Genomic DNA, 144,179 nt, shown 5'->3' with positions numbered 1-144,179 from the left:
GTTCAATGCACACCATGGCGTCAATTTCCGGTTATATAGATTTTCCGCTATTTCCGGTTTTATCAAAAACCTCTGAAAGCCTACTCCTCCTACAATGTTTGTCAAATCTTCTTCAAAATTACCAGATATGCTCTTCAGACCAAGCCGCACAAAAGTTATGGTAGAGCATTTTGATCCCCACAACCGTTTGTCCGTGAGAGCCAATCAAAATCAGCAGAATAGACACCAAACAGGAAGTGAAGTCATATCTCAGCAGTTGTATAAGGCAGTGACACCAAATTTGATATGCCTACTCGGAACCTTATTCTGAGTATGTCCTCCAAAGATTGTGTCATGTGACTAAAAGGGGGCGTGGCCGAAAGCATAAACGTGTTTTGGCTAATAACTGTTGAAGTGTTTACCTTAATAAAGTAATTTCTTTGTCTGTTGGTGTCTTGTGAGATATAATGCTTTACCATCGATAATATTTCATAACCACCGAATTGACGCGGCCGCCATTTTGGATTTAATGGAAAAGTGTAAAAACCTTTTAAGCGCCCCAAATGTTGTCCAATGTTTACTAAATTTGGCACAGATGATCTTAAGACCAAGCTTCACAAAGGTGTCAGATGGATTTTTCATTTTCAAAACCGTTTGTTTGGTAGAGACTATCAAAGGCGCCGGCAAAGCCACGAAAGACACGTGAGAGCGTAACTCAGCAACCATTTGTGCGATTGTCACCAAACTTGGGTTCCATCGTTCCCACGAGGAGCAGAGGAGGTCTGTGGTGTTTTACCAGAAGAAAAAAAACACTTTGAACACTTACTACTTTGGAACGCAAACAGATATTTCAACCAAACTTGGCGTGTTGCATGAGTGCAACAGGTTGTTGTGACTTAATTGTTGCGCAAGTGCTATGGAGGCCATGTCCTGCTCTGGACTGCTTGGCCCCTCCATTGCTGCTTGTAGCTATATTTATTATTATTATTCTTCTTAGGACTGGGTGTCTATGGCAGCCCCCATAAGCGCTTGGTCGAAAGTTGTAAAATTTGGCACACTCATTGGGGACATTCCCCTGGTCCAATTCACAAAGTTTCATGTCCCATACTTGGGCATTCTAGCGCCACCAACTGGTCAAAGTTGGACTTGTGTTTACACACGTAACTTTTGAACCATATGACCGATTTTCAAAAATGAGGTACCGTTGGATTCCCTGGATCGAGACGAGTTCAACGCACACCATGGCGTCAATTTCCGTTTTTTTGCTTCTCCTCCCTCAATTTTTGTCAAATCTTCCCCAGAATTGGCACACATCATCATCAGACCAACCCTCACAGAAGATATCAAAGGATATTTGATTTTCAAAACCGTTTGTCCGGTACAGCCAATCAAATTTGGCAACAAAGCAACCAAACAGGAAGTTGGATCATATCTCAGCTAATCTTTAAGAAATCAACCCAAACCTGGTGTGATGACTCGGAACCCTCTTCTGAGGCTGTCCAATTAATTTGGTGTCATGTCATTACTGGGCGTGGCCGCAGGAAGCAAAAATGTGTTTTGGCCAATAACTGTTGATTTGTTTGCCTTTATTAATTGATTCCTTTGTTTCATGATATCTTGGGACGTCCCGTGTGTGACCCATCATCATTTGTGATAATAGCCGAATTGATGCGGCCGCCATTTTGAATTAATTGAAAAATGTTTTTTCTCTACTCCTCCTACACATGTTGTCCAATCTTCACCAAATTTCGCAGAGATTATCTTCAGACCAAGCCTCACAAAGGCCATCACATGATTGTTTGATTTTCACAACCGTTTGCCCGGTACAGGCAATCAAAATGTGCAATTAAGCCATTAAACAGGAAGTTGGGTCGTATCTCAGCAAATCTTTGATGGATTCACACCAAACTTGCTGCATGCACTCAAAACCCTGTTCTGAGGATTTCTTAATTGTTTTATGGGTCATTTGACTGCTTGGCCACCACATTGCTGCTTGCAGCTATATTTATTATTATTACACATCTTCTTCTGCCATGGGAGTCTATGGCAGCCCCTAGAACCACATTGTCAGAAGTTATGAAATTTGGCACACTCTTTGGGACCAGTCCCCTCACCAATTTCACCAAGTTTCATGTCTCCCATTCCAACCATCTAGCGCCACCAATGGGTCAAAGTTGAAGGTGTGTTTACACATGTTACTTTTGAACCATATGCCCCATTGTCCAAAATGAGTTATTGTTGGATTCCCTGGATCAAGACGAGTTCAACGCACTCTATCACGTCATACACAGTCATATAGAATCTCCGCCATTTTGAATGTTAAGGAGAAATGTTTTTTCGCTACTCCTCCTACAATTCTTTTCAAATCTTCTTCATAATTGCCACAGATGATCTTCAGACCAAGCCTCACAAAAATTATCCCTTGGAGCTTAGATTTTCGCAACTGTTTGTTAGTTACAGCCAATCAAATTCGGCAACTGATACGGTTAAAGGGAAGTGAGGTCATATCTTAACGAATCTTTGATGCATTGACTCCAAACTTGGTGTATGGATTCATGACCCTTTTGTTAAGAGGTCCAAAAAAGGTAGGGTCATTTGAGCTCTAGGGGGCGCTACAATAGTCAAAATTGTGTTTTGACCTATAACTGTTGATTTGTTTGGCGTATTTAAGTCATTCCTATGTCTCATAATATCTTAGGAGATCCCGCGTCTGACGCATGTTAACGCGTGATACCAGACGAATTGTTGAGGCCGCCATTTTGAATGAATGAATACAACTTTTTTCCTTACTCCTACACAATGTATCCAATATTCACCAGATTTGGCACAGATTATCTTCCGACCACAATCACCTTGCCATGTAAAAATATGACTGAATTACAGCTGTTTAAACTCGGGCCAAATCTGACCATGCGTGCCACAGGAGAAACGGCTTCCTTTTTGTATTCAGTAACTGTACACAGCTATTCCCAGCGCTGACAATGGCTCACTGGGATAGACGGGCTCCGTTGAAGTGCAAGGTCGTAGGTTCGAATCCAGCCAAAGTCTCAGGCATGTCATGATACTGGTTTATCTGTTTAGTGAAGCCAGGTATGCGACAGTAGCTGTCGAGCAGTATAATCATAATGGCCTCGATAATGTTTATTTCTCAGGGGATTTATACTCATGAAGAGTCTGATTTATTGTGCTTTGTAGATATAGTGAATCTACATCTAGCCAGTGCATCGGATTTCTTGCATCATAACTTCTGAACAGATTTATCATAAATCACAAGATTGGTCTCTTCTGATTCTACGTGGCATACCAAGTCGAAATATATCACATTGTCCCGTGTCCACCATTTTGGGCGTCGGCCATTTGGAATTTTCATAAAAACATACTTTTTTGAACTCCTTGTTCGCCGTTGCTCCTATTTTCATGGACATGTAATCAAATCATTTTCAGACTACAATCACCTTGATTTGTCAAAATATGACTGAATTACAGCTTTTTATACTTGGGTCAAATCTGACAACGCTTCCCACAGGAAAAACGGCTTACTTTTTTTTACACCGTAACTGAACACAGTAATTCCTAGCACTGAGAATAGCTCACTGGGATAAGACGGGTTCCTCTGAAGTGCAAGGTCATAGGTTCGAATCCAGCCAAAGTCATCACGCATGTCATGATACTTGTTTATCTGTTTAGTGAAGCCAGATATGCCACAGTAGCTGTCTAACAGTATAATCATAATGGTAATGATAATGTTTAAATCTCAGGGGATCTATACTCAAGAGGAGTCAGATTTATTGTGCTTTACAGATATGTGTCCTCTAACCTCTAGGGGGGCGATCCCATGTCTGACACATGTTAACTTGTGATACCAGACAAATTGATGCCGCCATTTTCATTAATGAATAAAACGTTTTTGTCCTACTCAAAATGTATCAAATATTCACCAACTTTAACACAGATTATCTTCAGACCACAATCGCATTGACATATCAAAATAGGAGTGAATTACAGCTGTTTAAACTTGGGACAAATCCGACAACCGCTTGCCACAGGAAAAATTCCTTATATTTTTACGCGGCCACTGAAATCTGATTTCCAGCACTGAGAATAGCTCACTAGGATAAATTGGTGTCCTGGCAACGTCAACGTCAGAGGTTCAAATTCAGCCAAAGCTGGCAAGCTTGTCATGTCTCTGATTCTCTGTTTAGCGAGACTATAAGCCACTGCAAAGAAAGCCAGGTAAACCACAGTCACTAGATGTCGAAAGTTTCTTCTGGGTCATCTGACCTGCTTGGCCACCACATTGCTGCTTGCAGCTATATTTAGACGTGAGTTTCGAATTAATGGCCAGATCGGTGAGCTGGGGCAGAAAGATAAGTTATTGTACACTAACATCATGCACCAAATAGACTCTGGAAAACGGAAGGGCCACAGTGATTTCGAAATTGTTGAAGCTGTAGTAAAAGCGGCTACACCAGGGCTCAGTTTACATAATATGTTAGAAGCTAAAAGTAACTTGACCCTGGTGCATTTGAAGACGATTCTCAAAGCCCATTTCAAAGAAAACAGTAGTACAGATATGTTCCACAGACTCGTTAACATAACTCAAGATTTAAAAGAATCCCCTCAGAACATTCTTTTTCGTGCAGTTGAAATCAAAGAGAGGCTACTGGCGGCTGCAAGAGATGCCAGCTCAAATGTACAGTATAACCCAGACCTTATTCAGAAGACGTTTCTTAGGTCAGTCAGTACAGGACTATTGAGTGATAATCTTATAATGCAGCTGAAATCTCACCTAGATGATCTAAGAGTGACTGACAAGACATTAATAGAGAAAATGAATGATGCTGCTGCTGTTGATTGGGAGACACAGCAGAAATGGAAGAAAAGTATCCCGAATAAGCCAGCCAGAATAAATGAGTTACAGACAGGAACAACTACTTACCAGCTGTAAAGTGACAGGGAAACAGACTTTGGCCAGCCGTCTGAACACAGCACTTCAATGTAGAGGAAATTTTAGTCATATGTACAATAAATGTCCTTTAAGAGAAGTTTTAAGATAGATTTTAAGAAGATTTGTACGATGACTGTTGATTTAACTCCATTTGGTAGTGATGCCATTTGGAGACATGAAGTCTGGGTGACCTGAAAGAGTTTTTACACCTGGGGGGAAGAGACAGTTGGTCTAAGGACAATGAGGGTTTAGCTGTATTGTTCTTGTGACCTGGGGGAAGGTAGATAAATGGATCAAGCTGCTCTGACCCTTCTTGCTTCATAGGTGATGTTAATTAAATTCTTGTTTGAAGATGGTCACACAAAGGACAGTTGACCATTTGGCTGGTCAACTCCTGCTGCTTTACTATCTATTGGTTTGGGGAGATATGGGGGGTAGGGGGGTATTCCAAATAGCGGGTTTAATGAAAACTTTGAGTTGTTTAACCCTGAAAAGAGGCATACTCCGATTTCCACGTTCCAGAAAGAGAGGTAACGAAACCTTTTGGTAAGTTTCCATGGTAACTTACTCCTTGAAACTAACCTGCTCGATAGCAGGTTATCCATGCCAAACTCTGCTTTCAACCGATCCGCCCCCACTTTCTTAGCCTGATAGCGTTGGCAGACACGGCATATAATTTCCTGGTTCAGTCGAGCGATCTCGAACATTTAATTTGCTTAGTTATACGTCGGGAGACGATTTTAAGACTGCGGTTTGATGTACTTTTTTTCCCTGATAAATACCTAAGTTAACGTCACCGTTTCCTGTCACAATCTGTAATTTATTTTAGCAACATTCTCAGCCCTTTAGTCTTCATCGATAGTGTTACTCGCCGTGGATTTGCACTCAGAATTGACCAAATACCTTTTGCCACTGGAATGAAGAAAAATAATTGAAATTATATTTGGTCTTCTTTATTGCCTACAAATAGAAATCCAACAATGAGTAGCCTATTTCTATCGGCTATTGTTCCTACAATTTACATGATTCATATGATTCCTACAATTTACATGATGTAGGCTACCGTCCTGTAACTGTTATTTCAGCAAATCTATTTCAACATTGTTGGGGGTCGATATATTGGCCAAACAACCAAAACTAATTCCCCTATGGTTTGAAGGAAGATGGGAAACTGAACAGTGTATAGCCAATACCAATGGAATTACAGTTATTTGACTCTTTGGGTTAAATCCGAGCAAGAATGGTCAAATTAAGGTTAAATTATATTATCATTTTATCATATTGCAAATGAATGCAATCAATTAAGTTAACTCTTATGCCTAATCTACCATGATTATTGTAAACCAGAGATAGAAAGCATGAGGTGAGGAAGAAGGAGTAGGCCTAGGCCAAGCCAGAGCTGAGGAGAACGTCTCAAGAAATCAAGAATCCACAGAACAATGCTTCACAATTCTTTTTATACCCAAAACAACTACAATCACACCAGAATCTTGACCCTTACTTATCAAAATTTCTAGCAATGCTACAGTAAGTTACAAAGATGTGAGAGCCATCAAAATGAGACTCCATCCAGTAACTCCATATTTTACCATATGAGAGGTGGGGGCAGGTGGATAGCCTTACAAGATCAGCCTTTATTCTTCTGCCCTATGTACAACATATCTTGGTCAAAATAGAAATTCAGCAAATTCAACAATTAATATTAATGTAGGTTATTGTTTCTACAATTGACATCACCTGTGACCATGCATCCTCCCGTAACTGGTGTTCCAGTAAATCTTTTTGGAGATTAGCCTTTATTCTTCTACCTTAAGTAGGCCTACACCATCTCTTGGTCAGTTTTTGGCACTTTCTTCACGAGATGCTATTTGTACAACTCATTTACTTGGAACTGGGTATACATGAGATTACATTAGCTACATTTCACAGTTCCACATGCAAAATTCACTTGCTATTAAATGAACATCTCACTGTATACAGCATCCATGCTCTGTTCAACAGGATCAGAATGTGCAAATAGTTTTTTAATATGAATTATTCTCACAATGTCAGTGTAACTGACAATTCCGTACAAGCCTGTAAATAAAAGTAGTTGTTGAGAGAACTACCAGTAGCTACATACATAATTCTCTGCATCCATTTCTGCGGCAGCAGTCAATGTCTCTTCGTCATCTTAATCATCATCATCATCATCTTTTGATGAAAAACATTCTGTTGGGGGAAACTGCTACTACAAATTGAAATAGGCACCAATTGATATTTACTTAGTATCATGTCGAATATGATTAAAACTAAGGTGACGTCGAGGCTACAATCACAAGCGTATAGCCTAAGCAAAATATGCTTTACCGGTTCGTAGTATGTTTTTACATTTAATAAAACATTGAACACTTTTTCTCCTGTAATATTAACAAACAGTGGGGTTAAATGTTCAATTTATGGACTGGCTATTGCCTTCAAATGTATGCATTGACTCGGCAGCAATTGTCTCCCACGCCACTTGTATACGCTGCTACAGCCGTGTTGCTTTTTTCCTGGAATATGTGCTCGACCATAAACACGAAATAAAACTTGTATCTGAAGTTTGATGGAGTATGCAACGTTTTTTTCGCCGTGTGCCATGGTGGATAGTTTCCCATGTTAGAGTAACTCAACTCAGAGTTCAGGGTTAATCTCAGAGTTTGTTAAACCCGCTACCTGGAATACCCCCCTGGTGGAACCGCTCCTAAACTACTATGCATAACATCGGTTATCTACGTGTTGAGGAGTATACCCATGGGTCTCTACTCTATCTCCCTTCTCCTCTTACACATCTGGTCAAAAAACAGCTGCTCAGCGCGACTCGCCCCTCTCTCCCTCATACGCCAACCAGAACACACTTTATCGATGACGACAGTGTCTAATTAGGCCCGATTAGACACAGCCACTTCAGGTCCGGATCTTGACGTCGGGGAGCGCACTCCGACGTCATCATCAGCACCGTTACAGGAACACCTACAGACAAGGCACAGACAAGGCACACAAACCCTGGTTCTCTCGTGGGGAAAGCCGTCAACCAGACCGACATCCCTTTCCTAGGGTGGGTGTAGGTCACGTTCCAGCTAGACCCATCACATGCTCCAAAGTTCACGCTTCAAGTGCCTATGCTCGTGACAGGTGAGAAAGGAGCAGCAGAAGAACCAATTATTGGTTACAATGTAATTGAACTGTTATTAATGAATGGTGGAGAGGGTCCACATGAAGTAACACAGGCTGTGAGCTTTCTCTTTTAACTGTAAGAATACTGAAATGTTAGTAAACATTATTAAAAACAGCGACCCTCAGTGCAGTGACGGCCTAGTGAGAGTGGGCAGGCCGAGGGAAGTGATCCCAGCTGGTCAGATGAGAACAGTAAAATGCGCAGTGAGAACAGGCCTTCTACTGTCCAGCCAAGAAGCTCTTTTGCTGCCTGATGAACATGCCTCCTGGCCAGATGGCCTGAGTATGTCAGAGAGCATGATGACTCTTAGCAAAGGGACATATTCTTGCATAGCACTGCCCATCACCAAAAACACCTGTCATATTGTCACCCTGAGCCCACGCACAGTGTTGGGACAGGTTCAACTTGTCGAAGCTGTCTATCCAGTGGATGCCCTGCCAGTCACTCCTCGACCAGCTTCTCCAGTCGAATGTCCAGAGGTCAGCAGAGTGGACGAGCCTGAGCCTGATGGAAAGACAGCGGAGGACGAGGAAAGGTGGGACCCACCACTCACCCTGACTCACCTCCCCCTGGCTCAGCAGCGACAAGTGAAGCAGATGTTGAGGGAGGAATGCAAAGCGTTTGCTAGAGAAGATGATGATGTGGGATATATCCCTTCCCTACAACTGAAAATCAGACTCACAGATACAACACCTGTAAGACGTACCTATGTGTCTGTGCCTAAGCCACTTCACAAAAAAGTAAAACAGTACTTAGAGGACTTGTTAAACAGGGGCTAGATCCAAAAATCAAGGTCACACTGCTCATTTCCCATTGTCTGTGTGCGGAAAAAAGATGGGAACCTCCGTCTGTGCTGTGACTACAGAGAACTTAACCGCAAGTCTCTGCCAGATCGCCATCCTATTCCCCGCATTCAAGATATGCTTGATAGCTTACATGGTAGTGCCTGGTTTTTTGTGTTAGACTAAGGCAAGGCCTACCATCAAGGGTTCATGGAAGAGAGTAGTAGACCACTCACAGCCTTTATAACGCCCTGGGGCCTATACGAGTGGATCCAAATCCCTTTTGGCTTGTTGGCCGCACCCTCTGAATTCTAGCGCAGCGTGGAAGAGTGCCTATCCGGAATCAGAGATGAAATTTGCGAGCCATATCTAGATGATAACTTGGTGCATGGCCAAAAATGTGATAATCACCTGGAAGATGTGAGAAAGGTGCTTCAGCGCTACCAACAGCACGGGGTGAAATTGACTGCAAAGAAATGTGAGCTCTTCAAGAACCAAGTCAGATTTCTGGGAAAAATCGTATCAAAGGAAGGCTGCACGATGGATCCTACAGATGTAGCCCCAGTGCAAGATATGAAGCAGAGGAAACCAGCTACAGTGGGTGAGGTGCGGAAAATGCTGGGATTCATCTCATACTACCGAGCCTATATCCCAAATTTCTCTCGCATAGCTAAGCCTCTCTATTCACTGCTGTGCGCTGAGAAGCCAGGCAGTGAGACCTCAAAAGAGACAAAGAAGCAGAAGGCTGTGGTGCGAAAGACAAAACAAAGCCAGGTACCTTCACACCAGCGTATCATGTGGACAGAAGAACACAGTACAGTTCTCAGTCAGCTGATAGATCACCTCTCCAGTCCTCCTGTCCTGGGCTCCCCAGACTTTGAAGAAACGTTCATTATGCATTGTTATGCGTCCCAGGAGGGACTTGGAGCGGTGCTCTATCAAAGACAGGAGGGAAGGTTATTAAAGGTCATCGCGTATGGCTCCCGCACACTCTCTGCTCCAGAGAAGAATTACCATCTACACTCTGGTAAGCTAGAGTTTCTAGCAATGAAATGGGCCATATGCGAGAGGTTTAGGAATTATTTGTATTATGCTCCATCGTTTGTTGTATATACAGATAATAACCCTCTTTCATATGTGCTGACAACAGCGAAATTGAATGCCACATTGCTGAGATGGGTGGCTGAATTGGCAGATTTCCGATTTTCAATCAAGTACAGGCCAGGGAAGTCTAACTCTGACGCACACGGCCTATCAAGAATGCCCCTTGACATAGAGAAGTATATGTTAACCTGTTCACAACAGATACAGCCTGAAATCTTGTCCAGCTTCTCCAAAGGGTTGTCAGTCCACCAGGTGGAGAGAGAGCCGTTGCTGTGTCCAGTGACCATCACCACAGCCATCGCAGAGCTAAGCAGTGAGCTGCGGATGAGCGCAGCGAAGCAGATGGCCCCTCAAGCAATGAGAGCAGCTCAAGACGAGGATCCACTGCTGAAGCAGGTGAAACAGCAAGTCACACAAAATCAGTGGCCGAGGGTGAAGGACGCTCACAGTGAGTTGGCGGTGTTTGCAAGGGAGAAAGCAAAGTTGGTGATCGATGCCGAGGATGTTCTCCGGCGACAAACAACAACATGAACACAACTGGTTGTGCCTCCAAAGTTCCATCCCCTCATCTTGAGAGAGCTGTACGAAAAGATGGGACACTTGGGCGTTGAACGGACACTCCATCTGATCCGAGAGCTGATTTTTTTTTCTGGCCTCACATGCAGAGAGACGTTGAGCATCACATCAACAAGGTGTGTAGCTGTGTTAAACGGAAAAGACCACAGAAAGCAGTAAGAGCACCACTTACCAGTTTTGTGACAACATACCCCTTCGAGCTGGTCTCAATCGACTTCATGCACCTAGAGAAGTGTAAAGGAGGATATGAGTACATTCTGGTGGTCATGGACCATTTTACACGATTCGCTCAGGCGTATGCGTGTACAAATAACAGTGCTCGAACTGCAGCTGAGAAGATATTTGGTGACTTTGTTCTCAAATTCGGCTTCCCCAGTAAACTACACCATGATCAGGGTAGAGAGTTTGAGAATAAGTTATTTGCAGAGCTCCAAAAATACTGTGGCATCCAAGGTTCTCGTACCGCCCCATACCACCCACAGGGGAACGGTCAAGTGGAACGCTTCAACCGCACCCTGCTGGCCGTGCTGCGTAACCTGGATAATCAAGCTAAAGCAGATTGGAAAAACTCTTGCCAAAGTAGTACACGCCTACAATTGCACCCGCAATGAGTCCACCGGATACGCACCATATTACCTGCTCTTTGGTCGTAACCCCAGATTGCCTATTGACATCATGTTCGGTATCCCTCACAGTGATGGCAGTGCATCTCATGACGACTATGCAAAGAAATGGAAACATAGAATGGAAGAGGCGTACCAGTTAGCTTCCAAAGCTGCAAAGGCAAGCGGAAACAGGGGAAAAAACATGTATGACCGGAAAGTTCAAGGTGCCGAGCTGTATCCTGGCTGCAGAGTTCTCATAAGGAACTTGACCGAAAGAGGTGGACCCGGTAAACTCTGGTCATTCTGGGAAGACAAAAGCCATGTCGTAGTCAAAAGAAAACACCCAGAAAGTCCAGTTTATGAAGTACAACCAGAGGATGGCCAGGGTCGCACCAGAGTGCTTCATCGGAATCTGCTGCTCCCCTGTGACTTCCTGCCAGTTGAGTCACACAAGCCTAAAAAGAAAAGAGGTGAGAAAACACACAAAGGAAAAAAAAACACCAACAACACAAAATGCAGAACTCAAGTCTTCATCTGACTCTGAAGAGGATGACTGGTGATGCATGTCCGGATGGCCCCAAGGAGACTCTGCCGCACAAACCAGGAGCAACCTCAGACCAGAGGCTACAGCGTTCCAGCTACGGCCTGCAACCCCAGCACCTGAGGGGGATGATGTGATAGGAGAACAGACCCTGTGGACATCAGACACTGACAGAGAGCAGGAAGAATAGAGTGGGACTGGACTGGAAAATGAAGTAACGGTGACAGCAGACCCGAGTGAGGACATCGAAGATGCTGAGCTGGAGACAGCAAGCAATGAAGGAGAAGTGTCTCCACCATCTTCACCACCTACAAGACAATATCCTTTCAGAAATAGACATGCTCCGAAAACATTTACGTATGATATGTTGGGGCAGCCCACCGTTAACTTAATGAAGTTTATGAAGTAGTATGATACATTTTAGAGATGCCAGTTCTTGCCATCTAGTTTTAGGATGGATGCAATGTGTAAGTTCCTGTTAATGTCAAAGTCATAGGATGGAGTGAAAATTTATTGATTTTTGAGAAAAGCTACTTTTAGTTTATATAGGCCCACACAAAGTCAGTTTGTACACTTAGAATCGCACAAAGAAAATTGAAGAAGAAATAGTGGTTGTAAGATAATGTGTTTACAGGAGGATGGTTGAAAGGACTAACTGTGAAAAGAATCTTATAACATAACGATACGAGGAAAAGTGATGTGTAAGTAATATAACTGAAGTGTAAGATTCTATGTGATGTGATTACACTACAGGTCAAAGGTCACGCCTATTCCAGTCAAGACAAGCTATCCGTGAACACAGCGGAGTAAATGGATGGTTGTCGTAGTGCACAATGACTTCCTCTGTTTAACACATGGCATTAAGTTGAGATAGATGTTATGTGAAATATGTCATCAGATGTGTGTCTTGAATAATGGACTCTAACCTGTAAGTGATCAAACTGTTTTAAAACAGACGGAACTGAGCCGGGAAATGTCGGGACGACATTTAGTTAACCCTTGTGCTACCTTAGAGTCGTTTTGACCCGCAGCTATGTCGTGACAACTTTTCATGATAAAAACATAAAGTGAAACATTTTCTTTATCCTTTGCGCGGTATCGGGGTCGTTTCGACCCATAACTTTGTTGTGATAACTTTTCATGATAAAAAAACTAAGTGAAACATTTTCTTTATCCTTTGCACGGTATCGGGGTTGTTTCGAGCCAAAGCTTTTTTGTGATAACTTTTCATGATAAAAAAACTAAGTGAAACTTTTCTTTATCCTTCGCGCGGTATCAGGGTCGTTGTGACCCATAGCTTTGTTGTCTATTACATCACCCTTGCGCTATCTCCGGGTCCTTGTGACCCCCCAGCCGTGTCTGCATTGTGTATTACAACACCGCCACTCATGTGGCATTGTAATAATGTGTTTTGCTTCTTGTTTGTTCTAACTTAAGGAGGAGGAGGGGGAGCAGGAGGACCAGCATACACCTGGTCCAAGCCACTCGTCTGAAACCTAGTTTCAAGTATTTTTTTTATTTTTTACACAGAACAACACAAGGTTAGACTGGGCACTGAAATTCTGTGTGGTAGGTGTCCTGTAGGGCTGGGAGCCTCCTGCCGATGATGAACTCAGCAGAACGGACCACACATCGTAGGGCATTGCGGTCCCGGTCTGTGCAGCTCCCATACCACACTTTGATACAACCAGTCAGTTTCATTCTCAATATAATGTTTTAGTGCTTTTGAAACCATCATGAGTTAAAGTTGAGTCATAGTTGGTGTGTGATGATGATGATGACAGTGATATAGACCAGCGGTTCTCAAACTTTTCCCCTGGCGACCCCCCAAAATTCTGTGGTGACATCTGGCGACCCCCTATTTAATTTTTTTCTTATTTTAAAACCGGTTTATTGCATGTTCCCACAATTGTACAAACTGAAAGGAACATAATCAAACAAGAAACAATTATATCAAAGGAAAAATTACAAGGTGACTAGTTTATTTATAACAAAAACTTACACACGACAGAACAGTGCATCTGCAGATAAAAAGTCATGTAGGTCTGAGAACATTTCGAAATCGCCATTCTTGATACGGGCTGCCCAACGCTCCAGCTTTTTCATTAAAGCATTGACTTTGTCTGACAGGGATAAGATGTTACTGTTGGGGCCTTGTAGAACAGAAGACAGATTAGAAATATCATATTTTGATTGAAAGTTATGAAGTTATTCTAGTGACTAGTGGAAACATGGGGGAAACCGGAATTCTCCTCCCCCAAAAGTAGCTAGCGCTATGGCTGGATACTCCTCTCGATAACTAAAAAACGTTCGAGTTTCTTCCACAATCGACCGAATTGGCCAAACAAGGCATGTGCATTTACCTTACAGTGTACATAATGTAGCAAGTTAATGTTGTTTTTCAAGTTTTCTAGAAAACTTGCGTCACTCCCACAAACAAATTCTTCGTAAGTAAAAAGTTTAGACTTTTAATTGACAATATTGACAACACAGTAAGAAATTTGTCTTTACTGATAATATCGTCTCCGATTTCAATTCGAAGCTGTAAATCTACTGTAGGCAATCTCCCATGGTATCCGCACTGGCTCCGCCTCGGAAAACAATGGCTGCCGTTGCTGACGATACATTTATTTCCCCCTCCCAGTAACCCCTTAACCAATGATATGTGCTTTGAGCTAAGTTGTCATGAGTATCTGGCAGTTTTCAGAAATAAAATCAGTGATTGGACGGCAAAGATATTAAGGCAGGAAACATGGGAATTTGATTTCCCATATTTGAATTGTCCGGCAGGAATCATCTCGCCTCCGAACATTTTTAACGACCCCCAAAAAACCTTGCAACCCCCACTTTGAGAACCGCTGATATAGACACATCCCCAGACTACCAGCACTAACTGGGCGGGAGGGAAAGAGGGGTGAACACCTCCAAAATAATTGAAACAAACACACACACACACACACACACACACTGACAACTCTGAGAGACAGGAAGAGTGAGACAAAAAGTGAGAACATTTCATTTCAACATTTCATTGTATATAAACAAACTTAAAAACAACAACATCAGTGGTGACGCACAAACCCTATTTACAGAAAAGTTTATCAGACAAGGGACAAAGTCATGGATCAGCAGACTACCCTCTTCTCATATATAGGACAAAGCATTTACACCCTCATCCATCCAACCAACCCACACCTACATCCATAGCCTTATATTTTGTTAGCTGGAGTGTAGACTAAATTACTCAAACTCTGCGGTAGTAGAGGTTCCTGGGTGTCTAGGAGGGGGGGATCTTCAGACGGGAGACGAGGCGACCTAGTGTTGAGTCCTCCCGTCTGGCGGACCTCTTGAAGCTTAATCCGAAACGCAAGTCCCTCAGTGCGGCATCCGCTGCCCAGAACGGGAGCGTCAGCACAAAGAGGAGATCGGCAGCAGAGAGGGGCAGCCGGTAGCGGTCTGCCAGTCTCCATTTTGACCTGGGGACAATCAGAGGAAAAACCCCGCTGTGTGTGCGTGTGTGTCATCTTCTACATCCGAATGTGTTTTATCCGCCATGTTGTGTAATTTGTTCACACCACAAACAAGGAATTGACTGTGACAGGAAGGTGCATATAATAAACAAATGTATACGGATCTTTCGTTCTTTCTTTTTCAAAAGATTAAAATGTACAAAGTAACTCACTAAACTTACTAATGAACTAAACTACTATAACATCTTTGTCATTGTCTTCATCGTCCATCTTTATGCTCACCTGTGCTGGCAGCCAAGCACCATCACCATCCGGCCGTTCCCAATGATACCCAGGAGAGAGAGATGGTAACAGTCATGAGATACATAGAAATACACTAGTAGATGAAGTGAGAGAGAATAAGCAGTTTCAAGCCAACTTTCCTTTATCCTTTATCCTTTTTATAAATATCCTTTATCTAAAGATTGATTTCAAAGACCCCAATGAACTACACAGACCTGCCACATTGTGACTGTGGGACCTTCCTTTGGGGAGCAGCAGTTGTAAAATGACCTTCAATGTACACCTACAGATATATACGCAAATACAACAACAACAAGAAAGCTGAATGAGACCTTGTTGCATACCTCATAGTAGGACATGATTGAGCGGAGCCTGGGTCTCTGTCTCCTGCTGAGCGGAGTGGAGCTGAGTACACTTCTCCCTTCAGTGGAGTTTAATATCTCTCTCCCATTCACCCCCAGAGCCCATACAAGTCTTGGTAGGAGGACTACACTTCCTTGTGTCTCTAGGTTGGAGAAAATGCACTTCCTCATCCCGGTTGTGGAAAATACACTTCCTTATCTCGGTCGGACAAATGAGCGCCCGTTGAGCGGCCTTGGTCTCTGTTGGATAAAATACACTTCCTCATCTCGGTCGGACAAATGAGCGCCCGTCCAGCGGCCTTGGTCTCTGTTGGATAAAATACAATTCCTCATCTCGGTCGGACAAATGAGCGTCCGTCCAGCGGCCATCGTCTCTGTTGGATAAAATACACTTCCTCATCTCGGTCGGGCAAATGAGCGCCCGTCCAGCGGCCTTGGTCTCTGTTGGATAAAATACACTTCCTCATCTCGGTCGGACAAATGAGCGCCCATCCAGCGGCCTTGGTCTCTGTTGGACAAAATACACTTCCTCATCTCGGTCGGACAAATGAGCGCCCGTCCAGCGGCCTTGGTCTCTGTTGGATAAAATACACTTCCTCATCTCGGTCGGACAAATGAGCGCCCGTCCAGCGGCCTTGGTCTCTGTTGGATAAAATACACTTCCTCATCTCGGTCGGACGAAATGAGCGCCCATCCCCTCACCGTCTCTGTCGGAGGACATGAGTGCCCATCCCCCACTCCTGCAACTGTTGTCTGGGGAATTGCTACTACTTACATACATTCAGTGGGTTAGGGTCGTCCTCTAGCGTCACGCAGCTATGGCTGAGGATTTCACTGCGCTCCAAGTTCTACAGCACATGTTTGCAAATGTCGAGCAGGGTGACTCTGAAGAGGAGACAGAGGAGGTGTCAGAAGAAGAAGACGTGGCAGAGTGCCATGCAGAGAATGTACCAGAAAAAGAGGAAGAAGAGGAAGAAGAAGAACAAGAAGGATGCAACGCCGACCTGTCGGCTCCCAAAGACGTTGACAATGATCCTCACGAGGACCAAGTGCCAGATACTTTTGTGTCGAAAAATGGCAAAATCCAAAGGTCTTCGGTTCCGTACGGGAGAAGGTCGCTGCCGCCGCAGCAGCAGCGTAAAAACACAGATAAACCCCCGGACCCTCAGCTTACGCCGTTTCCCACGCTCACAACATGGTCTCCACGTTTTTACTATTTGTCACGCCACAAATTCGAAAGAGTGATCTTGGACGAGACAAATCGGGAAGGCTATCTGAAACGCGGAGAGTGGAAAGCCATGGACGCCACTGACTTACACGCCTACATAGGGCTGCTAATCCTGGCAGGCGTGTACAAGTCCGAGGCGAAGCGGCCGCCAGTCTATGGGACGCGCAAAGCGGCAGGGTGATTTTCCGCGCTACGATGCCGCTCAAACTCTTTTACACTTACTCGTCAACGATATGATTTGACGGCCGTGGGGCACGAGCGGCGAGACGCGCCACGGACAAGTTGGCGGCGATACGAGAGGTCTGGGATATGTGGGTAGAGAGATTACCCCGCCTCTACGACCCAGGGCCCGAAGTGACCGTGGATGAACAACTGGTCACGTTCAGAGGACGGTGTCCTTTCAGGCAGTACATGCCGAGCATACCAGCAAAGTATGGGATCAAGTCGTGGGTCACGTGCGATGCAAAATCAAGCTACGCTAGAGCTGAGAGACAGCAGCTAACCAGGCCGTTAAGTAGCTAGCTAAAGATTGAGTTTCAGGTTATTTTCCAGGGTACTTGCTGCCGCGTGAGACCCTGGCTTTGTTTACATTATTAGGGTCATTGTCAGCTGCGCCTTGCATATTTAAGGCGGCTGGCACTACGGAGGCGGCCTCGCCTGGCAGCCTCGGTGCACGAAGACTCGGTCGAACAAAGACAGGGAGTCTACCTGCGGGAGTCCATCGTGGAAGGCCGACGAGGCGGATCACCTCTTCTGATAAGTATCAACCTATTCATATTCATATTTATATTATATTCTACCTACAAACTTATTCATAACTAGCATGTGTTTCCTCAGCATTCCTGTTCATTACATACCCGTAGACGTAGATATGTCACAAAGTATATACGGTCTACTTCTAACCTTCACTACCTATCCAGATCTTCTCCACCTGCCCTCTCTCTTTCTTTAGGGCTCTGGAACTGCCAGTCTGCTGTGAACAAGGCAGATTTGCATCTCATGCTTCTCTTCATGCCCTTGCACTGACAGAGACATGGATCCGCCCAGAAAACATTGCAACTCCAGCTGTTCTCTCCGTCAACCACTCCTTCACTCACTCACCCTGCTCAACCGGGCGGGGTGGTGGGACAGGTTTGCTTCTTTCCCCACATGTTAAATAGTAATCCACACCACTCTCTGTTACTGCCAAATCATTTGAACACCATTATGTGATGCTAACTGACCATATCAAAGCATGCTTAATTGTTCTTTATCCCCCTCCAGGACCTCTAACCGACTTTGTGGAGGAGCTGGACATGCTCCTCAGCATCCTCCCGGATGATGGACCCCCCTGATAGTCCTTGGGGACTTCAACATCCACCTCCAAGGAACGTAGGCCGTCGACTTCTTGTCTCTCCTGACTTCCTTCGACCTGACGCTGCTGAGCACACCGGCGACCCACAAGGCAGGCAAACAGCTAGACTTCATCCTGACACGTAACTGTATCACTGACTTAACCTCTGTAACCCCACTGCACATTTCTGATCACTAATTTATCTCCCTATCTCCCTCCCATTTCTCCTCTATTGTAACATCTTCCCTCCCTTCCATTGACGAGTTCTCGTCCCACTCCTCTAAACTCCTCTCTTACCTCCGGCACCTTTCCCTCTGCCTTCAAACAGGCCAGAGTTACCCCTCTACCAAAAAAAACCTCCCTTAACCCTGCCGTCCTCCAGAACTACAGACCGGTATCATTGTTACCCTTTTTCTTTTAAACAATTGAACCTGCTGTATCCAACCAACTGTCAAACTTTCTCTCTCAGAACAACCTGGGGTGCATTTCCCGAAAGCATCGTAAGCCTAAGTTGATCGTAGAGTCCATCGTACGATGGATCTTAGTTGTACGGGCCGTTTCCCGAAAACATCGTAGCTAAAGAGGCACTTGAAAATCGTCGTAGATTAATGAGAGCTCCAGACCTGTCGTAGATTGCTAAGTACATCGTAGCACAGAGACTCAGTGGAGACACACGTAGGCCGACCATGAAAACTACATTAAACTCATGCTGAAAGTTACTTCCGATGGAAAATAAGATTATTTTGGTCCTCTTTTTACACCAGTTACGCTGGAACTGGGATATTTCTTAGTGAACCATACAAGTTTAACTGCCGAAAAAATATCAGAATCCGGTTTATTCTCAAGTAAATTTAGGTTACACAAATAATTTGATTTAGTGGGTTTGGCGCATGCAATGAAGGTATTTTTAAAACAAATGTCAGTCTTATTCAAAATACTATAACATTGAAATATGGCTGTTGTAATGTGCAATAGTAACTAGAAATGCATTAACGTAACGCTTTTACGAGTACAATAACACAGCAACAATTGAACATTGAAGATGTTTATTAGAATTATAGGGCTGGTAGCACGCCAAGCTCGGTGGATGAAGAGGCTGGTGGCAGAGCCGAGCCTGATGTTAGGAGATGGTGGTGCCCAGGAAATGGAAAGACTCCACAGGGTTGACTGGGAAGTCACACAGGGTGAAGGAGCTGGGAGGGAGTGAAAACACATACAAAAATCATAAAAGCCATTGAAGATAGCCTAAGTCCTGCACTGCAGACTTGTCCCCTCTGATATGGGGAATTGGATGTGGTCTGGGATGTGGCAAAGTAATGCAGTTGTGACAGCCTGCACAGATCTTGACACTGAGGCCTTGGCGAGCCCATGTCCATCTCCAATAACCTCCAGAAAACTGCTAATGGCATATAACCTTAACACTGCCAGTAGTTGGGTTACAGGGGTCAGTGCAAAGGACCTCCTTGTTAGCCTCTGCAGGTCTGCTTCTATGTGGTTCAGGAGCATCATGATATCATGATGTCATCTGACATATCTTACACTCACAATGAGTATAATTGATCAACCATCAATTAGAGTTGATTATTCATGTCAGAAACAATGATTCCATGTTGAAGACATGGGGTATTCATTACTTATGTGTTTGTCATTTGTCACAATGTCATTTGTGGCCAATATGTGAGAATTATGAGATTGCAAACATGGTCTTGGGAAGCTGTTGGCCTATGCAAGATTGTAGATATAGTCAGCACTAGAAAATAAAACAGTAAATATGTTGGATTGAGATGCTTGTATTTGTACATTGAATTGTTTAGGCTGCTAGCTGGGACATGCCATGTGTGATACCATTAATATGCATGGTTTTTAACCTTGTAGTTCAATCAAGTAGTGAATATAGGACTCATATATATATGCCTATGGAATGTGGATGTGAATATGGATGTGCACGTTCACCTTATTGTCTTTACCTTCATGTAGCATCACATGGAAAAGTACTCAAATAAGTAGCCTATAATAAATGTAATTCGTCAAATATTTTGGTTAACGTTTTAATTTTAAAGTCTTCATGTTGCGTCAGAAGAATCACATTTCAGTACAATGGACAGCGTCTTGTTAAGTGCAACTTAAGAGACACGTACGATGGTTCTCCTTTCGAGCATGTTCGGGAAACGCACGTAAGAAATAACGATGGATCGTTATTTTCATTGTAGAGAACCCTCGTAACAGCTACGATCCATCGTTATCGGGAAACGCACCCCTGCTTGACCCCACCCAATCGGGTTTCAAGATTGTCCACTCCACAGAGACTGCCCTCCTTTCAGTCACCACTGCCCTCCAGTCTGCCAGAGCGGCTTCCAGGTCATCCGTCATCATTCTGCTGGACCTTTCTGCAGCGTTTGATACAGTTAACCACCAGATCCTGCTCTCCAGACTTTCTGAGATGGGCATCACTGGCACTGCACTCCAGTGGATCTCATCCTACCTGTCGGGAAGATCCTACCAGGTTTCCTGGGGAGGCAAACTGTCAGGCCCTCGCCAGCTCTCCACCGGTGTCCCACAGGGCTCCGTCCTTGGACCCCTCCTCTTCTCTCTGTACACCACTTCACTTGGACCAATCATCACCTCCCATGGCTTCTCCTACCACTGCTACGCTGACATTTACATTTATTCATTTAGCAGACGCTTTTATCCAAAGTGACTTCCAAGAGAGAGCTTTACAAAGTGCATAGGTCACTGATAATAACAACAAGATGGCCCCAAAGCATTGCGGTTAGCCAAAACAAGCACACATTGTGAACAACCAAAAAATAAGTGCCATAGGGAAAAACCATAAGAGCATGCAGTTATCAAGTTACAGTTTAAACAACATGAATCTGTAAGTGCAAGTGTACCTGTAGAAAAAACAAACAATAGTAAAATAAAAATGTAAGATTAACTACAAAATTGAGTACAACAGTTTAAATCAGCTACCACTAACCAACAAGAGCAACATGTCTCTAAGTCTCTCATTGTGATCCTTGACTTCTCATCATCCCGGCTAAACCCTGAATCTCCCACGATCTGTCAATCACCTTGGGATCTGCAACGGTGACCCCTTCATCCTCTGCCAGGAACCTTGGGGTTACCATGGATGACGAGCTCTCCCTCACGGCCCACATTGCTGCAGTCTCCCGGTCGTGTAGATTCACCCTCTACAACATCCGAAAGATCAGGAGATACCTGTCTGAGCTCTCCACCCAGCTGCTAGTCCAAGCACTGGTCCTCTCCAAGTTGGACTTCTGCAACTCGCTGCTCGCTGGTCTCCCAGCATGTGCAACCCGCCCTCTTCAGAGGATTCAGAACGCAGCAGCCTGCCTGGTCTACAATCTACCCAGACGCTCCCATGTTACCGCGCTCCTCATCTCTCTCCACTGGCTACCCATCAATGCCCGTATCAGATTCAAGACCCTGGTACTGACCTTCCGAGCAGTGAACGGGACTGCACCTGACTACATCAAGTCTCTCCTGCAGCCTTACATCCCCACCCGTAACCTACGGTCTTCTTCAGACAACCGCCTGGTCGTCCCACCGCTCAAGACCGCCCGGTCCCAACACAAGTCTTCTCCTGCCCCCCTTCTCCTGCTCCCCACCTTCAAGAAAAGGCTCAAGACGCACTTGTTCCGGGAGTACAACGGCACTTAGGATTGCTTGATTGGACCTGATGTTAGTTTCCTCCAGGATCACAATGAGTCTTATTGAGAGACTTGTTGCTCTTGTAGGTTAGTAATAACCTGCTCCTAGCATTCTTTAATCCCTGCTCTCCTCTCTCTGTCCCCCCCCCAGACATTCCCTGTGGTGTGGGGGGTTTGAGCTGTCAGAACCTGCCTGGTTGTCGGTCTGCCAACGCTGGACCAGGTCGTCAACCTGAATCCAGTCTCCATGACGGCCAACAGCGATTTTCCTGGTCCCATCCAACGTCTATAAAGCCGAACAATGGATTTTGGTGTTTCAAAACCCATTGACCCTGTATGACTATGTTTAGCTTGTGTTCTGCTCCTCTCTTTTACCAACCGTCTCTGGAGGAGGGGATCCCTCTCTGAATTGCTCCTCTCAAGGTTTCTTCCATTTTTTCTCCCATTGGGAGTTTTTCTGGGAGTTTTTCCTTGTCTTCCTTGAGGGTTAAGGTTGGTTGAGGGGCAGTTCTATGGGCGTATGTGAAGCCCTCTGTGACATGTTTGCGTGTAAAAAGGGCTATACAAATACATTTGATTTGATTTATAACAAAGTTAACTTTTGAACTCTTGTACTCGCTGTGAAATATTTTACTGTTGATTGTTCTTCTACAGGTACAGTCTTGCACTTTTTGGGGTTCATGTTGTTTTAATTTGTGACTTGTATAACTGCATGCTCTTATGGGTCTTCCCTTGGCACTTGTTTAGTTTTTCACAATGTATGCTTCATGTTTTGGCTGCTTGCAATGTTTGGGACTACCTCGTTGTTATGGTCAGTGACCTATGCTCTTTTGTAAAGCTCTCTCTTGGAAGTCGCTTTGGATAAAAGCATCTGATAAATGCATAAATGTGAATTCTAATAACCAACCCTTTTTTAAACAAAAAAGTACAGATATTTCGGTATATTATATCCGTGTAACATTACTGTGCCCTATCTATCATTCCAGAAATCTGTGTGTGTGTGCCACCAATTTGATCAAGGACACTATGCTCTGTAGTTCAAGTAATCTGTATCTGTGTGTTTCACTGACATCTTAATCACCAACTGCATCATGGGCACTTAGCACGAGTAATAATTAAAATGAGGACTGAACCGTGGCCATAAACCATCTTGGTTGTACCTCCAGACACACAATATTTCGGTCACGGCTGCTGGGAAGGGATTCTTGTCTCATTTGTATTGCTGAAGGGTCTGTATGTGTGCGTGAGGAGGTGGTCACAAAGTCACAACTGTGTTGGTCATTCTCTGTGATCTCTGACCCCTGTTGTCCCCTGGGTTCTGCTGAACTCTGCCAGAACACTCAGTGTGTTCTTGCATCCACATCCAGCTGTTTGAGGGTCCTCTCCAATGAGCTGTCCTCCCCTGGGAAGACAGACACAAAGAGATTTGGACAGAGGGAAATGAAGATGGATAGAATGAGAGAGAAAACATGAGACACATCTTGGGTAGACAGTAGGGATGTGAGGGAATGAGAGATGAATTGGGAGGGGGATGAAGGGTGGCTTCTACCAAGAGACCGAAATTTGATCATGTTTTTGTGTTATGTGTCATTTTGTTTTTGTGTGTGTCATTTACACATGTCTCCTCACTTCACATACAAACAATCATCCAGGACAATGATCCCACGCCATCAGTTCAGACACCAGATGGTTTTGATTCTCAAAAAAAGGAAACTAATTAGTGATTTATATATAGCATTCTGGGCTCCCAGGAACTGAATTAAAGACTTCTGGAAAACAAACAGAAGGGTCAGAGTTCAATCCTTCATCATGCTCTCGTCTGCTGACTCATTACTCCATCAGCCTGTTTGCTTTTGAATGTGGCTGAACAGTTCCTTGGGCAGCAAGTAGAGTTTTATCAGTGCAATTTGCTGAGCCAACCAACAAACATTACACTGGCTAAACACTGTTCAAAGGTATTTATCTTACCAGCTATAGAGTAACACTTAGAGCGTGTCATCCCAGACAATAACTAGCCCTTCTTTGTGGAAATACCGTGCACACTGTTATTGCCTGCGTAGCTGGCTTTGCGTAGCTGGCTTTGCATAGCTGGCGCGAGGTGACCGACCTAAAGGTCTAATACCTATCTAACGTTTCAGTGGGATTTAACGTTGGTTAGGGGAAGACCTTTCCGAATCACGGTGTCAGTAGCCGGAGGTCCTGTTGAGTTTTCCCAGCTGTGGAAACTTTCACCTGCTTGTGTTACTCTGGTTGAATCCCACTGATTGATAAAAAATACACACTGTATTTCTCAACTATTTCTATAAATATACCGCACTTCAGTTTTTGTTGTTGTTGATATCAACAACAACAAAAACAAAGTGTCATCTGGCTGTAACAACATAAAGTTCAGCTCTGTTCTGGGCTGTCCAGAGAGGAGGTTGAAGGCAGGTCTTTAGTCTTGAGGCAAAGCTCCAGTGAGGTGTTGTTGACGGGAGGGAACAGGAAGTGGCTGCGAAGGTTGCAGGAAGTGGTCAGACCAGGCCATCGGAGCCCTCTGGGGCGGCCGCGCTGCATGTGGAGGAATGGGAGATGCAGAGAACCACATAAGAGCAGGATGGGAAAGTATGACCACTTCCCACAATGTCATCCATCTATCCCTCCCCAGTTCTTTCATACCCACTCCTTGAACCCCTATCCCACCATCCCTCTATGACTCCATCTCTCCCCTGTCCCTCCATCCCTCTATCCCTCCATCTCTCCCCTGTCCCTCTATCTCACCATCTCTCTCCAGTCCCTCCATCCCTCCATCTCTCCCCTAACCCTTCATCCCCCCTTTATTCCTCCATCTTTCATGTCCCCTTCCTCCTCACCCTTATTAACCTCATATATATGTTTAGCCATAACTTAAAAGGATATCAAACTCAAGAAAACCTATCATGGAGTCCCTGTTGCTCTAGTTGCTCTGGCAAATAATTGAATTACATGACTGTCAAAAGACCCTTATAAATTGCCTTAATTGATACGTAATTTAATAACCATAGATAATTTCATTACCATAGCCTATATGGTAACGAGTGAATGACCTTATGATTATATTCCAATTTGTATGTGTGCAGTTGATTACCTCTCAGTCCATTTTAAGTTACTGTGAGGGACCGCCTTGGACTTGAGCAACAAAACCATGGCCTGAACTTCAAATTCAGAGCTAATTCTCTCCGTATGACTTCAGCTGGTCACCTGTCTGGTCTATGCTATAATGTTGCTTACGCAATAAGCTAATTATATTATTTGGTTGACATTCAATGTGTGGAGCGTGTGCTAAATGCTATAACTACTTAACTTGAAATGTCTCCATCCTGTTTGAACATGAGAGAAAAGGGTGTTCTGCTTGTTTTTAGAGGGAATCTACTCGGATCAGTGTATCATGTAACAAGAGTACATTCACACACATACGCACAAAACTGCAGACTATAAATCTTGTTTCATAGTTCACCTGTAGAAACTAGTTTTCTCTGATAGATCCATACCAACGTTATATAGGCAATATATATAGTCTAAGCTATTTTGTTGTGGGCTTTCATTGTGACAAGGGGGGTTTGGGTCTGACGGTCTCTCTCTGTGGAGTTGATTAAAGGTCACATGACTTGCTGTTTTTGGATGCTTTTATATAAGCCTTAGTGGTTCCCTATTACTGTATCTGAAGTATATTTCCCGAAATTCAGCCTTGGTGCATAATTACAGCCACTACGAGCAGTCCCACAATGAGCTTTCCTTAAAACGCTGTTTCTGTGTCTGTAGCTTTAAATTCTAATGAGGAGGAGAGGGGCAGCAACATGCGCTAATGTTTACAATGGATGTATTGCAATGGCTCGTAGCCCCTTTTGCTGTAAAATGCCTTGAATTTAGCCATTCTCATCTGATCACCCTGGTTTGCAGAGGTGCACACTCATAGTCATTTCAATGAGGAGAAAGGCGGATATCGCGCGCACCATAACACCAACAGCATAACGGTTATTTAAATAACAAAGAAGTGTACATCACTTGCGTTACAGCATGTGTATTCACACACTTGATGCTATCTACCTTTACATTAGCAACAGTAACTCAGCTGTTAGCTGCAGAGCTAATGTTACAGCCACATTCTAAGGGTAGCAAGCTAAGTAACCATATACAGTAAGGCAACAAAATGTAATAGCGTTAGTTAACTTACTTGCCCAAGGTTTGTAGCTTGACCAACGAGAGTTTGATCCAGAATTTAATTTCAGCAAGGCCAGCTTTGTATTGGCTCAAGTTGAGGAAACAGTAGTGGCTGAAATGTTTGGCGCAGACATACAAAACTTTGGGAAGGTGTGTCGGCACATTTCCAGAGAAAATACAATTAAGACACTGGGTCTTCAGAGGCTCGGATGAAAGAACTGTAAAAATACTTTTGTTTTCCTTTGTACATCCAAACTGAGCAAATGTTATGCTTTGTTCGTTTGCAAGCCATGATGTCTCTCAAGGATAAAAACTAGTGCCGGGCATAGATTATTTTTGTAAATCTAGATTAATCTCACTGTAATCTTGGAATTAATCTAGATTAAAATGGCTCATTTGAATTCTGCCGAAGGCATTCAGAATATGTGCCGAAGGCATTCAGAATATATACATCTGCGCTAAAATATCAAGGTGAAAGTCATCATAGCTTGCATAGTATAGACCCAGCTCCCAACCCAAATTTGAGAATAGATTAACGGTGATATTTTTTTTAATCACCTGATAAGAGTCTCACGTTATCGCAGCACATTAACGCCGTTAACGGTCCACCACTAATAAAAACACTTGCACGGTGGTAATTCATTTTCGTATGGGCGGGCCAGATTCTCTGGTTGGGCAAAGCAGAGAGAGGGGAGGTAACCTTCCCTATTGTTACGTAACAATAGGGGATTTTCAAAACCGAGCGTTTGAGCTTTCATTTTCTCAAAGGCGGAGAAGAATACCCAGGGCTTGGTTTACACCTATCGAAATTTCTAGCCACTGGGTGACCAAAGGCAGGGTAGAGGAACTCATATTAATGTTAAATAACCTCCTAAAGTGATGTTTTCATGTCATGTGACCTTTAAAGTGAGACGTGTAGTGCCGTCTTGGTTCCGGCATTGGAAGCCTGTGTCCTTCTTTTAAACCCAAATTTAAGTTGAACTAATAAATAGCTACAAAACCCTCGGCTACATTGGTTTCAGCGATAAATGGGATGGCATTTTTTTGTACTTTATTCCATTGGGGCCTATCGTGGGTTTGCTAGCTACATCTATGGGCGCTTGTCATGTGCAGTCGGTGGACGTTAGCCGCTGCTAACTCCGCACTGTTTTTTTGTTTTGTTTTTACAGTGTATGGTGGCACGGGTATTGGTCCCGTCGTTGTGCCTCGGGAGTTTTCTCATTTTTGTTCAAGTTAGAGAGGAAAATAGGAAGAAACGACACAATGTGCAAATCGAAGGAGAGCCAGAAGCACGTGGAGGAGGGCAAGATGGATGCGGAGGGCGTCAGCGAGCGCTGCTCCATTACCTTTGCCACGCAGGCCGAGCTCCAACACTTCCACCGGACCCGCCGGGCCAAGATGCAGCGCCACCTCCATGTGCAGTACAGGTTCATCCCGTGGATCACTGGGAAGCTGGTGGAAGCCCTGCGGAGGAACAACGACGCATAGGGACGCCTCAAGCCTCCACGCGTCGACCCTGGGTCTGGTGGGCCTGCCCCTGTCTGTGACCGAGCGCCTCCCCGTTCCTGCCTCCTCAACTGGGGCGTAATGCTTCGCCTACGAGACGTCTGCCTCACCTGCAATCACCAGAACCTGTGTGTATCGTGTCAATTTTATTTATTCTCATGTACTCCTTGAACCATGTATCAGTCTATCTGGTGTATTTGAAGGAGTGTTTTTGTCTGTTGGCTTTCTACTCCTTGAACCATGTATCAGTTTATCTGGTGTATTTGGAGGAGTATGTGAGTTTTTCTGTCTGTTGGCTTGCTCTCTGATACGTGTATCAATCTATCTTGTATATTTGGGGCAATCTACTCTTTGATACATGTATCAGTCTGTTTGGTATATTTGGAGGAGTATGTGGGTGTTTTGTTCTGTTTTCCTGCTCTTTGTTTGATGTGTGTGGGTCTCTGGTATTTGGGGGAGCGTGGGTTGTCCTTTGGGTGCGTTGGGGTGGCCATGGGTGTCCGGTTCTGTTAATTTTTTTTCTCTGCATGCTGTTACATATGTTCGGGGTTTTGTGACGTGTTTGTTTGCGTATCCTTTAGAAATGGGGACGTTTCTTTTCGGAGGAGGGGAGATATGTAAGGTAATTTTGTTCTGGGCTTTTATCGTGACATGGGTGGTTTGGTTCTGACGGTCTCTCTCTGTGGAGTTGATTAAAGTGAGACCTTCAGTGCCGTCTTGGTTCTGGCATTGGAAGCGTGTCCTTCTTTTAAACCCAAACCTAAGTTGAACTAATATAGGCCCATAAAAAACCCTCGGCTACAATAGCATAACATGAACAAATTCAATGAAAAAAATACTAACATCACAATTCGCTTTACATTTTATTTTGCAGTATTATATAGCCTAACTTGTGGTTATCCTGAGTTCACCTGAGCAAGTTATTAGTGATGCCTCAGGGAATTAGATGAAAAATCCACAGAATAGCTTCCACATGTTTCGGTGGGCGTTATCGTCGTTAAGAATATGATGAAAGGATGTCTTTTTACTAATCATTGAAAAAAAGGGGACGAGACTTTGTCGTTGAAGCGTTAGAGACTCAGACCCACATAGACGTTTACACTCCGCTCCCCCGACACTCCACCCGCAAGACTCAAGAAGCTAGGCGTTGCGCCACTGGTTGACAAGAGCGCGCGCTCACGGTCCCCGACAGCAAGAGGTTGGAGTCGACGGTTGTTATGGATTTAAATCACCTGTGTTGCGTCACCGATTTTTAGACATCTCTACACCTTCGCACCAATTCCAGGTACAAGTTTTAACACCTCCTCCTCTTTGAGCCTAGCGTAGCCTATACATTTGCTGGCTAAAACTAAGTGACCTACGGAGACAACTATATTTTGAACTAACCCTTGGTGGGCTTAAATATTTTAAAGCATAATTATTTTATCACCTCATCCACAACCACGTTAATAAAAGACGTCTTGGATTTGCAAGCGAACGAATTCAAATGACCAAGGAAACTTTGCAAATCGTTAATTCAATAACCTTTTGTAACAAATATCTCTAGTTTTATATTTTCTTTTCAAAATGTAGGTTAAATGAGAGCAATAGTTGGATGTAAATTGTTGTGTAATAGGCGGTTAATCTGGGGTTTTACTGACAATTTACTAATTGTTGCTTTCTTACTGAGACAATTTGCATGGAGAGGGATGCAGGTGCACACTTAGGATTCAACACTTAAAAATGCACATTAAGTCACAAAATCAGCCTTGATTAGCCTAGTGTGTACAGAATGAAGCTCAAGAAACAACCGTAATAAATAAATTACCGTTACCTGTGGAAATACCGTGTGCGCTTTGTCATTGACTGCATAACTGGCTTTGCATAGTTGGCGCCCGGTGACTGACCTTAAGGCCTAATACGTATCTAACGTTTTAGAGTGATTTCTAGTTGGTTAGAGGAAGACATTTCCCAATCAAGGGTGTTGGCTTGACAGCGGGCAGTAGCAGGAGTTCCTGATGAGTTTTCCAGTTGCGGAAACATTCACCTGCTTGTGTCACTCTGGTTGATGGGTAGGCTATAGGCTATACGTAGGCTACGTGCCCTGAGCATATTCAAATTTTACAAACGATACATTGCCTACATTATTTATTTGATCAACACTAATGGGCTAGGATTGCTTAATAGTAATAGGTTTTTGTGTGTTAGCCTATACATCTATGATATTGTTCATTCCCCTTTACATATACATATAACGACTATGAAATATTGTCCCTATATTGTTAAGCACCAGGTCTACTTAAACACTAAGCCTTTTCTTTACAGGTTTCTGATTTTCTAGGCATAAACCTGTCTTGCAAAGAAGCATTGATGAAGTGTTATTTTGAGGGGGCCCAATGGGCTAATGTCAGAAGGTTGTCATATCTGGACTAGGGAGGCTTCAAGGCGACCGCTCCAAAGTTGAAGAGATGGGGGAGCGGTGTTTAACATATTTTTAGTAAAAATTATAAACAGTTTTGTTTATTTACTATTGAAGCCCTAACATAACTATGACTGTTAGCTAATGTTGTCCACCCCACTCTCCCCGCTCCTTTAAGAAACTGTCCTGTAAGTTGTACTGTGTGTTTCAGGTTGACCTAGTGCCCATGGGACCAGTTACAGTAACAGTGTTTCAGGTAGTAGCCATAGGAGACGTGGCAGTGTTTCAGGTAACCATACCAGTAAGACCTACAGTGTTTTAGGATAGCCATAAAACATTACTCATAAACCACACCGTGTACGGTTTTGTGGATAGGCGGTATTGGAGAATAGTGTGTATTGTGTTGTGTATTGTGAGTTGTGAAGTTGTGGTTGTACTGTACATATTTAGTCATTTCAAACCACTTTGGTTGTCCTTCATGGGAGGCTTTTTAAATCCCCTATGGTTGACACAATGTTGATATTAATTGGAGTTGTGTGTCCAAATTCCAGAGATACGGTACTAACATTAGAACTGAGGAAGTTCAGCTTTTTTCTTTCTCTGAAGTTTTTTTGTTTTGTTCAACCATCGATTCCCACGGAGACTGCCTCTAATCCATGGAGCTGCTTATTTAAACTACCAAACTCACAACTGGACTGAAGCCCAGTGGTTTTAAGCTAACAGGGAATTGCAAGTCACACAGAAGTGAGCCCCAAGTCACAGCAAGGGGGACCTGATAGGGTCCAGCTGTTTGGGGGATTGGTAGTCTATGCTGGCTGAAGATACACAACCCCCCTTCCTCAGAGTGGAGGAAGAGCACCATCCGGGTGAGGTTCACCAGAGTCCAAAGAGCATTTCACATACTGCAGTGAACCTGAAAAATAAACAGCGCCTCAGCTGGGGAGTCTCAGATGAGCCCCCACCCCCTCAGCCCACACACACACACCACACCAGTCTAAGGAGACAGCTCAGACCAGCTCAGTGATGAAAAGGAATCATTTTACAATTGGAGAAGGTAGTTTAGGAGGCTCTCCTCATCCTGGATGACAATAATAAACAAACAAACTATCACACACTATTTTAAGATGTTTGTTTTTAGATTACTGTGCATGACTTACATGGCCAACTGACGGATGAGGAAGGAGGGAGGCTGCGTTCCTGTGAAAATACTTTTTTAAGTGACGATATGTCACAAAAAGTTGTCCAGACTCCTCAGGCCAGTTGTGAATTTACGTTCGCAGCACATATATTTACCGCTTTTATCCAAAACAACATTAAAAAAGGGCTTTTAAGTGCAGCAGATACATTTTTCACTGCACAAAAACATTTGCTAGTCTGTTTTTTGTGTTTGGCCACTTTCCATGCGTACTTCTGTACCAGATCCCATGCATGAAGTTGTTCATAACCTACCATCCATCTGTTGCTGTCAGCCTGGCATATGCTGAATTACAGCTATAACTTGACACATGGCCCTGAATTAGATATATCCTTTGCGCAGTGGATCTCAGGGAGCTATAATTCTTCCCATGGACTTTGACAGTTGTCCCCTAAAACTGTGAAAGTAAAATTTAATGACGCTCGAAGAGAGCAGTTTTGAACTTGCAGATTTCTGCATGCACTATTCCTTACCCTAATTGTTGGGGAGTGTGTGTTCGTTTGGAGGTTGGGGCCCCAGAGGGATGTACAGGACAAGAACAACACTGTTATTCATAGGCATTAGTTAATTTACTCACGTCTGCTAGGGTTAGAGAACAGTGAGTCACATGATCCGAGTCGATACTGTAGTTGCGTTCGACTTCATGGAGCGCCGGCGGCACCGACAGCCGGCTGCAGTCGGCTGCCTTGAAGCTGCGAATGCCATTGGCTGCTTCAAGTCAGCCGGGCTGCAGGCGGCTGCAGGCGACGCCGGCGCTGCATGAAGTCAAACACATCTTGTGTTTCTGTTACTCCACTGACATACCTGTCTTGTTAAAAGGAGAGACTCTAGTGTCTGGGAGAGAAAGCCTTTTGTAGCATTCACTCAGTAGGAAAGAAGGTAAGCAGCTCTGCATACTGTTTTTACGAACTAACAACATGCACAAATGCAAATATAATTCCTATTTCTTTGTACAGAAATATGTACATATGCACAGTATGTCTTATGAAGGAGTTTCACTTCAGAGAATCAAAGTATGTATGAACAGATGTAAACTGATGTGTTTTACCCCAGCTTGACCCAGTTGTTTTTTTAGCCACAGGTAAAGCATTCCTGGTCCAGCAGTTTCCCAGCTGTGAGTCTCGGAGCCATGAAGAAGACTGTGGTATACACCCACGTGCCTGGCAAGGAGAAACAAGTTGATATTATCAACATCAAGGGCATCGAGGATATAGGATATGTCCAGCAGGAACCTATAGTAAGTGGTCCCCGTGGTGCCCATGGAGGTAAAGTGGTGGCATGGTGTCTAGAATGGCAAAGTATTAGCACGTTGGGAATGGAATTCCTGGAATGGGTCCGGTACAGTGGAACCGCTGTTGACAGTAGAAAATTCCTATTAATTCCCCAAAATTCTCATTGAGTTCCCACCTCCAAAATTCCTGTAATGTTGGAACTTTACTTGTGACTTTGTGTGAGATGACAAGTAAAGAGCAGTGAGGGTATCATCATTGTTTCTTTCTCAGATTGACAACCTCTTTTTTTAGGCCCAATTAATAAGACAATGGATGCGTTGTACTAGGGATGTCACGAGAACCGATACTTACGGTACTTTCCGATGCTAAAATAACAAAACACCGACGATGCCCATTTTTTTGAAGCACCGTAAGTACCGTGAGCGCCGATGCCAGATGTTAGCATCGGTGCTGCGCCTTCAGGAGTGTTCCAGTCAACGTTTACATTAAGAAAAACAAGATAACAACTGCTGCTTTAGCGATCGCCCCGCTTCGACTTGTTGACAAGAAAGGCAAAAAAAGTAGTTTGTGTTTGAGGCAGATGACCGTGGCGTTATAATTAATCCGCAGAAGCCATTATGCAAAAAAATGCTACCGCAGTCTTCAGACCAAGGGGGAATACTTCCAATTTAGCTAAGCACCTGAAAGATCGTCATCTGGATTTGTTTAAAGAATTCAAGGCAAGTTCTGATTCAGTTCCAGAAGAGGCGCAGCACCGATGCTAACATCTGGCATCATGCAAAATAAATCAATGTTCGTTGAAGTCGCGGCGAAATTCTGAATACATCCAAAGAATGCTCTTTTTCTGTTTGTTTAATCTGTCATAGCCTACTAAAATACACGTTACATGATGTTTGAGATGGTGGGCACGTGTGTTACAATGGCTTATGTACATAGTTTAGGTTAGCTGTAGTTTTAACGTTAGCCCATAGCTTAGAAGGTTAACTCATGTCATGTTCATCTTGTTAGTTGAATGGCTTATCTGCACTTTATTATGTTGTGCTATGCTCTATTGCACATGTTTTGTATGTCTTTGTAGGACATTTTGCTATTTTTCAAATATTTTAAAGAAGTTCATGGTTCAAGTAGCCTACATGGAATCTTAGACAATCCTCTTTTTTACCATGGTATCGAAATTGGCATTGAGAATCGTGTTATTTTAATGGTATTGGCACCGACTACTGAATTTTTGGTATTGTGACACCCCTACGTTGTACACACACATACACAAAAATACACACAGTAATGCCCTCTGTATAGAGATTATACCGGTTGGCACACAAAAAGTTTACAGCATTAAACTTAAACATTGACATTAAACATTGGCTCTCTTGGCTCTCTGTCCCCTCTGTTCTTAGTTGAACTCTAATTGCAGTTTCTGAATATGTTGGGGGTATTTCTGGACCCAGACATTTCCCTTCAACTTCAGCATTTTGTGATTCTGTTTGAAAGACCTGGTCTGAAGGCAGTTTAGGGTAAACCTCAAAAGTGAGAGCTACTGTGGATCTTCCCACTGTGATGAAATTACCAGGCTGGGACAGGCCATGCTAACATGCTCGTACCATATCACAAAGATGTCCTCTTGTTCTGTGAACCGGGAAATGGGTTTGATCCCTGCTCATGTGAACTCCAATGCTCACACAGGATTGGGATAAGGCTGCGGCATCAGATGAGGTACAATTTTAAAGGGGTTTCCAGCTGTCTGAGTCCCAGGACTCAAACTTTATACACATTTTACGTGTCTGACGGATGATCTGGGATATGACCAAACGTCAGCACCCAGAAGTATCTCTTTCGATACAGAGATTAAACTTCAATCAGAAGTCTGATTTGTGAGACTAGATATGACCTCATCCTGAGAGCTGAGGAGTGCTGTGAAGACCACATCCTTATGTTCCCAGTGAGAAATGAACTTTGACCCTGCTTCCTGCTCGGAACAGACTGACACATGTTGTCCTTAGGGACAGAACAGGCTGCTGCTGTAGAAGGGCCTGCATTTGTTAGCTTTTTATTTTTTAACTCCTATAAAGCTAAAAATAAATTGGACCCTGGACACTATTTTTCAGGGTTATGTAATATAAAAGTTTTTTCTTTCTTGTTAAGTTCACATTTGTCTTTCAGTATGCAACCCATTTGCTATTTTGTCATTCTGCTAAATTTAGTTGAGTTCATTCATAATTTCGTTTTTCTATTAATTGTACTGATCTTTATGTCGTCTTCCCTCAAGGTTTAAGGAGTCAATTGTAGTTTCAAGTCTCCATGCATGATCATTGGGTTGAAGATTTAGCTGAAAATCTAGGGACCCAAATGAGACATGTGTTTATGTTTAGGGTTAAAGTTAGGGTTGAGGATGGGGTTAGGGTAGGCGTAGGGTTTGTCATCAGAGTCCATTTGTCCGACGCCTTTTTATTTAGTTAACTTTTAGTTCACTCATGAAGCCTGCAACTTCTGCCTTGCAATAACAACCTGCCTACTCATTCTCATATCCAAATGAGATAGGGGAATCGATTGTTTCTGAGAAGGATTGTGCATAAACAATATTTGTCCACATTTGTATGTATTTGATGTTTTCTCCAGATAATCCAAGACATTTCAGGGATCTCATCATCGTCCAGATCAGTCCAGCCGTTCCCCAAACGATTAGATGCTTTCCCAGTATTAGAGGGACCTATGTGGTCCTGGTATTGTGTCAGTGACACATTTTAAATGGTACTTTTCCAGGTGGGATGGGATGTTTCCTGTCTGAGAGCATCATCCTAAATGTTTGTGTAACTTGCATATAGTTTACAAGTAAGGCTGTGACCCCTGCGTCATTAGTGCTCTCTTTCAGTTTCAAACAGAAGGCATGTTTTTGCTACTAATATGTAAGTAGAGATGAGAGAAGGGCACCTTGAAGTAGTTTGGATCAAGGCTTTATAGTCCTGTCTAAATTTAGCCTGTGGCTTCTCAGACGGCGTCTCAAGTAACAAGACGATCCAGCAGGCAAGAGTTTGGGCTTAGTCAACTCTCATGAACATGAGAGGGGGGGAAAGAGAGAGCAAGGGAGAGAGAGGGAGAAAAAGAGAGGGAGGTAGAGTGAAATAGTGAGGAAAAGAGAGAGGGAGGACAGAGACAGAGTGAGGGAATGATAGAGGCAGCCAGAAAGATTGAGTTGGGTTTAATAGCATTAGTCTTGTGCGGTGTTCGCGAGTGATGGGAAGATGGCAGGAGAAGTAGAGCGGATCTCAGGGAGTCCTCTGTCTCAGAGCTCAGCCAGCAAGTCCCGGCACTTCCTCAAGGATGTGGTTTTTCATGGCAAATTTGAAGTGAGTGAAATGTCCGTGAAAGTTTGGGTGTGTGCGTGTATGCGTCTGTGTGGACAGTTGTGCGCGTGTGTTTGTATATACAGCATGTGGGTGTGCAAATACGTGTGTCTATGTGAGTGTGTATGCGTTTATGTGTGCGCATGTTTCTTATGTTTTAGAACATCAACACACACTACATTGATGTGCTAAATAAGTCATGCTTTGTTTGTGCAATATTTTATCTGTTTGCCAGAGGTTTACTATAATGTTTGTATAAGCTTAGTGGCCAAATGGTAGACCTCTACCTTCTATACAGCGATGAAGTCTACGTGATACACAGGCATACATTGCTTCCCCCAAAAGTATTCCTAAATAGCCCACTATAAAATGAGCAGTGATACATGGGTGCGGGTATCACAAGGAGGTGGGGGGCTTGGTAGGTCCCCACTACTTTATAGACTACTCCACTGCTCCTATATGCTATTTCGTCAGTTAACCTCAGCACTGACACACACATACACACACACACACTCACTCCACTGAGACACAAACGCCATGATCCACACTGAGACACAAACACAACATGGACACACTCCACTGACACATAGAGACTCCACTGACACATACAGAATGCCTTGATACATACACTTCATTGAGGAACACTCACACAAGGACACACAAGCAGCCCTGACACACTGCTTCAGTGATGAAGGGCAGAGGGGAAGTGAGATAGAGCATGCAGTCTGAACTCCATCGTCTTATCACGTTCTTGGATTAAGTCAGCTCATAAAAACACACAATGTGCAACATGCAGCCCTTGAACTTCTGAGAGAGGTTGCAGACTTCAACCAAAAACGTTCTTTTCTTTTGAATCATTATATCCAGGGTGGAGGCTGTATTTCATGAGGGAATAGAAAATTGAGAACTTGTTAACAACATAACAGAAACAGAAACACTGCATGTGTAGAGTCTAAAGCACACGATTATCAACAGACTGCACCGTCCCATTGAGTTGGCCCCCAAAACAGTGATTGGTATAGCATGTCTGAGATTTCCCTAGCTCATCACATAGAGACAGAATGTGGAATTGTCAAATTAGGTCGTAGTGATTGGATTGAGTGTATGTGGGTCGGACCACTTTGCTACATATGGGACTAAAATAGAAAATCAGCTGGGTCGCTGCTAGGAAAACAGTCTGCAGGGATATTGGACAATATTATTTTAAGTGATAATACAGTACTGCCATTCAGAGTATGTTGATGTGGTAGACGGTATGGAGGCAGAGGGGTGGTGTTTTGACTTCAACAATCTAGACCTGTAAGAATCACCGTCAGTCAGCTATGCTGTTGAAAACACAGCTTCAAATGTCAAAATATTAAACATACACAGCCTTATACTCATGACTCCACTCATACATGTTAGATAAATTAACCTTATGAATGGATCTAAATTACTAAATATAAATATTTTATACAGCTTAAAAGGATACTAGTGTTCAGCATTCCTTGTGTGAACTTAACATATAACACTGTACAATCACACACAGACTCTATAACACACACACGAACTGAGCGCTCACAAACATACATACACACAATAACACTCTTGTGGCAGCCTCTTTGTCGGGGTAAACATCTTGAAAGAATTTGAATGTCTTGTCTATATCAGACAAGTATTGCAGAAGTGTTCGAAACTAGCATGATCAAAATTATCTGATGTCAAGCCAGCCGAATCTTGATCTATTAGTAGATTGTAGATAAGTCCATCTGTCCTGGCATTCCAACCACGTGCCAGACTTAGCCTGACAAAACCGGATGTGACATACAAATATGACTCGCGCCACAAATAATCTTACAATTCATAATATATTATTTGGTACGTCAGCTGAAACTAATCAAAGTTTCCAAGTAGCCATCAGAACTCAGGAAAATTACAAGAAGGAAACAGAGTGTCCAGGTAATACTATGTTAATGAATAGTCCCGTTTTGATTTATATAACACAGAAAACTGGATGAACTTCAACTGGTATTCTGAAACTTTTCCATCCTGCCTGCCTTGCTATTGGCCACAATACCCCTGCCCTGCCCCCAAGGCACCAACAATCCCTATAAGCCACATGCAGGGGGACAAACACAGTTCCACCTTGACCTCCTCTAACAGCCTCACTGGTCCCTCTCTCCCACGGGGTAAACCGCGCCCCTCACACACACACACCCGCAGACACACATTAACACACACACACACACATCCAGGCAGTGCCCCAGCCTCTCTCATGCCCGTCCCTCCCCTCTGTCCCCAGCTCCTGAACTCACTCACACCAGAGGAGAACACACGATGCCAGCACGGACTGTACTTCCAGGACGGGGAGAGGAGGGTGGACTACATCCTTTCCTACCAGGTCAAAAAGCCCCACAGCTCGCACCGCCAGGCCTCCCGCCTCACAGACAACGCCCTCACACGCAGCCTGCGACGCGGCAGGGCACATGCGCCCTCGTCCTCCTCGTCTGGCACCCGCGGAGGAGGTGACCTTGAGGCTGGAGCCCAGAACCAGGACCAGAACCAGGATTGCCACGAGGATGATAAGAGGGTCAGGAGAGAAGAGTTTGAAGGCAACCTGAGAGAAATGGGTCTGGAGCTGGAGAAGGAGGAGGATGTAAGTTGGGTTTTCTGACCACCTGTTGTTTCACTCTGCCCCCCCCCCCCCTTTCTCTTCATATTTATCTTTCCCTTTTCACCCTCATGTCTCTCCCTCTGTGTTTATCTTTGTCTCTCTCATCTATATATCTCGGTTTTCAATGCTCTTCATCTTTCTCTCTCTGTCTCTCTCTCTCTGTCTCTCCATAATTTTTTGGGGACACACCCAACACCCAGTTGTTAAAGTCAGTTTGTCCATGGGTGGGGGTGGAGTGGGCGGTTGTCCACTGCTAGCATTAGCTTTAGCTTGCCACTGCAAGAGATTGAGAGATGGTGAGAGAGGCAGAGAGAGGGGGAGAGTGTACATTCCACTGCCACACCACTGCATCTCTGCCTCATTGTTCCCAGTCGGTGTGGTCTGATGAGCTGAGCTCAGCTAGTTTCCCTAGATCCCCAACCTCAACACCTACACAAAAGATACATTGTGGTTTGGCACTGCACTAGCTGAAACCAGCCTATAGTGGTGTAGAGGGGTTGGGGTAACCTTTTAACCTGGCCACAGGGTGTATGTGCTGGCTTCAGTCATCACAGAAATCTATTGTTCATTATGTCGTTTATTTTATACTCCCACACAGTTGTTTATGTGAACCACTTTAGCATAAAAAATTATTTATGTTCAGTTGTTCCCAGTATCTTTAACATATTTGTAAATGTTGTTTGTTTATGGATTTTTTTAATCCATAATATCCAAATATATTATGACCAAGAAGAAAACATTGTGTATGTTGTAAAACCAACCACCCATCATCCTATCATGTTGTTGATGTTCTGACTGGCCCAGTGAGAAATAATCGGAGACCATCCAAGAATTCCAAGTGCTGAGGATGGCAAGATGTCAGCTGCCAGTAGGGATCTCTTTACATAGGAGGCAAGGAGGCAGGTGGGAGGCAGGGAGTCAGGTTGGAGGCAAGGAGGGAGACAGGGAGACAGGGAGGAGGGCAGAAGGCAAGCAGGAGACAGAGAGAGGCAGACTGTCAAGCAGAAAAGCAGGCAGGGAGGCAAACAGACAGACACAGCCTGGGAGGGAGGGTGAAGGCAGCTATTAAGGAGTGTCATCCTGGCCCGGTCCCACCCCTGTCAAAGCCAGTCATAGAATTAGAACTCTACCCTCCCCCACACACCAGTACCCACAGACCTTGGGAACTGGCCTGGTTCACAAAACAAAATGGTTGACAAGGAAACATGACAGAGAGTTGGCTAGGAAATCACCACTGACTTGATAAAACATTTCTAAAGTTCTGTGGGCTGTTTAATACATGTGTGTATGGCACTTGCTTCTAGACCTGGCAAACCATATAGTACCAGATGGAAAATCACTCAGAAAACATTCACCCCAACTGCGATCTTGGAGCAGCATGTCTACACTTACAAACACACTTGCACACTTACATGCTTACACACAAACACTCATTCGATCTCAAACGAACACACATATTGTTGCATCTTGTTTCATCTTATTGAGATTCAAACAACCCTGCAACCCAGCGTTGTCTCGGCCCATCAGGTTTGTATAGTTACATTCCCTTGGGGAGGAGAACACAGGGTTGAATCTACTCGGATACTGTCTCTCATTGGAGGACCACAGGGAGCTATGGCAGGCTATTTGATGGTTTCCTCCAGGGCCAGAGTGGGACCCATTTTCAGCCCGGGAGCGTAAAGGCCAAAACCAGCCCATCCCCACCAGGGGCTGAGCCTTACACATTTGGGGCTTAAACCGAACCTAGGACCTCGTCATGGTTGTGATGTGAGCTGAAATTGGAACTTCACATGAATGCGATTTCAGTGCTAAATCGTTTTTGGAGCTTTATGTAATATCAAAATTATGTTGGACTCATATTGTTATATTTACTGGGAAATACAACACACAGAGGCTTTTGAGAAAATATATTTTTCCCACCCTTGCAGGAACCTAGATTTATGAAGTAGCAGATCTTTCTTTTTTTTACCTAGCTTTTTCAGTTCCTCCTGGCATCTTTTTCCCATCCATTATATTCTTTTCATATCAGCTTATTCTTGCCAACTCCCTTCACAACAATACATAATGGTTTAGGGTTGTCTCCATGGCATCCACCTTGGTACACGCACTTTTGTTTGAGAAAAAGAGCATGTGCGACAACTGAAAATTGCACTTTTTAATGCCCCGTCTGATCATGAGCTTATTTAAATTAAAACCTAGTGTAGCCTATGAGCTTATAGGTCACACAGTAACTTAACAAACTTATCATCGGTGTGTGAACAAACTAAGGGAACCACGGTGGCCGCGGGTCCTTAAAAAGTCTTAGAAAATCTTAAATCACTTTTCCTAAAATAAAGCCTTATATTAAATTGTCTTAAATTCAGATTGGATGGGTCGTAAAAATGTTTTTGTCATGTCACTGTGAAAAAGCAGGCAATCTGTTCTGTCAGGTATGAAAAAAATGTTTGCGCTCCGTTGTTTATGGTTAGGTCAGAGCGTAGCCTACTGCACAGATTTTGATGACGTAAAGCATCGGCAATACAGCAATGGTTGATTGCCACTCAACTTAGAAACATGGGGAAATTAAAGTTCAATTACAAATGGCTTGAAAAGAACGAGTATTCTTGGTTAAGGTTGCTGCCTGGAAATGGTTATGAAGTGAACTGCGTGTCGGAAGAATTTTGCCAGAAACCTGCAAGTGCTAGTTTCTGCTCCAACATTTCCATCGCTAGCAACGATGTCAACGCTACAATGGTGGATGTTGCGATAGGAAATCCAGAGCCAACGATGCCATCTGACCTCTGAGCAATAGGGGTTATGCGCAACATTCTTCCGGGTTCTACAAAACAGATGTAACTACTTCCGGCCGGCCGCTTTTGAGGTAAACACAGCGTAGTAAAGGCCACCTACCATAGCCGGTGTTTAAAGGAGCTACCCTTAATTACAATTTCCCATGTACACAGGATTGCCAAATGGACTTCCAGAGCCCCGAGTACCCTGGGGAGTACCCTTTTTTTTGCTCGCAGACGATTAAAACAGTCAAACGAAGACTGTACCTGTAGAAGTCCAAGTACACTCAAAGAATGCAATGTTTGGCAATCAACTGCAACAACTACCAGTGTGACAGTATTTATTTACAGGTCAATCTTGTCGGTAGCGTAATCTTATACACCTGCTAACTTTAACGTTTTTTTTGGCCTAGTAATAGGCTAGTAGGCTAAACGTAATTCCTTCTAGGAACGATAGGTCCTAGCTATAGAAACCAGAATAATGTTTTGGATATGACACTCAATTAAAATGAGCTTCTTAAATTAATTTGCTGAATTCATATATTTCATTGATAACTTATCTCTAGTTGTGAAGCTATGTAGCCTACTGTAACGTTGTAGTTAATGTGTAGAGCTAGTGTTAGTGCTACCTCCTGGGAAACGGTCTAACGTTAGGCTATTATAACGTTGTATGAACTCATCACTTTATTCCTGTCACACTTAGCCTAATGTAGAGAGTAATACAACTTATAAAATCCTTGAACTTCCCTGTCAATATAAATTATTTGGATCACCTAGCGCTGCAGATGTGTACAGAAGTGAGAAGCGGAAACGATTACATCTGTTTTCCAGTTCGAACGCTGAGCGCTTCGCATAACCCCTATTACACACATTTATTAAATGTTCTTAAACTCAACCGATTATTGTCATTTTACTCTACTGTTCATTTTGAATAGACATCAGTGTGTTTATTTGGAAAGACTCCTGTTTATTTCCCTTTTGATTTGTATTTCCATTGTAAGTTTGGTCTTAAATTTCATTTAGAATATGGTATTAAAAAGTCTTACATTTTACTTGTTTATACCTGTTAACACCCTGAGAAAGCAGGCTATCTGCCGGCCCAATTCATGAGCTGGCAGAGCGGCCCACCGGGAGTTCTCCCGATGGCCACTCCAGGCCTGGTTTCCTCTGATGATGTGTGGATGGCAGGCTGTATTCCAGCTCATTAAAGAGCTGTGGACATAGACTTATCTGTGTGTAGTTGACTTGGAGTTAGAGCGTCAAGTTTCGTGATGGACGAGTGGAAAGGGGACGTTTGGCTGTGATATTTTGACGTTAATATCATTCATAAAAAATGGATGATAGAGTTTCTTGATGTTTCTGGGACATAATGATAATGAAGGTTGATAATAAGTGTAACATTTTTAGATAGAGAGTAAGTTAGTCAGTTGAACAGGAAGTTTGTTCGAGTCAAGGAGTTGGCTAAAAGGTTGGTTAAAAAGTTAATTGAAGGGGCGATTTATTTTACCTTGTCATTGTTGAAAAATGACGGTTTGGTGTGTATAATGGACATACAGTGAACCTCAAAGTCCATTGATGCCTCTTTCCTATGCAAATCTCACAATTTGTAACTGCTGCTTAGAAACGATAGGTTTCAAAAAATCCCCCACTGTGATATCCCAACGAGGCTCCACCTTTTTGTCTCTTTGTCACGCCCCAACATTTACCTACAGACCAACCCACTGGTGTTCCGCCCCGGAACATAAATGGAGGTCGTGTAGATCTCAGACAGTAGTTTATTTGCGCGATGATCTGTGTAGCCTACTTCCACGGGAATTGAAAGAAGTTTTTCTAAGCATATTGAAAATGGACCACGGAGGTAAATGCAGTGTTCCAGGCTGTACAGGGAATGCTGACAGTCAGTCTTCCTACGGAACCAAACACTCGACGGGCATGGCTGATGTTTGTCTATGAGAAGATCCCTGTGAAGTTTGACCCTCGGTTCTTCATTTGCTTGAACCATTTCACCAATGACAGTTAACAACTGGGACAAGATTTTCCCTTCTAGTGATATTTTCAAGCATTTAGCCTACTCATATTGCATAATTCATTTTCTAAAACTGGTTGTTCCCAGCCTTGATTGTGATTGGCTATATCACGTTCCATGCCATTTCAAAACTCCGCTTCGCGTTGTGCCTAACAACTCCCCTTTCCTGTTCTAAAATCAGCCCCAAACACAGCCTCTTGGGGTTTATTGCTTAAAAGAACCCCCTTTGAAACAAGCTATTGAAACAACGTTGTCACCGGCAGTATTTCGCGATTCAAACAAGTACATTTACATTTATTCATTTAGCAGACGCTTTTATCCAAAGCGACTTCCAAGAGAGAGCTTTACAAAGTGCATAGGTCACTGATAATAACAACAAGATAGCCCCAAAGCATTGCGGGTAGCCAAAAACAAGAAGTACACATTGTGAACAGCCAAAAAATAAGTGCTAAAGGGAAGAAACCATAAGAGCATGCAGTTAAGCAAGTTACAATTACACAACATGAATGTCTAAGTGCAAGTGTACCTGTAAGAAAGCAGTAAAAAAAAATAGGATTTACTAAAATAGAATACAACAGTTTAAATCAGCTACCACTAACCAACAAGAGCAACAGTCTAAGCAAGAGTCATTGTGATCCTTGAGGAAACTAGCGTTGGGTTCAGCAAACCATTCCTAAGTACCGTTGTACTCCCGGAACAAGTACATCTTGAGCCTTCTCTTGAAGGTGGATAGACAGTCTGTGTCTCTGATGGAGGTGGGGAGTTGATTCCACCACTGGGGGGCCAGGCAGGAGAAGAGCTTGTGTTGGGAACGGGCGGTCTTGAGCGGTGGGACCACCAGGCGGTTGTCTGAAGAAGACCGTAGGTGGCGGGTGTGGGTGTAAGGCTGCAGGAGAGACTTAATGTAGTTGGGTGCAGTCCCGTTCACTGCCCTGAAGGTCAGTACCAGGGTCTTGAATCTGATGCGGGCCGTTATGGTTATAGCAGTATCATCTGCTAGCTGAAAATAACCCCCCAAAAATGCTATTAACAATAATCTTAACATTTATTTAGGGGGAAATGGCTAATTCAAAAGAAGTTTGCTACGAGCAAGCTAGCTGCTGTTGCTAACCAAACGTCGCTGAGGGGATTGTTTGAAAGTGCCGGAAATGAAAATGTTTCTTTTGACATGAAGCTTATGCTGTGGCATTGAAGACACGACGCACTACGCTTGATTTTAAATACATTATTTAATGTGACATTACTTACTGTCATGCAAGTCTTGATTTGCGTAAATGTACATGTGCTGCTAGTACACCACGGCACGATACTCGCTGTGCAACAGCACATCTATGCACGTTGCATCCATGCGTCGTTGCTAACGTGTGTTGACGTTGTGACGTAGGCTTGCACTGAGTTCCCTTATTGACAAAATACACTTTTTGCCACAAAAACGTCATAACCTCATAAACTGTGCAACGGAACGTAAATGAAATTACAAGCAACTCAATCGGGACCAAGACGAAACTTTTGACACCGACGTTGTCTATGCAGTCCAACTATTGATGGATCCTAAGGGGTGGGAAAAGAATAATAATATATATGTGAGAGAACAATGGTTGTGCTCGCCGAAGGCATGAGCACACCCAATAAAATGCCATGTTACTTCACGTTATGTGCCACTCATTATAACTATTTTACCGATTTTATTTTACCGAATTCTGCATTAGCAAAACACAAAAAAGTGGCTTTGTCCCAAGGTCTCTACAGACTGTGCAGCTAATGTAATGCTCAACACTTGAACTGGGGCTTATTACTTGAAAAATAAATTATTTACTGTGGTGTCTCAGTTACACTATCAGGGCTTGGAAATACGTGACTTGCTAAAGTAGGCAAATGGCTAGAAGAACATAACATTTCATAATAATTTCAGTAAATCAAGCAGCGCTGCAAGACCCAGTGAAATGTTACAGCTAGTAAACTAACGTTAGCTAGCATCGCTAGCAATATGGCTAACTCAACTTTGACTATCTCAGTATTTGAAAGCTAGCTAAACTTATACTATATCGCAAATAATTTTGCAGACATAACAATGGATTTTGCCACTAAATGTTGGTGTTACCTTTTTTTCTACAATTTCCTTTTCTACCCAACAGAGGTTGATTCACCAAGGATCCTTTAAAAGGTGTACTTTACAGTTGAATATTAGCCGATATTTAACCGATACAAATGCTGCTAATGCTTGCTAGGTACACAGCTGCCGACGCTAGCTACTGTAGCTAATGTAAAAAAAAACAAAAAAAACGAAGATAAAACTCCAAAGGACAAGTGCCTCAAAAAGTTAATGTCGAGCCCTGCTTCTATTTCTAGATAAGTTTACCTGTACTTATCTGAACAACATGATCACTGTCACTAAATATAAAGAAAACGTTGACTTTCACTCGGTGCTATTCACTGACAGAAAAAATTGTCGTTATTGTATGCACAGCTGTTCGTAGACTAGCTCCAGCGCTCATTGCTGTGTCGCTAAATGATGGCTAGCAACTCACCAGGACACTTAACCAGCTCTCCACTTATTCTCCTCGGACCATGCATTTAATTGGCTTTGACAGCCATCAGTTCTCGGTAATTCCTCATTGGCCCTCTCACGTCTGACAGTTTGAAATTAAATGGCTGTGGGCCATCATACATATTCAGAATCAGAAAGTGATTTATTCGCCATGAAAGTTTGCACAGACAAGGAATTTGCTTTGGCAGGAAGGTGAATACAGTAAACATATAGGAATCTTACATTTAAATATGTGGTCTAACTATACTAAGGGTACATAAACTAGCAATACTAAGTGGAATAAAATAAAAAATAAAATATACAATAAAATAAAATGTAAGTTGCTGTAATTAACAATATAAAATACAAATATTACAGAAGATTACAATGGTACAGATACAATTTTGTAATTTAAATTGTTTTAAGACATGAAGTCATTAAAGTCAGTGTGAACTCATGGCCTTGTTGAGGAGGCCAACAAAGGAAGGGAAGAAACTGTTTTTGTGGCGTGAGGTTTTGGTCCTGATGGACCGCAGCCTTCTGCCTGAGGGGGGTGACTGAAACAGGGAGTGTCCAGGGTGGGAGGAGTCGGCCACTATCTTCTTCGCTCGCCTCTGGGTCCTCGAGGTGTGCAGGTCCTCGAGGGAAGGCAGATTGCAGCCAATCACCTTCTCCACATGGTGGATGATACGCTGCAGCCTGCTCTTGTCCTTGGCAGTGGCAGCAGCGTACCAAATGGTGATGATGGCTGTGTAGAAGTGCACCATCATTGTCTTTGACAGGTTGAATTGCTTCAGCTGCCGCAAGAAGTACATCCTCTGTTGTGCTTTCTTGGTGAGGGAGCTGATTTTCAGTTCCCACTTGAGGTCCTGGGAGAGGATAGTGCCCAAGAAGCGGAAGGACTCCACAGTGTTGAATTGGGAGTCACACAGGGTGATGGGGGTGAGTGGGGCTGTGTTCTTCCTGAAGTCCACAACCAACTCCACTGTCTTGAGAACATCGAGCTCTAAGTTGTTCTGGCTGCACCAGGTCACCGGGTTGGCCGCTTCCCACCAGAGATGAGCCCAATGAGGGTGGTGTCGTCCGCAAACTTCATGAGTTTGACGGACGGATGACTGGAGGTGCAGATGTTGGTGTACAGGGAGAAGAGCAGAGGAGAAAGGTTAGAGATAGTTGTAGTACTAGGCTGAGGCTGGTCTCCTCCACGTCTCCCCAAAGTTACGTCATCAAAAAAAAACCCCGCCAATACCTATAGACATTTTAGACATTTTTTTAATGATGTACTGTACATATCTTAAGTGCTTTATGTACCCATTAATCGACAGTGGTGGTTAACCTGCAACATGGCCTTTAAAGGGGAAGGTCTACAACTGAAGGATGGGTCAGAATTACACTAGCAGCCTCCGGCACTATGTTTGTCACATTCAACAGTTGTTTCTCAGTTTGGGTGAACAAACAAGTCACAGTCTGCAAACACACATAACACATATACACATATGACACAGGCACACAAACACATTTGTGTATTTGACAGGCTGGATTTCTTTAGCAGCATTTGCTGTTATACCAGTGCTCTTCCCCTGTCCATGACACACATGCTTACAATGAAGCCCAGTGTGGTAATGACAATTTGTTAGTACTGCACGGCCCTACAGACAGCTCTGTGCTTCCCATGCACCCAACACTTTCAGACTCCTGTTTTCCTTGAACCAACTCTAGAGGAGATTTGTTTGTAGAGCTACATTTGTTTATGCAACTGTCACACAACCGAATGTACGACTGTCTCTTTCTCTTTATCGCTTTCTCTCCCTTGCCTCCCTCAATCTTATTCTCTCGCTCTCTAGTGCTCTTTTTTTCTTTATCTATCTCTATCTCTTAGGGGAGGTAGTTCTCCCTAAAACCTGAACAATACACTTATCCTTTTCTTTTGTTCATATATCGTCTTTATAAACAACATTTAAAAAAATGTATGCGTCTCAAAAATACTTTTAAGAGTATTTTTTTGAATTGGTTAGTAATTTGCATGAAGTGTATGCACAGTATTAAATATATTGATGCTGATTAAGACTCCTGTTGTGAAACTGTAGGGGGTTAAATATTGGCCAAACAACCAAAACTAACAATTAACTAAATCCCTAAACTAATTAATATGGTTTAAAGGAATATGGAAAACTAAACAGTAACATCAATCAAATGATGTCAATTCCAATGGAATTACTTGACTCAATGGGTTAAATCAGAGCAAGAATGGTCAAAGTACGGTTAAAGTGAAAAAAACATTTATTAACATTGCAAATGACTGAAATCAATTGGGCAAACATGTTACAAAATGAAGGTTAACTCTTACCTACGCTACCATGATTATTGTAAACCAGAGAAAAGCAAGATGTGAGGAAGGAGAAGGAGTACAAGGACAAGCCTGAGGAGAAGGTCTCAGGAGATCAAGAATCCATAGAACAATGCTTCCCAATTCCTTTTATACACAAGAACAACCAATCAGACCAAATCTTGACCCACTCTTATCAACATATTAGCAATTATAAAGCAATGCTACGGTAAGTTACACAATGGGGTGTGAGAGCCATCAAGTTGAGACCCTGTCGAGCAACTCCAGATTTTAGCATATGAGAGATTGGGGCAGGTTGACACCCAGCCTTACAAAATGTATGTTTGCCCACACAGATTAACAGTGTTTAAGCCTACAGTGTATGTATATACTGTACATGCAACCAAAGAGTATCATGCCTACACATATGTGAACAATAAAGTTAAGCAGAGAAACTATTGTGTTTTTGATCCAGAGCAGGACTCCTGGTATTGGCTTCGTGAAGATCCATGCTCCATGGAACATCTTGTGTCGCGAGGCGGAATTCATGAAGCTAAAGATGCCCACGAAAAAAGTATGTTGAAAATAAGCTTATAACAAACCTCTAACCCATTACTGCTGCTATAGTCCCCAAGGATCAAAATGCGTAACCTGGGACATGAGTACAGCTCAGAGTCTTTGACTACAGATCAAGAGGTTTCTGGTTTAAATCCATTTTAAATGAATGTCTCTATGGGCAAATGGATCTGTTAAATGCATGTGGTTGCCCTCAGTAGTATTTAGTTCTGCATATGGTATTTGATCATGTTGATAGTAGTTCAATCAGGAGAGACCTGGGATGAGTGAAAGATGTTTATTACAGAATGATAAATGTACTACAATGTTTGGAGCTTAGACCCCGGGGAATTATAGATCAACAGGCGCCTGCCCTAGCCTGGCTCTGCCCTCCTACGTACTTCCGCTCAATTTGGATTTTGCTTCTGTACTAGGTCTGGGAGTTTGACTTTGAAGTCGGTTTTCAGAAACACATTTTTTGTAGGTCCAATCAGCGAACAGAGGGAGTGGCTGAGAACGATGACGCTAATGTCGTGCACTAGTTTGAGTAGTTCAGTAATGGCAGCGGAGAAAGATGCGAGCGAAGCTATTCTGCAGTTGTGGCAACGCTGCCGAATATCCATAGGTTAAAGCCGGAACAAGAACATTCCTTGCTGAGTTTTGTTGGTGGCCATGATGTTGTGGCCCTCCTCCCCACGGGGTTCGGGAAAAGTTTGATTTTCCAGCTACGGCAGCTAGCTCCGTTACAGTAGTGGTGAAGAAGTTGGCTAAGGAGAACGCTTGCGATTGGTTATGGCAAATCAGAGTGGCTCTGGGCAGATCCAATAGTTTTAAACTTCAACAGAGGACCCACCTTCAAGGAAGTTAACGTTTGTCAATGGAGCAATCCCAGACCCTCTGTACAAATGAAATGTACGAGGGTCTGGTTAGGACCAGGCTACGCCTGCCCAACATCCGAAGAAGAATCCCCCACGGATTCCAGACACTGGTGGCGGTGGCGGCAGCCGACGACCAACGAGTCGAAGAGCAGACAAGGAACCGGGTGGCGACGGGGAGGTGGAGGGTCGCGCACTTGATAGCATGGACAAACTACACAGGGAGAGACTCGTATTTAAAAGGCACGGGATCATGTGACAGCGTTAATTGACAGACGGGAGCGCAACTCGAAGTGAACCCAAATGAAAGCCCAACATAGGAACAGAGGAAGTAGAGCACTCTTAGCGGGAGGAGTGAGAGTGTACATTATCGAGTATGCCCGAGTGCAGGGATCGGTCTTGCCTGACTGAACTTGCGCTATGCTTCATTTGGTGCTGTATGCAGCTTCATGTCTCCCTCATCTCGATGTTGTTGTTGTTGTGTAGGTGTATGAGATAAAGCAAGGCAGCAGTGTGTTGGAGAAGATCAACACGTTGATCAGCAAGGCCTCTGAACCTCTACACCCCAATGTAGACGAGACCCAGACACACAACATCAAGCACCTGTCCTATACCTTCTCCAGGGAAAAGCAACACCTGTGAGTGGGCTTAATATGTATTTTTATAATTATTGTTATTATTTATGTTTGTATAGGAGTAGTAGTAGGAGTGGTATGTGTATTATTTGTGTTTTTCATAATAATATGATATAATGGTCAAATGGATGGATATCAGAACACAATATGCAGCTGTTTACATTTAGTTTCTGTTCTAGTTCTTCTTTCCTGAAGCAGCATTAGATACATGTCCAACTGGTGGCATATGGTTTCCAACATATGGCATATTCCTGATGACACATATTGAGGATAGAAGAAAGCCCTCATATTCTCTGATTAATTTATATGTATTTGAATGTCAACCAAAGTACTGGAAGGCTGGTAACTTCCCACAATCTGGAAATTGTGTCATATCAGTGAATAGTGAAGTATCAAGGAGTACTATCAAGTATTTATTGAAGAGGAAAACAGCACACATAATGGTACATACAAATTCCTGAAAAGAGTGACAAAGATAGGGAGGGCGGGAGTCAGTGGTTTGTCAGATTGTGACCATGGTTGTGTAACTCCTCCAGGAAGGGGCAGCCCAATATCTCCATGTTATGTTTAATGTTCAAAACAAAGACTTATCGCCTCATCTAGCAGAATGGCAGTATTTATGGAAAGCAGAAGCTTTAACAGGACTGTTTTCGTCCGTGAGGGTATGCCATCGTCACTGTGGTTGTTGTGCTATTATATTGAAAGATTGGCTGGAGAGGGTAATTTCAGTGGTCTATGCTAAAACCACATGCTACTCCATCCCTGGTGCAAAATAATCCCCTGCTCCATAGCTACTAATAACCCCCCCACCCCCCAATGTGTGTACCCCCACTCCTCTCTCCATGGGTGACCCCCCTGACACTTATGGGTGCCCCTGTCCCTCGGGTGACCCCTCCAGGACCAGGGCATCTGAGGCTGTTGATGGACCTGGCAGCCAGGGACTTGAGAGCCTCTCTAGATGTTTTTCAGTAACCCTCAATGGGATAAAAGCTCCAGCCACAGTGTTTATCATCTTCTGATCTAACACTAGATTATCTGTGTTCACCAACTTAAACTCTGCTCTTTTTCTTTCTTTCTTTTTTTCTGGCTTTTGTCAAAAGGTTTGATCTGTCCGACAGAGACTCCTTCTTTGACAGTAAAACAAGAAGTTCCATTGTAAGTACTGCACGTCTCTTTAAAGACCTCGCTTTAGTCTAAATATCCACAGTTGCAGACATTAAGTAACGCACTGTTAACTTTGTCTATAGAAAGTTTTTTTAAGTGTTTTCAATCCAAAGCCAAAGTTACATTGGTTCATAGAAAATCTGGTGTCCTGTAGTAATGACTATTTACTCCCGCCTGGCCAACGACCTGAATGAGTTCTACTGTAGATTTGAAAGACAATTGGACAGTCCTGAACAACCCCTTTCCACCCGTGAGGCCTCCCCCCTCCCCCCCCTACTGTGACGACCCTCTCCATTCAGGAGGGTGAAGTTAACAGACTTTTCAAGAGACAGAACCCCCACAAAGCAGCCGGGCCGGACTCTGTCTCTCCTGCCACCCTCAAGCACTGCGCTGACCAGCTGTCTCCTGTGTTTACCAACATCTTCAACACCTCCCTGGAGACATGCCATGTGCCAGCCTGTCTCAAGTCCTGCACCATCATCCCTGTGCCCAAAAAGCCAAGGCCAACAGGACTTAATGACTACAGACCTGTCGCCCTGACCTCTGTGGTAATGAAGTCCTTTAAGCGCCTTGTGCTGGCACACCTCAAATCCATCACAGACCCCTTCCTGGACCCACTGCAGTTTGCCTACAGAGCCAACAGGTCGGTGGATGATGCCGTTAACATGGCCTTCAACACCATCATCCCCGCCCTGCTCCAGTACAAGCTCTCCCAGCTGAACGTGCCCGACCCCACCTGCAGGTGGATCACAGACTTCCTGTCTGACAGGAAGCAGTGCGTTGAGCTGGGAACACAAGTCTCTGACTCCCGGTCCATCAGCACCAGATCTCCTCAGGGCTTTCTCCTCTGCTCTTCTCCCTGTACACCAACAGCTGCACCTCGAGTCATCCGTCTGTCAAACTCTTGAAGTTTGCGGACGACACCACCCTTATTGGGCTCATCTCTGACGGGGACGAGTCTGACTACAGGTGGGAAGCGGACAACCTGGTGACTTGGTGTAGCCAGAACAACTTAGAGCTCAATGCTCTTAAGACAGTGGAGATGGTTGTGGACTTCAGGAAGAACACAGCCCCACTCACCCCCATCACCGTGAGTGACTCCCAGTCAGCACTGTGGAGTCCTTCCGCTTCCTGGGCGCCATCCTCTCCCAGGACCTCAAGTGGGAACTGAACATCAGCTCCCTCACTAAAAAAGCACAACAGATGATGTACTTCCTACGGCAGCTGAAGAAATTCAACCTGCCAAAGACAATGATGGTGCACTTCTACACAGCCATCATTGAGTCCATTCTCACTTCTTCTATCACCATCTGGTACGCTGCTGCCACTGCCAAGGACAAGAGCAGATTGCAGCGTATCATCCGCACTGCTGAGAAGGTGATCGGCTGCAATCTGCCTTCCCTCGAGGATCTGCACACCTCGAGGTCCCTGAGTCGAGCAAGGAAGATTGTGGCCGACCCCTCCCACCCTGGACACTCCCTGTTCCAGCTACTCCCCTCCGGCAGAAGGCTGCGGTCCATCAAGACCAAAACCTCACGCCACAAGAACAGTTTCTTCCCATCCGCTGTTGGCCTCTTTAACAAGGCCAAGGACTCACACTGACTTTAAATCACAATCTGCACAATGACACCCTGCACATTTCAATTTGCACTATTGTATCGTTTGCACTATCTGTATTTTTAGGTTAGATTTTAAAATAGGGCCACTTATATTTTATATTTTGTTTTATTTTTTGTTCCCCTTAGTATTAGCTAGACCCCCCTTAGTATTAGCTAGACTTTGCTCCTTTTGTATAGTTAGTCCACATATTTAAGTTTCAATATTCCTATTTCTTTTCCTATTTGTTTAATGTATGCACCTCCCTGCCAAAGTAAATTCCTTGTTTGCGCAAACATTCATGGCGAATAACATCATTCAGATGTTGATTTAGACGTAAGTCTAGCCTTGTTGGCCATGTAGGTAATGTCCAGGGGCCATATTAACAAAACATCTTAAAGGGGCGATTGATTGCAAAACCGATTTTACCTTGTCATAGTTGAATAACGACAGTTCGGTGGGTAAAATGAACATACAGTGAATATCAAAGTCCATTGACACCTCTTTCCTATGCAAATCTCAAAAAGAAAAAATGTGGCTGTAATACGCTAGCTTTTCAACAAAGCCACCAGTGTGACGGGGGACCGCCCTTTTTGGCTCTGGTCTGTGGCTGTGTCTACTACCGCGCACTTTATGAAGTGCACTGCAAAACAGTGCACTTACATATTCAGTGCACTCCGTCGCTGATAAGTGCTGTCTCAAATGGAACACTGCTACGTTAAACACTTGGTGGAAGTGACGGACGCAAATCTGCTCGCCACACCCGCAAAACCTGCCAAAATGAACGCGCTTCTCCACTCAAGTGGAAAAAGCTGCAGAAAGGGCTCCTCCTTTTCCGCTACGTAGCCAAGATGGCGCCCGTTTAGGGCGAGTAGTGTCCATTGTTGTACACAGTTTTTTTGGACCGTTTGCAGTGCGCCATCCGGGTACTTTCAGTGCACTGAATTATTCTGGTTTTGTGAGTGAAACGCCCTAAGCACTGAAAGTCAGTGCTCGAAGTGCACAAGTGCGCGGTAGTAGACACAGCCTGTATCTTTGTCACGCCCCAAAATGTACATCCAGACCAGCCCGAGGTAGCGTCTATCTCCGATACTAACTGGGCGCTGCTCTGTGTAGGCTACTTATAAGGAATTACTGTTGTACATTTATCTTCTTAGACTCTATGAATAACGAAGCGAGACGTTGCTTCTATTTTGCAATTTTACTGAAATAAAAGAGTAGCCTAAAATACAGTGTGTGCTATGTGCTTGCTCAGCAATAATCAACAAAATGGCTTCTCGCCAAAACATAAACCTTTGCATGTATCACGTACATTACACTAAATCAGTGCATCTTGGGTAATGAAGTCCCAATCAATACAAATCCCAAATCCAATGACATTTTAACTGTCTGTCTGTTTTTAACCACTTATGTATTTCACACATGAACTGTCAATCTTAATGTTAACTTATTATTAACCTTTCTTTGTGAATAATCTATTGTAACAAATAAATTCTCAACAATTACAAAGAAGAACATTTCGAATTATAACAAGGATATTGAAACTGGACCACGGTCGTAAATGCTGTGTTCCAGGCTGTACAGGGAAGGCTAAGGCCGAATCCCAATACTCCCCCTTACCCTTTCCCCTTACCCCTTCCCCTTAACTTACCCCTTCCCCTTGCCCCTCGAAAGTAAGGGGTAAGGGCTACATTGCCCTAGGAAATGGGACGCCACTTGGTTACAGGTACGTCATCTAGCACGTGTCGATCGATCGATCTCCAAAGCAAGTAGCGTTATGCACTGATATTAAACGAAATTCGCTGCTAATGGAGTTTACTTAGAACTGTAGACATGCTAGTCAAAGAAATGCGGGACTGTTGTGCAATTCAGAACAATAACGTTAACGTACCAAACTAGCGATTTTTAGAAATGTTTCAATTAGGAAAATGGTTGCAAATATATATGTTCATGACTGTATATAACACAAAACAAGACTGTCATAATTTTTTAATCAATTAATTAAGCCGATAATATAACATTTATCGGACTCTCTGGATGATTTGGTCGCCATGGTTGCCGGTCGCGCAGTTTTCACATAGCCCTAGGTTTCAAGTAAGCTCCCGATCTTACTTGGTTTTAAGGGGTGTATACCCCTTAGTCTTAGCCCTTCCCCTAGCTCCAAAAGAGTATTGGGACACCACTAGCTCTCACGGAAAGGCGCAAAACTAAGGGGAAGGGGTAAGGGGAAGGGGTAAGGGGGAGTATTGGGATTCGGCCTAACACTCACAGTCTTCCCAAGGAGCCGAAACATTCGACAGGCATGGCTGCTGTTGTCTATGAGAAGATCCCGTTGAAGTTCGACACTCATTCGACAATCATTCATTTGCTCTGAACATTTCACCCAAGACAGTTTTGACAACCTTGGACAATTTCAAGCAGGATTTGCTAGGAAGCTGAACCTGGAAAGAGGTGCTGTTCCGACCGTATGCTCATTGCAACTGCAAGCTATAAGAACAGTATGATGTTGTGCTAACAGTTATTAGCAATGCTAGCGTGTCCTGTATATAGCATACCAGGTAGAATGCTTAATATGTTTCTACACACATCAAATGATTCTAGCTGGACTAGCTGTAGTCGGCATTAGAAGGGAAGCTTCCGAAAAAATAGCCAGAAAACGAACAACAGTCTGGCTTATTGCTAACGCCTATCTAGATAATCTATTTGAAAAAACTGGAGAAAGGCAGGTGCAGAAACAGGATACGTTAGCATTGCTAGTAACTTACTAGTAACACCCAGGATGTAGGCATGTAAACAAGTTTAGCTTGCTAACGCAAGAGCATAGGTAGAACAATTTAGCCTAGTTTATTGGCAATGGGGCTAATGTTGTTTCATGTTCCTGACTGTGTTTTATTCAAATAAATAACCTGTGTTTTACAATTCACGATGCATGTTTGTCCAGATCTTTGTCATGTTATTTTTCAGCAAAATATCTAGAACTAGCTAACTGAAGCCGAGTAAAATCACGATATGGTTTGGTTTCTAAGCTGTAGCCTAACGTTCTACCCACCTAAGTCAATCCAGTTTGCTTCAACAACAGAAGTGGAAACAAGTAATGTTATCATTTCAAATGAAATGTAGTCAATCTCTTGAAAACAGTGTTGTGTAGACACAATAGATTTATTTGCGCGTTTTTATTTCAAGTCTCCAATTTCGGTGTTTCAGCAAGTGCTGCTGTTGGCCGTGTTGCGTTTTTGCTCCCCAGCTTCACTTGTTGAAAACCAACCAATCAGCGCGCAGCTTATCTAAATATTAATGAGCATACCATAAAAGGAGAAAAGCTAGTGTTTTTTCAGAGGATCTATCAGGGGGCATAGAACAGCACCCGGGCCATTTTCAACCCAACCAATGTTACATACCCTATTCGGAGACCTAAAGGAACAGTGTGAAATACCAAAAAAAAACAGTCAATCGCCCCTTTAAGACAAAAAATAGCTCCTATCTTGTCCATTTAGGAGAAACTTTAAAAAATAAAGTGTCAGTCCTAATTTTAGGACTCCTAATTTCCCCCCGCTAATACAAAAAACGACAAAAACTGGCCTTTCACACAATTTGGAGACATTTTTTTTAAGATGTACTGTACATATCTTTGCACAGTGCTTTATGACAAAATCTTAAAATCTTAATTTTCAAAACATTGCAAATCGCAACAAAATACCTTGTTCTACAATATTTCTATGATGAAATCATATACAGAGATCCATCCCCTATTAGCAAATCACTGTGGGCATATTAATGTTGACATCGTCCATAGCAACAGCATCAACCCTGCCCTTTGTCTTAGTTTAAGACTTCTCCCCATTATTTAGTACAAGTCGGTCTCAGCAGCTTTGTGAATGTTTTCAGAGGGACTTTTACTGCTTTTTAGGAGATCTCTTAGTGGTTAGATTAAATGTTTTGTGAATACGGGCGGCCCTGTTCTTCTCTGTTTAATCTGCTCTCCTCTCCTGTATATCTATCAGGTTTTTGAAGTATTAAAACGTACAAAATGCACCAAGGCCAAGTATAGTATGGGTAAGTCAAACCGTGAGTTTGTCTTTGTAATATCTTGTTGTATTGGTGTGTGTTTGTGTGTGTGTGCACTTGTCAATAGATTGGAATCTCTGTGGGACATGATTAGGACCCCCCCCTTTAGACCGCCTGGGTCATAAACTGAGACTCAAACTGTTTTGAGACATGTCAGTTATCACCCACGCCAGCAATGCCTGCCCTCCTTGAAAGACAGCATGTTTACATTACAGCGCTTAACAGTCTCTACGTGTCTCAACAGTGTAGTCTGTAGTATAACCATTCAAGTTAAACTTGAATATCCTTTGGGATTAATAGAATCAACTGTATTGCATTTCATTACAGCCCATAGATGCACCTCTCCAGTGTCATCTGTGGTAGGACCATAGTGAGAAGCACAGACATAGCAGACCACCCCCCCCCCCCATTTGATCTGGTATAGCTCAGTGGTAGACCATTTTGCCCCCAACCCCCCTGCCCCCCTCCCTCTGTGGATAAAGCATCTGCTAAATGAACATATGATGTGGTGTTTAACCTCTCTGTACGCGTGGTTCCTTCCTTCAGGCATCACCAGTCTGCTAGGCCGCGGAGTCTACACTGCAGCCTACCCTCTGCATGATGTGAGTACAACACAGCCTGATAACACTAACCTCACAAGAGATGCACTTCTGATCCTTCATTTTCTGTTGTACTTTTGATATGCACAGGGCTTTCAAGTCTCACGCATTTGCTGTTTCAAGTCTTTCTCAAGCACTCATGCAACACCTTGTATTTTCTCACACATTTCAACAATTTCTCACGCTGAGAAGAATCAGAATAAGAATCAGAATGAGCTTTATTTGCCATGTAAGTCAATGTAAGTCACACTGTGGTCAAACAGGCTGGACCACTAAGCAGGGTGTAGGGCAGTGGGTCACAACCGGAATGTGCGTTCAAACAAAGAAACCAGTTTAATCACCAACACAAAAAACGGCAACAAAAAAATTTCAGGAAGCAAACATAAGTTATTTGAAAGCAAAACATAGTCTTCACAAAGTTGCTTCTCATTTTGATTCTACCAATGGTATACACAAGATAGAAGTTCCTCTGGCATCGAACTCAGTTTGTGCCAGGTACGCTCCGCCCTGCTTGGTGTGTGGGTCCACTCTTTTGTATTCTCTCTCCCAAACCTGATCTCCCGCTTCAATCAGAGGGCTGATGCATTTGCACCTGTCTGCGTGGTGCATTCTGGGAGATGTAGTTCTCCCGTCAGCCATCTTGTGCCATGGTAGCCACTCCTGGAGAGAAATATAACGACCCTCTACCACACAACCTCTCGTGATGCCACAACACAAACAAGGAATCTACTGTGGCAGCAAGCTGATAAACCACTGGTGATGTTTTTTAGACAACTATCAAGTCGGCAGAAATCTGCGCCTCGTCCATTAATTGTATATAGCGGGACAAGTTATCCCTTACTTCTCAGCGTGAGAAGTGGTTGAAATGCATAACAGATACAAGGTGTTGCGTGAGAGTGTGATAAAATGGTTGAAATGCGTCTCACGGCAAATGCGTACAAATCAGCCCTGTGTAAAGTAAGCCTGTTTCATGAGGCATTGTAATGTATTTGAGGTGCATTCAATTTGACTCATTGTTGGCACTTATCGGATCCCTCCTTACGGTGGGTTGAACAAATCAAGAGTACCAGAGAATCTGACAGTGTTTGGTATCAGTACTCGACCTTGGTGTGATAATTATACAACAGTCTTGCCATTGCATTTCCTGATTAAGGGAGTTTGATCATGTGAATGTCAGTTCTGGTCCTCCTCCCATGAGAGGCTAATGTCCCATCTGGTGCTGAATCAGCAAAACGTTTTGCGCTGGGGTAACTTGACTAAGTGGTCTTGTCTGCCATGAATGTGACCCTCATGACTGTAAATTCTTCATAAAACCTATGATGTAATCCAGTTTGCCACAGGCTGAAGCTGAAGAAGCCCCTGCTGGAAACGAACCACAGGCCATGCCAGCATGCAAGCCTGCATAACTCTGTTTCATGTGTTTTGCAGGGAGATATAGAAGGAGATGCAGAGCCCAATGACAGGAAGGTGAGTGAGATCTATTGTCCTACTCATCACTCCATAACTACTCAGAGACTCATGACAACATCTCTGTGGTTGTGTTCTAGGGACAGCTCAGGTAAATAACCAATGTTCTTGACTTGACCATTCCCTTCAGTACATTCAGAAGTTGATTTATCCTGATGGCTTTTCAAGGCCGCATTCCCGTTTTTGAGAAACTTCAAGCAACACTTGTTTGCATTGTTAGCATTGCTAATGGAAACAGATGGGTCCAGTTAGCAAGTGATTGCTGTTATTCGTCATTGACATAGTTAGCTAGCATTGCAGCATTCGCCCACAGCCTGGGATAGGGATAAGTATGGATAGGATTTGGGTTAGGGACAGGGATAGAGATTGAGGTAGAGATAGAGAAAGAGCTTGGGCTGAGGCTGGGGTAGTAGCTGATTCTTTGTTTATAAATGTGTGTGGGTGCATGTTCATGAACGTGTACACAAATGTGTGTATTAGTGTTCTACAAAACTCTGTGTTACGGCTTACTATTATATTATATTATGTATTGTATTTATTTAAAGACAGGACAGCGCACAAAAAAACATTAATCTTGTACAACAAGAGAATATGCATTGTGCCAGATTGCTATTTTCCACCTGTAGTCCCTGGGCAGGTTGATGGAATGGGACATAGAAAAATTAATATAGGAAATAATAAATAAAAATTTGAAAATAAAAGACATTATAACAGAATAAAAAAAACAGAACAAGGCCAATAATGATAAAGAGACAACGTGAAAAAAATAGATAAATAGAAACATGGAAGCAGATTCAAAAAGACAGGTCAAGCTGCCCCCAAACACACACACAAACACAACACAAATTCAACAATTCATAAATGTGTACACTCTTGTATTGACAGTAGCCAATACTTTGCAAGATGTGAGAAGGCATGGGGAGTTATACATTAAATAATGTCTGTTGGAGTATTCCATTGAGTCATGGCAGTGCAAGAAAATGATGACTTCCCAAATGCAGTTTTGCGTCAGGGTATACTACATTCACCCCTTGTAACAGATCTTGTTGTTCTTGATGACTTCTCAGACACATATATGTACAGACAATATGTACAACATATTTTTTCAAGGGGGGAGATGCAGCATTGTGAATTATTTTAAAAAGTAAGCAGACATTTGAGTGCTTTATCAGATTCACAAAGTTTAAAATGTCATATTTATTGAGTATATGACAATGATGGTAGCGACGTGGCTTTTTATCATGGATTTTGAGTTGTGAGATCTCAGTATGAGTCGTGGATCTCAGTGAACTTTTTACACCAGGATAAGAAACAACATGAAACCAAAGCATCATGGCAATGTACCTATTAGTATAAACACTTGTATCAACATCGTTGTGTTAATGTTATGCTGAGGAACCATCTGGAGCAGGGGGGGGTGCCCTCTCATTGAAGGCCAGAATAATGATCTGAAATTGAGGAATTCTCTGGGAAGTGGATGTCAGCCCCCCATTTTATCCCCAGCCCCTCTGGCAACAATTACAATAAGCCCAGCTTGGCAGGAGACCGAGAAGAGGGGTGCATATGTGTGTGTGTGATTATCTGTGTCTGTGTTTGCTGGTGAGTGTGTTTTCTTGTGTGTGTGTGTGTGTGTGTGTGCGTGTGTGTGTGCGTGTGCGGTTAAAGACAAGCGCTGCCAAGCTGATTCTTGTTCGTCTCTTATCTTCACCACCATCTGTGTTGTCTTGGCGTGGTCTAAATCTACTGCATTCTCCTGTTTTGTTGGCACATACCTAATATCCTGATGCAGCTCATGTAATTGGAGCTGATAAAATTAATTTATTTTTATTGAGTGTAGTGATTCATTGTGATAACAACCTTGTGTTTCTGTTAAGAGAACACATGTAGCCATGTTTTAGATATGCTCTCTCTGAGCCTCAAGTTACTATGGTAATAGGATGATAGGATGGCCTCCCTTGTGGTAACATGGTAGGATGATTACTATGGTGGACGAATGGTCACTACGGAGGTAGAATGGTTTAAATTTACAATTACATTTATTCATTTAGGAGACGCTTTTATCCAAAGCGACTTACAAGAAAGAGAGTGGTTACTAAGGTAGTAAGGTGGTTACTATGCTAATAACTTAGGTAGGCAGGTCACTATGGTGGTGACATGGTAGTATGGTTACTATGGTGGGAGGATGGTCACTATGCTGGTAGGTTGGTCATTTATTCAATATCTCTTCCATTCATTAATTGGTCCATATACTCATCAACCCATCCATCATCATTCAACCATCCATTTGAATACACATCTATTTGTCTACCCACACATCTTCTCATTCATCCATCCATGTATGTGTCTGTGTCAGAGGGCAGGGATTGAGAGGAGCAGGGCACCGGGGAATGAACATGAAGGCACACCAGAGGAACTAGAATCATGCAGGCATGTGTCCTCTGTCAGCTCTGAAACAGTGATGAGTGGAAGACACACATGGACAAGGACCAGGCACACGCACAGAGGTGCAGATCTGACCTAAATGAGAGGGAGACGGTGTTTTTGTGTTTGAGATAGACTGACGGCAAATTGATCTAAAAATGAGACATACTGTAGACGCGGAGAGAGAAATATAGGGAGAGGGGGGGGGGGGGAGTAATAGAGAAGGGGAGTCTGAGAGATATATAGATATATAAATAGGCTCTGAGAGAGTCACACACAGAGAGAGACAGATAAGGAAACACAGAAAGAAAGACATAGAGGCAGAGAGAGATCTGGGCTGTGGACTTAGTTAATCTTTCGAGTCCAGAGGGGGAGAGATAAAGGCCGAAATATGCTTCTGCGTCTCTGTTGGGATGGCGGATCCCAACGGATGGGCGGGCGCACGGATAAGCACGGATACAGACGGATATATGCGTTTATGGTTCTCCGTAGGCTGTGGGTGCTGAAAACAATTCACCGCCAGAAGAGTAGGTGGCGCAACGTTTTTTTGTAAGACGTCGTCGACTGTTTATGTACCTAGGGTACCAAGAAGTCGGAGCAAATTTACAAATTAGCCGTTTCATCAATAAAATATGCACATTTTCAGCAACTACACTGCCCATTTCTCGTCACATTTTAATTCAAATGCTGATTTACATGTACTGTTTAGCTGAAATATGAATTGTAAAAACGCACAGCAATGGCGGTCAAAGGATTCTGTTCCTCCTGTTTATAATGGCAACCCCACCCCCGCCCCTGACGCAAGCGGTTCTAAATACTGACCAATCACAGCCAAGGGGGTCTCCGTAGCTCTCCGTAGCTCTCCGAAATTACGACGGATAGTTTGAAAATTCAGGAGGTGCACCTCAAGCTCTCCGAGGCTCTCCGAGGGCTGACGGAGAGCTCGTAGAGGGCGTTCCACGGAGACAAGGGCGTTCCCATGTGGCCTTAAGAGATAGGACCAAGACCAGGATGACTGTCTGCTGGCTGAACCTCTGCAAAAAGTTCAGTTTAACGATGTCTGCAGGTCTCTGTCTCAGGTGATAACTATTATGGTGCCTGGGAGGTTCCCTCCAGTGAAGACACAGTGTATATGGATTATGGATTAAATTGTATCAGCATAGAATAGGTTGAGTAATACTCTTGTTTTGGATGTACAGAAATGAGTTTATGAAGCCACATAATTCAAGGGGATACATTGAGACTGATAGACTGACACTAGAATGTGCGTATGTGTCTGTGTGTGTACACAGTATATAAATACTTACATGTATGTGTATGCAGTATGTAAAGCTGTGTGTGTGTATTTGGGCCCAGTGGTGGACTGTGTTACAGGAATGTGTGTGTGTGTCTTGGCTTAAATAAAGTGTTGCAGGTCATTGAGGTTGTGACTTGTACCATGTATGTTCCACTACCCACATATTGTACATGTCACTGGCTACATTTAATATGTCCAGTGTAGGGTTACAGTATTCCAGTTCAAGTTTTTGCAAAGCCTAGTAGTGACACAAGTTTGAAGGCATATGTTCAAGTATACATTTATGGTTTGATATGGGACCAGTGTGAGACCCCTCCACCCACTCCCACACAGACACACTACACACACACACATATTCACACACACCACGCTCCCATGCACACACCACACACACACACACACACATAGACATAGACAAACATAGAAGACGGGTGCTATACTATGTGACAGAAGGGGAGGACAGTGACAGTGACATACATTCAGAGCTGGATTGAAAACACAGCTGTGTCTCCCTCATACTGTACACTGTGTTCTCACCCTCTCCCCTCCCTCCCTGTCCATCTCTTTACAGCCTCCCACCTTGTCTTTCTCTTTCACCTAGCAGCTCTCTCCCTCCCTCTCTCTCTCTTTGTCTCTCTCATCCCTAAGCCTAAGTACTGCTCCCTGTCATTTCCACGGTTGCATACCTGGCATCTGTTGGTTTTTGAGGGTAAGGGGGGGAGGGGGGAGGGGAGTCAGGGGGTGGAGAGCAGTAAGGGGTAACCTGGCTTCAAGAAATTGCACCCTGGCAACCTATATTTGCCCTCCATGACTCATCAACACACACACATACATGCGCACATATCCACACACATGTGGTTATGCACACTTAAAGCTTGGAAGGTCAACCATCTGCTCTCAGTGTCTCACAGTGAAACTGTTTACCTCATGTGGACTTGAGGTAGATACCACTCACTGATTAGTTAGCTTGGGTCAGAGAGGTCCAATTATCAGCAGTTGATATCTACCTGCTGAGCTCTATACATGCCGTCACTTTTTTGAACTTCTGTATTTTTCTTGTTTTCCTATGTCTGTCTCAGCTCTTGTATGAGGAGTGGGCCAGTTACAGTGTATTTTACAAGTACCAGCCCATCGGCCTGGTCAGGTAGGACTTCAAGTGAAATGTGAATCAAACCAATAAAAATGTCATATTAATACACACTGTTAATACTATTGTCTGATTGTCAGCTGCCGGTCATAAGTAACATACTGTAGACCGACAGTCATGTCCTTTGTGAAGTAGCATTAGTGGTATGGTGGCATTAGTAGTCAAATATTATAAGTTCTGTAGTCTGATAGTAGAAGTAGTCTGTTAGTATTACAGTAGTCTAGTATTATAAGTAGTCAGATGGGGTAAGATGGTTGAGCGGTTAGGGAATCGGGCTATTAATCAGAAGGTTGCCGGTTAAATTCCGGCCGTGCAAATGGACGTTGTGTCCTTGGGCAAGGCACTTCACCCTACTTGCTTCGGGGCGAATGTCCATGTACTTACTGTAAGTCGCTCTGGATAGTCTAGTTGTAGATGTTATGTGGTCTGTAAGCAGTAGTCTGGTAGTATAAGTAACTGTAGTCTGGTAGTGGAAGTAGTCTGGTAGGATTAGTTTATACCTCTGTTCTCCTTCACTGTGAGTAAGAGCTGATGTCCTGATAGCTTTTCTCCTGTCCCTTCCTAGGAAGTATTTTGGGGAGAAGATCGGCCTGTACTTTGCCTGGCTGGGCCTCTACACCCAGATGCTGATTCCCGCCTCTGTGGTTGGTGTCATTGTCTTCCTGTACGGCTGTGCCACCGTCAACGACAACATTCCCAGGTCAGAGATCAACATACTGCCCGTGTAATTGGATGTCTTATGTTTGGGACTTGTTGTGTAGTATGTTGGTAACAAGGAAGTGTTAAAGATCCCATGACATGCTGTTTTTGGATGCTTTTATATAGGCCTTAGTGGTCCCCTTATACTGTATCTTTTTCCAGAAATTCAGCCTTGGTGCAGAATTACAGCCACTACGAGCAGTCTCACAATGAGCTTTCCTCTGGACGTGCCGTTTCTGTGTCTGTAGCTTTAAATGTTATAAGGAAAGAAAGAGGCTTTGGTCGTTTGCAAGCCATGATGTCTCTCGAGGAAAAAAGTAATATCGCGCTCGCACGGTCACAGCTAATTTTCTCATTGGTGGGCCAAATTCTCTGTGCGGGCAAGCAAAGAAAGGGGGAGGTAACCTTCCCTATTGTGACGTCATAATAGGAACATTTTCAAAACCGAGTGTTTGAGCTTTCATTTTCTGAAAGGCAGAGAAGAATACCCAGGGCTTGGTTTACACCTATTGAAATGTCTAGCCACTGGAGGACCAAAGGCAGGCTAGGGGAACTCATATTAACGTTAAATAACCTCCTAAAGTGAAAATGTCATGTTATGGGACCTTTTAATGTCCACCTGTGAATACATGGGTAGCTTACCATACATTTACCAAACTGTACCCTAACTCAGTTTCACCCTGAGACTGTCATTAGGACTCCTAGTTGCATATCAACTGATCTGCATTAAAATAGTTCTCTAACCCTGAATATACTGATGAAGACACTACAGGTAACATTTAGTTACATGAGTTCACTAGGAAAACTTGAAAGGCAAAAACATACAAACAAGTAAAATAAATGAACATTAACCATTATTATGACATTGAGAGAAATACTTTAATAACATTGATATCCATCACTAAAAGGCTTTTAACCCAGCCAGGTTCCTCAGCCAATTTTAAGACTGCTCTAAGACTGCTTTAAGACTGTATCCTAGCCTTCTCTGTCCAAGCCTCTTCTATCCTAGCCTCCTTGGTCATAGCCTCCTCTCTCCTAGCCTCTTTTCTCCTAGCCTACTCTGTCTTCACCTGCTCCATCTGAGCCTCCTCCATCTTGGCTTCCTCTATCTTAACCTCCTCGGTCCTCTATCCTGGTTCCCTGGCTCACAACTAACCTCTTAAATCATCCCTCTCTTCCTGAAGACATAAATAATGTAGTTTTAATAAAGTATTGATGTGGTAGAGGTGGCTCTCCCTCATCCTCTCCCCTTCTCCTCTTCTTCCTCCTACTCCTCTCCCTCCTTCCCTCTTCTTCCCTCTTCCTTTCTCCTCCTCCTTCTCCTCCTTCCTCTCCTTCTCCCCCATCTCCCTTTTTCACCCCCCCCCTCCCGCGCCTCCTGTCCCCCACGGGCAGTCGCTGCCAAGCTCAGAGCAGGATGTGCGCTTCGCTGCAGACGGAGACGATCTGATTTGTGATGTTCAACATCTGGCGAAGCAGCGAGAAGCAGCTTCCCCCTGGTTCTCATCTCCGCCAGGATATTTAGACGTGGTGGTTTGGCTGGCGGGACAGGCCGCTGGTGTGGATCCACATAGCACCTAGTAGATCAAACTGACGCAAGACCTGACTTCTACCACCCGCTCACACCAACAACAAAAAAACACTTTTCGGATCCCAATGCAGAAACCAAAGACAATGTGTTTTTATTCAAAGCAGATATGGTAACTGTATTATTAACCAGTGGTTCTCTGAAGAGGCAATTAAGAAAAGAGAGGATGTAATTGATGGTGTTCATTTTGGTTCCCTAACTCCCTCTCTCCCTCTCCCGCTCTCACTTTCTCTCCCTCTCTTTCTCTATCCCCATCCTCTTCTTTCTCTCCCTCTCTCTCTCTATCTTCCTCTCTAGCATGGAGATCTGCCACAGTAACAACAACATCACCATGTGCCCACTGTGTGACCAGGTGTGCAGCTACTGGGACCTGAGCACAGCCTGTGCCACAGCCAGGGCCAGCCATCTTTTTGACAACCCCGCCACTGTCTTCTTCTCCATCTTCATGGCTCTCTGGGGTAATAGAAGGCTTGGCCCTGACCCTGACCCTAAAACATGACAACCCTAAACCAAAGCAGAAAACTACATTTTAACCTAAAGCTTGATAGGTATGGCTGTTTCTGTGAACAAAACATTCTGATAAAGTGTTCACTAGGGATGGGTATCGAAAACCGGTTCTTGTTTGGAATCGTCAGCCAAATTCTTTGACAATTCTGCTAACTGTTCTCTGTGCCGTAGTTTATTCAGACTGCAGCAAACATGGCAACTAGGCAGAAGCATTCTAAAGTTTGGTTGTATTTCACACGACAAAATGACAACAATGCCACTTGTAATGCATGTAAAAAGTATTTAGTCTAAGAGAGGAAATACAACAAATATGAATGAATGGAATGAAGTTACTGGAATGTCATATGTTCGATGCATGCAGCAGCGCAGCTAACGTTCGCGTTTCATCTCTAACTATCCAAGGTAGAGCTAAATTCCTCAAAAGTGATAACAACCACTTGTCACTGTGTGAAGCAATTTGCTTTTTTTGTGTATAGTCGATCAAATTATGTTCTGTCCCCTCGTTGGAAGCATACATTTTAGCTCCGGGTGTTACAAGCCAACTGGTTTTCAAACCTACTGGTTTCCCAGCTGTGCGTTTACCTATCAATCTGCCTCTATCACCAGATTCCTCACAAATTGACAAACATATTTCTGGTGATTTTCCAGTCGGATCTCATATTTGCTGCGGCAAATATAAAAGTATAGGGTACGTGTGCACTACATTACCATTCACGACAAAAAATAAGGAGACAAAATAAAACATTTGTAGGCTCGCATGAAGTGGGATTCGATCGCAGTCAAGCAAAGCACGTTATATACTAAAGGCCATTGCTTTACACTGCGAGCCATTCTGGCTCATAGGATAATAAATCAGTTACGTACTTATTAATCACCTTGGCTTTCAGGTAACATCTTGATTTGGCTTTAAAGGTCACATGACATGAAAACTTCACTTTAGGGAGGTTATTTAACATTAATATGAGTTCCCTTAGCCTGCCTTTGGTCCCCCAGTGGCTAGAAAATTTCAATAGGTGTAAACCAAGCCCTGGGTATTCTTCTCCGCCTTTGAGAAAATGAAAGCTCAAATGCTCGGTTTGAAAATCTCCTTGTGACGTCACAAGGAGGAAGGTTACCTCCCCTCTCTCTGCTTTGCCCGCCCAGACAATCTGGCCCGCCCATGAGAAACTGAGCTATGAGTGTTTTTATCCTCGAGAGCAGGGGCGTTGTTAGAAGTAAAGCTCTTCTGGGGCACAGGCCCCTACTCCTACTATCTCTTTTATTTTTCTACCAAGCTTGCTGTGCACAAGAAGTGTGCGACACAATGCACTATACAAACGCCCCTTACTTAACCCACTATACGTACAGTTCATAGACGTAAATTTGATATTGGCTTTGGCAGGGACATGATTTGTTAATCCTTGAGTGCGACTGCGCAAGCTAATTTGTTTCGGAATAATGTGCCCACGGCGCCACCACATCTGAATCAAGTCTACTCCCCAAAAGGTAGAGGCATTGTTAGACATAACACTCTACTGGGGCACAGGCCCCTAATTCATATCCCTTGCTGCATGCAATGCACTACTAGGCTTTAGAAACTCCTCTTGCTTAACCCACTATACAACATTTCAGGGACGCCAGTTTGATATCAGCTTTGGCAGCTTTTTTTGAGCATCATGTTATATTGTTTTTATGTTTTAGTCAAAATATATGATGGGTAGGCCTATCATTTACCTCAATTCTGACTTCTGTGCCGAGTGCGACACCGGTGGGGTATTCTGGGTATTATGTGACATACCCAGGTGGGATACTGGATTAATTTTCCGGGTTTATCAATATAAATGAATGCACTCACTAATAAAGTAAATTGTTAAAACTCAAACTTTAGATTTTACTGGGGCACAGCAGTGTATTTTCTCTGGAAATACGGCAACACAACTTCCCAAAGTTTTGTATGTCTGCGCCAAACATTTCAGCCACGTCAGCTCAACTTGAGCTAATACAAAGCTGGCCTTACTGAAAAAAAATTCTGGATCAGTACTAACTTTACTTGGTCCAGCTACAAACCTTGGACAAGTAGGTTAACTAACGCCATATAATTGTGTTGCTATAACTACTGTATATGGTTACCGAGCTTGCTACCCTTTGAATGTGGCTGTAACATTAGCTCTGCAGCTAACAGCTGAGTTACTGTCGCTAATGTAAAGGTAGATAGCATCAAGTATGTGTGTATGTATGAATACACATGATGTAACGCAAGTGTTGTACACTTCTTTGTTATTTGGATAACCATTCTGCTGTTGTTATGGCGCACGCAATAACCGCCTTTCCCCTCATTGAAACGACTATGAGTGTGCACCTCTGCAAACCAGGGTGATCAGATGAGAATTGGGAAAATTCGAGCCATCTTACAGCAATGGGGCAACGAGCCATTGCGATACATCCATTGTAAACAATAGCGCATGGTGCCACCTCTGTCCTCCTCATTAGCATTTAAAGCGACAGACACAGAAACAGCGCGTCTTGAGGAAAGCTCATTGTGAGACTTCTCGTAAGTGGCTGAATTTCTGCACCAAGGCTGAATTTCGGGAAAGAGACTTCCGATTAGGGGACCACTAAGGCCTATAAAAGCATCCAAAAACAGCATATCATGTGACCTTTAATTCATTTTTGGTTTGGAAAGATTAGAATAAAACGAAATCAACCATGATGCTTAATGCTGATATTGTGACACAGTTTAGGTTAGCTCTGTAATGTAGATTGGATCATTATTGTGGTGTAAACATACTGTATCAATGTAAAACTTCTGCCAAGTCCCTTCTGCAGTCCAACCGTGTGTGCGTTTCACTAAACAATTAGACATATTCTCTAATTTCCTCTCATCTTTCCATATGCTCCCTGTTTAGTAACTTTTTTCTGATGTTGAATATTTCTATCACTCTCTTTTATTCATTTCCTCCATTTCTTTCTTAAACTCATTTCCTCTCTATCTCTTTCTCTCTCCCACTCACTTCCTCCCTCTCCATCTGTGTCTATCTAGCAATGGTAAGCCATTCACAGGATCCTGTGCTTTCTATGGCTGTGTGGGATAACTAATGAAGGCTTCCTGTAAGAAGGACCTGTTAGCTGGTACATTCCTTAGCTCTGCTCAGTGTCCCAGTCCTCAGATGGGAGGCTGGATGTCACTGAGTGGAGTACTGAAGCCATTGGGTCTAACTCACTATTTATTTTGCGGTATGATTTTACCACTGTGTGTGTTTATGGATTATTTTTTGTCATGAATGTTATTGTGAGCCAGAAAGCGATACGAGACACGAATGTAATTTATATCAATCTAAACAGCCTTTAACTGTTGTGTAAGCAATGCAGCAGTGATGTCACTGGGGTTGATGAGTAAAGGAAGGCAGGGAGGCAGCACGGAGCAGGGCTTCTATTGGTTAGGCCTGGGAAGTCTCCAAGGAGACCGTTAATCCAGCACACCAAATTGAATAATATGAAGCGTTTGTACTTGGTACATGTATTTCCCTGCTCCTAACTTCACATAGAACAGTTTAGGGCTTCAGAGACAGTGCCGCACTCCCATAACGCGCACTATGCGCTGTGCGTAGGGCACCAAGTCCTGAGCGAGGTGAAGTTAGTTTCATATTCGACATTCGTCTCACATTCGGAAGACGCTACTTTGCAGCGTCGTGTTAGGGACCGGGTGATAATTACCCATAAAATAAAATAAAATGATGACTTATATAATATTTTTATGAATATAAAACCTCAAACAAACAGCAGAGTATTCCAACAATGTCTGGTATACTTCCACAACCTTTACTTTCTAAATAAACTTTTTGTTTTTATGATCGAAAATCGCTAATCTCTGAAAATAGCATAAAATCCTCGCTACATATTTGAGTGTGCTAACATTAGCAATAACGTCAGCTAGTTTGAAGTGTATGCATAGGCTAACCATTAAATTAGCAGCACGTATTTAACAATGATTAAACATGGACTTACCTGAAAGTGATGCACGAGCATCATCTCGCAGTTTCTTTATTTTTTCTGCCCCTGACTCCTGTTGTCTTTTTGAGGCAATTTTCGAGAAGTTGACCAGCCTACTGTCAAAGTTTGTTAGGCCACTGAGATAGGAAAGGGCACCCACGGCGAGCTTGGGAAGTTGAGTGTGTATTTTCTTTTTTTTCGCAACGTTTTTTGAGCAATTAAATATATCTAGTTTTTCCTGTATTGTGATATACATGCCTAAAGGTGCCTAATATTTATATAGGCCTACTGAAATAATATCGACATTTTAATCATAATAACTGATGATTTTTCAGTTGGCAATTATTTGGTGCCACCTCAGGACTTGAGGTAGGTGAAGTTAGTTTCATATTCGACATTCGTCTCACATTTGGAAGACAATACTTTGCAGCGTCGAGTTAAGGCCGAAATATGCTTCTGCGTCTCCGTTTACGGATGGGCGGGCGCACGGATACGCACGGATACGGACGGATAGACTGCGTTTATGGTTCTCCGTAGGCTGTGGGTGCTGAAAACAATTCACCGCCAGAAGAGTTGGTGGCGCAACGTTTTTTTGTTTAGACGTCGTAGAGTGTTTTTTTACCTAGGTTACCGAAAAGTCGGAGCAAATTTACAAATTACCTGTTCCATCAATAAAATACGCGCATTTTCAGCAACTACACTGCCCATTTCTCATCACATTTTAATTCAGATTCTGATTTACATGTACCGTTTAGCTGAAATATGAATTGTAAAAACTTTACAAGCAATGGCGGTCAAAGGATTATGGATTCTGTTCGTCCTGCTATCACGGCAACCCCGCCCCTACCCCTGACACAAGCGGTACTAAATACTGACCAATCACAGCCAAGGGGGTCTCCATAGCTCTCCGTAGCTACGACGGAGAGTTACAAAATGAAGGAGGTGCACGTCAAGCTCTCCGAGGCTCTACGAGGGTGACGGAGACCTTGTAGAAGGCGTTCCACGGAGACGAGGGCGTTCCCATGTGTCCGTTTTTCGAAAAACGCAGAAGCATATATCGGCCTTTTAGGGACCGGGTGTAAATTACCCATACAATTTTGAAAAATTATAAATGTTATAATATTTTTATGGATATAAAACCACAAACTGTCACCAGATTATTCTAATAATGTTTGACCTACTTCCACACCTTTAACTTTTCAATTATGTTTTTAAAAGAATTATAGAAAATCGCTAATCTCTGAAAATAGCATGAAATCCACGCTAATCTCAATATCTTTTTCAAACTTGTGTAAAAAAATCTCAAATATACACAATATTATTATAATAATGTCTGGCCTACTTCTACACCCTTTACTTTTTCAATAATGTTTTTAAAAGAATGATAGAAAATCGATAATCTCTGAAAATAGCATGTAGTCCTCAATAATCTTTAAAACCTCTTAATTTTAATAATTTTAAATTTAATGAAAAATGTCAAATATACACCATATTATTCTAATAATATCTGCTCTACTTCCACACCCTTTACTTTTTCAATATATATATTTTTTAAGAAATACATTGCTAATCTCTGAAAACAGCATTAAAGCTGTGCTAAACTAAATTCTGATCAATGGTCCCACAGCTGCAAGTCAACCAGGAGCTAGTCTGTGGTTGTGACAGAATAAACAATGTGTATTTGCACCAATATGCTTTCCACCAAATGCATCAGAAGACAGCCAGGGAGATGGACAGGAAGGGACCAGGAACTCTGTGTGTTCCGTCATAGGAGATCAAAGTCCACTTTGGGACTAGGTCCAACATTGTCACACAAGCATCCAGGCCGATGTTGACAGCTCAACCAGCCCACACCACAGGGGAGGTTAGATGGGCAACCGAGAGAAGAAAGTATAATTAGAGATTGAAAAGTGACAAATAACAGTTACAATAACAATACGGGTGACGTCCCCACCAGTCAAGTGTGATTTAGTGTAGTTAAGCTAAAGAAGCTTAACTACTTAAAGAGTTTTTGATGTAGCCCTAAACGCCAAGACAGCACCAGCCACCCTACATTAGAAAAGGAAGTATGTTCCAGTTAAGAGAAACTGCATACACAAATGCTCAGTAACTTGATGCATTTGTTGGAGTTGGAGGAGAGGGTCGCCTCCCTACACCTATTAGTTGTGGGGGGAAAAACTCGGACTGTTGTCTGTGAATATTGACCGAACAGAAGATCAGAGTATTTTGCCTTTTTAGGGCCCCAGTGGGGGACTCCATAGTGCTGCTGGGAGACTTCAACGAGTATATGGAAACCCAAATGGGTGTTTGTTGTTGTATTTCTGTGCTAGTCATGGATTATCTATAACAAACACCATGGTCGAACATAAGGATGCTCATAAGTGTATGTGGTACCAGAGCACCCTAGGTCGATGATTGATTTTGTCATCATGCCGTCGGATCTGAGGTTGTATGTTTTGGAGTTTTCCATGTTGTGGTGAGTTGGGTCAGCGGGTGGGGGAAGACTCTGGACAGACTTGGTAAACCCAAGCGAGTAGTGCGGGTGAGATGGGACCGTTTGGAGGAGGTCCCTGTTTGTGAAATCTTCAACTCACACCTCCAGCGGAGTTTCTCAGGTATCCCTGTGGAGGTTGGGGGCATTGAACCGGAATGGGCAATGTTCAAAGCCTCCAATGCTGAAGCCGCGGTGGAGAAATGCAGCCTCTGAGGTAGTCACTGAGGTAATCAAATAACTCCACAGTGGCAAAGCCCTGGGATTCTTGCTCTTCTTGGGCAATCCAATCCCTGTACATCCAAAGCAAAAGTTGTGTCCGGGTCCTCGGCACAAAGTTGACTTTGTTCCGTGTGGGGGTTGGTCTCCGCAAGGGCTGTGCTTTATCACCAATCCTGTTTGTGATATTTTCTGGACAGGATATTGAGTCGTAGTCGGGGTGGGGTTGCGGTTCGGTGGGCTGGGGATTCCAATCGGTACTTTTTGCAGATGATGTGGTCTTCCTGTCATCATCGGTCCGTGACCTTCAACACTCACTAGATCATTTCGCCGTTGAATGTGAAGCGGCTCGGATGAGAATCAGCACATGTGGCGCAGGGGGTAGAGAGGGTTGAGAGGGTTGTCTGTTAATCGCAAGGTTGGTGGTTCGATCCCCGACTCCTCTTAGGCAAGGGCGGACTTACCCATTAGGCAAAGTAGGCAACCGCCTGGGGCCCCCAAGTGCCAGGGGGCCCCCAGCTGACAAGGGGCCCCTTGAAAGACTCCATAAAAATACAATATGATCAATAATAACTATGATAATAATGCTTTCCCCAAAAGAATCAACAAAGATATCAACAGTATTGCTAGTTTATGTATCCTTAGTATAGTTAGACCACATTTAAATTTAAGATTCCTATATGTTTACTGTATGCACCTTCCTGCCAAAGCAAATTCCGTGTCTGTGCAAACTTTCATGGCGAATAAATCCCATTCTGATTCTGATTCTGAACAGTGCGTTTATTCTATTTGTGTCAAGGCAGACTTCCCCTCCCACCCGATACTACTGTGGACTATTCCATCGATTGCAGCTACAGCGTTGCAAAGCACGTCATATCACTTAGCTTAATATGACATTTACATTTATTCATTTAGCAGACACTTTTATCCAAAGCGACTTCCAAGAGAGAGCTTACAAAAGAGCATAGGTCACTGATCATAACAACGAGGTAGTCCCAAACATTGCAAGTAGCCAAAACATGAAGCATACATTGTGAAAAGCTAAACAAGTGCCAAAAGGAAGACCCATAAGAGCATGCAGTTATACAAGTTACAAATTAAACAACATGAACCACAAAAGTGCAAGACTGTACCTGTAGAAGAACAATCAACAGTAAAATATTTCACAGCGAGTACAAGACTTAACTTCGTTATATCTAACCTAAAAGAGCAACAAGTCACTCAATAAGAGTCATTGTGATCCTGGAGGAAACTAACTAACAAGTCCAGCCAAGCATTCTTAAGTGCCGTTGTACTCCCGGAACAAGTGCGTCTTGAGCCTTTTCTTGAAGGTGGGGAGACAGTCAGTGTCCCTGATGGAGGTGGGGAGCTGGTTCCACCATTGGGGGGCCAGGCAGGAGAAGAGCTTGTGTTGGGACCGGGCAGTCTTGAGCGGTGGGACCACCAGGCGGTTGTCTGAAGAAGACCGTAGGTGACGGGTGGGGATGTAAGGCTGCAGGAGAGACTTGATGTAGACGGGTGCAGTCCCGTTCACTGCTCGGAAGGTCAGTACCAGGGTCTTGAATCTGATACGGGCGTTGATGGGTAGCCAGTGGAGAGAGATTAGGAGCGGGGTAACATGGGAGCGTCTGGGTAGATTGTAGACCAGGCGGGCCGCTGCGTTCTGAATCCTCTGAAGAGGGCTGGTTGCACATGCTGGGAGACCAGCGAGCAGCGAGTTGCAGAAGTCCAACTTGGAGAGGACCAGTGCTTGGACTAGCAGATGGGTGGAGTGCTCAGACAGGTATCTCCTGATCTTCCGGATGTTGTAGAGGGTGAATCTACAAGACCGGGAGACTGCGGCGATGTGGGCCGTGAGGGAGAGCTCGTCATCCATGGTAACCCCAAGGTTCCTGGCAGAGGATGGGGGGGTCACCTTCGCAGATCCCAGGGTGATTGACAGATCGTGGGAAATGGAGGGTTTAGCCGGGATGATGAGAAGTTCTGTTTTGGCGAGGTTCAGCTGGAGGTGGTGCTCGGTCATCCAGGCGGAGATGTCTGCGAGGCAGGCCTCAATCCTAGCTGAGATCCCCAGATCGGTCGGGGGGAACGACGGGTACAGCTGGGTGTCGTCGGCGTAGCAGTGGTAGGAGAAGCCATGGGAGGTGATGATTGGTCCAAGTGAGGTGGTGTACAGAGAGAAGAGGAGGGGTCCAAGGACGGAGCCCTGTGGGACACCGGTGGAGAGCTGGTGGGGGTCTGACAGTTTGCCTCCCCAGGAGACCTGGTAGGATCTTCCCGAGAGGTAGGATGAGATCCACTGGAGTGCAGTGCCAGTGATGCCCATCTCAGAAAGTCTGTAGAGCAGGATCTGGTGGTTAACCGTGTCAAACGCTGCAGAAAGGTCCAGCAGAATGATGACGGATGACCTGGAAGCCGCTCTGGCAGACTGGAGGGCAGTGGTGACTGAAAGGAGGGCAGTCTCTGTGGAGTGGCCGGTCTTGAAGCCCGATTGGTTGGGGTCAAGCAGGTTGTTCTGAGAGAGAAAGTTAGACAGTTGGTTAGATACAGCACGTTCAATTGTTTTAGAAAAGAAGGGTAGCAGTGATACCGGTCTGTAGTTCTGGAGGACAGCAGGGTTAAGGGAGGGTTTTTTGAGTAGAGGGGTAACTCTGGCCTGTTTGAAGGCAGAGGGGAAGGTGCCAGAGGTAAGAGAGGAGTTTAGGACATGGAGCAGAAAAGTTATGATAGAGGGGGAGATGGTTTGAAAGAGAGGGGAGGGGGCAGGATCAAGGGGGCAGGAGGTGGGGCGATGAGAGAGAATGAGGTCAGAGAGCTCTGACTCGGACAGGGGAGAGAAAGAGTTTAGACATTTAGTTGGGTCAGTCATGAAAGGTGAGGGGGTAGGAAAGGTGGGTTTAGGGAACCGACTGCTAATGTCTGAGACTTTTTCCTCAAAGAAGGAGGAGAAGTCGTCTGCTGTCAGGGTGGAGGGCGGGGGTGGGGGAGGTGGGTTAAGAAGGGTGGAGAAGGTAGAGAAAAGTTTGTGGGGGTTTGAAGCAGAGTTAATTTTGTTAAGAAAGTAGAGGGTTTTAGCACCAGTTATGTGAGAAGAGAAGGATTTAAGGAGGGAGTGATACTTATCAAGGTCCAGACCGTCTTTGGACTTGCGCCATCTCCTCTCCGCTGCTCGAAGGGTGGACCGCTCTTCACGAATAACATCCGTAAGCCACGGGCAGGAGGGAGAAGATCGTGCAGGCCTGGTTGACAGGGGACAGAGAGAGTCAAGTGATGCAGTTAACGTGGTTAACAGGGTGTCGGTGGCAGTGTTAGTGGGGTGGGACGAGAACTCGTCAATGGGAGGGAGGGAGGATGTTACAACAGAGGAGAAATGGGAGGGGGATAGCGAGCGGAGGTTGCGCCGGAAAGTTACGAGGGGAGGGGAGGTAGGAGGGGTTGGAGGGAGAGAGACAGTGAATTTGATAAAGTAGTGATCGGAAATGTGCAGTGGGGTTACAGAGGTTAAGTCAGTGATACAGTTACGTGTCAGGACGAGGTCTAGCTGTTTGCCTGCCTTGTGGGTCGCCGGTGTGCTCAGCAGCGTCAAGTCAAAGGAGGTCAGGAGGGACAAGAAGTCGACAGCCTGCGTTCCCTGGAGGTGGATGTTGAAGTCCCCAAGGACTATCAGGGGGGTTCCATCATCCGGGAGGACGCTGAAGAGCATGTCCAGCTCCTCCACAGAGTCAGCTAGTGGTCCTGGCGGGCGATAAAGAACAATTAAGCATGCTTTGATAGGATTAGTTATCATCACATAATGTGAGACAGTAAGAGTGAAAATAGTGAAAATAATTTGCTAAATGAAACGCAACTCCCTGAACGGAGCACAAACGATAAAGACAAAAGAGGAGAGTAAACAAGTAGTTGCCAAACTGTAGGAATCGTAGAAAATGTCATTTTCTCTTCACTGGTATCCAATGATGCGGCAGCTAGCACAAGTGCTGCTCAGTGAAGTTTGGCTAGCAACAGCAGCTAGGCTAGCTTGCTCGAAGCACAATTTGCTGGGGTCAGCTTCTCCACGCAGGGCTCTAGAGTCTAGACTGAGACAAAATTTGGCATTGTTACTGACAATGATCGCTTCCAGCAAACATTTTTTGAATTTACCCCTAAATAAATGTCAATCTTATTTACGTTTTTGGGGGCATATTTTCAGTTAGCAGATGGTACTGTTTGAATTGCGATTCCATCTGAAATACTACAATAGCTTGTTTCAAAAGGGGTTCTTTAATATGAGCTAAATCCTTGAAAATATCACTAGAAGGGAAAAACTTGAGGTGACATAGTCATAGAGGTTATGACCGTTTTACACCGGATTGCCCAATATCTTTGTTTGATCCAACTTTTCAACTGAGGCTGCTCAATATTTCCTCTTGCAGGGAAAATGAAAAGACAACTGTTTCATTCTACACTTCACTTTTTGTATTTTGAATTGTAAATGAGCAGCAACAAATGTATGCTTTTAAATCTATGCAATCTTCATAAATAGTAAATACGCATTTTTATATAAAATATACAGAAATATCAGTTGTAAAATTACAGTTAATAAACGGACTCATCAGCAACCGACGCTAGCAAGCACACCCTACAATTTCCCCAGAAATGGTACCCTCTAGTTATTATTATTATTATTATATTAATAATTATTATGTGAATTGAAAAGAGTAAGAATAGGAGTTAAGGGGGCCCCATGCCTGTCTTCGCCTGGGGCCCCCAAATCACTAAATCCGCCACTGCTCCTAGGTCATGTGACGAAGTATCCTTGAGCAAGACTCTGAACCCCAAGTTGCTCCCGATGGGCATGGTAGCTCGCTGCTTGGAGTGAGTGAGAATATGAATGGGGTAAATGAGAGGCAAACATTGTGACTGCTAAGGTAGAAAAAAGCCCTATATAAATGCAGTTCATTTACTCTAAATCTGAGGCCATGGTTCTCAGGAAACCTATGGAATGCTTACTCCGGGTAGGGAATGAGTTCAATCCCCAAGTGAAGGAGTTCAAGTACCTCAGGGTCTTGTTCGTGAGTGAGGGGAGCATGGAGCGGGAGGTTGGCTGAAGAATCGTTGCAGCGAGGGCAATATTTCATTTGCACTATCGCACCATTGAGCCGGAAAGTAAAGCTCTCAATCTACTGGTCAAGTTTAGTTCCTACCCTCACCTATGGTCATGAAAGTTTGGTCATAATTAAAAGAACTAGGTCGCGAGTACAAGTGGCTGAAATGGGTTTCCTCAGGAGGGTGGCTGGTGTCTCCCTTAGAGATAGGGTCAGGTGATCACTCATCCGGGAGGAGCTCGGAGTAGAGCCGCTGCTCATTTGCGTCAAAAAGAGCCATTTGAGGTGGTTTGGCCATCTGGCAAGGATACTGGTAAGTAAAGGGTGTGGAAGTAGGCGAAGCATTATTATAATAATTTGGTGTATATTTGAGATTTTTTGACGCAAATTTGAACAAATTATTGAGATTAGCGAGGATTTCATGCTATTTTCAGAGTAGTGATTTTCTATCATTCTTTTAAAAACACTATTGAAAAAGTTCTGGGTGTGGAAGTAGACCAGACATTAAAATAATCTGGTGTCTTTTTTAGATTTTTTGACACAAATTTGAAAAAGTTGTTGAGATTAGCGAGGATTTCATGCTATTTTCAGAGATTAGCGATTTTCTATCATTCTTTTAAAAACACTATTGAAAAAGTTCTGGGTGTGGAAATAGGCCAGACATTATTAGAATAATATAGTGTATATTTTTTTTAAATGACACAAGTTTGAAAATGTTATTGAGATTAGCGAGGATGTCATGCTATTTTCAGACATTAGCAATTTTCTATCATTCTTTAAAAAACATAACTGAAAAGTAAAGGGTGTGGAAGTAGACCAGACATTATTAGAATAATACGGTGCATTTCTGAGATAAACCAAAAGGTAGGCTATAGCATCTGCATCAGTGCACCATGTTTTACTGAGGCAAAATCACAAAATCAGTGGTGGAAGAAGTATTCAGATCCTTAAAAGTACTAATACCACACACTCGTACTAATACCACTAACTCTCCCAAATTCGCTGAAATATTACCGATGGCCGATGCTAGTTGGCAGTCCTCCTGCTGTGGATCTTGTATTCGACTGGATGAAGATTCAGCAGACCTGAAGTATCCATTCAATTTCAGGATGTTTCAGGATATCTTGGTCACATTGTTCTTTTAACATTTGTATTTTGCGTTTTTGTGCTTTATTTTAATACTTTCTTTCGGTCAGTCTGCCACTATGCCATATAGCAATAGCAGTGAGTAATAAATATGATTGACATGATTTGACCAGCAGCAGCTGATTGGACAGATGTGACCCAAGTCACATCTACCCAATCACAATTCAAAAGAAAACGTTTCTTATGGGCCAATTAGGGTCTTTATTTTGTTCCCGCTGAAGTACATTTAAAATATTAAAAAACAATCCGGCCAATCCGGGGCCCCCTGCACACGTGGGGCCCCTAGGCTGCAGCCTAGGCAAGCCTGTGCATTAATCCGCGCCTGGTTTTACCAATTGAAAAACAATGTTTATTTTACATGAAGCTCAAAAAACTATTCTGCCTCAAATTAAGGCCAAAAACCTGCAGATTCCACCTCCACCTTTGAATTGGAGTTACATCGTGAAACTGGCAAAAACAATCGGGGGGCATCATAAAGGAATTATGCTAAGAGAACCAAAATGGCTGGCAGCGGCACTGTTCAGATACTAGGTGCTACAGGCCCTATTCTGCTTGTGACTGTCCCATCAAGATCCTACTGTACCTTGAACATAGCTTCTGCACATAATGTTCCTGTTACAGGCTCATTTAGTTCCTCATCCTTCATACTTGGCCATTTATTACTTTGGTAATTAACACGTTCATAATTTATCTTCACAATCCTAATCATAGCACCTTTACCCTCTCCACGTGATGGTTTTGGGTTAGTTTTGGATTTTGTAATTGGAAGTGCCATTCTAACTAATTTAACCTGTTCTCCAAGCTGTCTACACCATCCTGCTAATAAAGTAATAAAGATGACCACAGTAAGATGTGTTACACAAACAGCGATAAGATACAGCAGGAAATGGTAGAAGCACCAATACCAAAAACACACCAACTCTCTTACTCAGAGATGAGAATCCAAACTACTGTTCTCTATTTAAAGATGAAACTGTGTGTGTGCTAACCTGCTAAGCTGAAACCAAGCCTGCCAGTCTAAGAGGTTAGTCACCATTGCATCCACCTCTGTTGTACTGTCATGCCTCTGAAGATGTACTGGCTGTGTCTTGTAGCGGCCATGTTTATGGAGCACTGGAAGAGGAGGCAGATGAGGCTGAACTATGAGTGGGACCTGACGGGCTTCGAGGAGGAGGAGGTGAGCTAGACTGTGTAGTCATACAGTTACATTTTTCATTTAGCAGACGCTTTTTCCAAAGCAACTTCTAAGAGAGGGCTTTACAAAAGTGCATAGGTCAATGATCATAAACAACGAGATAACCAAAACATGAAGCATATATTGTGAATAGCAAATAAGTGGAATGGGAAGAAACATAAGAGCATGTAGTTAAACAAGTTACAATTAAACAACATGAACCTCAAGAGTGTACCTGTAGGAAAGCAAGCAAAAAGTACACACACATGCCACCCTCCTTTGTTAGTGTATCCTCTCACTTTAACAATAAACATGTTTTTCAATCACATTTATATTGCAGGTTGGCAGGAATCATACAAAATAAGTTCCAAATTAGCATGGGTACACACAATCACAATCACTCCCACACACCATGGTGTCAACAGTCTTATAGTCTACCTCAAGGTTTTTGTGTAACTGTATTGTCCTCCTCTCTCCCCTGTGGATATCTACAGGAAGCCCTCAAGGTTTGGAACATTTTACTATACACAGATGTTCTTATCTCTTCATAAGCACCTTCTGCTGTCATTCCTCCACACACCCTATGCCCCGCATACCCCCTCTAACTATTCTTTCAGCAACTGTGTTGGGACCTCAGCATCAGAATCCTGCAACTTCCCCCCTCGCGCGCCAATTACGTCTCTCCCCTTCCTTCCCTCGATCCATCCATCATCCTCCCTCACTCCTCCCTCACTTATCCCTCCTTCTCCCTCCATCACAGTCTTAACTACCACCTCAGGACGTTTCCAGCTGTCTGCTCTGGAGTTCTCTTGCTCTCTAACTGTCCACAGCTTTCTGTCATCGTCACCTGTTCACCTCTCTGTTCACCTCTCTTAGGGATGCCGAGCTGACCTCACAGCACCATGTCCTGCTCTCTCTCTCTTTCTTCCAGTCCCTCTGCTCTCTCCCCCTCCCGTGCTGGTCCTCTAAACTCCACAACAGCATCTGCAATTTTGTCTTGAACAAAGATCGACCCAACCTCAAACATCAGTGATCATAACTCACTGGACTTTCCTATAATAGGGAAAGTTCCCCCAAATCAACCTGCTATCTGATCTTACACACAGACGATAGGTGCGTTTGACTTCATGCAGCGCCGGTGTCACCTGCAGCCCTGCTGACTTGAAGCAGCCAATGGCATTCTCAGCTTCAAGGCAGCCGGCTGCTGTATGAAGTCGAACACACCTAGTGACTTGACAGTGCTTGACAGGTCACATGGTAATGAAACCCGTCTAGAATAACTTAAATTTGACTAATTAGATAGGAGGTTCAAGTTTTGGGTGGACTAGCGCCAAATCCCAATACTCCTTACCGTACCCCTTACCCCTTACTCCTTCCCCTTAGTTTTGCGCGTTCCCGTGAGAGCTAGTGGTGTCCCAATACTCTTTTTGAGCTAGGGGTAGGGCTAAGACTAAGGGGTATACACCCCTTAAAACCAAGTAAGATCGGGAGCTTACTTGAAACCTAGGGCTATGTGAAAACTGCGCGACCGGCAACAATGGCGGCCAGATCATCCAGAGTGTCCGATAAATGTCATATTTTCGGCTTAATTAATTGATAAAAAAATTATGACTTATGATTGTTTTGTGTTATATACAGTCATGAACATATATATTTGCAACCATTTTCCTAATTGAAACGTTTCTAAAAATCGCTAGTTTGGTACACTAATGTTACAGTGCTGAATTGCACAACGCATTTCTTTGACTAGCATGTCTACAGTTTAAAGTAAACTCCATTAGCAGCGAATTTTGTTTAATATCAGTGCATAACACTACTTGCTTTGGAGATATCGATACGTGCTAGATGACGTACCTGTAACCAAGTGGCGTCCCATTTCTTATGGATAAGTAGCCCTTACCCCTCAGTTTCGAGGGCCAAGGGCTAGGGTTAAACTAAGGGCTAGGGGTAAGGTTAAGGGGTAAGGGGGAGTATTGGGATTCGGCCTAACCCTCTAGCCCTGTCACTTCAAACCTACCATGCTTTACTGGTTCACATGTTTGAAGGAACCTTCTGTTAATGCCTGTAAAACCTTGTATATGAGGTTGGGGAGTGATATAGTACCCCACCCCCCACTGCCTGGGGGCGTTTGCTGTTAGAGTGATAACTGTCCTCCTCTCGCCCCCCACTAGGACCACCCACGGGCTGAGTATGAGTTCTGTGTCATGCAGAAGTCTCTGAGGAAAGAACACCAAACACAGAAGGTACATGCCTCTTGTTCACACTTCTTGACTGATCTTTTTCATCTCATATTGCTAATCCTTTCAATTGCTGCTGCATGCTTCATGGTAAACTCTTAATGGATTATCCTTTTGTTTGTTAGTTGAGACCTCACAATATGCACATTTTTACTCTTTTTAGATTTACAATTGATTTTTCCTTGATGGAAGTTGATATAAAATGACTCCAAGCTATGATTTGATTCAGTGACACAACTAGATTGTTGTTTTTGTTTAATGTTGTTGATCTCTGTGACCTGGTTACCGTTTGGGTGCGTTGGGTTGCTGATGTGTCCCGTCCGGCTGTCGTGTAGAAGTCCTGTGAGGTAGCTGAGGACCCAACAAACAAATGGAAGCAGACAGTTCAGTGTGCCATGGCAGGGCTGAAGCGGGTACTTCACCTGTCCTCCTCTACCTCCCCCCTCCTCCCTCACCTCACTCACTCACTCTGACCTGGGGCCTGTACTATGAATCAAGATTTGGCGTTAGCGAGGTAACTTCAGCTTCAACCCAGGGTTTTCTGTACTACGACAGTGGATCACTTGTTACTGGGGTAGATCGCCATGGTAACACATGCTGAATGGCTAACTTGGTCGGGAGCAGGTTAAGTTGGAGATCAGAGATCAACCGGTATAAAAACCCCGCCCACTAACTCATTCTTGATGATCATGTCGTCACTGTTCATAGAAGATCCTGTGGAGCTTGGTGCGCGGGTAGTGAGAGGTGCGCTCAGAAGAGCCAGAACATTTAGAGACCAACAAAACCCTTTCGAATTCCCTCATGAGTATCTTCCTGAAAGATATAGATTCTTAGCAGAGGGAATTACGTATATTGCCAGCCGTATGTTGCCAATGCGACGCATTGAAGCTGTGCACTCAGTCCCACAGACTGAATGCATAGCGTTTCCTTATTTCGTTATGGGTAGTTTTATAGGGTGATGCAGAGAACCTGAGCAGGAACACGGTCTGCCGCGCAATTTCCAACGGATTTTCTTTAATGGCTGTTGCCACCATATTCTGATTAATGGAGTGATGCAAAAGAGATATCCAAAGTGCCCTTTGTAAAAACTTTTCACTCTAATATGTTGACAACATTAAACAAGGTTTTTCACTCAATGTTCTGATTTCCGTTCTGGAAATGTATGCAAATGATATCATATTTTCAACTTAATCATTTGCTCATTTAAACATAGGCCTACATTTACAGGAAACTAGTAATTAAAACATTATTTGACCTACTATTAGTTATCAACTGGGGAGGTTTCATGTTGATATGTTATCCCTATTCACTGGGGTGTCTGCCCTTAACCCTTTTGTCCTTGGGTTGCTTTGACCCATTTCCTAATCATTTCCATATCAGAAATTGGGGTTTCTTTCAACCAAAACCTTTCAAACCAAAAAGAACAATGGGTATCTGTACAAAGCTCTTCACAAGTGATACATAAATGATAATTTCATTACTTTAATTGAATTTTGATGTTTCATTCACTTTTATAGCATTTTTCAAAAATAATAAAAAGGACATTGACAGAGAGAAGTGGTGAAAACCCCCACAAAAGATTCAATTGGCACAACAAAAAAGCCACAAAAAGGTATAAAAAGATCAAAACGTAGACAAAAGTTTAACAAATACATCTTCATGTGTTCTCCCTCCCCAAGGAACACAGAAAAATATGTCAGTGTAACTAAGTTTTGTGTCATTCAGTCATGTACTATCTCTTCTCATATTCCAGCCTTGTTTTTTTATTAAAAGCCTCTTATAATCGAGCTCCAGGGTTCTTTTATACAGGGCCCTCACATTGTCTGCTCCAACCTGAAACAAATGAAGAACATTGTCCCTTTACAAGGCACACTTGGAGAAAGTTGGTGTCCATTTGACTACTGTGGTTCATTGCTTATACCTTGTGTCTTTGTCTTGGCCTTGAAGTGGAGGCCCTAGGCTCAGGGGGAGGAAGAAGTTCCTCTTCCTGCTGAGTTTAGCACCATAGCAATTTAATCAATTGAGTCATATTTGAAATGAGCACTTTAAGGACTTGTTTCTTATGTTGAGACCACCACCATTAGTAAGTCATTACAGACACGTCAATAACAGCCACATGATTCACACACTTTCACCATCTGTGTTGCAAGTGGTAAATAAAACTTCAAATTGTACCCTCAAAATGAGCAGGCAGACACAGTTTCCTGATCATCTAGGACCTCCACTTGAGAAAGTAAATGGTATATTTGATCAATATTCAGCAACCACATATGGCATACATACTGGCGTATGACTATTAGTTTCACTGTTACCTCTGTATGGCACAGTGTGACGACAGTGGGTGGTGGCAACAACACCACTGTATTTCCTGTCACTGCAGAGAACAGTAATACATTTCACTCCTACAATATTCATAAATAATTGTTGAATGAACATGGTCACATAGATTACCTGAAAAATACATATGCCTGGGCTTCCAACCTGCTGCCACCAGGGTCTGAAGAAATTCCCCTTTCCACTCCTTCCATCATGGGGTGACCCTGATAGCTGCAGAGGGCCAGCTCCTCAGCAGGAATGAAGTCCTGAAGGAATGAAGTCCATGAAGTCCGCCCCCCTCCCCCTCCCTCAGTTGCCTAATTTTTCTTCCTGTTGGCTGCAGGCAATTTCATTGTTCTATAAGCCAATAGAGCCAATTATCTAGCCAGTAGCTAGACAATATCCTACAAAAGGGACTAATTCAGCCTTGAACTTGTTGGCCTTAAAACATGTGCAAATTGCCTACTGCTACTTACCGTTTTGAATTACGGTTTTATATTTATTTTGTTTTTGCTCCCACAATCGTTTGCCACTGCAGGGTTCCAACTAAAATAATACAACAACAAAAGTTTAACGTTGTGGAATACACACGTGTAATTATGGTGACATGTTCAATAAGTCATGTAGCTTACGCACTGACAGCGTATGCTATTTTCTGCCAGCTTGGCAGCAGCGACTTTGTTGAATTTTGCCTGTATTATATGTCTGTATTTCCTGATATGCTTGTATTACAATATTTCACGCAGGAGGAGTAGACAAAGTTTGTAAGATTATTGTCTGCTCCTCCTGCGTGAAATATGCGGCTCTTGTTTTGTCCATGTTTGCGATTGGACATACGATGCAAACACCGCCCCTTTATGTGAACGCGCACGTCTCTAGATTGGAAAGATCATGGTTGAATTAGAAAGTTGATAACTGCCATCATAGTAGCTCTTATCATGACTGCGATTGTTAGGCTTCGCGTAGCCGGGTAACTGAAAATAATCACCAGAGCATGTTGATCTTGATTCGTAGTACAGGCCCCAGGACCAGCGAGACCCACCCCACTCCATCTATGCACCCATATGTGAACCCACACACACATGCCTAAAACATATGCAAACACACACCCACACATCAACACGTACACACAATACAAGCATACATTACCACACAAACACACACACTTACCCCCCCCATGTGTAGCAGATATAAGATTCAGAGCATGTTGCCTCATGTGTATTTGACAAAGCTTCGATTTTGTTTGATTCTTTTTGGTTTTGATCTTCCTGTGTTTGTCATAACCCTACAGTAATAGCATGTTGTGGCGGTCCTATTTACCGGTAGTGAGATCGAGATGTGGAGTGTTTGTGTAGCTCACTTAGTGACAGCATGAAGGCCTGCTCTGTGAACCTAACATCTGCTGAGAGGTGCTGACCTGACCTGATGGACACTTACTGTACTGTATTTAAAGGTTTTGCTGCATCAATAACGAAGAATGAATAAACACTGGACAAGAAGGGAATGTAGACACCGCATCCTCTAATGCAGGGGTTCTCAAACTTTTCAGCCCTCGACCCCTAAAATAATGGTGCCAGTGACTCGCGAACCCCGCATCCACGGAGGTGTTTTACGTATACGTGGAAGTAAAAATAGGCCATGGACTTTGATCCAGAACGGCCCACCAGAACTGGCCGCCGTATACGCCACCACAGCTAACCTGCTAATGCATGCACAATCTGAGTTTGATGTGACGCTAGTTCGGGAGTCCGATAGTTATCGCGAGTGTGCGAGCCAAATTTTTGGGCCTTTATTTGAGCGCAAAATATATTTTGAGCTTTGTGTAAAATAAACATAGCCGTTTTTAAATTGGTAAAACCTTGTCTAGTGATGTATTTTTGTCTCTTAATTTTTCAGCCCCAGCCTTATGTTTCTTAGCCTAGTTTTCCATTGTTATTCTTCTCCCTGTGCTCCCGATGGCCAGTCCGCTACTGCAGGGCTGTGCAGCGGTGGTGGATTTTCAAGTCATATTATAAAAAAAATTGTGCTGTCGGGTGGTGCTGCAGCACCCTCAGCACCCCTAGTTCCCGCGGCCATGGGTATTCCATCTCCACTGAAATCCAAAACTCAGCCAGTGTCTTGGCTGAGAACGCTGCCTTTAACGTTCGGTCGCTTGACAGTTCAACTAATGCTTCCTCCTGGTTGGATGTCAGATGGTTTGCCATACTTACAGTGAATGGAAAATCTGAAGGCCGATGGCTTTTTTATTTGCATGCATTAATTTAACTACTCTTTTTAACTTGTAAACATTTTGTCTAAAATATGCTATTTCTAATTGTTTTAAAATGTTCCTTGATTTCTGGAAATTATCTTGCGACTCCCCATCGCTGTCTCGCGACCCCCACTTTGAGAACCACTGCTCTACTGGGTCTGAATAATGCAACACGCAGCTGTTATAACTATGTGATACTCGTGTCAGCCAGCATCCAAAACAATCAATCGATCAACATCAATCTTCTCCTCCTCTCCTCTCTATTCTGTTGTTATTCTGTCTCTCTGCTGGATGGGTGATCCTCCAGACTGCCCATACTGTATAGACATAGTCACTTCACGCTTGTATGTAGCTCTCTCCCTCTTAATATTTCAACCCCCCATTTAGGCAGAGAAGGAGAAGCTAACGTGCAGAGACCGCTTTCCCGCCTACATGACCAACATTGTCATGATGCTTCTAATGGTGGGTCCACCATTCTGTTGGCTTGTCACGCAACAGATATTGTTACTGTACGACGATCAGACAGTTGGCCTCAGTCAAGCTGTGGTATACTGTATTCTTTGTACGCATTTAAATGAATTAAATCAATCAGTCAATAAGTCAGTCATTTAGTCTTTCTGAAAATTCAATCAATAAATTAAGTCAAACACTTCCTGCGGTTCCTTCTCCCAGATAGGGGTTACCTTTGCGATCGTGTTCGGAGTGATCCTGTATCGTATCTCCACCACGGCGGCACTTCAGATCAGCCCCAACCCCATCACGCGGTCCAATGTGCGTCTGACCGTCAAGACTACAGCAGCCATCATCAACCTAGTGGTCATCCTCATCCTGGACGAGGTCTATGGAGCTGTCGCCCGCTGGCTCACTGTGCTAGGTAGGACACTGTTCGCCACTGTGTAGCTCCTCCACTATAACATTTGAATTGATGTCTGAATAAGACTTTGTTGTTTTCAGAGGTTCCAAAAACAGATAAGAGCTTTGAGGAAAGGCTGATCTTCAAAACCTTTATTCTGAAGTTTGTCAACGCCTTCACCCCAATCATATACATTGCTTTCTTCAGAGGCAGGTCAGTGGTCCAACCAGAATTATATTCAAATACTTCCAACCCTACAGAATATTCCCAACACTCAAGTACAAACTAGCTACCAGCTCCTACATACCTACTGAGATCTTTTTGCAATTAATGGTCAACACAATTTTGATTAAACTTCAAATGCATGTCCCTGACTCCTCTTGTGCTTTGTTCCCATAGGCTGGTTGGTCGCCCTGGGAGTTACCTTTATGTGTTTGAATCTTACCGTATGGAGGAGGTGAGCTACATACATCCTCCTCTCCTCTAAATTGTCCTCTCCACTCAGATGGCTGACACGGCATTTTAAAACTCTTGTTTAGGAGGAAAACAGGTGTAAGAATAAACAATCAATCGAGACCAAAGAAAAATAGCCATTAATTATTTGTCACTGATATATAATAGATTTCATTTCATGGCGTAAGAACTTAGCTGGCTATCATGTTTATTAATCATGCCATAAGCAAGTGCAGAACTGCAGATGGTATTGGAAGGTAACCCTGTCAGATAACTAAGATTGGATCTTAAACTTTGATATTTTAAACATGTCATCATGCTATGTTCTCCTCAGTTATGAGCAGGCCCAAACATAATACGCGGGGGCAGAATTCCGACGAGAACCCGTTGATTTTCAAATAGAACGCTTTGGGTTGAGCAGGGCCGAATTCTCACTCCCCCGCAGAATTCCACTCCCCTACTCGTGAAGTGGACTAACGTAATCATTTCAAATGATTTCTAGTCAATCTGTTGAAAACAGTGTTTTGTAGACAATAGATTTACTTGTATGTTTTTATTTCAAGTCTTCATCTTCTTGTTTCAGTGAGTGTTGGCCGTGTTGCGTCTTTGTTCCGCAGCTTCACTCATTGTAAACCAACCAATCAGCGCGCAGCTCATCTATATATTCATGAGCATACCATAATATTTACATTTACATTTATTCATTTAGCAGACGCTTTTATCCAAAGCGACTTCCAAGAGAGAGCTTTACAAAGTGCATAGGTCACTGATAATAACAACAAGTTAGCCCCAAAGCATTGCGGGTAGCCAAAAACAAGAAGTACACATTGTGAACAACCAAAAAAAATAAAAAATAAAAATAACATAAAAGGAGAAAACCTAGTGTTTTTTCCCAGGAAAATTTCACTTGATGTATCAGGGGGCATAGAACAGCACCCGGACCATTTTAAGCCCAACCAATGTTACACGGGGGTCAGATGGCTGAGCGGTTAGGGAGTCGGGCTATTAATCAGAATGTTGTTGGTTCGATTCCCGCCCATGCCAATGACGTTGTGTCCTTGGGCAAGGAACTTCACCCTACTTGCCTCGGGGAGAATGTCCCTGTACTTGTACTGTAAGTCGATCTGGATAAGAGAGTCTACTAAATGTAAATGTTACATACGGGCAATTCCATGCAAAGGTCACCCTTACCATAGAAGAAAAAGGTTGTGCCCACACAAATAGTTAAAGTCAAGTCTTTTTATTTGTCAGGTACACAGAAGAACACAAGGTTAGACTGGGCACTGAAATTTTTTAGGACAAGACAACGCAAGCACCTGGCATTAGGGCTGGGCGATATGGGTAATAAATTATCGATATAGATATTTATATTTACATTCGATAACGATAATTAAACGATAGACCACAGATCTGTAGTAGTCAAATAAGTTTCCTTCTCAACTTTTTCCCTACACTCGGCATAAGGTTTAGGCAGAGCAGTGTGAGAGAAATGTTTGCGGCCAGGGAGCACGTACATGGGGTCAAGTAACTTAAGCTTTTTAAAACCTTGCTTTTTATCAATAGCCTACTTAATACCTTGGCGCAAACTCACACTTTCTGCATGTTCCAACGTATGATTTTGCTTCAGGTGGTAAACATTTAAAAAAGTATTATAATTGGACCAAAACGCTGTTCATATATGTCCAGAGACGTTATAAGAAATCCGCAAACGATTTACGGACCTAGCAAGCTGTTACCTTGGAGATGTTGACAACATGGCGCCTGCACCAGATTCGTCGTGTTTGATTTGGGATTTTCCTACGTGTTGTTATATTATATAAAAAACGAATATGGGCTTTTGACATCTACCAACACCTTTGTAAGCAGAGATTTGTCAAAACGTTTGTTAACCGAGACCGTAGGTCGAGGTCAACAAGAAGTCCACATTTGCAGTTTGTCGTATTACCAGACTTGGTAACCACCTGTTTGTTTACTACACCAATTTTCACCGAACATTGCTCTGCTCTTTGTCGGATTTCAAAAAGCCAAACAACTTCCAAATAACTGAACAAGACTAACCCTTTTTATCAACAATTTCTTAATTGGAAGTTGCTCCCTCGCCTTGGCTATCGCTGCCACTGTTTTCGGCAATAAGACTAATTTTCCGTGGTTAACAGTAGCTACTCCACTCGACGTGCTCAGTATATTTTAGTGAGCGTAGGCTACCATTTCTCCGCAACTTCCTGCTGCATCACAGAAATGAAATGGACTGCTGTTACTAATTATTCTCTATCGACATTAGAGAATATTATTGAAAATGAATTAATGTTACGATATCTTTATCGAGGGAAGTCATTACTTCGATAGTTATTTTTATCGATTTATCGCCCAGCCCTACCTGGCATAACATAACATATAAGTAGGCCTACACAGAACATAATTTACATCTATGCTGAGCTCGTCGTCGTCGTCGTCATCTGCCGCTTGTCCGGGGATCGGGTCGCGGGGGCAGCGACCTAAGCAGGGAGGCCCAGACTTCCCTCCCCCCGGCCACTTCCGCCAGCTCTTCCTGGGGGACCCCAAGGCGTTCCCAGGCCAGCTGAGAGACATAGTCCCTCCAGCGTGTCCTGGGTCTTCCCCGGGGCCTCTTCCCAGTGGGACGTGCCCGGAACACCTCACCAGGGAGGCGTCCAGGAGGCATCCTAATCAGATGCCCGAGCCACCTCAGCTGGCTCCTCTCGACGCGGAGGAGCAGCGGTTCTACTCTGAGCCCCTCCCGGATGACCGAGCTTCTCACCCTATCTCTAAGGGAGAGCCCGGACACCCTACGGAGAAAGCTCATTTCGGCCGCTTGTATTCGCGATCTCGTTCTTTCGGTCACTACCCATAGTTCGTGACCATAGGTGAGGGTAGGAACGTAGATCGACTGGTAAATAGAGAGCTTCGCCTTTCGACTCAGCTCCTTCTTCACCACGACGGACCGATGCAGAGCCCGCATCACTGCGGACGCCGCACCGATCCGCCTGTCGACCTCGCGCTCCATTCTTCCCTCACTCGTGAACAAGACCCCGAGATACTTGAACTCCTCCGCTTGGTTCAGGATCTCCTCCCCGACCCGGAGATGGCACTCCACCCTTTTCCGGTCGATTACCATGGCCTCAGATTTGGAGGTGCTGATTCGCATCCCAGCCGCTTCACATTCGGTTGCGAACCGCTCCAGTGAGAGCTGAAGGTCACGGCCCGATGAAGCCAACAGGACCACATCATCCGCAAAAAGCAGCGACCCGATCCTGAGGTCACCAAACCGGACCCCCTCAACACCCTGGCTGCGCCTAGAAATTCTGTCCATATAGGTAATGAACAGAATCGGTGACATAGGGCAGCCCTGGCGGAGTCCAACCCTCACCGGGAACAAGTTCGACTTACTACCGGCAATGCGGACCAAACTCTGGCACCGGTCGTACAGGGACCGGACAGCCCCGATCAGGAAATCCGGTACCCCGTACTCTCGGAGCACCCCCCACATGAGCCCCCGAGGGACACGGTCGAACGCCTTTTCCAAATCCACAAAACATGTGTAGACTGGTTGGGCGAACTCCCATGTACCCTCCAGGACTCCGCGGAGGGTATAAAGCTGGTCCACTGTTCCACGGCCAGGACGAAAACCACATTGCTCCTCCTGAATCCGAGGTTCGACAATCCGACGGACCCTCCTCTCCAGGACCCCTGAATAGACTTTCCCAGGGAGGCTGAGGAGTGTGATCCCCCTAAAGTTGGAGCACACCCTCCGGTCCCCCTTTTTAAAGAGGGGAACCACCACCCCGGTCTGCCAGTCCAGAGGCACTGTCCCCGATGTCCACGCGATGTTGCAGAGTCGTGTCAACCAAGACAGCCCTACAACATCCAGAGCCTTAAGGAACTCCGGGCGGACCTCATCCACCCCAGGGGCCCTGCCACCGCGGAGCTTTTCAACCACCTCGGCGACCTCAGCCCCAGAGATAGAAGGGCCCCCCCCGATGTCCCCAGACTCTGCCTCCACGTCGGAAAGCGTGTTGGTGGAATTAAGGAGGTCTTCGAAGTATTCCTTCCACCGATCCAGGACGTCCCCCGTCGAGGTCAGCAGCGCACCATCCCCACCGTATACAGTGTTGACAGAGCACTGCTTCCCCCTCCTGAGCCGCCGGATGGTGGTCCAGAACCTTTTTGAAGCCGTTCGGAAGTCATTCTCCATGGCCTCGCCGAACTCCTCCCATGCCCGGGTTTTTGCCTCCGCGACCGCCAAAGCCGCGTTCCGCTTGGCCTGCCGGTACACATCAGCTGCCTCTGGAGTCCTACCAGCCAATAAAGTCCGATAGGCCTCCTTCTTCAGCTTGACGGCATCCCTCACCTCCGGAGTCCACCACCGGGTCCGAGGGTTACCGCCGCGACATGCACCGACCGCCCTGCGGCCGCAGCTCCGGTCAGCCGCTTCAACAATGGAGGCCCGGAACATGGCCCATTCGGACTCAATGTCCCCGGCCCCCCCCGAGACATGATCGAAGCTCTCCCGGAGGTGGGAGTTGAAGCTCCTTCTGACAGAGGGTTCCGCCAGACGTTCCCAGCAGACCCTCACATTACGTTTGGGCCTGCCAGGCCTGACCGGCGTCCTCCCCCACCATCGAAGCCAACTCACCACCAGGTGGTGATCAGTTGACAGCTCCGCCCCTCTCCTCACCCGAGTGTCCAAGACATGCGGCCCCAAGTCCGATGACACGACTACAAAGTCGATCATCGAACTGAGACCTCGGGTGTCCTGGTGCCAGGTGCACATATGGACACCCTTATGCTTGAACATGGTGTTCGTTATGGACAAACCGTGTCTAGCACAGAAGTCCAACAACAAAACACCACTCGGGTTCAGATCGGGGGGGCCGTTCCTCCCAATCACGCCCCTCCAGGTCTCACTGTCATTGCCCACATGAGCATTGAAGTCCCCCAGGAGGACGAGGGAATCCCCAGGAGGAGCGCTTTCCAGCACCCCCCCCAGAGACTCCAAAAAGGGTGGGTACTCTGAGCTGCCGTTTGGTGCATAAGCACAAACGACAGTGAGGACCCGTCCCCCCACCCGAAGGCGGAGGGAGGCTACCCTCTCGTCCACCGGGGTGAACCCCAATGTACAGGCGCCGAACCGAGGGGAAACCAGTATTCCCACCCCAGCTCGACGCCTCTCACCAAGGGCAACTCCAGAGTGGAAGAGAGTCCAGCCCCTCTCAAGGAGACTGGTTCCGGAGCCCACGCTGTGCGTCGAGGCGAGGCCGACTATATCTAGCCGGAAACTCTCTACCTCGCGCACCAGCTCAGGCTCCTTTCCCGCCAGCGAGGTGACGTTCCACGTCCCTAAAGCTAACTTTTGCAGCCGAGGATCGGACCGCCAAGGCCCCCGCCTTCGGCCGCCGCCCGTCTCACACTGCACCCGACCCCCATGACCCCTCCTGCGGATGGTGAGCCCACTGGAAGAGGGTCCCACGTTGTCTCTTCAGGCTGTGCCCGACCGGGCCCCATGGGAAAAGGCCCGGCCACCAGGCGCTCGCCATCGAGCCCCACCCCCGGGCCTGGCTCCAGGGGGGGGCCCCGGTGACCCGCTTCCGGGCAGGGGCAACTGAGAACCATTGTTGTATTTCTTCATGGTTGGTTTTTTGAGCCACGCTTTGTCTGGTCTTTCACCTGGAACCTGTTTGCCTTGGGTGACCCTACCAGGGGCATGAAGCCCCCGACAACATAGCTTCCAGGATCACTAGGACACGCAAACCCCTCCACCGCGGTAAGGTGGTGACTCAAGGAGGGGATTATGCTGAGCTTAAATAAGTGAAACTTCCTAAATATACAGATAGCAATAAATAATCGACTACACTAACCCTAATACTAAAACTTCCTAAATTACAGATAACAATAAATAGTACAACTATACTAACCCTAAATACACATAAAACCTGTTTCAAGCCTATAACCTATTCTAACCTAAGTGGAGTAGGCTACAGTAGGCCTACAAGTACAAATATAACTGTTGTTAAAATGTTCACTTAGGTCTTTATTTTGTTGCATGTAACCACTCTGATCAAAATGTATTGAAAATTGCACTCTTTTACATAAGTTGTGCACTCATGCAAAAAAAAAACATTTGTCAAATGGCCGTTTTGTACAATTTCAAGAACGGGGTAAATGGACTCCTGTTTTCAATAAAATGTTACAATTTAGAATTTTCCTGATTGACAAGGGAATGATAGAGCTTTGTGTATGCTCAGCTTGAGTTAAAAGCACAACTCCTTAAATGCATTAAGCCTCTTGTTTATGACTCATTGAGTTCCATGGCCAAGTCACGTCCGTAAGGTTTTGTAGAATAAGTTTATGCCTATCAAACAGTGCCGATGCTACAACATCCAAAGTTTCTGTGTAAAGCTTATTTATACCAATGGTTAGTTTAATTAACAAATCTTGCCCCTTTGTTACTTTTAAAAACGTTAATGATGTGTTATGGACGTGACGTTACGGACGCTACACAATGTAAATCTTCACAACACACTGTTCACAACACAATGGAAATGTTCTCAAATGAAACGGCAAAGCTGACAATCGTGTTTTCGGCTGTTATAACCCCTTTCATCGACGTGTTTCAGTGAAACAGACATTCCAGTCATGATAATAGTCGGAATCATAGGTAACATGATATAGCCTAAACATATCTTCAACGATCAACATCTTCTCCAGTGATCCTGACATTTCGAGTAGCCTAATTGTCTTGCCGTAACCGTCTTTGCCAGAACCTCGATCCCCGCTCCATGTTTGTAATATTTAACTACTTCCTACTAGAGAGGCAACTCGAAAGGGCTCGAGGGACTCGATTGGTTTAGGCATTTAAGGCGGCGCTCTGTAATTTGCTTGCGCTACTTGTCGGATCAAGCTGAGGTAGAGTTGACAGCTTCGATAAAAGATGTCTTAAAGGGGTCATTGACTGTGTTTTGGGGGTATTTCACGCAGTTCATTTTAACTCAATGTTTTGTAGGCGTTTTATGTAATTTGCAGAAGACTAGACCAGACGGGTCACATCCATGATGTTCAAACGTCATATCCGAAATGCTGGTTTTCCAAAAAAAGACAAATATTTTAAAAAATATTTTTTTTGTGTTCATTACTCAATCATTTGTAAGACTGTGTGAGAGTATTCACAGCTAAAGATGATTGGTGACCATTCTGAACTTTTATAATAGTAATTTGACAACAACTTTGACAACAAAAAAAGATAAGGGGTCCTTTTCTTGTACCCAGCGCAATTTACTTTGTACACTGACGCAAGTATCATTCCTATTTTGCACTCAACGGAAAGCGGACTTTTCCCTTCACAGACGCACGTCGGTAAATTAGGGAATGAACTTGCGCTCCCAGGGCAGTTCAGCGAAAAGAGGGGGCGTGTTCCGGCGCAAACGTTCCTTGGTGTTATTTTGCAGTTTGCAAAAAACTGTTCCGCCACAGACCAGGAAAAAGTTAGTCTAAAGTCAATGGCGCGTTATTCAGATGCTATTTTAAGGGTGCATGCTTGGCCCGTGCGCACTACTGGCGAGGCCAGGCTCCTTTTCCTGCAAGCTACGTTACATTTCTTCCATGTCAATTATTGAAAAGAGTTTCATGAGTCTCTGTATGTTGCTTTTTTTTATATTAATTATTCTCACAATGTCAGTGTAACTGACAATTCCGTACAAGCCTGTAAATAAAAGTAGGCTAGATATTGAGAGAACTACCAGTAGCTACATACATAATTCTCTGCATCCATTTCTGTGGCAGCAGTCAATGTCTCTTCGTCATCTTAATCATCATCATCATCTTTTGATGAAAAACATTCTGTTGGGGGAAACTGCTACTACAAATTGAAATAGGCACCAATTGATATTTACTTAGTATTAGGTTCGTAGTATGTTTTTACATTTAATAAAACATTGAACACTTTTTCTCCTGTAATATTAACAAACAGTGGGGTTAAATGTTCAATTTATGGACTGGCTATTGCCTTCAAATGTATGCATTGACTCGGCAGCAATTGTCTCCCACACCACTTGTATACGCTGCTACAGCCGTGTTGCTTTTTTCCTGGAATATGTGCTCGACCATAAACACGAAATAAAACTTGTATCTGAAGTTTGGTGGAGTATGCAACGTTTTTTTCGCGGTGTGCCATGGTGGATCCTAGAATCGGAGCTCCATTGATGTTGGCTTTTAATAGTTCTCATGCCCGCGCTTAACTCTGAGTTGTAGTACTCAGTAACAAATTCATATCAGCTTTTCTGGAACCGAATTTTCAGAGTTTCCAATGTTAGAGTAACTCATCTCAGAGTTCAGGGTTAATCTCAGAGTTTGTTAAACCTGCTACCTGGAATACCCCCCTGGACCTATAAAATGGATATGATTGTCAACACAAACAGTTGTGTAAGTAGTTTACTGAGATGGAAATAGAAGTTAAATTCTGGTAGGAGGGACCTGTGAGCAGGGGCCTTTTATATACATGTGTAAAATAATGTAGCATACACATTTACCAGAAGATTCTATTACAATTGGCATTAAGTGCGTTTAGTAAGTAGCCTATAATAGCAAGTACAACGTAATCAAGAATCAGAACGGATTAGTTCTACTAAAAGTGATTTGTACAAATGAATACAAAGAAGGATGCTTTCTTTAACCAGACAGTGACTATGATAACAGCAGTCGCAACTGCAACATAATTCACATATTACCTCATTCCGATAGGACAGTGTAGCACAACATCAACATAGTTCTCAAGTAGTATATTAAAGTATACTATAAGTACCCTTAAATATGGATAGTACACTTTTAGTTTACTTTTGATATACTTTTAAGAAGTAAACTTAGAAAATAGTTAACTTTTGATATACTTTTAAGTATACTTAGAAAATAGTTCACTTTTGATATACTTTTAAGAAATATACTTAGAAAATAGTTCACTTTTGATATACTTTTAAGAAGTATACTTAGAAAATTGTTCACTTTTGATATACTTTTAAGAGGTATGCTTCGAAAATTATATATAAAATTATATTCTGGAATAGGATGTATGTTTTCTGTTATTATACAGCAAAAACAGTCAAAATACTTTTAAAGTACATTACAGGTCAATTGTTTTAGATCCATCTTATATATTCTAATTATTCATGTCTAGGAAAATCTATTATGCATTGCACATTGAATCTTTTTTGTTACTGAAACTGTGACCTTAATTACGGCCCAAAAATGTTGAAGCCCTATACTCTAACAGTGCGTGTCCACTGCAGCGACGCGAATCGCTTGCCATCGCTCGCCTTCCCACAGTTCACCACGCTCGGGGGCGTTTCAAACAGATTTATGTAGAATGTAGTTCTTTAAAGTCAGTGTTGTAGTTGTCATGGCCAAGTGTGCAGACTTGGGTTTACGTAGTTGCAACATCGATCAAAATACAACTTGTATACAAAATTCAAAACTGTTTAATAGACATACACGTTGACATGTGTAAAAAACGTTTTACTTTATTCCCCAGTCTCTGCTATTCTGTCGATACGATAGGGAGTTCCAGCCGGGCTAGCTACCTAGTTACCACAGAAATAAGTTGCGTAATGTGACTAAACTGAATTTGAAAGTACAAGCACCCACAACTTCGGCAAACCTTGCGCCATGCATCTTTTTTTGTATTAACATCTCTGTACGAATACAGCTATGTATCGTACAGGACTGGGTAAGCGGCCACACAAACGATTAGTTTCTCCTCCACCTTGAAACCTAAAATTGTTTACCATGGTTGCTACGTTACGAGAAACAAGAAAACACTCTGATTGGCCATCGCTAGGGAAAACCACTCCTAATTTGCATAAAGTTGAGAAAATCTAAACTCTGTCGCGTCGCTACCCACAATGCACCACGCAAGCGATTCGCCTGGGTCCATAGAAAATGAATGGAAAACATGTTGTCGCTCGCATCGCGTCGCTGCAGTGGACACGCACTGTTATACTAATAATTATCAATTGGAGTATTATTGAAAAAAGCTACTTGAGAAAGAAGCAGGCACAAGGGTTGCATTATGCATTGAAATGCAGTGAAAAAATGAAGATAGCATGGCTCATTGGCTGGTCAATTCCCATGATGCAAGACGGTAAATAGTGTTTGCTGAATTTGCTGATACGTTTGACTGATACGTAACTTCATGAATTTCGTTTTTTAAATGTGTCTGCTTAGAATGTAGTGTTTTGTTGCGTGGTCATTGTCATTGTTGTGTTGTGAGGTAACTATGAGGTAAATGACTGTTACGTTTGATCAGAAGAGCTGGATTTCTAAGACATGAGGCATACACAATAATTAGCTTCTTTCAGCTAATAACCTGCTGTGTCCCATGGCAAGGGCCCCCGTTCTTGTCAAGAGTCGCAAGATCGGCGGCTTTTGAGGAGCCCCTAAACATTTAAATATATTAGTAATTCACTGTAAATGGACATTTATTAAGTTTACTTCTTGAAGAATTTACATTAATTGAAAGTGCACTTGAAAGTATTCCAAAGTATACTTTGAGGTACTTTAGGAAGTATACTTCATGAACTGAAAGTGCACTACACAGGTTACTTTAGAGTATTCAAAGGTATACTTTGAAGTACTTTAGGAAGTATACTTCATACACTAAAAGTGCACTACACAGGCTACTCTACAGTATTCAATAGTAAACCTCAAATACACTATAAGTGTACTTTAAAGTGTACTCAATGACCTAAAAAGTGGGCCAATTAAGTTTACTTAGTACAAAAATAGTAAATAAATACGTACACTGCAGGTAAACTTTAGGTACCATGATTATAGTATACTTTTTATTAGTGGTGGGCATAAATTAATTTTATAAATCTAGATTAATCTCACTGTAATATTGGAATTAATCTAGATTAATCTAGATTAAACTGGCTCATTTGAATTATGCTGAAGGCATTCAGAATATGTGTGCTACCCAAATAATGACAAACGTAAATCTTTGAGAACGGGTTTCTCAAGCCAGGTGGTGCATTAGACCAGGGGCTCATCTCCTGTTTCCAAAATGCATCACAAACTGCTTTAGAAAACTGTTCTACCAGGCGCGTCGTTAGACCTTTTTTACTGGGGCAGGTGCCCCAGTATAAATCTGCTGGGCCCCAGTAAAATCTAAATTTTAGTTTTAACAATCTACTTTATTAGTCAGTGCATTCATTTAGGTTGATAATCCCGGAAAACAAACGCAGTATCCCAATCAACGCTTGTAAAATCAAAGCAGTTTAACCGAAAACACAAACCGATGGATGTCAGCGCGCTCTTCTGAGCTTGCCAAATAGCCTTGCAACACGCACACAGAAGTTCAGTTGTCGGACTCGGCAGACAAGTCAGAATTGAGGTAGGCTAAGAAAACATTACAAAACTAAAGAAAGTTTCTAAATGATACTACCAATCTTTATTAAAACATAAATACAATATATTACATGAAGCAAAAAGAAAATGTGTGCTAACCCATTAACTATAGATGTCCCTGCCAAAGCTGATACAAACTTTCGTCCCTGAACTGTTGTATAGTGGGTTAAGCAAGGGGAGTTTCTAGAGCCTAGTTAGTAGGCTATAGAAAGTGCATTGTGCGCAACACGCTTGGAAGAAAAAAAGGGATATGAATAGGGGCCTGTGCCCCAGTAGAGTTTTATGTCTAACAACGCCCCTGTATTCTACTATGATAATTGGTGATGAAAATAAATTATGTTCAAGAAGATGTACTTGTGTTTACAAACAGTTTATTCAGTTAAACAAGACTTTTGGCTGAAAGAGCTGTGCTGACAGGCTTGCCTCGGTTGCACTCATGGTAGTTTGACGACGACTCTTCCCCTGCGCTATCAGTGCTTGGCCCGGCATCTTCCGCATTAGTCTTGTCGAGGTTTCCATTGGGAAGCTTCTTAAAAATACATTTTCCCTGACGCAAACCCGGCGGCTTCATAGCTCAGTGTTTCCCACACATAGACTAATTTGTGGCGGTGCGCCACAGAATCAACACCGGCCGCCACACATTGCGTTTCGTAAAACTTTTTTTTTTATCGTTATTTAGGTTAAAACACGCAGCGTATTCGTTCAGCTGCATTTCCTTTCCCCTGCTCTCCCTCCGTCTCTCTGTCACTCATGCGTCTTTCTCACATATGCACACAGTCACAACGTCAGCACACGTTAGCAACAATGCATACATATGCCGTTCTAGTAAGACTGACAGCTATATCAGCGAGCCTTCAGCATTAGTGCCGTAGCTAAAAGTCGAGGAAAGTTGAGGCTACTTTTCGCTAGGCACCTTACTCACATTTACATGTAGTCATTTAGCAGACGCTCCTATCCAGAGCGACTTACAGTACTCGAAGTTTCCCCTTCGTTCTTTTGGTGAGAAGTCTCAAGAGCTAGCTACTTACCCGGCGTCATGGAGCCGACCAGTTAAATAGTTGTTTAGCACTAGCGTTGCTACATGCATAATGCATAAATGATATGTTAGTTGTTGTTAATTACAACAACTACCATATCATACCCCCCCCCCCCCCCCCCCCCCCCCCCGTCTGACAACCCCCACCCCTCCCCGCCACAATTAGATTTCTAATCTGTGGGAAACACTGTACCTGCATCCATGTTAGCACGTCACGTTTGATGTGGTAATTTTATACACAAGGCATACACACAGGTTTGAAGACTCGTTCTTGCCCCCTACAGTGCAATTCGGCTAGGTAGGCCTACATCCGCGCTAAAATATCAAGGTGAAACATCATAGCTTGCATAGTACACCCAGCTCCCAACCCAACTTATCGCCTGATAAGAGTCTCACGTTAACGCAGCACTTTAACACCGACAACGGCCCACCACTGCTTTTTATACTCAAGTAAACTTCTTTTTCGTAAGGGAAGTGCAGCTCAACTTGTATGTCGACATGTAGCACGACATACAAATTGTATTGGCGCAACATATGTTTTAATGAAACATGAATTAAATAGCCTACTGACAGTTTCCTCAAAGCCTAAAACGAGGGAACCTAGGCTTAACATTGTAAAAATCGCTTCGGTTCGCCAATCTACACATAATACGCTAGGGAGGCAGCGCGCGTTCACGCGTAGGTGAGTGGAATTGTCGGGGGAGTGAGAATTTGGTGAGGCAAAATGTAAACAAACTTCCCAACTCATATTACGTCTCTATTATTAAAACGTTAGCCAAAAATTGTTAAGAATTGAAAAGGAAACATTTATCGATTAAATTACAGCAAGAGACAGGGCCAGGGAGTTTTCAAGCGATCTTTGTGAGGATGGATCAACACTTTTTTGCAAAGTATGTCAACATTCAATTGAGCATATTCGGCATCAAACTGTTGTGGAACATCTTCGGTCGCTCTGACATAAGAACAGGAAGGCTAGCGGAATTCCCCAGATTTCTGCAGATTTTCAGTCTGAATAACCGCAGAAAATTTGAAAAAATCTGCGTATTACGTTTGGGCCTGCATGGTTATGAGTAGAAAATATTATTTTTGTAAAGAAATTATCACAATCTGAAAGGTTGGTATCGATAGGATGTGTCTATAGAGGGTTTTCACCGACGTCACGTTCTGGGTGGTAACCCGGATGCGCGGCCATATTGGAGGCACTCGGTGTAAACAACTGAACGGAGTACAACCAAAGAACGTATATTCTATACTCTTTGGTACAACTGTAGCCATGTCTAAACGACCGAAATGGTAATCAAAACGCGTCCAAGATCCAAAGGCATATAGGGAAGGACTTGGACCACAAGAAAAGGGTCGATATTTTGAGAAATTAGGATTTATTGGCGGTGCAGATCCCTACAAGTTAGCTCCCTCTACTTGGATCCGTGACGACCCGGTGATTCTGCCTTCAGTTGGATATCCCGATATTGTTATCTAACGCTACCTGGTTTTCTCGCCGAACCCATACACATGCAGTAGTTTGATATTAATTATATTATGTCAATGTCAGCTTTACAGTAAAATAAGCGCACAGTAAAAACAATAAAAGCAGTAATTGTTTTGACTATTTACTATTACAAATATTATCATTACAATAGAAAATGTGTTTTGAGCCGCTGAAATAAACATTTCACAATACCTGACAAGAAATGTGCCGAACAAATCCGTATGTTGTCCAGATTTTTCCCTCATAGATCTTGGTTGAGCTTTGCCAACCACAATCTCCTCCTTTCCTCTGACAATCTCTGGCATTCCTTTCCCTGGTTTTTAATAACTTTTGGAAGTCGATAATATACCAAATGTATTTCACGATGTGTCCTATTTGTACAGCCTGAAACACGGCAATAATTCACAATTTTCCTTGACGACGTTCGGGATACACTTCAGTCCCAATGCTTTGTTGTGATGCGGAGTGCCTCCAAGATGGCGACTTCCGGTCTGATGACGCGTCGGTGAAAACCCTCTATTGCAAAACATCTTGGCCTAAAATCAGGATCCAAATCCAATAATCTAGTTTTTATGCCGTGAAAGTTATAGTCGTTAGTAGTAGTTATATAGTTATTAGTAATGAGTGGTATATTGTAGCAGTCTGGTAACTTGTGTTCTCTCCTTCAGTGTGCTCACGGAGGCTGTCTGATGGAGCTGTGTATTCAGCTCAGTATCACCATGTTGGGAAAACAGCTCATACAGAACAATTTGTTTGAGATCGGCATCCCGTGAGTCTTTGCATGCGTACACACACACACACACACATTCCTAAATCAAGAGTGTATTGTCTTGTGTGTAACTGTGTTCCTTTGTGTGTGTGTGTGTGTCGACAGCAAGCTGAAGAAGCTCATCAGGTACATCAAGTCCAAAAGGACAGCCTTCCAGGAGGAGGAGAGGGAGATGAGGCTACAGCGCTATGAGACAGACAACTTCCTGGAACCCTTTGCTGGCCTCACCCCGGAGTACATGGAGATGCGTGAGTCTGGGATACCAACAATGGAGTAAAGAAGAGCAGATTACAACATACTATAGTAAAGTAAAGTACACTAGGGTATAGGGCTCCAGGCCCTGCCCTGCCCCGGTCTAACCTGACCTGGTCTAGTTTGGTCTTGTGTGGTCTGGGCTGGGCTAGACCCACCTCAGGTGTAAGAAGGAAAGCCACTCTTTTTTGCCTGCTGGCCAGTTTGAGCCTGCCACATATTTAACCCCTCTGCTATGACAACCCCCAGGGAGGTTGGTCGGGAAAAGCAGGACACAGTGAGACAAGCCAGGCTGGCACACCACACTCATACAGCCTCAAAGCTAAATGCTATCACAAATCTATGGTAGTAAAAATAGTGTTGCGTTGGTTGAGAGTGTTATATCCTTATAGATTAATCTGAAGCTCTTGTCATCCACAGAGTGGTGCTGTGGAACCTTCAATGTAGTACCTGGGCCATGATGGGAGCTGTTAGGAAGCAGACCTGTGTTTACTGTAATATTAGTCCTTGAAGTAATCAATTGCTTTTAAAGTATTTAAAGGGGTGATTTACTAGGTTTTTGGGGTATTTCACACTGTTCCTTAAGGTCTCCGAATAGGGTATGTAACATTGGTTGGGCTGAAAATGGCCCGGGTGCTGTTCTATGCCCCCTGATACATTCAGTGAAACTTTCCCGGGAAAAAAACGCTAGGTTTTCTCAATTTATGGTATGCTCATGAATATATAGATGAGCTGCGCGCTGATTGGTTGGTCTACGAGTAAAGCTGCACGTACAAGACGCAACACGGTCACAGCACTCACTGAAGCAACGACTTGAAATAAAAACCTACAAATAAATCTTTTTATGAAAACACTGTTTTCAACAGATTGACTAAATATCATTTCAAATGATTACGTTAGTTGTTTCCACTTCTGTTGTCGAAGTAAACAGGATCGCCTTAGGGTAACGTTAGCACTACAGCTTAGCAAACAAACTATCATGATTCAACTCAGCTTCAGTTAGCTCTAGCTATCTTGCTGAAAAATAGATCTGGACAAACATGTATCTTGAATTGTAGATTACCATGACAACACAGGTTATTTATTTGAATGAAACACAGTCAGGAACATGAAATAATGTTAGACCCATTTCCAATAAACTAGGCAAAATCATCACACATTCTACCTATGCTCTTGCGTTAGCAAGCTAAACTAGTTTACATGCCTACAGTGTAGGTGTTTTCGCTATCTAGATGTTCTTGCATTCCTTGCAAATCAGCGTTAATAATAAGAGTCTAGCTAACATTGAATAGACGGGCATGGCTGATGTTTGTCTATACCGTAGCGTAGAAGATTCCTGTGCAGTTCGACCCTTGACACATTTGCGCGAACCATTTCACCAAGGGCGGTTTTGAAAACCTGGGACAATGTAAAGCAGGATTTGCTATGAAGCTGTTGCTGAAAAGAGGTGCGTTCAGACCTTATGTTCATCACAACCGCAAGCTGTCGTATAATTTTGTCGGTAACAGTTATTAACGATGCTAACGTATCCTGTATACATACAGTTAGAACAGCACCTCTTTTCAGCAACAGCAGCTTAGCAAATCCTTCTTTAATTTGTCCAAGGTTTTCATTCAAACCTGTCTTTGGTGAAATGGTTCGAGCAAATTAATAAAAGACACAGGGATCTTCTCATAGAAAACATCAGCCATGCCCGTCGAGTGCTAAAAAAGTGTCCGAGATCATTGCAACCTCCATTTATGTTCCTGGACCAGAAAACCAGAGGGCGGGTGAATGTACATTTTGGGGCGTGACAAAGTTGATGCTGCAACTTGTGACGTCACAAGTTGCACTGTTTTAAAAGCTAGCGTTTGCAAGTTGCAGTTTCAAAATAATAGTGAGAAGTGACATCTTGATAGAAAAGAGGTTTCAATGGACTTTGGGGTTCACTGTATGTCTATTTTACACACCAAACTGTCATTTTTCAACTATGACAAGGTAAAATCGGTTTTGCAATCAATCGCCCCTTTAAGTAATGCAGGTTAATACTTGATTAGGCTCACATTTAGCATTAATGGATCTGGTCTGCTGGTTTCATTTCTGTCAAATTACCCCATTATATGACAGTCCTCGTAATTGACCTGTGTGTTAGGAAGTATTAAGACTCACAGAGAAATAGACCGGAACTCTGTCTTAAAACCAACCTTCAGATTGACCAGTCTGCATGGCAGGGGAGAGCATGAGCAAACACCGGTTAAATAGTCAACATTCTCATTGGCCAAAGCTTTGAAGTAACCTTTTAATTGGCACAGTTTGTAAACAGGAAGTGACTCAACAGAAGTTGTGGAAACCAAGCTGAGAGGAGTCTCTGGTGAGAATTGGAACGTCTGTTTCTGTTGGCTGACCTGTTGTTAATTGTCATGCTCAGAACTGTCACTAAGATCTGAGATCTGACTAAGATCTAACCCCCAACTGACCATCGTGAGAGAGCCCTAAGATTCCTTTCATGTTGCTTTTTTTAACTGGAGTCAATTAGTTCAAAGGCCAAGCAGATTCCTGTGTCCCAGGCTCTGATGTTGGAGGCCCCCGACCATGGGCTGTAAGAAGTTCTGTAATTGATTCCTGAGTCACCGTCAGTTGACTTTTACATTGTATTGACTCCTGCCATTAGACCTCACCTGGTGGGCCAACTGGTAAATGTCAACGTCACCAGCAGTTAATGAACGTGAAACCGAAAGGAGTAATTTATTTTCTTCCAATTAGGACCTGTCTTTTGAAGCAATTTGAAACTCGCAGCTGCTAAAACAGTCAGTATGTTATGGCTTGTGTATCTCAGAGGCTTTGAGGAAGATAATATATACAGGACGGAGTATGGGGGTTCAAATTATTTTAAGCTCAGCTCCTCTTGGTTTTAACGCCTGTGGGGCTGAATGCCCTGAGAGAAACCCACGTCTGTTAAATAACCTAATCTGATCTGATGACCGGTGAGGGAATTCATAATTTCACACCAACGTGAGGGAGGATTTAAGTATTGACAGTAAAAAACCTAGATAAATGTGCTCTACATACTGTAATATTGGACAAGTAGCTAATTGAAGAGTTCACTTTCCTCTTGTACACTCTTGTCTTGATCTTGTCTTCTACAGTGTTTTACCATCAGGCTTTTTATATGGACCTTTCATCCATCTTCAGGTCTTTAGTTTACTCTGCTGGGCTCTCTTTCACTCTATTCAACCTTTTCTCCTGTCCTGACCTCTTTGCTCCTTTCCTCTCCTCTCTTCAAGGAGGGATGTAAAGACCATTCTTACACCACAATACCCTTTTGGTATTGGCTATCTAGAAAGCAGCAGTGTATTGTTCAACAATTTTGGCATATCATCATTATAATGTTGCCTAGCTAAACTGTTGGCATCCTCAACATCCGTTACTTTTCACACCCAAGCCCCACAGTTATTTTAGGACTTGTAAATGTTCACAGAACTCTGCACATTGCTTTAGTGTTGGATTTCCTGTAGTGGAGCTTTATTTGAAGTAGCACCTGCTGTTTTAACACAACCGTGTGTGTGTGTGTTTGACGATGCATGGCCTAAGCACATACCCTTGCCACCTCCTCCCCTTACTGTCTTACTGTTCCTTCTCTCATCTCACCCTATCCTTCCCTCCCCTGTCTTGTCTCTGTCCCCACTCTTCCCTTATTTCCTTTGTATCCCTCTTTCCCTTCCCTGTCTTGCCCCCCCCCCACACACACACACACATTTCCAGGCTATTCGAGCTGCAAGGCTCAGTAAATAAACCCTCTGTCCACTCAAACTCACTCACTTTAATATGGTTCAGCTGCTTCCATAAGTTAAACACTTAGTCAGACAACATTGATTTGAATTACCTAAAGGTCAGGGATCTGCCCAACAATTTTTTGTTGGTGTATTTATACTTTTAGCACCTGAGACAGACTCAGAGGATGTATCCGTTACACACGTCATGCCTTGTGTACATGTTGAGGAGGTACAGTAACAGTGTATGTGACAGTGGATCAGATAGCATCGTCCAGACCAGTGTTTGCTCTTCTTGGGGTGGAGGTTGGGATCAGGCCTGGTTAAAGGATACTGACTGGGGGAAGAGGAGGTTTTCTGGTCACATGTACTAGAGTTTATTTGGAGATAAGTAAACAGAAATGGCATTACATTAGTAGGCTTAATCAATGGCCACTTTAGCAGCTGTGTGTGTACAGGGGAACTACTGAGGGTTAGAGAAGTGCATTCTATACTCTGGTGTGTGTGTATGTGTTTACACGTCACTGTCTTCCTGTTCTGCAGTGATTCAGTTTGGCTTTGTGACTCTGTTTGTGGCGTCCTTCCCTCTTGCGCCTCTCTTCGCTCTGCTCAACAACATCATCGAGATTCGCCTAGACGCCAAGAAGTTTGTGGCCGAGTTGAGGAGACCGGTAGCGGCCCGGGCCAAAGACATTGGTGAGCATAAGTCAGCAGAACTTCAGGACTGATTGATCAGAGCAAAGTTATAGAATTCTAGTGTGGTATGTACAAACATTCTTTTTTTGGAGTATAAACTTGATCCCTTAAACGTCCTGATTTCCCTCAGGAGCTAACTGACCTGTTTATGTAAAAAAAAAAAATCTTCTGTGATTGCAGGAATATGGTACAACATCCTCAGAGGAGTGGCCAAAGTAGCCGTCATCATTAACGTAAGTTCATTATTGAAATCCCCATCAAACATTTGTGATGGAGATAACCGACACAGTGATGGGGGCGTAGTTTTTCTGTAGCTCCTACATTTTGCTACATACTTCTGATCTAGATAAGGGGGAATGACATGTTCTGCCAAAAAGGCCCAGTGCTTCATTCCTCCTTTCCAAGTCTGTCTACAATGACAAGTCTGGCTTTCACTAAAAGCCTGTGCTCTGCTGGCAACTTCAGACTTCCTACAGTCCTTTACTGTTAATTCATGTCACCACTTGGGGGGGGGGGGGGGGGGGGGGGGGGGGGCACTTGTAAAACCACACAATTAGCCTCTAAGATAGTTCCCCCTGTGAAACCCCAAGCCTTCATTGAAAAGCCAGCCATACTTGGTCAAAAGGAGAGTTGCACATGCCTATAAATTCCACAAAATAATCTCACATCCTGTCCTGTCTTCCCTGGAATGAGAGACTCCCATCTTGATCCAGATTTATAGACAAAATGAGGTATTTCTGCCATCTATATGAAGCTACAGAAGGTCTTATAGTAGATTTAGTCATTGCCCTCATACACATATGTTACCCCTTTTCCACCGATGCGTTTTGGGTACTGGGTCGGAGCCGGTGCTTAATCTCAAACCAGTTATTTCTGTGGCGGCCTGGGGAAACCCTTCACATGGTGAAAATTTTACTTTCTGGGTATTATACATATTTGGAAACGTCAATTTCCTCTGAATACAAATCTGTTTAAATTACTCAGATATCTTTATCTTAACTGAAGTTACATCATTTTAAAGTTGACCTGTGACAAAAAGTGACGAGGGAGAAAACTGCATTCAAAGATTCCACTCCGTTTCATTCTAGTTTACTGTGGCGAATATGGAAAGGAAATTCTTTTGTTCGTAATAACGTTGTAAATGTCAGTTTAACTATAGGCTACATTAATAACTTGTCAGGTATTTTTTTTACGTTTAACTGCCTGACTTCATTGATCAGTTGTTTGGGGCTGCTGCAGCACTCAAAAGAGCAGGCAAACTGAGCATTTGATTTGCTAGGCTGGAAAATCTTGCTAGTTTATATGTCCAAAAAACTTTGAAATTAACAGTTTTTCATAAGTAATCATATATTTTTTGTACATTACAATGAAGTTTAGGGTGTTAACTTTACAAAACATCAAAAATCTCAATATTGACAGAAAACGATTTTCGATCTTTAATGGCTTATAGCCAACAATGAGCAGCCGCGACATCCGACGGGTTTCCGCAGGCCGCCACACATGTGTTGGAGCCAGAGTGTGCAAGTTACATTCTCATTTTGTCTTCTAACCTCTCCTCCCATGTCTGATGCTGTGATTGAGACTTGTTTCCCCTCCTCCCCTTCCCCTTTCCTCTCCCGCCTTCCTCTCCTCCCCTCTGTTCTCCCCCCTTCTTCTCCCCTCTCCTCTCTTTTCTTCCACCCCCTCTCCTCCACTCTTTTCCCCCTTTCCTATCCTCTCCTCTTCCACCCTCTTCTCCTCCCCTCCCTCCTCCCCCTACCTCTCCTCTCCCTTCTCCTTTCCTCCCTCCTCACTCGACTTTTCTCTCCTCTCCCCCTTCGTCTCCTTTCCCTTGCCTTCCCCTTTCCTCTCCCCCCTACTCTACTCTTCTCTCCACTCTTCCTTTGCTCTTCCCTCTTCTGCTCTTTTCTCCCCTGCAGGCATTTGTGATCTCATTCACCTCAGACTTCATCCCTAGGCTTGTGTACCAGTATATGTACAGTCCAGACGGCTCCATGCATGGGTTTGTAAACCACACACTCTCCTACTTCAACGTCAGCCACTTCCAGGAAGGCAAGGAGCCCAGTGATCCAGAGAACCACCAAGTGTATATCTGCAGGTGAGTCACATCATATCACCATGACAACCAAGACCCCAATTTGACCCAAGATCTCTACAGACAGCTAATTTAATGCTCAACACTGAAAAGGGGCATTAGGAATTAATTACTGTGTCGTCTCATTTACACTATCAGGGCTTGGAAATACATTGACTTGCTAAAGTAGGCAAATGTCTTGTAGAACATAACATTTCATAATCATTTCAGTAAATCAAACAGCATACAGCTAGCAAACCAACATTAGCTTGCATCACTAACGACATTGGCTAATTCAACTTCGGTAGGCTATCCTCAGGATTTGCAAGCTAGCTAAACTTATACTATATCTAAAATAATTTTCTAGACATAATGGATTTTGCCACACATAGACATACTATCCACAATCAAAGTGTGTTACAGCATGCTGTAAGATCGCCTATTGCCTACTCGTGCATTGCTTGGTATCATGCTATGTTCCCGTATGAAGTGCAGCATTTATTTCAGTGCGGGTTAAAATCCGATTTACAAACACAAAGCTCCCATTCTGGTGGGGTGTGGGTTTTAGAAAATGTGGGTTGTTTTCCGAAAAATACGGTACTACTATCACACCTGGGTCTCTCTTACACCCATTTGACCAGCACTAGACCAACAGATCCATCCTTGATTTTTGAGGTACTGTTTCAAATAGATGAACTGACACATTCATTTTAGAAGGATATTGGAATAGTACATGTAACAGGTTTATTGTCAAATGCACAACATAATTTTTTTCCAAGACATACTTTATTTTCAGGTTTCAGTAACAGTGCAGCTAAGTAAACTGGAGAATACAGGATATGAAATAGAACACCCTAACCTGTAGTATCTCATGCGTTTGTTGCTGTTCAGGTATAAAGACTACAGAGACCCCCCATGGTCCTCCACACCTTATGAGATCTCCAAAGAGTTCTGGGCCGTGTTGGCAGTCAGACTGGCCTTTGTCATCGTCTTCCAGGTAAGCTGGGGGAGGAGGGTCCCTAACGACCTGACCACCATGACACAGAAGAGCACATTGGTCTACTGGTAGAATGGAGGCAAGTGAAAATAAACTCCACTGTCCCTGAATACTCTTGTCTCATTAATATGATGCCTCTTCAGTCATTTATTTCTGGATACAGCGTTGTTCAGCTATTATAAGATCATCACAGTGTCCCTGCTTTCTGACCCTTCTGTGTTCTGTCTGCAGAACGTGGTGATGTTGATGAGTGACATTGTGGACTGGCTGATACCAGACATCCCCAAGGACATCAGCCTTCAGATCCACAAGGAGAAGATCCTGATGGTGGAGCTCTTCATGAGGGAGGAGCAGGGCAAGATGCAGGTGCTGGAACGCATGACCCCTAGTGGCAGGAAGGACAATGGCAGCAACAACCACAGTCCCCAGCCCCGCCCACGCTCCTTCCCACACAGCAACACTAATAACTTCTAGTGGTTAGCTAGCATGTTAACATTTTAGCTAGACAGTTAGTTAGCTTGTTAGCTTAACAGCTTATTAGCTTGACAGCTATCTAACGTGTTAGCTAGACAGCTAGTTAGCAGAGGTTTCCGTCTTAAGCTCTGTGTCCTTATCCTTGTCCAGACATTCCAGTGAATAGGAGAGGTGCTCCAACAGGGGAGTTGAGGTTGATATAGGAGAGCCTGTCCCAGTGCACACTGCCTTTTTTGTCAATAAACTTTTCCATAAGTTACAAACTGCCAAGCTAAGGCCCAGTTTATACAGCTTTGCCTTTGAGGTCTATCATCAGGTTTTTCATCGAGGGGTGGACCATGTTCTAAAAAGGAGGATGAACAAAAAGAGAGAGAATGGTTGTTTCCACTTTCTATTGCACAAAGTCGTTATGAATACTTTTGTAACAATATGTCTGGCATCAAAGGTATTTCTGTATGTTGTTTATTCTTCTCTTTAAGAATGGTAAAGAGAATTCTCTTTATATAGTACATTTTACATGAGACCTTTTTAGTAGTAACTTACAGTCACTGTGCAAATAAACATGTTCAGGCTTATCTTTTTAGTATTTTTTTTTTTAAATCAAGTTTGATGCTTTTAGTCAAGTTTAATGCAAAGTTTTTCTTCATGTAGCAAATTTGTTCAGACAACTTTTCTTTCTATAGGTTTTATGATTTGGGATAAAAACAATTTTTCTCTTGCATCAAATTGATGAAATCATAAAAGGGGATTATATCGGTTTGTGCATAGAACAAATTATAGATGGTTCTTTATCTTAATGGGTGAAAGTTTGTTTGTATGTCATTGATAGCCTATATGAATGTCCTAATACATTTATCAAGCCAATTTAGTAAAGTAGCATCAAGACAACTCCTGTAAATGTTTTTATAGTTGAATAATTGTGTTTTATAGCATCATGGTCTCCAGTATTCTGCACTGATCTAACACTTCCTGGCCAAAGTTTTCAGTGTCTTGCCAGATACACAGACTCAAATCATGTTCATGTTGTCTCATTTCATCCGTATTCTTAAGCCCATACAATCATAGAAAACAATTTGCATTAAATAAGTCAGCTGTTTATTGTTGTTTACTCAGCAACACCCTGAGTAGATTTAGATTCAGCAGACGCTCTTATCCAGAGCGACTTACAGTAAGTACAGGGACATTCCCCCCGAGGCAAGTAGGGTGAAGTGCCTTGCCCAAGGACACAAAGTCATTTGGCACGGCGGGGAATCGATCCGGCAACCTTCTGATTATTAGCCCGACTCTCTCACCGCTCAGCCATCTGACTCCCAGTAATAATGAGTACTCCCAGAGTAATGAGCTCAGAGCGAAGAAATCCATGAAGATTTTCCATGCGAGAAACTAGGCTACAGCCTGACCATGTGAGCCTCCATCTAAGTCTGCCATAACACTTACAGTGTCTCTCTAAGCTTCCAAGCCAATCAGAGTATTATTTCACATAATGGATTAAAAGGACATTTAAAAGTGTTCTTCTAAACTGTATATTGTTTACACATAGCTTCTGTTCACTGGATGCTTCAGTTACATTTCTCATTTATACTATCTTCAGAGGACAATAACTCAGATTCTTTCAAAACTTGTGTATTCATAAGTGAACAGAATTTCATAGCAGCATATCTTACCGTATCAACATATGTTGTAATTGTTTCGGACAAATTCTGCCTATTCTTTTTTGATGTGATGTTGCCTAAAGATATTATAATAATTAAATCGAATGTAAACCATATATTTTGATGTGTTATTACTTTTCTTTTGGAAATAAATGTATAAGTTATAGAAAAAGAGTTATGGATTACACTGGCTATTACATTTACCCTTGCTCAACAAGGGATTTTCCAACAAATAAAACCAAATCAAAGCGTTCTGCTTCTTTGTAATTAACAGGTTTATGTGATACATGCCCTGCCTAAATGTAGCTAAATTCGTGAATATATAAAAAAAATATATGATTGGTAGCATCTAAGAAAACAATCTACCACCCAATATTCTGGTCCATTCTCTCAACAGTTAACTCATAGGTGAAAGTTTCTAAAAAAAGATCCTGGCCTGTCTTTTGTCATAACGGTTAAATTATTTTAAATTCCAAGCAACTGAGTCCAGTTCCTTTAGAGCAGGTTTGCACAGGTTCTGGGACAGTTATGGGTGATCTGGTAGCTGTGAGAAAGGCTGCCCAGACATCTGCTATGACAAATGAGCATGAGGGAACCTTCTGGAGGCAGGGCTCACAGGAAGTACTTCCTCTTATAAATAAAGAGATACTGCATGTTCCCTGTCTGGGCGACTCTCTGTCTCCTTGATAGCACTTACAAAGGCCATAGATAGGAAACTGAGAGATCAGTCTGACTGGGGAATTGTCCTGAAAGATCAAAGAATGTCTTGGTGGATATACCCTGGCAAAGTTTAAGTGATTCATTGTTTTATTTAGTCTGTGTTGTACTTCCTTGTGTGAATTGACACATACTTGCACAGAGTTTGGATTTTTTTTAATTCACATTTCGACTGGCTGCCAAAACAACAAGTCTTATTAGTTCCAGAAAATTCCATCTGGGCATCTTATCTTGATGGTCAGTCTTGAAACCAACGCTGCTATGTTTACATTGAGCCACTAGATGGCAACATTCATCTTTGTACTGTGCTGTCCTGCAACCTTTCTGCAAGTGGTGATCCATTGAGCTATGGCATTCCATGAGGATTTCACAGTTTACTAATTTAAAAGAAGATTTAATCCAAAGCGTTTTACCGTAACGTTTGTCTATAATCTAGAGTAACGGAACAGTTGCATCCCAGTTATTGCACTGCTTGAATCGGTTATACACAACTTGAAAATTTCATAAATACTTTATTTTTCTTTAAATGTCCTTTAATCTTTATTCACAAACGTTCTCATCCTCTAGCCACAAGGGGTCCTCCTTCTCTCCCTCCTCCCACTCAGAGTCTGATGACACAGCATCTCCAAGACCCACACCAGGAGGACAGACATTGGCTGACAATCCCTCTGGGGAACCCACCGTCATGGGCCCCCCGCCACACACACACGCACGCACGCACTTACACACACACGTTTGCAAACACAAACCATCATGTCCCTCCCTCTCCCACCACCTCCCACACAATCAGGACCCCCCACTCACTCTTTACATCAGCCAGCAATGCCCAGAGCGCTCTGGAGTTGGAGCAGGAGAGGGGGAAGCCGCTTGGCGCTGTATGGGTCCTGACCTCCTCAGATAGGGGGAGACAGGCTGCCATGCTGGAGTAAACCCCCACTGGTGCTGCTGGTTGTCTCCTTCCTGGGCGGGCCCCTTGCCCCATGCTGAGTAACCCCCCTCTCTCTCTGTGACCTCCCGTCGTCCACCCAGCAAACCACCTCACCCACAACATAGACAATCCTGGGAGGGGAGGGGGAACTTAGGTACAAGCATCAGCATGTGTGTGGAGTGTATGTGTGAGTGTGTCTGTGAGTGTATGTGAGTGCATGTGTGCGTGTGTGTCGGGGGTTCTCTCAGGGAGTTCTGACGCACACAGGGAGATCTTGGAGAGCTCTGCATACGTAGATAGACACAACAGGGAGGAGGATGCAGGACTCAGGAGGTCTGGTCTGGAGACTCCCAGCAGGGAATTATGTAGGCAGGGACTAGACACCCAGAAAGCTTTATTACTCCATGCAACTTGTCTGTAATGTTACGGATAGTTTTAGATTTGGCAATGTGATACGCAGCAAGTGATCACCAAGTACCAAAGTTGTTAGTGGAGTGGATTAAAAGAATACATTTTCAAAGGGTTTAAGCTGTCTCCATACTGTTACCTGCCCATGACCCAAAAATAGATTCAGCCTAGTAAAAGTTAACACTAACCGACCCCAGGGTTTAAAGGATGCTTTTGTTCAAATGTGTAACAGTAGAATATTTGACCATATCCTTTGTTGTTGCTGTGAAGCACCTGAGGAACTAGGCCCTTCCCTGAAAGTCGTGTGTTTGTATGTGTGAGAGTGCTGACATTCACTGCTCTGCTCATCCATGGTGCATTTCTGCCCCCTAGTGGGCATTCCTGGGGATAGATGGCTTGAGGAGTTGACTTGTAGCAGTTTGCCTCCAAATTCACCTTCCTTTTCTCTGGGTTAGATAACAGTAAGCAGGACAGAATGTTCAGTAAAATTGTGTTAGTTTAGTTAGGTTAGATTAGACAGCTCTCTGAGGAGCTCCTAACTGGAGACCCCCCCCCCCCCCCCCCCCCCGAGTTCTCCAGCGGTTATTCCCGTTCCGAGATGACAGACAAGGTTCCTGCATTTCAACTATTTCACAAAAAAAAAAGTATTTATCACGGGACAAGTTATCACAGGGATAACTTGTCCCGCTTAATACAATTAACGATGGACAAGGCATACAGAGGGGCGTGTTTCTCAGCTACTGTACATGAGGATGCAGAGATAGCTGTAAACTTTTCAGGACCCAATGAGTAACGCTAGAGAATATAAGTAATCAAATCCAAGGGCGTAGGTTTGGTCTTAGCTTTGGTAGGGACACTGAACACTGAAGGCCCCCCCCCAAAAAAAAAAATGTAGGTAACTGGTTCAGGTTTTATGGAGCTGTACTAGGCCTACATCATCTGTACTGGACTTCTAAGCAATGAAATAATGATTTATATTTATACCTTTTTACTACCTACAAGTATAAGTGTGAATGATAACATTCATGGGTAACTTTGTCTAAACATCCCTTAAAAAACAGCAATTTAATGCAATCTTTACCAAAGTGGACAATTCAACTTCTCACCTGAACCCCTGATGCTGATTCATCACCAACCTTCAGGGTGCCGTTTTTCCTGTACAGTAATTCATCAATTTAATACAGACACTAACCATGCTTAGTTGACTGCCGACATTGGTGAGATTTTAGGGATATTACTATCTAAGGCAGTGGTGTCCAAAGTCCGGCCCGCGAGCCAATCGCGGCCCGTGGTCAGATTTCATGTGGCCCGCAGCTTCGGTCTTATAATGTGTTATCTATGGCCCGCCAGCACTGTTAAATAAATAATAAAACTTTCAAATGCAATTCCTCCTTCAACCGCTAAGGTAGGGTATTGGACTTTTCCTTTGGCATCGATCAAATGTTCGTCTCGCGAGAACAAGGCAACAGTGTGATCGTTAGTACAGCTTTACTGTTGCACACACTTGTCCAACCGACTTTCAAACACACGTTGCCGCGAACCCCTCTCCGATCATTTCTACCATGGCAAGTAAAAAGAGGAAAGTTGACAGTGAGGGCCGCCGTTTTCAGGAGAAATGGGAATTACAATATTTCTTCACCGACACTCGAGGCAATTGTGTTTGCCTAATTTGTCAAGAGATGGTTGCCTTGTTTAAGGAATTCAATGTAAAGAGACACTACCAGACAAAACATGCTAACGCATTTGACAAGCTAACGAGTGACCGTGCTGAAAAAGTAAAACAACTCAAAGCTGCTGTGGCTTCACAACAGCGATTCTTCACGCGGGCCAATGATTTAAATGAAAACATTACCAAAGCAAGCTACAAAGTGGCCATGTTAATAGCTAAACATGAAAAACCTATTACAGAGGGTACGTTTATCAAAGACTGTGTCATGAAAATGGTGGAGAACATTTGCCCCGAGAAGAAGCAAGAATTTATGACCGTTTGCCTGGCTCGTAATACTGTGGGACGGAGAATTGAGGACATATCGTCAGATATTCATAGACAATTGGGGGACAGGGGAGTGACTTTTGATTATTTTTCATTAGCCTGCGATGAAAGCACAGATGCATCTGACACTGCACAGCTACTGATTTTTTTAAGAGGAGTTGATGACGACATGAAGGTAACAGAGGAGTTGCTTGACCTCCAAAGCCTCAAAGGCCTAACAAGAGGAACGGATTTATTCACTGCTGTTAGTGCCGCTGTTGAGGATATGAAACTACCATGGAGTAAAGTTTGTGGGATTATTACCGATGGTGCGCCTGCCATGACTGGTGAACGAAGTGGATTGTCCACACTGATCTGCAATAAAGTCAGCGAAGAAGGAGGTAACGCTATAAAACTCCACTGTATAATTCACCAGCAGGCTCTCTGCGCAAAAATTCTCAAATTTGATCACGTTATGAAACCGGCTGTAAAGGCAATAAATTCCATACGATCCAAAGCTCTACACCACCGCCAGTTTCAGCAGTTCTTGCTTGACATCCAGGCTGAATACGGAGTCGTAATATATCACAACGATGTGAGGTGGCTCAGTCGGGGGTCTGCATTGCAGCGATTTTTCTCTCTCAGAGGGGAAATCAGAATTTTTTGGTATGAAAAGGGGCAACCAATGCAAGAACTGTCAGATCCTGTATGGCTGGCAGATTTGGCTTTTTTGATTGATATAACGAAGCATCTGAATGCACTGAATGTTAATCTTCAAGGACGAGACGCAGTGGTGAGCCAGCTATATGCACACATCAAGGCCTTTGGAAGCAAGCTGCAACTTTACCGAAGACACTTGTCACAATCAGAACCCTGAACTGCACATTTCCCAGCTCTGAAAGAGGTCATTGACAGTTTTCCGCAGGACAACATCGGTGCGCAAATGGAGAGGTATGCAATAGACGTCACATCTCTTTCTGTGGAATTAAACAAACGCTTTCGGGATTTGCAGCTATAGAAAAGGAGATGTTGCTTTTCTCTTCTCCCCTCTCCGTGGACCCTGATGATGCTCCTCCACAGCTGCAGCTGGAGCTCATTGAGCTGCAGCGTGACGACGAGTGGCGCGGCAGACACCAGCAGCTTTCTCTTGTTGACTTTTACCAGCAGCTGGATAAAGGCAGGTTTCCAGAAATGCGAACACATGCAAAGAAAATGCTGAGCTTATTCGGCTCCACATATTTGTGTGAGCAGACATTCTCTGTCATGAATTTAAACAAGAGCCGATTGAGGTCAAAACTAAGTGACTCCCACTTACGTGACATTTTACGCATCTCAACCAGTGCCGTCAAACCCGACCTGGCCTGTTTACTGAAATCCAGATCTCAGTATCACCCTTCTTATTAGTGTCAGCAAGTTATCTGTTTCTTGGTCAATCTGAAATTATGTGTGTTTTTAACAGTAACATCTGTCACTATTAACAGTGAAAATCCAAAAGCACAGTTAATATATGCACTTGGACTTATGGCACTTATTTTATTAAACTCTTGAATAAGATTTGGCTATAACTTCTGATCTTATGTACCTATAGATGTGACACGATCTATTACTGTCTGAATAATCTTCTGAATTTTGCTCTGTCTTTACATGTTTTAACAGACAACCGACAGCATTACTTATTACTCCTGTTTAAAATTAAATTCATGAAAGTTAAAGGTATTTCATGTAGTTTGTTCAATGTTATCTGACTCCAGATATGAATGAAAAGCAGAATTGTGTTTTTACAGTTGTTCACGCCTGCCTGAGTGGCTTATATTTGGTTACATTGCCATAAAAACATTTGTGACAACGAAAATTGTGTATTATTTGCATGTGACATTTATGGTTAAAAAATGTCAGAAGGGACGATTGGCCCCCGAGCATCTTCACATTATAAAATCTGGCCCTCTTTGAAAAAAGTTTGGACACCCCTGATCTAGGGGATCATATAGGCCTACTTATTACCAGTTAATATCACTTTTGCTAGCCTGCTGGTACTAGGCTAAACTAGCACGGTCCCATTATGTGGGTAGATTAGCTTAATCCCTCTGGCTTCAACAAGACCAGCTGCTGTTAACACACTGGTCGAAAGATTGCAGACGCTAGGGATAGATACAAGCAAAAGTTACATGCTCTACTACTCTAACAACTTTCAAAACATGTTTCCATTGTAGAATGGGTGGCGATGGAAGGCTAGCAGGTTTGCACTGTGTGGGTAGTTTTCCTACTAGTTAACTAACAACGACCTTGCTAGCTACTTACTCTCTGGGTGGTGAAAAAACTTCTGATCTACATCTCTTATTTTAGGGTGACATTTTCCTATCTACAAAGCACAAACGGGTCCAAAATATCAATGCTGAGACCAAACCAAATACTAATATGAGGCTTTATTATTTCCTGGCGTAGTAGTTTACCGTGTCAGACTACTGACAGCTCTCTTTCTGCAAGTCAAGATTCACGTAGCGTTTCTGACTGCCACTTTAGACAATTAAATTACTTAATCTTGTCTCGCAGGCTCTGGGACGCATTGGTTAACTTTTTTCACTTTTCTGGGCGACGGACAATAATACTAATTGCGTTTTGCAAATATATTGTGCAAAATATTTTTTGCGGAATCGATCCAAATTGCATTACAATGGAGTTCTCTAAAATATTGGTGGGGACAATTTTGTCATTTTCAAATGTTGGTGGGGACAAGTACCTAGCGTCCCCCCTATACGCCCATGATCAAATCCATTCAAATTGTATTTGTATATCCCCTTTCACAAACAATGTCACAGAGTGCTTCACATACACCCATATAACTGCCCAACCTAGACCCCAAGGAAGACAAGGAAAACCTCACAGGAAAACTCAAAGAAACCCTGGGAGTAACATGCGATTGTGAGCTACCGTATTTTACGGTAAATAGGCTGCATTTTCAATAAGCAGCATCCCGCCAGAATGGGATCTTGGTGTGTGTAAATCAGAAAAAGTATCGGATCAGATCCTTGACCATTGTTATACAGCATTCAAGGGCAGTTACAAACCCACCCTTGCCCTGCTTTTGGGAAGGCTGATCACACCTCCATTCTTCTCCTACCCGCATATGAACAAAAGCTAAAACAGGTCAGACCGGTTGCTAGGTCAGTTCAACTATGGAGTGACGAGAGTGTGGCGACCCTCCAGGACTGCTTTACTGTGGCCCACGGGTGCACACCACAGCAACATTAGCGACGCAAACAAAAGTTGAAAACACAACAACATTAACACACAACACAACATTAAAAAAAATGCTACATTTAAAAAAACAATCTAGCCTACTACTTACAACACAACAGCATTGGTTCACACCACCAACATCAGCCGAGAACACACCAGCATGAGCCGAGAACACAACAGCATGAGCCGAGAACACAACAGCATTAGCCAAGAACACCGCAGCATTAGCCAAGAACACCGCAGCACTAGCACAAAACACAATGACATTTGTAGAAACGCTGTATTTAAGTTCACACCAAATTGTTCTCCAGACCACTAGGGGCAGTGTATGCAAAGTGGGGTGTTTTGGGTGTTTTACCTGTTGTTGTAAAATCAAGTGAAGGAAATTAACTGTACGGGACCACCCTTACGTACCTCTTGGAGGTTTGCTATCAAACATAACGCAGTACATCACTGAAACTAAGAGAGGGCGTGCATTTTGTAAAACATAAGATTATAATTAGAATATAATAAAACCAACTTTCATTAGTGTATTTAAGTTGAGAACCCAACTAAGAGAACCCAACTAATTCCACTTTGCACTGCCCCTAGTGGTCTGGAGAGCGATTTTGTGTGAACCTGAAATGCAGCGTTTCTGCAAATGTCGTTGTGTTTTGTGCAAATGCTGCGGTGTTCTCGGCTAATGCTGCGGTGTTCTCGGCTAATGCTGGTGTGTTCTAGGCTGATGTTGGTGGTGTGAACCAATGTTGTTGTGTTGTAAGTAGTAGATTGTTTTTTGAAATGTAGCTTTTTTTTATGCTTCGTTTTTGTTAATGTCGTTGTGTTGTGTGTTAATGTTGTTGTGTTTTCAACTTTTGTTTGCTTCGCTAATGTTGCTATGGTGTGCACCCGTGGGCCACTGTACTGCTTTGACACCACTGACAGGCTGACGTTCAAGGAGGCAGCAGATGGGGAAATTAATGAATACACGGACAGTGTTTCCAGCTACATCCAACACTGCACTGATGACGTTGTCCCCAAGACGGTTGTCCGGTCCTTCCCCAATCAGAAGCCCTGGGTTGATGCCGCGGTACGAGCCAATCTGAGAGCCTGGTCTGTCGCCTTTAACTCTGGGGATCCTGATCAGTACAGGAAGGACAGATACGACCTTCTGAAGGCCATCAAGGCAGTGAAAAGGGCTTTCAGGACTAAGGTGGAATCCAGCTACCATGGCTCTGACCCCAGGCACATGTGGAGTGGACTTAAAGCCATTACAGACTACAAAGGGAGAGGCTACAATGAGACCCAGTCCTCTGTGCTACTGCCAGACGAGCTGAACGTCTTCAATGCTCGTTTTGAAAGGGACAGTGACCCCTCTGCAGTGGAGTTACCTGGAAGCCTAGCCGGTGGTGTGCCTACGCTAACTGCAGCCGAAGTGAGGCAGTGCTTCAAGAAGATCAACCCTCGCAAGGCACCTGGCCCAGATGGCATGTCAGTCAGGGCCCTCAAGGGCTGCGCTGACCAGCTGGCAGGGGTCTTCAGTGACATCTTCAACCTCTCCCTCAGCCTGTCTGTACTCCCCACCTGCTTCAAGAGGACCACCATTATCCCTGTGCCCAAGAACACCAAGGTCACATCTATGAACGACTATCGCTCGATAGCACTGACCTCTGTCATCATGAAGTGCTTCAAGCGGCTAGTCAAATCATTCATCTTCTCCTTGCTGGCCCCCATCCTGGACCCTATGCAGTTTGCATACCGGTCCAACAGGTTTACAGACGATGACATCGCTCTGATTATGCACACCGCTCTCTCCCACCTGGACAAAGGGAATACGTATGTGAGGATGCTGTTCATTGACTACAGCTCAGCATTCAACACTATCATCCCCTCCAAACTTCCCTCCAAGCTTGTGGACCTTGGACTAAGCCCCTCCCTCTGCAAGTGGATCCTTAACTTCCTGACGGGAAGGCCATAGGTGGTGAGAATCGGTGACCGCACCTCATCCACACTGATCACCAACACAGGCACCCACTAGGGCTGTGTGCTCAACCCTCTCCTGCTCTCCTTGTTCACTCACGACTGTGCGGCAACGCACAGCTCCAACCTCCTTGTTAAGTTTGCTGACGACACAACCATTGTGGGCCTCATCTCTGACAGGGACGACTCAGCCTACAGAGAGGAGGTTGACACCCTGACATCATGGTGTCAGGACAATAACCTCTCTCTTAAGATCAGCAAGACCAAGGAGATGATTGTGGACTATAGGAGGCGGCAGGGGGAGGAGCATGCACCCCTATACATCAACGGATCCGAAGTGGAGAGGGTCAGCTGCTTCAAGTTCCTCGGGGTGAACATCAGCAATGATCTCACCTGGTCTGCTCACACGGAGAAGGTGGTTAAAGCGGCCCGTTAAACACCTCTTCCTCCTGAGGAGACTGAAGAAGTTCGGCATGGACTCAGTCATCCTCACTAACGTTTACAGATGCACTATAGAGAGCATTCTGACTGGTTAAATCACAGTGTGGTATGGGAGATGCACAGACAGGGACCGCAAGGCCCTACGTAGTGTGGTCCGTTCTGCTGAGTTCATCATCGGCAGGAAGCTACCAGCCCTACAGGACACCTACCACACACATTGCCTCAAGAAAGCTGGCAGATTCTAAGAGACTGTTATCACCCATCCTTCAGTCTCTTTACCCTGTTGCCTTCTGGCAGGCGTTACCGCAGCATTCGGTCGCGCGCATGCAGACTGGACAACAGTTTCTATCCAAGGGCCATCAGGCTTCTGGATGGACATTGATATGGACATTGATTCACTTCATACTAGTCACTTTACACACTGTCACTTTCAGCTACTGGTTGCTATCAGTAAAATTGCACTATTGTACCACACTGTACTTCACTTAGTTTAGAATAGGTTTATAGGGTTATCAATAGGTTATTATGTGTATTTAGGGTTTAGTATATTGTTTTGTTTTTTATATTTATTTGTATATTTAGGAGGTTTACTTATTTAAGCTTAGCATAGATGTAATTTATGTTCTGTGTACTTAAATGTTATGTTTTGCAAGGTTGTTGTATGTTTGCGTTGTCTTGTCTTAAGAATTTAAGTGCCCAGTCTGACCTTGTGTTGTTTTGTGCATCTGACAATAAAAGACTTGATCCTGAACTTGAGATCTACCCAGAGCCACTCTGGATCTGGCATAACCAGTCGCTAGCGTTTGCCTTAGCCAACTACTTCACCACTAATGGAGCTAGCTGTAAAATCAAACGAACCCCGTGGGGATCAAAGATTGGTCTTGCTCCGGCTTTAACTTCTGGATATTCGGCAGCGTTACCACAACGGACCGAATCGTTTCGCTTGCATCTTTCTCCGCCGCCATTACGGAACTACAACTCAAACTAGCGCACAACATCAATGTCATCGTTCTCAGCCACTCCCTCTGTTTACTGATTGGACCGGTAAAAAGTTTACCAGAGACAACTGACCAATATTCCTCAAGCCCAGACGTAGTACAGAAGCAAAATGAAAATTGAGTGGAAGTACGTAAGAGGGCAGAGCAGGGCTAGTTCGAATGGCGATGTCAAGAAGAGAAGTGGGAAAATACAAGTTGTGAAAAGAGACAGAGTCTCTGTCTTATTGTCCACATGACCATATAAAATAAACTTACAAAGAGCTTGGTTACACTACCAAGGTTGAATTAGCCAATGTCGTTCAAGTGTTGAGCATTAAATTAACCGCACGGTCTGTAAAGATCTTGGGACAAAGACACTTTTTTGTTCTAAAAACGGGCTATAAGCCATTTAAAAATAATAAGCCGTACAATCTCAAGAAAACTGTAAAATCTGATTACAGGCCGCACCTTTACTTCCGAAAAATAGGGTACAACTGAGGTGGAATTACTCCAGTTCTTCATATATTGGTTGTCATTTACAAACTGTGAAAAGTTTAAAGATGATACTTTTAAGCTATGAGGTTGATGTCTGCAAACACATTTAAATAAGGTTGTGTAAATATATAATTGAAGCAGGTAATCTCATCAGTATAAAACAGCCCACTTGTACCACCATTTTCCTATCTTTTCAGTTGCATAGCTGGCTCAAGTGGTGCTTATGACAGTTGGTCCTTGCAGGCATGAGTCAGAGGACCCTAGTTCGAACCCTGGAGTGGGCAAATTGAGGGAGGAAGGAATACTAAATGCTACATTGATGTGATGACACCTATTATTTATACAATATCATTGTCTAAAACTTTCAACCCTAACTCAATTTTACTTTAGTGTCAGTGGATGACTGACCATGTCCTCTACAGCCCCTTAGAGGTGTAGAGTTCATACAAGCAACGTCTATTTGGACCAACAGATTGAATCAGACCAGGTAACACACTACTCCTGAAACAAGCAGCTATTACACACATTCCTTCTCAGAGGATCCTGATGCCTGGCGACATGGACTGCGTCAGGGCGCCCAGTGGTGGGTCCTCTCATCTCTGCGGACTCCTGGGTCCTATGGTGACGTGGAGGCCCCAGTAGTCCTTAGCAGAACCAGGAAGTGACAGATGTTGTGACATCAAGCAGACCAGAAAGTTATAGAGAGGGGCAGATCACCAAGGTGGTGGATGGAGAGTGAGATTGAGAGATGAGAGGGTGGTGGAAAGATTGACAGGTATAGAAGCCAAGGCATTCACAAACATTTTTCCTTTGGCATTTAAGCTTATCAGGACAGGATAAATAAAGTATACTGCTGAACAGAAAAAACACTCTCAGTGGTGATGTTTATCTTCTAGTCATGTGCAAGAGGAGGAGTTTTTCTTTCGATACATTTTGAACAGTTAGACAAATAGAAATAATATCTCAAGCTTATTCTTAAACATTAACCAATAAGCTGTTTACTATGCACTTGGACTGACATTGAAATGGGGCACCGGATAAAGAGGCCTGCACCACAACACACGGATGACTTATTAATCACACGCAATGAATCACTTTTCCCAGAGTCTAGCTTTACATCAACCCCCCCCCCCCCCCTTCCACACACACACACACACACTCTGTCTCATAAGTATATACATACTTGCAGTAGTAGCCCTGCCCTGCTCCCCTCCCCTGGCAGTGACCTACTGGCAGGTGGTAGACTGGATCTGTACACCAAGTATTTCATAATTGAATGTTTTTAGTTGAATAGTAACTCAGAAAGTTATTTATTATAACAGATATCAGGCCATTGTCTGTTATTTGTTTTCACCACGGGCAATGTCAGATGGATATCTAAAGTTTCAGGAAGCGTGAGAAGCGCTAGCTAATGTGCATGCCTGCCTGCTGCCACTACATAATTTTATTACACGGCTGTTCTTAACGCTGTAGAAAGCTCCATCCTTGAATGGGGCTTTCCAACGTTCTGCGGTCAATTATTTTCTGATAACAGACCGTTGCTATGTATAACAGACCGCTGTGAAGGAAAGTGGCCTTTTTGCTTCTGATTCACGTCTTTCGTAGCACTCCGCGAATAGTCCGGTAACTTTTCAACCCCAGCGCTAGTGATATGTCGTTCGTGAACGATTCGTTCATTTTGAACGAATCCTTATAAGGACTTGGGAGTAACGAGTCCTCTCAACGAGTGATTCGTTCATTTCCCGACTCGGTCTTTCTACGAGTCTTTGGATCATTTTTCACGTTACCTGCATAGGCTCTGTAGCTAGAGGAAACGAATGATTTGTTCATTTCCCGACTCGGTCTTTCTACGAGTCTTTGGATCATTTTTCACGTGACCTGCATAGGCTCTGTAGATAGAGGAAACGAACGGTTCGTTCATTTCCCGATTCGGTCTTTCTATGAGTCTTTGGATCCTTTTTTCACGTGACCCGCATTGTATGTTTTAGTAGAGGAAACTGTTTCCTTATTCCCTTTCGCGTGGCCGCTGTTTTAGTAAGACGTGAATGATATTCGCTCAAGTCATCATACTGGCTGGTTTTGTTATTTTCACTTTACATTTACACTTACAGTTTAGTGCAGTGTAATTGTTTGACGTGATAATTAAATGCTAGTGTGATAATACATGACCAAATCATACAAACTCATGATACATTATTTTAATGCAGGAATTTCTTTTAAAATAGTATCTGCTGGTGCACATGTCATGCACTAACCTACATGAGTATCATACGTGTTTGCAGTGGGCGTATTCATTTACTTATATTTTGATTGTGTCAACCCCTCCTCCTCCCCCTCCTCCTATTCCTCCCCCCCCATCCTCCTCCTATTCCTCCACCAGTTTGTCCGGAATCAACACCTGGAACAATTAGCTACAGTTAGACAACAGAGCAATTTTACCTGCTTTTACCTTGTGAGAAATGTAATGTAATGCATTAGTATGGTAACATGAATGTTATCTTATTGACTCTTATTTACATTTATTCATTTAGCAGACGCTTTTAACCAAAGCGACTTCCAAAAGAGAGCTTTACAAAAAGTGCATGGGTCAATGATCATAAACAACGAGATAGTCCCCAAAAAACATTGCGGGAAGCCAAAACATGACCATACACTGTGATAAGCAACCAAGTGCCAATGGGTAGGGTAGAAATATAAAAGCAAGTAGTTAAACAAGTTACAATTAAACAACATGAACCCCAAAAGTGCAAGAGTGTACCTGTAGGAAAGCAAGCAACAATAATATATTTCACAGCGAGTACGAGAAGTTAAATCAGTTACAACTAATCAACAAGAGCAACAAGTCCCTCAATAAGAGCCTACTTACATTTTGTAAATAACGCAATTTGCAATAATAGATTTCCATATTCTGCTTAATCAACATCAATCAACTGTTGCATCAACATTAACACAATAAAAACAAAATCGGTCGCATGGCAATAGCAAAATGCATTACAATGTTGCTATACATTTGCACCAATCCACCCCCTTCAATTGACTGAAACATACGTATGTATGGATGAATATATATGATATGTGTACTGTATACTGTTGGTTTATTTCCTCAAGTAACACAATGACACTTACTGAGGGACTTGTTGCACTTGTTGGTTAGTTGTAAATGATTTAAGTACTTGTACTCGCTGTAAATTATATTATTGTTGCTTGCTTTCCTACAGGTACACCCTTGCACTTTTGAGGTTCATGTTTTTTAATTTTATTTGTACACATGCTCTTATGTTTCTTCCCATTGGCACTTGATTGCTTATCACAGTGTATGCTCATGTTTTGGGGGCTATGTCGTTGTTTATGATTATTGACCTATGCACTTTTTGTAAAGCTCTCTCTTGGAAGTCGCTTTGGATAAAAATGTCTGCTAAATTAATAAATGTAAAGGTATATACCTGGTTAGTTGATCTGCGGTGGGGAACATGTTTCAGCGTAATCACAATGGCCTCCTCCACCTTCTGGCAGTCCACATTGGAAAAGGAACGGCTGCAGGCACCTAAATAAAAATATGAATTTGACTGAACTAGTAATGGTGGGACAAGTGTTGGGCAATCTCTATACCGCCCTTTCAAGGATTGAAAGGTTATGTTTTCAGTGTGGTTTGTTTGTCTGTATTTGTCAGCAGAGTTATGGAAAAACTATAATACAGTGTATTATATAAAGCCCTGTAGCCTACAGTGAATGTTTAGCATAAGTGTACAGTGAAACACTGGTACAAAATGTACCATGCAACAGTATCAACCGCCCCTCCCCACAAAAACACACACACTGGAGATGATAAAGTTAAGCGGTTTTGAAGAAAAAAAAGTGTGAGGAAAGTGCACCATTTGAATGTGCTGCAATATATTTTTTGTTAAAGGCTATATTAAATATCTTTGTGTGTGAGAACCACATGATAAATTAAAAAATGATTGAAAGGTCTTGTCCCCTTTCTCCCCTTTCAAACTAAAGCTCTTCCATAAATCATTAGATTGTTTTCATTAAACTTCTGACATCATCTCCAATATTGTTACCTCCAAGAAGGTTCAGGTATTGAATCTAAAGAAATAAATGAAAATTCACGTCAAAATCATTTAATTTCAAACAACATAATTTACACACATTTAACAGGTTGTATATATATTAATGTTCTGTTAAAGAATGTGTCACATCAATATGAAGATACAAATAAACTTCATTGAAGGTATATTTTCTAATCTTATTTTTTTTTTTAAACAGGTCTATTACCTGCTGTGGCAATTTAGATATGTGTATTTCTGCCAATTACTTTCAATACGATGTTCGTGAACTTTTGTCCGACAAAGCAACAGTAAATAAGAGGGGCGGGGCTAAGCGATAGGTCACACTACAAATATCATGCATGTCGGAGCCATAGGTCGGAGCCCTGCGTCTGAGTCTCCGTAACCAGGACAACAATGACAGCCAACTGTCATTTAGATAGCCTATACTTTTATGTCTTACAAAACTCTTGGTTCATTGTAGCTGACTGTCAAAAGTAGCTAGCTACTCTAGCGCTACTAGCCTGGCTGCCAGCCCAACTTATCCTCGCCCACAACAAAATTTGGTCGGGAAGTTGGGTCCGGGGGGGCACGTTTGGGGAACAACTATGTCCGAACAGGAGCTTTTCGGACCAATGAAATTGTCAGGGCGGGCTTTATACGATGATGGACAGATGATCAACGGTAACGTAATCAACAACGTCACCAAAGAGTGCTTGGGTTGAATTTGTTTTCAACAAACAACATATTACGTTGCTCTGATTGGTTGTATGTCTATCCAATTGAGCGAAGAGGCATTTGTTTAACGAGTTTGGTTGAAACACGCCCCATACTCACAGCCCAACTGAGAGTTATCAGTCAGACTCATATTCTGACTAGAATTATGAGTATGACAACGTCAGGCTATAGCGCTACTAGACTAGAGCTGTAGCCTTCAACTGTCCACAAGTAGCCCTCAATTGTCATAGGCCGTAAGGTGAACCCCGTTATTGTTTCATCCCGCTCCACAGTCTGGCATCTACACAATCTTTAGCTCATAAAAAAGAACGAGTCGTGCTAAGTTACCAAAAAACTGTCGCTGAAATTCCAGTCAATTGTCGATGAGTCTATGTTTTATGCAGAACTAGTTTCTTCAGAGCATAATAGGATTTTGGTGGCACGGTTCGACACATGAACGTTCTACACCAATAAGGTAGCTGCTTTTTGTCAACATGGATGGATATGGTTGGCAGATAGAGGATGGGACCAGAGCCTGTTTAAGGAGAGCCTTGCCACTCCCTATTAAGCCCATTGTACCAAATTTTGTTGCAGTTCCACCAGAGTTCCACTGGGAGTGATCGCGGTCGATTGCAAAATGAATGGGAGTCTATGGAGCTAAATGGCTAAATGTGTCTCTTTCGCCTGATTGTTGTTGAGAAATCTCAGATTTCAGGGTAGTTTTTGCATGTTCAACATGGATTACAGGTCAAAAGTTGAATGAACGAGTACTTATGTCCTTTTGAATTCTTACAAGGTAAGTCGTTGTTGCCCATAACACGCTAGCATTCTGCTAACTAATGCTGATTGGTTAGTGAAGGACTGACTACACCCACAGATCCCGTTGATGGCATCCAGAGCTGAACCAGAATGTCAGAGCATTAGCAAAAACATAAGCAAGCTAAAACTCTTTCTAGCATGTGTATTGACAGGGAGAGCCTAACCCAGGGGTCCCCAAACTTTTGTCTGCAAGGGCCAGATCATTTTCCTTTCTTTAATGTGGGGCCGGGTCGGAACAGAAAACTACTTGGGCCGGAGTAACTACCAGTATTATTGTGGACATTTTATTATGATTTTAAATGTATTTATTAGTACTGTCAAACGATTAAAAAATGTAATCGCATTAATGTCATAGTTAATTCGCGTTTAACCACAATTTATCGCACGGTAACACTTTAGAATAATGGTCCGTTGTTAATGAGTAGCTATGCAGGAAGTAATATGTAGTTCTACATTAACACTGAATTTAATACTATTAACTAATATGGAACCAAGATTAACTAAGCAGTAAGTAATAGCGAATTTAGTACAAAGGTAGTTCCTTGGTAGGTATTTGATTATTACTAAATAAATATATCCTCATTGAGAACTACTTGTGAACTATGACCAATTAAGAATGAATAACCAATGAATTACTAATCACAAAAGTAACATCTACAAAGTGAACAATTGTTTTTTTTAACTCTTAACAGGGTCATAACATTTCAAAAGCTTGTGCCTGAAATGAGTTCTTTGTGGAAACCAGTTTATGAATATTAACGTTATAACACGTCCCTGTATGATTATGGGACAGGTCCCCCCAATATTTGATCATACTGTATGATTATGGGACACGTCCTCCCCAATATTTGATCATACTGTATGATTATGCGGGCAATTTCGATGTGTCTGCTATTAGGTCTTTCTGCAGCTCAGAAAATATCAAATCACGGCCGGTCCGTTTTCCAAATCCAGTCGACTTGGCTTACCAAAACCTTTATTGTCCTGAATCCATGTCATGTTTTCCCCTAAACCTATACTGGTGCAACGTCAAAGAGTGAGTTTGGAGCGCGAAATCATTTGGCAGTGGCACATTTTTATGGATTGTAAATATCCAGTATTTGGCTAACATACAACAACAACGACTAGGTGAATTTCACTAGAATTTTGAATTGTAGAATTAGTGCAAATTTGGAATTGTAGAATTAGTGCAAATTTCGATTGCAATACTATACAGTTTGTATGAGGGACTTATTACAAGCTAGCCGACAGCTATAGTCTGGCTTTACAGCTAGCAACAACTGTAGCTAGCGTTTTGGGCCATGTTCCTGTTCTCTGAATTGGGTTATCTAGCAAGTTATCTTACAGTCCTGCCATTTGTTCTTTCTTCCTTAATCATTTTTATTCCTTTGGGAGCGTTGCTGTTGTAGTGGATAGGCCTATACGTTGATTTGGGTTAGGGTTAGCCATGTACTTACTTATTACTTATTTAGCCATTATGTTTGACACAGTTTATCATCACATTTTGTTGAGTGTGTTGAATGTTTCATTCCAAAATACAGAATTTTTTGTTTAAATGCTAGGTTTCATCATTGTGCAAAACGAATAAAAGAAAAGAATGTTTAATTCAGACATATTTTACAAAATGCTTTATTATTGCATGCCCATGTGCATTTTTGCATTATGTAGGATTTTCTTTTACGATTTCATGGAAATCCTCCAGTGGCTATAATTAAAAGAAATGTTATCCAATCACTGCAGTTGTTTTATGTTGTATATCTTGTGAGATGACATGTTAGTGAGGTGTTAACATGTTTTTCACTTTGAAATAATGGTCCAGATTACAGCTACTGCGGGATGATAAGGTAACTCTTGAGTAATTAGTGAAGAGTTAACATGTTTGTCACTTTAAAATAATGGTCCACATCACAAGTAGTTACTGCAGGATTACAAGGTAACGCTTGAGTAATTAGTGAGGAGTTAACATGTTTGTCACTTTAAAATAATGGTCCACATCACAAGTAGTTCCTGCAGGATGACTATGTAACACTTGAGTAATTAGTGAGGAATTAACATGTTTGTCACTTTAAAATAATGGTCCACATCACAAGTAGTTCCTGCAGGATAACAAGGTAACGCTTGAATAATTAGTGAGGAGTTAACATGTTTTTCACTTTAAAATAATGGTCCACATCACAAGTAGTTCCTGCAGGATGACAAGGTAACGCTTGAGTAATTAGCGAAGAGTTGTACTGGTTTTCACAAGTAATAGACCTATAATGAGTCTAATTTTATATTTGACACATACGGTACAGGCATACATTTCTGTGAGGCACTAGTGATATTCTAACAAACATTGTAATCTGGAAGATTTGATTTTGCGCTTATCGCAACATAAATACAGGATGCAAATTGTTTTTGATAAGAGAACATCAATGTTTATATTCATATCCTAAAGAGAAGTCCTCCTCAGGCGGCTACTGTAACATAAAGGTAGGTCTTTGGAGTCTGAGACATTGAACTGACACTCAAGAGCTCATAATAGTAAACTAATACAAACATGAGAGTGTCAGCATCACTTCCTAATTATTATTATTTTTTAACAAATTATCATTATTTGTATTATGCCATGTTTAAGTTTGAAATAAACAGAGAACATTCGTCCATCCTTTGGTAAGAGTAGGGCAAAATCTCAACCTGGAATATAATATTCATAAACTGGTTTCCACAAAGAACCCATTTGAGGCACAAACTTCTGAAAAATTATGACCATGTTATGAGTAAAACAACAAAATTGTTCACTTTTTAGACATGTTACTTTTGTGATTAGTAATGAATTGGTTATTCTTTCTTAATTGGTCATAGTTCACAAGTAGTTCTCAAAAGGATACATTTATTTAGTAATAACTAAATACCTACCAAGGAACTACCTTTGTTGTAAATTAGCTATTACTTACTGCTTAGTTAATCTTGGTTCCATATAGTTAATAGTATTACATTCGGTGTTAATGTAGAACTACCTATTACTTCCTGCATATCTACTTGTTAACAACGGACCATTATTGTAAAGTGTTACCAATCGCACATTTTTGTCTATTCTAAATGTCCCTTGATTTCTTTTAGTCCAATCATTTTTTCTAATTTTAATGCTTTTATCAACATGGAAAAGTGGATCGGATTGCTTGGTGCAAATGTTTTTTTTTATTGAAAATAACATTGCAATCGCCTGGCTTTGACGAGGGGGCGGAGAATTCACATCAGCTGTGTGCTTTGCCATCAGGTAGTATTTCAGACTGGACGTGCTGCAATGATAGCTCAGTTCAGAATGACAAAAGACACAGATCACTTTGCTCTTGTCAATGGGACCATTTGGCAACTTTTTAATAGTAAACTTTGCATTCAGAATCTTATTGGCATCCATTTCGGCATCTCGCGCTCGCCATCTACTCAAAGCGTAAAGTTAGCCAATACTCTTTAGCCGGCTCGCAAGCCCAAACAAGTGTGTGCGGTGTGCCTGTTGTTTTGTTTCCGGTGTTGCTAGATCCGGGGGGTATTCCAGGTAGCGGGTTTAACAAACTCAGAGATTAACCCTGAACTCTGAGTTGAGTTAGTCTAACATGGGAAACTCCGAAAATTCGGTTCCAGAAAAGCTGATATGAGTTTGTTAACTCAACTCGGAGTATGTCAACTCAGAGTTAAGCGCGGGCATGAGAACTATTAAAAGCCAACATCAATGGAGCTCCGATACTAGGATCCACCATGGCACACGGCGACAAAAAACGTTGCATACTCCACTAAACTTCAGATACAAGTTTTATTTAGTGTTTATGGTCGAGCACATATTCCAGGAAAAAAGCAACACAGCTGTAGCAGCGTATACAAGTGGCGTGGGAGACAATTGCTGCCGAGTCAATGCATAATTGCATAATAACAATATAGCCAGTCCATTTATTGAACATTTAACCCCACTGTCTGTTAATATTACAGGAGAAAAAGTGTTCAATGTTTTATTAAATGTAAAAACATACTACGAACCGGTAAAGCATATTTTGCTTAGGCTATAGCCTACGCTTGTGATTGTAGCCTCGACGTCACCTTAGTTTTAATCATATTCGACATGATACTAAGTAAATATCAATTGGTGCCTATTTTACAGGAGAAAAAGTGTTCAATGTTTTATTAAATGTAAAAACATACTACGAACCGGTAAAGCATATTTTGCTTAGGCTATAGCCTACGCTTGTGATTGTAGCCTCGACGTCACCTTAGTTTTAATCATATTCGACATGATACTAAGTAAATATCAATTGGTGCCTATTTTACAGGAGAAAAAGTGTTCAATGTTTTATTAAATGTAAAAACATACTACGAACCGGTAAAGCATATTTTGCTTAGGCTATAGCCTACGCTTGTGATTGTAGCCTCGAGTTGTAATCATATTCGACATGATACTAAGTAAATATCAATTGGTGCCTATTTCAATTGTAGTTGCAGTTTTCCCCAACAGAATGTTTTTCATCAAAAGATGATGATGATTAAGATGATGAAGAGACATTGACTGCTGCCGCAGAAATGGATGCAGAGAATTATTTATGTAGTTACTGGTAGTTCTCTCAACATCTACTTTTATTTACAGGCTTGCACGGAATTGTCAGTTACACTGACATTGTGAGAATAATTAATATTCAAAAAACGATTTGCACATTCTGATCCTGTTGAACAGAGCATGGATTCTGTATACAGTGAGATGTTCATTTGATGGCAAGTGAATTTTGCATGTGGAACTGTGAAATGTAGCTAATGTAATCTCATGTATACCCAGTTACAAGTAAATGAGTTGTACAAATTGCACCTCGTGAAGAAAGTGCCAAAAACTGACCAAAAGATGGTGTAGGCCTACTTAAGGTAGAAGAATAAAGGCTAATCTCCAAAAAGATTCACTGGAACACCGGTTACGGGAGGATGCATGGTCACAGGTGATGTTAATTGTAGGAACAATAACCTACATTAATATTAATTGTTGAAATTGCTGAATTTTCCATTTTGACCAAAAGATGTTGTACATAGGGCAGAAGAATAAAGTCTGATCTTGTAAGGCTATCCACCTGCCCCCACCTCTCATATGGTAAAATATGGAGTTACTGGATGGAGTCTCAACTTGATGGCTCTCACATCTTTGTAACTTACTGTAGCATTGCTAGACATGTTGATAAGTAACGGTCAATATTCTGGTGTGATTGTAGTTGTTCTTGGGTATAAAAGGAATTGTGAAGCATTGTTCTGTGGATTCTTGATCTCCTGAGACCTTCTCCTCAGCTCTGGCTTGGCCTAGGCCTACTCCTTCTTCCTCACCTCATGCTTTCTATCTCTGGTTTACATTAATCATGGTAGAGTAGGCATAAGAGTTAACTTTATTGATTGCATTCATTTGCAATATGATAAAATTATTATATTATTTAACCTTCATTTGACCATTCTTGCTCTGATTTAACCCAGAGTCAAATAACTGTAATTCCATTGGTATTGGCATTATTTGGTTAATGTTAATACACTGTTCAGTTTCCCATCTTCCTTCAAACCATAGGGGAATTAGTTTCGGTTGTTTTGCCAATATATCGACCCCCAACAATGTTGAAATAGATTTGCTGAAATAACAGTTACAGGACGGTAGCCTACATCATGTAAATTGTAGGAATCATATGAATCATGTAAATTGTAGGAACAATAGCCGATAGAAATAGGCCACTCATTGTTGGATTTCTATTTGTAGGCAATAAAGAAGACCAAATATAATTTCATTATTTTTCTTTATTTCAGTGGCAAAACGTATTTGGTCAATTGCAAATGCAAATCCACGGCGAGTAACACTATCTATGAAGACCCAAGGGCTGAGAATGTTGCTAAAATAAATTACAGATTGTGACAGGAAACGGTGCATTTATCAGGGAATTAAAGTACATCAAACCGCAGTCTTAAAATCGTCTCCCGGCGTATAACTAAGCGAATTAATTTTTGTTCGAGATCGCTCGGCTGAACCAGGAAATGATATGCCGTGTCTGCCAACGCTATCAGGCTAAGAAAGTGGGGGAGGATCGGTTGAAACCAGAGTTTGGCATGGATAACCTGCAATCGAGCAGGTTAGTTTCAAGGCGTAAGTTACCATGGAAACTTACCAAAAGGTTTCGTTACCTCTCTTTCTGGAACGCGGAACTCGGAGTATGCCTCTTTTCAGGGTTAAACAACTCAAAGTTTTCATTAAACCCGCTACTTGGAATACCCCCCCGGTGTGGTGTTATAGTTTTTCTAACGTCAGTAGTTGTTGCACAGCATGTGAAAAAGACTACAACAATTGCTGGGCCAAAAAGAACGTTAATCGCGCGATAAAAAATTGACGCTGTTAAAATTGGTGTGCGTTAACGCCGTTAATAACACCGTTAAACTGACAGCACTAGTATTTATTATGCTAGATTGTTATGTTATGCCAGGTGCTTGCGTTGTCTTGTCTTAAGAATTTCAGTGCCCAGTCTAAACTTGTGTTGTTCTGTGTACCTGACAAATAAAAGACTTGAACTTGAACTAGATTAGTTTATTACTATGTTATGCACCGTTTATCGTACACATCACAACCTATTAAAAGAGTATTGTTAATATTGTAAATTACCTTTTTCATATTCATTGCTATTGAAATCCAAACATCTACTTAATAAAAAAAATCAAACAAATAAAAAAGACTGGCATTGTTCAGGGGGCCGGTCCAAATGCGTTGGCGGGCCGTAGTTTTGGGACCCCTGGCCTAACCTGTCAGCTGTGTTGTCGAGGCCTCGAGAGAAAAGTGGAAGTAACCAGAGCTTGCCGTCAAGCATTTGCTGTGGTCGTGCGATGTGTATGACGTCAATTACATTTTCAAAGGCTTTTTAGAACAGAAAAGCGACTTACACCCAGCAGTGTGTATCTTTTTTGCCTCTCCTTTCGAATTCAGAATTCAAATTACTAGACAAAATATTATATCCTGAGAAAAGTGGATTTTGAGGGGTATAGGTCCATAGACCTCCATTCATTATGCACTCGACTGTCAGCGCTCTCATATGGAACTTGAGTGGAACTGCAACCAGTTCAGAACCCGGAAGTTTCTTGAGAGTGGCAGTTCTCCCCATCGATATATATAAAATAATTATATATATATCTATGGTTCTCCCTATATTAGACATTCTCTGATATGACCTTGCACGTCACCTGGATGACCAGAAATTCGGCCCCTGACAGTGTTTTGCATGTGATACACTGCGGCTGCAAAAGTGCCTGTGAGACAGGCTGATGTTCATGTTTTTCTGCAGGACTGTGTTGCACAGACTGTGTTGCTTGTTCGTTTAAGTGTAGGTTATGCTTATCGCCTTCTCAGAAGGGACTAACCTTCCAGCCAGTTAGATGAAATATTAACAGATTAAGACCGTCTTTGACTCACTTATACCGGTAGAAATCTGTAGTAATAATAATGTTCTAAAGAAAAAAAAATCTTCTTTATTTTTGCACTGACTGTCTTTGTTTTACACACCTTCTCCATCACCTTTATTGTAAATCCTTTGCTATTGTACAGGCCTGCTCACATACAAGTAATTATCCCACCAGGCTGGTTTTACAGCTAGGTCTACAACCTTAAAGTAAAATTTATTAAACTCTTGACAATAACAGTGACATAACGTGTTGTTGCATTTAGCACTAAAAAAGGCTTGTTTAAAAACCACTGTGAAAACAGAATGGAGGCTCTTTCTCTATACTCAAATTGTACATAAGCTATGACCACCAACACACGTCAAAGGCAAAAATTCTAAGCCTGTCCTGTGCAGCAAAGGAGAACATGTGCTGAAATAAGTTTTGGCATGAAGCGCTCAGACTTGCTCAATGCCAAATCTAGATCCAGTCCTTTGCAGGAGAGACAAGTTTATGTGATAGTCTAAATTTCCTGCAGTTGCCTGCTTAGTTTTGGACCAATCCTTTCAGATGGTTCAGAGTACCAAGGATGCAGGTCTTTACTGAACCAGGAAATTATTTAGGGCAGGGCATATGCCAGCTTAGGTACTCTGCATTTTAAAGGATCATAGTGTTTAACGTAGAGTACAAATGGGCCACACCATCTATCACACACACGTTGTCCCCCTCGACTTCTGTCGTTGTTGTAATTGTGCCAACACAAAATAAACTGAGGAACTTAAGATAACTGTCCTGACACTGACTGTGAGGACTTAGTGTCCTTAATCTGTTATTCCTTATTCTGTTTTGTACAGTTTTATATATAATATTTCATATTTTTAATAAAGGTTGTTTTTATAGTTGATCAGGGTTGTTTTCAAGGCCGTAATCATAATACATATTGGGGGGGACACATTTACATTTAGTCATTTAGCAGACGCTCTTGTCCAGAGCGACTTACAGTCGCACATCCCAAATCTGGTCAAAATGTCCCCCGCAATATATTGATATAAAAATATAATTGTGATGTGCTACTCTACGACAGGCAACCACGCACGCTGTCCAAAATTGTAATTTAAAAAATTACTTTGTCCCCCCCAATGTTGACTCAATGGCTACGGCCTTGTTGTTTGGAAGAATGAATGAATGAAATGTTACAACAACGACATAAATCTGTGCAAGACAGTCCTGCAGAAAAACAGGAACACCTGCCTGTCTCACAGGCACTTTTGCTGCCACAGTGTATCACATGCAAAACACTGTCAGGGGCCGAATTTCTGGTCATCCAAAGGCCCTTTCCATAAAGCGAGTTTACAGAATAAGCCAGACTTATGTCAGTTAGTCTGAATAATTTGTAGTTCATTCGGTTCCATAAAGCTAGCTCAACGTAGTTCGAACTCGGTTACTATGCCAACTTAGGCTGCAAAACTAGTCTGGTCAGGGTCAGGCTAACCGACAGGCTTAGCGTGACTTGGTGCTTAACCAGACGTTCCTGTAACACTGACCCAACGGGAAAATGATGATTTACCACGTATATTCACATTTTCTATTCTCATCAGTTCAACATGTTGAAAATTTATAGAAAATCTACTTAAAAAGCCTACATAGGCTACAACATTTAGCCTAATGCATTAAACAATGATGAACAATGATTTGATATACACCACGTTAAACGTATTGCTATATAGCCTTGTTTGTGATTTCAAATGTTTAGGCATCGGGCATGGGCCTATCTCAATAGAAATTATCTATAATTTTATAATAGTGTAATTATCATGGTTACATAGGCCTTAACAAAGTTGTTAACAGTAGTCTACAATAGCAAAACTAACCTAAATGCATAAGCTACATTATCCTCCATTTTCCCAACACAACAACCATGTTATAAAGTTAGGCTACTGGGTAATGTGTTGATTAATAATAGGCTATTTATTTAAAACAATGTCAAAAAAGTAAATTTACATGTGTTGAGAGGGTGTCTGTTTTTTAATCAACGAAGTAAAGGTCTAAAAAAGACCTTGAACTACGTATATTGTTCACGTCAATCATGGCGTGTCGTTTCATTTTGATGCAGCGGTGGATGAGGGAGCTGTCATAGTACACAGACTAAAGGGAACGTTCTTTCTGGAAGTCACGTGGCCATGTGCATTGCTTTTGCTGTGGTGGATGTATGATCCATGTTTTACCTCTCGGGCTTGCTTAAGAATAGAGTGCATGCGCAATTAGCTTGACTACTTAAATCTGACTTGAATTAGTAGGACTGCTTGAGCTGAAATTGGCCTTTATGGAACCGCTTTAGCCCCGCTTGACTTGTTAAGCTAATTCAAGTCTGGTTTGGGACTTTAAGTCCAACTTATTCGAGCGGCCTTTATGGTACAGCCCTCTGGTGACATGCAAGGTCCCATACTCAGACCTGCAAACTCCTCAGGGTAAAAAAAGGTGACAGTGTCGCGGGGGGTGGAAGGGGGCGTGCCCCCGGCTCGATTGTTTTGTGATTTTAATATGCAAATGACACATTTCTGAGCGTGACTTAAAGGCCATATTGCAGGTTAAACATCACTGTTGATAAATGGGTACATGAAGCACTCAAGATATGTATATCATTAAACAAATCTCCAAATGGTGTCTCTAAATGGTGTTAAAGACCAGTTTTTGTCGTTTTTGGGGTTAGCATTAGCATAGTAGCGCAATTTGGTGATGGCATCACATTGGGGAGACGTGGAGACTAGGCATAGATATCCATAGACATAATATAGATATCTATGGAGACTAGCCTCAGATTAGAACTAGAACTATGGCGAATGACTGCAACTCACAAGGACGCTTCACCAACTCCACTCATTCTCCTACTAACTACATAAAACATTTACACAATTTCTACAGAATGAAACACTTACTGTTATGTACGCTATTGCAGCTTCGTCCCAATATCTTTACAGACGATGCAGCTAATTTAATGCTCAACACTTGAACACAGGGGCTTATTACTTGAAAGAGGAACTAGAGATGGTACAATTAATGGGGGAAATTGTAGGGCATGCGTCGGTTGCAGATGGGTCAGTTTATTATGAAACAAGCTGAACCCCCTTTGAAACTAGCTATTTTAACAACGTTGTCACAAGCAGTATTTTTCAGATGGAATCGCGATTCAAACAGTACCATCTGCTAACTGAAAATATGCAGCCAAACACGTAAATAAGCTTGATATTTATTTAGGGGGAAATGGCTAATTCAAAAGAAGTTTGCTGGAAGCGATCATTGTCAGTAAAAAAAGCCGACCATTTGGTCTCAGTCTAGAGCCCTGCATGGAGAAGCTGCAAGAAGAAGCTACGAGCCAGCTAGCCTAGCTGATGTTGCTAGCCAAACTTCACTGAATGTGCCGGTGTTACGTCCCAACTGGTTTCCAATTTAACTGGTTCCCCAGCTGTGCGTGCACCTATCAGTCCGCCTCTATCACCAGATTCGTCACAAATTCACAAACATATTACTGGCGATTTTCAGGCAGAATTACCGGGTCGTCACGGATCCAAGTAGAGGGAGCTAACTGGTAGAGATCTGCACCGCCAATAAATCCTAATTTCTCAAAATATCGACCCTTTTCTTGCGTCCTTCCCTATATGCCTTTGGATCTTGGACGCGTTTTGATGACCATTTCAGTCGTTTAGACATGGCTACAGTTGTACCAAAGAATATAGAATATACGTTTTTTGGTTGTACTCTGTTCAGTTGTTTACACCGAGTGCCTCCAATATGGCCGCGCATCCGAGATACCGCCCAGAACGTGACGTTGGTGAAAACCCTCTATAGCCAAAGAGATACAGCCATTAAACACAGTCGAAAAACCAGCATTTACTAATACTGTATGCTGCAAACTTTGACAAACACAGGGCTGCCAACCTGCATTTCAACAATTTCACGCGATCTCACGCCACATCTTGTTTATCGCAATGATTTTTGGTGCAATATATCGCACAATAAAAAGTAGTTATCGTGACAGCGCTAGAGATAGGTGGTGGGCCGAGCCCGCGTATCTTAAATTACCTGTCCCCGTTGATGGAGGACCTGGATTTTTGATATTATAAACGTCGTTTTTTCTTAAAAATCTTTTTCGTTTGTTGGCACATCCAATTCTTGCAATTTTTTTCTGTAGCTTAGTTCAAAGTTAGCAACTTTATCAGGCAATCGTTTCAACTATCTAACTCTCCAATCAACCACAACTCGTGTATCATTTTTTTAGCTAATCGAATGGTTCGTAACAGGATCAGCTGATAATAAAAACAACCTAGGTGACTATGGGTCAAATAGCTAGCCTAGTAAACCTACAAGTCTCGGCAAAATGGTAGCTCGGTGAGCTTTAATTAAGTATTTGCTTTCCGTGTCACTGTCTGTCTTTAATTTACCTTATTTTCTTCATTTTTTAAATCAGTGGCGGTGATTAAAACAGTTGGACACTCGCTGACCTGGAGATTTAGCTCAGGATAGCCAAAAAACACAAAGAAATATGAGAACAGTATTGAGACGTTTTTATACAACGAATACCATAATATGTAGCATGTAGAAAGTGTTTATGTAGTCTTGGCTCTTCCTCTTGTGTTTAGTGGAGACTTAAAATTGACACTGGCTGACCCTGAATGGGGTAGCCCTTGCAAGTGATCCCCAAAAACCCTGTAAAAAGTAATACACAACATCCAAGTTGGACTGTTTTTAAACGTCTGATGCTATAATGTGTTCCAGGTAGGGGGTGTAAGTTGTCTTGTGTCTTCCTCTTGTTGAGTGTACTGTAGACTGAGCTGGCTTGTGAAGGTACCCTGAGCTGACTGGAGATAGTAGATTGAGCTGGCTGGTGAATGGACCCCAAGCTGACTTGAGATGGTAGACTGAGCTGGCTCGTGATGGGACCCTGAGCTGACTGGAGATGGTAGACTGAGCTGGCTGTTGATGGGACCCTGAGCTGACTGGAGATGGTAGACTGAGGTGGCTGAAGATGGGAGACTGACCTGTGTCAACATAATCAAATGAGCAATAGGTCTTGGTCTGCTCTAAAGTTATTTCCCGACCTTTAACTTTCGTCATTGTCTTTCTTTCTCTGTCCTTAAACATCTAAAGATTATGTTTTTTTAATCTCTTCACTCTATAGCCTTTATTATAAACATGGGAGCAGACACTCGGACGACTAGAGGGACATGGTATTCCACATCAGATCATAGGTCTTCTTTGTCCTGCCCATCCTCTCCTCTGCCCTGTCCGTCTTGTCTGCTTTTAACAAGCAGGCAATGTCTGTTAACTAATTTTCAAATAAAATGTGGTGTGCTTAAGATTGTAACAGCAAAATTGATTTTGCAGTAGGTTATTTGTATACACTGACCCCACTGTACATCTTGCCATACAAAATACAGAAAATCTTCTCCAGAGCTGCATTTTCACCCTTACATGCTTTAGCTATATATGTTGTGTTAGTGAAGTTACTGTTACACCCCTGTGAAATCCAGCATTACATAGTCCTAGCATATGGTTATGAGGTGCTGAATTTAAGTTTAATCTTTCCACTGCTTTGTCTGCAAAAATGCTTTCCTTTCTGTCAAAATGTTGCAATTGTATTGGACTCGCGAAATTGATCAATTAAAGCTTTCCCCGCCCTGCACCCTGGTTTGCTCCCACATTCCTGGAAGACAAGGTAACAGGGAAGGACAACTATAAACAATTTGAAACTGATCAGTGCACACAGAAACTGTTGAATCCTGTTGAATCACTTCTAAGCACACCTACTACCGTAATCACCAACCATCATTCATATTTCTGTCCATAAGAACGTAGCTTATAAACACGACTATTATCCGGCGTAGAACCACCGCTTTACGTGACAGTCACATTGTGTTCTGTCACAGCCCCCTCCAAGCCATGAGCCCCATGAATCATATCCACCTTTCCCCATGTCTGCCCATCCCCACCACCGGCTCTCCATCCTCCCCCCATCTCCCGGCCCCTCACTGGCTTCAGTGCCCTAAGGAGGATCTTACCCATGCAAGAAGGGGGTGGGAGGATCAGAGGTGTTAAAGTGATTCACTACTGACATTTCACAAATATTAGTGATCAGATTGATGTATTGTGAGAGATTGTGTTCAGACTGCTGTTCCGGTCACTTTCCCCTCTGTGCTCTTCTTATCAACTCCCCCTGCTTGCTCCTGTCAGGTGGAGGAGACTCAGTGTGACGCTCCACGGCCGTTAGTGACGTCATGACATTCCCACAGCCTGCCAAGACAATAAGTTATTTTGGACCAACTGACATGCCTTATGAAATGTCGTTATGACCATCATGAAAACAGGGGCAGCACTGGGTCAGTGATTAATGGCCGGAATGGAGGGCAAATAAACCTGGGTGGT

At 43.0% G+C, this 144,179-nt stretch overlaps 1 protein-coding gene across 8 annotated transcripts; it reads left to right on the top strand.

Annotated features, from left to right (window-relative positions):
* The first annotated feature begins 28,882 nt into the window (after positions 1 to 28,882).
* LOC124466296 (anoctamin-1-like) lies at positions 28,883 to 113,192 on the top strand. Of its 8 annotated transcripts, XM_047018086.1 has the most exons (27): positions 28,883 to 29,050; positions 32,434 to 32,595; positions 38,213 to 38,566; positions 48,707 to 48,805; positions 50,148 to 50,299; positions 51,397 to 51,451; positions 57,058 to 57,109; positions 57,668 to 57,723; positions 59,149 to 59,187; positions 63,985 to 64,049; positions 64,618 to 64,752; positions 66,637 to 66,797; positions 80,850 to 80,932; positions 81,424 to 81,435; positions 83,101 to 83,172; positions 83,502 to 83,579; positions 88,121 to 88,195; positions 88,406 to 88,607; positions 88,688 to 88,799; positions 88,986 to 89,043; positions 103,642 to 103,742; positions 103,848 to 103,990; positions 108,287 to 108,439; positions 108,620 to 108,672; positions 110,359 to 110,537; positions 111,405 to 111,510; positions 111,742 to 113,192. In XM_047018086.1, exons 2-27 carry the CDS (start codon positions 32,488 to 32,490, stop codon positions 111,982 to 111,984), a joined length of 2,946 nt encoding a protein of 981 aa, XP_046874042.1. In that variant the 5' UTR covers positions 28,883 to 29,050; positions 32,434 to 32,487; the 3' UTR covers positions 111,985 to 113,192. The 8 variants fall into 8 exon arrangements, with proteins under 8 accessions (XP_046874042.1, XP_046874047.1, XP_046874044.1 ...); XM_047018091.1 differs by lacking the exon at positions 48,707 to 48,805; XM_047018088.1 differs by lacking the exon at positions 81,424 to 81,435.
* Positions 113,193 to 144,179: the final 30,987 nt, after the last annotated feature.

The sequence above is a fragment of the Hypomesus transpacificus genome, unplaced genomic scaffold (genome assembly GCF_021917145.1).
Source record: "Hypomesus transpacificus isolate Combined female unplaced genomic scaffold, fHypTra1 scaffold_90, whole genome shotgun sequence".
In the NCBI taxonomy this organism is placed as follows: domain Eukaryota; kingdom Metazoa; phylum Chordata; class Actinopteri; order Osmeriformes; family Osmeridae; genus Hypomesus; species Hypomesus transpacificus.
The sequence above is the reverse complement of the archived record's forward strand: the minus strand, read 5'-3'. Positions and strand labels throughout refer to the sequence as shown.

Excerpts from the sequence above, each read along its gene's own strand:
- LOC124466296 (XM_047018086.1), top strand. The coding sequence starts at position 32,488 with ATGAAGAAGACTGTGGTATACACCCACGTGCCTGGCAAGGAGAAACAA. Across the intron at positions 59,188-63,984 it reads CAGAGCCCAATGACAGGAAG|CTCTTGTATGAGGAGTGGGC; the intron begins GTGAGTGAGATC and ends TGTCTGTCTCAG. Across the intron at positions 110,538-111,404 it reads CACCAAGTGTATATCTGCAG|GTATAAAGACTACAGAGACC; the intron begins GTGAGTCACATC and ends GTTGCTGTTCAG.